Source organism: Emydura macquarii, unplaced genomic scaffold (assembly GCF_026122565.2).
Source record: "Emydura macquarii macquarii isolate MOO-44397 ecotype Brisbane River unplaced genomic scaffold, CSIRO-AGI_Emac_v2 contig_587, whole genome shotgun sequence".
Classification (NCBI taxonomy): Eukaryota; Metazoa; Chordata; order Testudines; family Chelidae; genus Emydura; species Emydura macquarii.
In genome coordinates this window covers 565298-698747 of record NW_027130724.1, presented here as the reverse complement: position 1 = coordinate 698747, position 133450 = coordinate 565298, and the positions used below count along the sequence as shown (strand labels likewise).

The following is a 133450-nucleotide window of genomic DNA, read 5'->3' as shown; positions in this document are numbered from 1 at the left end:
GGAGGAGAATCTCTGTCACCTGCTTTAAAAAAACGTGCTCTAAGTCTCTTTGGCAAACACAAGCTAATTGAAAGGTCACACTTGGCATGTACCTAGTCCTGAATGAGGACATATGGTTCTGCCCTGTTGGAAGACGTTTGGTTTTGAAATAGCAAAGTTCTATATGAAGTTAAGCATAGAGAGCATGTGTAGTACTTTTCAACAGGTCATATTATTTTATTAGTATTTGTGTTAGAGCAAGACTCAACCAATATTGGAGCTTCACTAGGCTAGGTGCTATACATACTCATAGTAAGAGACGGTTCTTGCTCTGACCAGCTTACTGTCTAAATAGAGGTGACTTACAAAGGGAAGAAGAGGCAGAGAGAAGTAAAATGACTTGCTTGCAGGCATTTGCAGATTAGTAGCAGATGGGGGACTAGAACTCCCCAACTGTCCTGAGAGCCAGCTTACTACCTGTTGGAAAAAGATTTTAAGTGTGGTTTGTTACTTTGTACTGATAAGAGACTTACACAGGATTTTAGGCTGGACAGTTTCTAAAAGAGTTTATTTTGCAGAAGGTTAATTTTTAAGCCCACAAGTGGGCAGTGGAAAAAGACCCCGAATTTAGAGTTACAGATAGTTTTATACTTTATTATTATTTAAACACAAATGACAAAAGCATACATATTTTTTTTTTACAAGGGCACAAATTTATTTTTTTTTGTAACTATTGGTCTATATTATTTGGCATACATTATTTATAAGATACTTTTATAGATGTTTTGCAGCTAACTACAGCTTATTTATTAAGGTTGTATAGCTTGCTGAATTCAGCCGAGGCTTATTTTTTTCTGCATTTTTAAGAACTTTTTATGATTTGTGCACAGAGTGGAACGGCCTTGCCTGTCTTTAAAAACAAAGGGGCTAGCTAAAATGGAGTAACTGTGGTCAAGCAACTAAAAATCAGCTTACATACCCCAGCTGCTAAACCATACAACAAATGTCTGCACTGCCTTCACTAATTTAGATCTTTTCGGTCCATTTTACACTGGTGAGAAAACCATGTGATCATGCACATATTGCAATGTGCCTTTAAAAAGTTTCTGTCAACATGGTTTCAAAATGAGTGAGCCAAATTCATCCCTGGTGTAAACCTATTGACTTCAGTGAGCTTGTGCTAGGGATGCATTTAGCTGTGTTTGCATGGCCAATGTGGACTGTACACAATGCTTCTTAAAGTCAAGTTTTAAAATCCTGTGTTCAATTAACCCACCTAAGTCTATGTTAATGCTACATATGGGCCAGAACTGCAAAAACACCAGGTGAAATCCTGCCTCCATTGACGTCAATGGCAAAACTCCCATTGACTGCAAGGGAGTGAGGATTTAATCTCAGATCTGGATCTAAACTTCATCCAAATTTGTGGTTTACTGGGCTGTCTGTGTGTGGTACAGGCAATGCCTTATAATCTAGCAGCAAAAAGGTTATGTGTGTGTGTATGGCTAGAGCAATGCATTCCAGTCCTGCATGGAAGGGATTCTGGGTGTGGATATGCCAGTGTGGAGTGATATAGATAACACATTGTAATCCTTGGCATCAGTAGAGTGAGGGATGTAGCTAAGTAATGGGGACAGTACAATCTTTACAGTTCTCAGCAAAACCAGAGCAATGAAACAGAAGAATGCATATCACAAGTACAGGCCCCAGGAGCCATTAAAGATAATCCCAGCCAGGGCAACGAATGACAGTTTGATAGCAACCGTTGTCTGAGTTCAAACAGATGAAAACTCAACAAGACAGCACAGAAGTCAGAGGACATTTTTATTACGGCGTTGGCCTCCTTTAGTTAGGATTTGTTCATTTCTCTGAAGAAAGAAGAGATCTCTTAAACTGCCATGGAGACTTGTTCAGGAACAACCTATAAAGGGGATAGTTTACACTACCTCTTATTCCTCCTAACTGCAGTGGCATTACCATCCTGCTGACAAGCTGTCTTTTAACAGCATGTGTTTAGATGTTTGGTTTCAACAGACTCCGCAGTTTATTATTTATTATTACTGTTATATAATAACAAAACTTGAACTGCACTTGTGACAAATATGGCAATTTCCTTGAAAAACCTCAATGAATTAAGTATCTTTTGGAGTCCATTGCATTGAATGAATTATTTATGTGTTATCATGGGCTGGAATTGTATGTCACCTCTCCAGGGAGGGGATGTGATGTGAACTCTGGGAAGCATTATGCCGTACAATGGACTGTATTGAACAATGTGCCGGACAAGAATGGACTTTTGGGACAAATAGTATCAAGTGGTTTGCCTGGGGAATTTCTAGGGGGAAGTGAATGCAAATTTCCCACTGTCGATTATGCAAAATCCCAGCCTTTTGAAGCTACTCTTTGAGAAGACCACTGTCTGCTGATTACCTATTCCGAGACTCTGAAGATCAAAGGCCCAAACTCTGTAAGGGAAAGACTGAATTGTTCATGGATAGGCTGGTTCTGAGCTAATGCTGTTCTGAACTGGTAACCACAAAAAAACCCCTTGGTGGGGTTTGAAGGACTGCCTCCTACCAGAGTCCTTGTTGGGGTTGGGGGGTGATCTCTGGTAAGCTTATTCACATATGTGCAGGTTCTTTTACTGTTTTTAATATTTTCTCTGTAATGCTTTCACCTTAAGAATAAATGTGCTTGCTTAGAAAGAGCTGTGTGGTAACTCATAACTGCTGGCAAATACAGCTGTTCATAGCCTTTGAAGAGAAACAAAGCACAGAAGCTGGCCTGTTTAGATATCTGGCTTGCTGGGGACAGCATAAGCTAGGCAGGGAACTGTGCAGCCTGGAAAAGTCCCAGTCAGGAGGAAAGAGACATGGGTGTCCAGATAGAGAGGTGATGGCTGAGGAGCTTGGAGTGGTTGCCCTCAAGAGACCATGGTGGGGAATACAGGTGCAGTTACCCTGAACTGTGCCAGCACTCTTAGGACTAGCCCTGAACTGGACAAAGCAGATGTGGAGAGGATTTTGCTAGGATTCTGCTAAAACATTTCAGAGTTTCAGGGAAGTGCTGAACCCAGAATGGTTCCTTGGAGCACTCCTTCTAAACTGCCAACTCCATTGTTCACAGTTTATTCTTACAGGGTAAACCCTGCACAAAATATGGGCCAAAATCTCTTCCGATTTGTACCTTTGTAAATTTGGAATAACTCTTTGACTTTGATGGAGTTATCCCAGCTTTACACCTTTAGTTCAGAAAACAGAATCTGGTGCTCTGTATGTTTTCTGTACATATTGCAGTGTGAATTGTTACATTTCTGCATCAATTACCCAACACTAGTGAAGGATACATATATACATAACTGAAGAATAATATCTCCTGGCAGGATAAATATTAAAAGGGCTTTCAATCCTTATGCACCAGCTGTGATCAGGAAAAAAATGTCTCCATTGCACAATGAAATACATCACCTTTTTAAAATTTTGAATTCCTGCTCTGCAGCATCCTGCATTGGTTGCTATCAGAGAGGACACTGGGCTAAATGGACCTAGGGCAGTAATTTCCACATTCCCAACATCAATAGAAGTTGGGTGTTGGAACTAGCAATAGCATTCACTGAGCATTTGCACCGGGAGGGCTGTTAGCCACCTGACTGAAGTCAATGTAAACTGAGATTCCATATTCTGACTTGTGATACTGCTGGAAACTTGGTTTGACTCCAGCTTGATATTCTGGGTCACTAATCTCAGCTATTTCCTTGCTAGGCAATAGTCCACCTCATATAATGAGGCATCATTTGTTGCAATTGCCCATCACTGCTCAAAGAAGGCCTCACAATTTAGGAAACATGAACATGGAGATGTCACTTGTGTCCCCGGCACTGAGTGGCATCATCCAGTGTAAGACTGAGCTCATTAAGGTGACACCATACAGAACATTTGCTTATTCAACTGTCTCCATCAGTTGTATCACAGTAGTGCCTAGTTTCCCCAGCCAAATTCAAGCATCACATGGGTACAAACACATAGTGAGAGACAGTCCATGCTCCCAAGAGCTTACAGTCTAAATAGACAAGACAGAAGGTGGGAGGGGAAATAGAGGCAAAGTGACTTGCCCAAGGACACACGGCTGCAGAACTGGGACTAGAGACTTACCCATTAGACAAAACTGCCTCTTCTCTTGCCTACCCTAATTACAAATGCAGATCTTCAATGTCCAACACTTCTTCTATAGGCACCATGGTCACAACTCTTCATAAGAAGAGTTTTTCACAGTAAGAATACTCAGCAAAGGAGGGTGCAGCCCAAAAGGGAAAAGGATCAGGGGTGAGACAGTGTGTGCCTCTTGTGGTACTGTACACAACAGATAGGGGTTTATGGGGAGATTATCTTAGAACCCTTTTTGCTTGATGCTGGCAGTTGGACCAGCCAGTCTAAGAGATGCCTTCTAGTCCCAATATCTGTAAATCTACTGACTTTTTAAAAGTAGGTGGATGGATGTATCTCTGTGTATGGGAAGGTTGACCTGAGATGAAGAATGGCATTATGGTTAAGGCACTGGGCTGAGAGTCAGGAGATTTGTATTCTGTTCTTAGCTCTGCCACCGAATTCTTTTGTGACGTTGGGCAAGTCACTTAATCTCTCTATCCCTCAGTTTTCCATCTGTAAAACTGAGATAATACCACTTCCTTTGTCTCCTCTATTTAAACTATAAGGTCTTCAAGGCAGGGCCTGTCTCGCACATCATGTGTGTACCAGGCCTAGCATAGTACAACCCTGCTCTCAATTGGAACATCTAGATGTAACTGCAGTACAAATAACAATAACGTAGACAGAAGAACAGGGAAAGAATGAGCTTACCAGACAGAGAGACCATGATAGCATGATATTTACAAATGACGTTAACAAGATTTCATAATTCTACACCATGATGTTTTTTCTAATATGGTCTTTCTTTTGCCATGTAAGGTTATAAAGCACAGCTAGGCTGCAGCAGTGCAACATAGATTATGTTTATAAACGACGGCCTGCTTTATTTTCCCTTATCAATCTTGGTACGTTAACTGACTGTAATTTCTTGCTCAATTCTGCCCTTTCTTCTTCCTTTGCAAATACGCCAGAGAGTATTTAATAACTGTACACATTTTGCCTATCCCCGCAGACCAGAGTGAGGAACAGAAATCCAGTGTTTAATGAAATACATCTTCTACCCCGACAGCAGGGAATGTGCTGTGCACACACAAATTGACAAAACAGCGTTCAGCATTGGATTAGCATTTGGAGAGATGTTTTCATTTGTGAAATTAAAAGTCAGTATCATTCATGGGAAGCAGTGTGGCCTGCAGGTTAGAATGGATGACTGGAAGTTAGGAGTTTTGAATTTGTGTGATTTTGGGCAAGTCCATAAATACTCTGTGCTTCAGTTTCCCCATCTGTTAAATGTCATAATTAATACTTCCATACCTTGTCCAAGTTCTTTGAGGTCCTTGGGTGGAAAGTGTTATATAAGTGCTAAAAAGTCCCTTTTATTATGTCAGCTGTGTGCATTTCCTCAGTGGATGTAACAGTCTAATAAAATGAATAATCATAAAAACTGTGCCTTACATTTAAAGTTAGCAATTTGCATCCTAAACATGGTATAACAAACTTTACAGATGTTGCAATCAGTTTTCCTCACTGCTGAAAAACAGCCATCTCAGGGTTAAATCTTGCCAGCTGTTTGACAGTGCAGAGCATAACTTACTGGCCAGAGCGCACGCGTGTGCGTGCGTGCGTGTGTGTGTAACTGTGCTCATCTGGGTGCAATGTCAGACCTGCCCAAGTGTATGTGATCCTGTCAGCCTTAGTTGCTCACCTATAAAGAGCAGAAAAACCTTAATGCTAGTAACAATTAACAGAGATTCTCTTTTAGCTGAGTGGTAGTAATTTGTTTGGTGGTGGCTTTTTGGATCTGAAAGATTCCATTCCCAACAATCACTGCAGTGCCCTGTACAGCTACTGATTTGTAATGAGTGTAGCATCTACGTACAACAGTTTAGGACAGGAGAAGAGGAATTTCACACCCAGCTGAAACCTCAAGAGAACGTTATGGAGAATGTAATCCACCAAACTGTAATTTAGCCAAGACACTGGTATTAATGTCCTTATTTCTGCAAAGAGTCCTGGGATATTTAATAGCCATGAATAGTCAGGACCTCTGAAAGGCAGCACCTCTGTTAGCATAACTCCACCTAACACCATGATGGGAATATATATTCAGTAGTGACTCCAAGGAATGGACGCCACCTCCTGAAGCCTCACAATGATTGCCTGCAGTACCAAGTAAGTAGTTGACACACCCCTGAGGAATATCTAACCAGCCCAGCCCTTCTTTGTCTAGAAGTGATGACATCCGATCTTGAGTAGTTATGGTTGCAGGCAACTTTTTAACATGCTTGTTATCCGAAGAGGAACTAATTTGAAAGTACTTAGTATATTACTTTGGTTTGAGAGGGATGGAGGTGTTTTGAACCAACCTAAACTGGCGCTGTTGCCTCTCCACTGTGCCTCTTGCTTCTGCCATGGAATGACGGGATGGAAATCACTGCATTGTGGTCCATTGAGCCCTCACCCATCATGCACTGCGATCCTCTCCGCCTTCCCACAATCCCTAGCGGCACAAGGTGGTGAGTTGCACAGTGGGATAGCTGCCCACAGGGCGCTGCTCTCACCGTCGATGCTAGAGCATCCGCTGTGGACGCACTTCAGCAATGCGAGTGCTGTGTGAACAGGCACAAGCATTGTAATTATAGTACTTTTTGATCTGCATTGATAACACTCTCTACTATAGACAAGGACCCAGAGACAACATTTCTGCTGGGAGGGAGGGAGGAGGAATGAAGATCCTGTTGTACTGAATTTGTGCAATATATCTGCTGTGTAATAACAGTGTTACGTGCACCCACTCTCAGACTCCCATTGATTGCAGTGAGTTTCGTGTCAGACTCCGGAAGAGCCAAGTACAAGTGTTAATTGCTTTTCACTGCATGACACAGAACTGTAGTGTCTCCTACCTAGGCGGGGAGAGGCGGCTTTGTCAGAAAGGAGGGGAAATGGGAAGCTGAGTTCCAGGGCAGTCTCTCTCATTCTGCAGGCTTCCCCCTCCTCCCCACCTTCACATTACTGCCTTGTTTCATCTCCTTCAATAAAAGCCTGGACAGGGACTTGTGCATGTTTGTTTTCTTCCTCCTTGATGAAAGTCAATAGGCCTGGGAATTTTATCATGTTCCATTATACTCAGCTTCAACCCAGTTCAATGCTAGCCTTGAGAGTCAACTGATTAATATTTACCACTCCAGAGCCTCCTGCTCAGACATGGCCCAGAATGCACCTGACAGGAGAAGGCTGCACTGTTCCATTCACAATCACTTCCTTCACACAGGAAATGCCAGGGCAGATCACACCCCCGGACTCCCCAGTCCAGTGTCCTGCCTCCAAGGGTGGCCAGCACTACTGCCTCAGAGCAAGAAACTCTGATGTGGCCAACTACCGAATAAGCTGCCCACAAAAGAAATTTCTTCCTGACCTCCCCACCCCCTCCCACACAGAGGTTGGCGTATGCTCTGTTTATATCCCTGACAACCCATTCACTGATAAACCACCACTCATCTCATGCATGGCTCTCCTTTCTCCATGGATGGTTCCCCATCTACCACCAGCCCACCTGTGTGCTGCCCAGAGGTGGTTGCGTAGGCTATACCCAGAGGCAGCAAACCTGCTGCATGCTACACACAGTGTAAAGGGAGTAACAGATAATATAAGTGTTGTCAGCTAACATTAACTGAGGGTGATATTCATTCTGGTGTAGAAGGGCCCATACAAGGTTATAAACACCACTAATGCCCTTAAAAGGAGGCTTAACTGATGCACTTTGTACTAGGGTGAATTTCACCCTAAAGGCAATGTGGGCCTATAGAAAGGGCACTGGTCTCAGGAGACATGGGTTTCTAGTCATGGCTCTGCCACTGATCTGCTGTATGACCTTGGGCAAGTTGCTTTCCCTCTCTATGCCTCTGTTTTCCCTCCTAGCCTTTGTCTATCTTGTCTATTTAGCTATTAAGCTCTTTAAGGCAGGGACTGTATCTTACTATATGTGGTACAGTACATAGCATGATGGGGTCTCAGTTTTGGTTGGGGCCTTTAGGCTCCATTGTAATATAGATAATAAATAAGGCAAAATGATTAGCTGTTATGTAAGCCAGCATCCTGGTTAACCAGAGCGCTAGCAATGTGCAATGGAGCCAGTTGAAGGTCTGCACTTTCTGAATGTATTTTGTGTTATATCGAAATAGCTATGCTCAGGCTATTCCATATTGTGACTTGCTACCTCTGAAGCAGAGTGAAGATACATGCAGAGTTTGCATTTGGAAATAGGCCAGATTCAAAGTGAATTGCATCATTAAAAGTAAAACTCTCTCAGCAGGCATATAAAAAGCAACAGTTGTCTTAAAGCAGATGAAGCAAGAAATCACCCCAGGCTACTGTCTTGGAGCATGGGATTCCCACCACATGATCCGAGCTATATTTTAGCAGGGGTCACTGGCTATTTCGAGACCAAAATGGATTTGAATTTTGCTGGTACTGAGAGGAAAAATAACTGGCTATTTATTTTATGAGTCAAGCCCTCCCCTCACAGTTCAATGATCTGAAAGCAAGGGGACGTAATCAAAGATTTTGGGGAAAAGTGTCTAAAGGGCTCAAGTGACTTAGAAGCCTTCTTAGAAGTCACTCGAGCCCTTTAGACACTTTTCCCCAAAATCTTTGATTTACAAAAGCGATTTAGGGGCTTTGGAGCTTAAGTCTCATTGACTTTTAATGGAACTCAGGCTCCTAAATGTTCAAGTCACTTTTGAAAATTGGAATTAGGAGCCTTACTCACTTGGATGCTTTGGAAAATTTTACCCTGTCTCATTAGTGATCTTACAAATACTATCATACTATTATGACACACTATGTCACAAACACTGCTATCACCATACATCTCTATAGTTAACCTAGGACTCCACTGAGAAATTTTTTCTGTGGGACTCAGCATTCTTCCTGCAGAGAAAGCCGTGCTAGTTTGCCAATAAACACCTAGCACTTTTAAAAAATGTTGTTGCTGTAGAAATTAACAAGCGCTCCCATTAGCTTCAGGGGAATCTGGCTCTGCCCTTTCTTAGCAGGTCTGTGGACTTGCCTCTCCTCTCTCTGAAGCAACAACAAAACTCCCAATCACTTCCATGGGATCAGCTTTGCATCTTAAAATTTGAGCAGTTGCTGGTAGGATAGGGACACATGTTACAGTCACTGTTTTCCACATTCTATAAATAGAAGATAATATAGGTGAAAGATTACTGGCCTCAATGTCTGATCATGGCCTAGATTGCTCATTGCTGCAAGACTTCTGAAAAATGTTTTAACTGCATACACCCATCGCCTAAATATTACTCCCCCCATATTTCGTTGGTCACAGAGAAAAGCTCCAATATACAGAGAAATCAAACCAACACATTTCCCTGGTATTAGAATCTTTCTGGTTCTGAATTCAAACCGCTACAGCATATTTTGTATTTGCAGTCAGAATGTGTCTGTATCACACTAAGAAAATAAATCTGGGTATAGAAAGAGTTCACAGATGCCTTGCAAAGCTGACAGAATAAAAGAAACGTCCAAAAAACACCCCAAAGGGGAATAACAATAGCATTTCCTTAGCACCCTCCAGCCTCCAAGCCCTTCAAACTGCATTTTCATTTAGCTGGAAAAATGCTGCAGGATGGGACATGTCAGGGAGTTCAAGTATTAAGTAATTGCAATTATTGTAACTAGATGCTGCCTCTTCCTGTTGCCAGTTGGTCTGAATAGATAGTTTCACACAACTTGGTTTCATACACTCCTACACCAGTTTCTCTAAAAGTGGGGGAGGATAAGATGCTATAACACTTAGCAAGTACATAGTTCTACATTACACTACATAACAATGATGAATTCTCACAACATGTAGGCTGAGTATCATGAGAAATTTTTTAGCAGCAGGCTTATTCTAGAGTGTGGATTCTTTTGCCAAGGGAACAGATAAAAGTCCCATCATTTGAGTTATTTAACAGGACAGAGCACTGTAGAATATGCTGCAGGGAGCAATTCTGCACACAGCACACCTTGGGGGACAGATTAGATGAGGTTTTTTTCACCTTTAATTTTTATGAATCTATTGTTGTTTTGGGGACATTAAAACCCCCAAACAACCATCAGCAAATGGCACACTTAACAGACAAGCAAACATTACCACTGAGTGACGTTTGGAGATTAAAGGAACCAATATTAGCCCTTCCACTTAATAAAACATAGTTCAAAATAAAAAGCTCAAAAGCATTCCTATTTGGCTAAAAAAAACCCAATCACAAACAAATTCAAGTGCCATAGTTCATTGCTCTTCAGAGGGTGATTGATGAATTCATCATAACGCGGATGTTTAATCAGGCCAACAATTCATTGATCTCCTGTACAAAAATGCAAGCTGTTCCCCAGCACAGCTAACACTTCATTAGTGCTTGGCTAAGTTAGTTCTCCAGATTGGTGGCTGAAAAGATGGGGTGGGGAAATTGTTCAGTTCAATTTGAGTCAGGAAATGAAGGCCTGCACAGCCACTAATACAGCCCATTGCATCCAACTGCTAACAAATTCAGAGAAAACATGGGTCTCTCTGATGGAGAAAGTACATTTGTCTCCCTGTACATTTAATAGACAAGCCTTTGGCAGTATTGTCAATGTCAAGCATTCACAAACTGTGTGTAAGGCCCCTCCCAATTATGATATTGGTAGAGATGTGTGGAGAATGAAAATCCCATTTCATGGAGGATTTAAAGATTTTTTTTTGAAGTTTGTTTTTGTTCCAGTTTGGACTAAAACCTGAAAATTTTGAAAGTCTCCGTAAAAAGAAATTCATTTTGGCTCACTCAAAATGTTTTGTTTTGACAAAGCTAAATGTTTCGTCTTAATTTTGAGTTTTTTTTATCTTATAATGCAGAATAAAAAAAAATTAGAAGCAAAAAGTCATATTTAAAGGAAAAATTGGAAGATTTCATTCTGAAAATGTCAAAGCGAGACATTTTGACATTGTTGGAACTTTTTTTTCTCTGAAATGAAATTTTGGCAAAATTGACACGATTTTGCAAAGTGTTTTGATTTCAATGGAACTGTTTTCCAATAGAAAATTTTTCCTTCAGAGGTTTTCTGACTAGCTCTAGAGAATGGCTTAAAAAGCATGAAGTTTTTTTAAATGATAAAAGGTGGGCCCTTTATTTGCCTTCTGGGTTCTCAGCCTTTAGGTTGCAACTGACTTCACATTTGCAAGCTTTTTTCTACAATTGTCCAAGAGAGCTAGAAGCTTAGTTTTTTTAAAAATGAAAAGAGATTCTTATGCAGTCTCTAGATTGAGCAGCTGGGGCTTTAAGACAGACATAAAAAAATTGCTCTGATTACACAGCTGCGCCAACCTAACACAAAGCGTAGACACAGCTATGTCAATGGAAAAATGCTTCCGTCTATGTAGCTACCATTGTTCAGGAAATGGTGTTCCTTCACCACCAGAAAAACCCCTTTTATTGGTGTTGGCTGCATCTACACGATGTGGCTGTGCTGGCATGGCTACACTGGTACAGTCTTTGTAGTGTGGACATACCTTAATTCTGTTTCCTGAACCACTTAAATCAGTGGTTTCCAACCTTTTTGGCTTGAGAGCCACAGATATCATTTTACAATCCTGAAGGGCCACCAGTCTCCACCAGCAGGGCCCTCCCCCCCCACTGCAGCCAGATGGAAGGATCTCCCATCTTCCGGGCTGCAGCAGGGAAACTGCACGTCCTGTAGCTGTGCGCTCCATGTGGGTCCCTAGGCAGCGGCTCCCTTCTGCAGCCAGGGGGACGGAAGATCAGTGCTCCCCTCCCTCTGGCTCCAGCAGGGACCCCAGCACCTATGGACCTAGGTTCAGCGCTTTGCCGTGCTCTCTGCTACAGCCAGAGGGAGGGGAGCGCTGATCTCCCATCCCCTTGGTTGTAGCAAGTAGCCCGCCCCGGTCTTTTAAACCAGTGGAAACGCGCTCCACCTGGGTTCTTAGGCAGCAGCTCCCTTCTGCAGCCTGCAGGAGGGGAGTCGTGGGCCACTTTTGGCTGCCAGGCCACAGGTTGGGAACCATTGACTCAAATGAACCTTTGGAGACCCCTATTCAAGTACTCCCTTGACCCAACCCTGCTTAACTAGTGAGTCCTCACAGGCTCACAGCACAAGTACCCAAACATATTTATAATGAGTTACCATGGCATAGGGTGATAGAAAACCAGGTGGATTTGTAAATAAGATATTGGGCCCTCTTCACCACCCTTTCTTTGGGCTTCATCTCTGCCACTTTGAAAGGGTTATTACTCCCCTCAGGAAGTGGTGAGCAAGGGCCATTTTTTACGTTACATAGTAGGGAATCTGACAGCTACTTTGACAATGTGCTGAAAGATCTAAGAAAAGCAGCTCTCTCTTTCTCTCACACACATAACACAGAGCGCTGCTCCTTATGTCTTAGTGCCTTAGAATTGTTCAGGCAAAATGTTTGCAGCTGAGTTCCAATTGCTGGAGTGTACATGCCTGATGAAGAGTGGAGTCCCACAAGCAGCAGGAAAATGTGACATAGAGGCTAAAAGGAAGTGTACAAACAGCGGGGACAGTCTGTGATTTCTAAGCAAGCTATTTCAGCTTGCAAGTGTTTATGTAAATAACACAAAATCTGTGGATTTCCAGACAGTGATGGGAACCATGAGAGCCACAAAGTGACATCAAAGCAACTCAATTTACAATCTGAAAACATCTCCAATGACAGGTAAAAAAAGTTCCATCCTTTTGTTACTGTTTATATTCCAGAAGTGCCCACAGATCCTAGATGAGATTAAGTTCACTCTGTGCCAGGCGCTGTACACACGGAGTACAGTCAAAGTCAGTCTCTGCCTCAAAGATCTTACAATCTACACAGACAATGGGTGGGGAAAGGGAAATACTATCTCCAGACACAGATCACGACTGAGTCACAGAAAGATTAAACCTTTTACCTGAGGTCACACAGTAAGTTTGTAGCAGAGCAGGGAATTGAATCCAGATCTCTGAAGTCCATTCAGTGCCTTGGCAGATGGCCTTTTGGCTAACACTTCCTTACATTATTATTTGTCCTAAAGGGGTGCCTAGGAGTCTCAATCATGAACCCAGGGACTGGGGCCCCAGTACGCAAGCTGCTGTACATACACAGAATAAAAGATGCCCTGTCCCAAAGACCTTATAGTCCCCTCTTCTCTGCTCTAAATGTTAATGTCACCCACTGTTAGAGGGCCCTGAACTCAGCCAAAAGAACATTTTCAAATACTGTAGAGATCTGTAATTTCTAAGACTATTTGTGCAACTTCTGCTAATGGGTTGGGATTTTGAACAGCTTTTAAGAAATCATAAGGCCTTTTGGTTCATCTTTAAGAGGATTAACTCCTCAGCTGCACCCCCACTTGCTAATCTTAACATGGATTTGCATAGATTGGCCCCATCATGGAGCGCATTCCAAGCCCTGCAGTTACCAGGTTCATCTCTCCCTTCACCCCCATATTTGTTATGTCCGAGACCACACCACATGTTTTTCTCTGGAGCTATAGAACTGCAGGGTCGATATCATATCATTCTTGTTTTGGGCTCCCAAAGAATGGAACTGCAGGGATTGTGTCATGAGGAGAGGGGAAGAATCACACACTAGACACTTAATGTCTATTGACCTGACTGTAGGGTTTATTTATATTCATGCACAAGACCCCATCTAGCAAGTGAATAAGCATGTGAATAACTAAGCACAGGAGCAGTCCCACTGAAATCAGTGGGGCTAGTCACATGATTAAACACTTTGCTGGATCAGGGCCTAAACTTCAAGGCTGTGAAGTTACATGGCTTTTCTCTTTTACACCACTAGATTGCCGTCCATTTTCAAAGCTGAGCTGAGCACTGCTTTCATTTTCTCCTTGATGCCTGCCTTCTGCTTGTGAGAGTACTGTGGGGTGCTCAGGCAAAGGTAGACTGGACTGGAATTAAACATCTTGTCAATTATCCTTGGATCCTGAATTTCAGAAGGAACTGGTTACAAACAAACACCATTAAAGCTGAAATAGTATTTTAACAAAAACTGTTTCATTGTTAAAAATAGGTTTCCATTACAGACAATAATAAAAAGCCCAAGACTCTTCAATGACAAGAGTGCTTTATTTCCATACTTCTTAATTCAGTAAAAAACAAACCTAGCCATACTAGACCAACAATCGATCATGACAAACAGGGAGCAATTTCTATGGTGTTTATCCGGAGGACGGTTTGTGGCTGTACGATAACTGAAAAAGAACGAAAGAAGAAAAATAAACCACAGCATTAAAGTATCTTATACACTAAAGCCCAGACCTGTAAAGGTATTTAGACACTGCTGTGTTCAGTGTCACAATGCCTAACTGATTTAGGAGCCTAAATCTTATTTTCGAAAGAGATTTAGGAACTGAGCTATCTAAATCCCATCAACAGTCAAAAATGAGAATTAGGCACCCAAATCAATTTGGCGTTGTGGTGCTGAGAACAGCAATGCCTAAATACTTTTACAAATTTGGACCTAAGGCCATGTCTATAATAGAAGGCTTTTGCTGGCACAGTTATGTTGATCTGGGGTGGGTGAAGGTGCAATCCATGATACACAGTGATGCCGGAAAAAGCCCCATGTGTACACAGTTATACCGAAAAAACCATGCTTTTACCAGCACAGTTTATGTCACTTGGGATAGCTGGCGTGAACTACACCAGCAAAAGGGCAGTTTTGTTGGTATAGTTACTTAGGTATAACTATACTGGCAAAGCTTTCTAGCGTAGACAGAGCCTGAGTGAAGGGATAAGCATTAATGGTGAGCTCCTGTGAGAGTACATCAGGTTTTACTTCTGCCCAATATTTCTACCTCAATGTTTTTTCCTGTTGATATTCAGGAAGGAACTTCAGAACTGCCTCATTTACATGATAATCAAGGCCAGGCTCAAGATGATGTTCAGATTTGTTAACACCTGTGGATAAATATGCAAGACTACAGGCTGGGGGAGGAGAACAGTAACACTTCCTTGTGTTGAAAGCAATATTTGAAAGGATCTTTTGGCAATGAGTGTCAGATATTGGAGGAAGGAAATGAGGTCACTTTGCTCAGAATGATCAGGACTTGTGTTACCAGGCCCATGTTGCTGTGTTGTGAGCCATAAGAGCACTCCTCTGGGCACTGTGTACCATGCCTGTGTCCCTGTGTTGTGAGCCACAAGGGCATTGTGTATTAAGCCCGTAACTGTGTGCTGTGTGCAGGCAGAGCATTCCTATGAGCATTGCGTACCATGCCCATCTGTGGGCAGTGTGTATGCCCATGCTCTGAGCCGGGAAGGCATTGGGTACTGAGCCATGTTCCTGTGCCAGCAGGGCACTCCTGTGGACATTGCATACCATGCCTTTGTCCGTACGCTGAGCTGCAAGGAAATCGGGTACTATGCCTATGTCACTGGGCTATGGGCTATGAGGGCATTCTGTATTGATTCTGTGGCTCTGGGCTCCGAGCCGCCAGGGCTTTCTGTACCAATCTCACGGCCCTGGGCTCTGTGCCGCAAGGGCATTCTATTCTATGCACCCGCGGGTAGTGACGGTTCTGTATTCATTTCATCTTACTTTTCTTCTTTTGATAATTGTGCCTTTTCCAAAATTTCATGTTAATTCTTGGCCAAGATTCTGTTTTTTCTATAACTGTGGCTTCCACACGGACAAGATCTTTCCTTAAAAATAAAAAAAGAAACACAGTATAACTAATTACATCCTCCTCTTATCAGTGGGCAGGCTCCCTGGAAGAGCTGCGCAAATAATGCATCTTTTCAACAAAACCCTGTCTTGTGGGAACTGCAAGATCCCCAGCTGCTAAGTGGGTAAATCCATTTCAGCAGTGCCTGTTCATAGGCTTTGCACTCAAGAAACACAGGATTGAATATGCAACTCTTCTCAGGTAAGTGCTATTCTAGTCTGTAGGGCAGTACTTCTCTGCCTCACTGGGAGGGGGTTAGAAATGTCTGATGCTGGTAAAACAACAGTGGAAGTCTGCAACGACACTTAGAGCTGGCAATCCCAAATTCCCAGTGCGGTAAATGCCTGCAATGAAGCCTGATGTACCTGGTGCTTTTTAAAAAATCCCGTATTTCCTTGGTCAAGACCAAAGCTGTTCCCCCTTCTACAAAGCACCAGAGACAGCGAAGACTGGCATTTTGATTTATAAACGGAAGGATAAATTCTTCTACCATGACTCACCCGAGTATTCCTAGCGAAGACAATGGATTGTCTACCTGAGTAAGAGGAGCAGGACTTGATCCTCTGAGCCTAATAATCTGACTAATAGAGCACAGCTCTCCGACCAGTTGTGCGGCCTTGGAGGAGTCATTTCACCTCTCATTCCCTTCCCACCCTTTGTCTGCCTTGTCTATTTACTCCTGGGGTTTCAATCTCATTTGGAAGAAAAATCCAGATATAAACTCAGGACTTCATGCTCTCCTAAATCCACAATGGATCTCTCTCAGACACCTGTGGGAGGCGTGCCAAGAGATTATTAAGGGAAGAATACAGCCTTAAATGTCTTGATTCTGTAACCTATTGCCACCTGTCAGCATCATTCAGCATCATCCTCCCTTCTCTGTGAAAGATTTCCATGGCAGAATGGTTCCATAAACTCCCCTCTCACCTGAGCTGGCCTACAAGGCATTCTCTCGACATAGCAGAGACTCAGTGTGCAAACACACATGAACTTTGGCACTCAGCAATTGCTCACACACACATCCTTGGACTCCGGAAGCTACTGAGAGGACAACTATTGATCAAGACCACTGAGTTATCCCTTTTTGGAAAAGCATCCTGGAATCTTTACCTGCCAACTAGAAAGATGCCAGAGGTGGACAGAGAGGATGGCAATTTAAGGTCCACCCCGAAGATTGAGCTACCTGTCTGAGTGACTGCCCCCCTCTCTCATAACAAATCAGCCTCATTTTAGGACAGGAAACCTAGTCTAATGCTTTGGGAAGTTCTGGTTTTAATGTATGGTAGTGGCGAAAGATGCACTTTCTCATAATGCCTTGCTCCAAAACAGCATTAAAAGCTCATTATTGTGCTCCCTTCTCCGCCAGAGGACACTTAAAGAACATTTTCCTGACAAATGACTCTGCCTGCACTTAAGGGGAAAAAAGAAAAAAAAAAAAAAACCCAAAAAACTCCAATAAGATAATGAAAAGACCAAAGGCTTTGAAACATTTACCATCAATATTAACATTTACCCTTTGGGAATGCAATATTTATAGGAGATTGAATTCTTAGAGGAACGCACACCAAAAAAATCAGCCTGAGCATTCAGCAGCCAGCCCCAAGGAAGAAATACAGTACATGGCTACTAGCCACATCTGGAGGAGCTACAGAGCAGTGTGTGACCCAGCTAAAGGATGTACTCCATAACCAGCACAATGGTACCCCTACCACAGGTAGGGGCTCTAGGTGTACAGAACAGCAGTGCTAGAAAAGAAACTAGCAAAGGCAAAGAAAAGCAGGCTACAGGGGTCTTTTATCTATTAGGGAGCTACTCTGCCTGACCCTGTGCCCATTGAAGTCAGTGGGAAAGCTAGACTCCCGCTTGCCTCACTAGTGCAAGATTAAACTGTGTATGTAACCAAGTCCAGTCACTAACACTAAACATTAACAGCTCTCCTGTGAAATTACATGGACATGACTGACATTCAGAAGGCAAGATCAGTGAGGAAACAGTCGTTCAAACACTAAAATCTCTGGGCTGTTTTCAGCAAATAGTAGTCAAGATTTTAAGTAGTGCCATAATTGGCTACAAGCCACCCGAAGTATCAAAAACAGGATGACGGTGGAGGGAAAGCTGGTCCAGAAATGAGCCTTTGGTTACTGGTGGGCCAGATGTCCTAGCTCTCATGGACCTTATGTGTGTTCAGCCAGAGGGATTACACTAAAGAAACATCTATAAAACCTATGCAGAGAACTCCCTTCCCTAGGTGCTGGATAAATATTGTCCTACAGGCATGTGTATTGAGCAATAGCCACACACATAACGCAGACCTTCCAAAATGCTATTCTTGAGCACGCCCAGGTGCCAAGAAGCAACTTCTATATGCAAGTCAAGTTTCAAAGCTATACGATCCAAGCTGTGTGTGAACATTCACACTGCAGTGTGAATTTTGCCCTCTGCTGAATCAGTCATTAGGGCTGAATGATTGAGAGACTGAACTCTTCAGGGAAGGGACTCTCGCTCTCAATAGGCATCAGTGCAGTGCGGTGCAAAATGAGGTCCTAATCTTGAATCAAGGCCTCCTGGCACTACAGCAATACAAATAATAAATAGTAATGGCTTATTAAACTTCTCAGCTGTTAGCATTATGCAATCACAGAGGTGAACTCCTGCCCCCCCTGCACTGAATGGTAAAACTCCCACTGACTTTAGTGGGGCCAGAATTTCCAGATTAGATTTTTCTAATAAGGAAGAGGAATTCGTACTATAACCTCCGATGTCCAAGTTGCAGTGAAAGTGATTGTTACTAAATAGCTAATATAATCCATGCAGGGAACATCCTGTAAGTACCAAGACGCTCACTGATGAGAACCTTTATATCACTCCCAGAATTCTCTCTCCTGACGGGGGCAGGTGAACCTCAACATGGCTTTTTGGGGAGAAAGAGACAGTGTAGCACCATGCCATCTGGCAACCAGGGGTCTGTAGCCGCGGCCAACCTGGGCAAGCAGTCAAGAGGAAGCCTTGTGTAAAATAACTGGCTACATTACTGGAAAGAAATCTGATCAACAGCATCTAGGGTTAGAGTAAGCTAAGCTCTTTGCCTAACAAATGAACCACTGAGGATGCCATGTCCCCTTTACTTACGGCTAAATTACTTTATGGTTTTTTGCAATGGTTAAGAGTGTAAACACCTCACTGGAAAGCAATGAAAAGGCTGCTACGGTTTCTGGGTCACACTCATTTCCCATTACAGCTCTGGGGGTGTACAATGCTGTATGAGTTATAAAGCTAAGGAAATGAAAACTGCATACCACTTAATGCTGTATTTACATAGAAACACTGGAAGGTGAGTGGTTGCAAAGTATAAGGCAGACCACAGACCTGGTGCTTGGTATGGTCTACTGGGAGTGGGGGGAGAGAGACATTTTGTTTTGTTTTTTTAAGATGTTAAAGGACTGTCGTCTTGGGAGGTATCTGATTTTTACAAAGAATTAAAACGACCATCTGTCTAAAACAGAACAAGTTCCTATCCCGCTCCAAGTCTGATCAGCGAACACAGATGAAATGGACTGTGTTACGCCGACACTGGCTCAGACATTCTCTTATGTGTTGGTTTTTAATCCAATGGAAAACAAAAAGCCTTTGTATTAATCCAAGCTGTTATCTAGCCTCCAAAATGATTGTAGCTTAAGGAGAGTAGGGAACTGTGCACAAATATTACAGCCCACACCATCTCTAATACTCTGTGCTCTGTATTCCTTTGTCTCATGCCATAGCAGTGGGCAGCTTGTATGTATGTCGGAGTTTTCCCAAAGCCCTACAAGAGAGGAAAGGACACCACACCAGACTTCCATTTCACACCCCTATGTACTTCCCCTCCGCCCCCACCTTTAACTCAGTCTAACCTATCTATCACTGGAGAGCACAGTTTGGGCTGCAGTCAGTTACACTGCAAGAGCCTCTTCACTTCTGAGGCACGTACAGAGACCAAATGATGGCTCTTTCTCTTCCCTAAAATCCCCAGGGAAGCCCTGTGTTTCAGTGTGCGCCTGAAGGCTAGTGCACAAATAGAGCTTTGCCAGGGTACCATCATGCTGGCAATTAATTAGCAGAGTTTAGGGCACTGCGCAGAAAGATCTGCATTGCGAGAGGAATGTTCCTTTAAGTAGTGCCAAAAACATAGCCTGTTTAAGGTGACTCACTACTTATTCAGAGTCTGCAAAATCTGAGCTTTCATTGCAAGATATTAAGTTTCTAGCCCTATTGGTTTTTTGCAAAAATTCCACACAAATGTGAATGCTGGTTCAATTCTCTGGTGGCAGCAGCGTTGGGAGCCCAGAATACACAAGGCTCTTGTAATCCGCAGTGTTTCAGGTCTAAAATGCTGGCAGCCACAGAAGCCTTGTCTACTCTAGGACTCCCAATGCTGCTAGAACTTCTGTCACTGACTGGTATTAGTGACAGTGCAAATGGTTTACAAATGATCCTTAAGGCAGATAAGGATATGGTTGGGAAGAAAACAGCCCTGAACAGAACATGAAACAACACAGCGTTGCCTTCCTGAGTTTGCATACATACAGTCTGAAATAAAGGCTCTGGGAAGTGTAGCAAATCACTCTTCACACAGACCAGGCCAAGGACAAGAGAGGGGGAGAGCAAGGAGGATGAGGAAGGAAGGAAGATAAATTCTAAGGGAAGTGTATTTACCCAGTAACTGAGGCTGAATATGACAATAAGACACTTAAATAATAACAAAAAGTGGGTTACTACATACAGTAGCCAATCTATCAACCCTTGATCTTTGTGCAAATCTCCCTGTGACATCAGGAAGCGTTCCACTGTGCGCTGAGGATGATACATAGTCTGATCTCTCAGCCCATGGGCCATAATTAAAAATGTGATTTGGCCTTGTTCACAAAGTCTGCCCTGCTTACCACATTCTGCCCCGAGAAGCCCCACAAGTATATTTTAGATTAAAACATTTGAAGTGAAAAAATACTGCTATAATCATCAGTCTGTTTCCTATTTTTAGTCCAATGAGTAATAATAATAATGCTTTATATTTCTACCCTCTGAAGATCTCAAAGCACTTTAGAAACATTAATGAATTAAGTCCTGTGACTGGCCTGGGAGATAGACAGAGCCAGGAATAGGCGGTTTTAGCCACAAAACCACCCTTCCTCTCTATGGAGAGGATTTTACGCTCTTTAAGTGTATGTAAGAATAAGATACCTCCAGGCTGCCCCCTTCAACAGGCCCTGGCTAGAATGGAATTCACTGCTTCATCCCATTAGTACGCTACAGCTTTGCTCAACCCTTAACTATTTTGGTCTGTTAGTAGAAGAGCAGATTTAAGTCTAGGATCAAGTGAGGGTCATAGATCTAGGAGCCTAACATCCCTTTGATGTGTGCACCTAACTCCCCACAAATGCCAAGAGAAGTTCCACACGCACAATCCCTTCAGCACTGCTTGCAATATGCTGTCTAGACTTCTTGTATGCCCTTAGCCCTGGCAGGGCTGAAGCTTGAAAACATTTCACTGAGGTTGTCAGCTAACTTGGAGATATATTATTCTAAAGTGTGTTTTTCTTACCCCAGAAGTGGCTTTCCAATTAGCGTGAAGTCATTGGCACCAACCAGCAACACCTGGAGAGATTAAATTATGCACTTGGGTCACTTGCCAGCGGTCACAATGTAATTAGAAAGAATATTATCAAAACTTTACAGTGTTTTAGAGTGTTTACAGAATATTATCAAAAAATAAGTATCCTAGAGGAATCTGGGTGTTGGAAAATTTGCATTTTATGAGCTTCAAGCCTCAATCTGCTGCTGAAAGAGAGCTACCAGCCAAGAAAAGATCCATTCAATAAACACTTTCCCAGGCAATGGCTAGATCTATTCTATCACAGCATGTTTTACGAACACTCTTCACACTAATCAGAGCTCAGTAAACCCTTTGGTTCTATCTGCATTTGTAAGATGGTGGAAGAAAAATGCAGAGAAGGAAATAAAGACCCTGAATTTCTAAGATCTTCATGCCAAGGCCTGTGAACAGTAGCAGCTATGATCACTTGAGTTTTATAGCAGTTGCTATGTATCCCTTAGGGAAAAAGCAATGTTTTCCTTCTTCTTCCTGCACATTCAGATGGGTAATAAACAAATAGACATCTAGGGTAGACTCTTGTCATGTACTTAGGGTGACCATATAGCAAGTGTGAAAATCAGGAAAGGGGGTGGGAGGAAATAGGCATCTATGTAAGAAAAATCCCCAAATATTGGACTGTCCCTATAAAATTGGGACATCTGGTGACCCTACAAGTACTAGACCTTTGGTTCAGGAGAATTTAAATTGCCTACTTACAGGCAGCAGGCGATCAGGAGTTAGACAGACAGGGAAGTATTTAAAACACAGGGTTTTTACAGCCTATTTCTTTTCCCCCACTTACTGTACCACAGCAGTTAAAAGCTATGCATATATGATAATTGGCCTTTTGATTTTTGGTTCAGATAGACATTTGTCAGTAAGCACCTGACAGGATTATGGTCTGGATTTACTGGCAGATTAAACATAAATGCCTGACTCTCTTCACCCTGACCCAGATCTCTGCACTCCCAGCAGGCTGCTTCTTGCAATTGCCTATTTCACACAAGGATTCCACATGCAGCTGCCAGAAAAGGTGCCTCAATACTGAGCTTTAAAGGAACGAACTTGTAGAAAAGTGGCCTTCTCCATACCCTGACACACAGCAAATAAATGCTTGACTATGCTGAATAAAGATTAATCCAATGTAGGCTCAATTCACGGTATTTCATCCAAGATTTGGATTAATGAGACTCTATGGATTCATTTTAGCTTTAGAAGTGGATTATGATGGAAATATCTAACCAGGAGCCCACAAATATCCCCTCCAGGCCTTCCTCATCTACAGATGCCATGAACATTATGGAAACTTGGGAGGAGAATCAATTCTCATGTCACTTTCAGATGTACAGTCTCTTTTTGGGGGACTGTAGTGTCAGCTGATGAGTGTTGTCAATCCCAGGACAACAAACTTTTCTCAGCATGTTTCGGAATGGCCACACCACATCTCTCGTTGGTGCAAATCATACTAACACTGTCAATAAGAAAGAATTAAAATCATAGCAAAACCAAGGCTGTGCAAATAGCTAGTTAGAACTACAGCCTTTGCAGATCCAAGGGGATATTCAAGACATCTCTGAAATTGATTTCTGGGTTCTCAGGAAACTTCTCCCCAAGCCATCCATTTATGATGCCACGTTGGGAAAGCTGGCCTATCTCCAGGGCATTTCTGCTAATGAGTATAAAGAACACATCCTTGTGGTTAGCACAGAACTGGTGGGGCTGAGCAGTATCAACATTTTCTATGGAAACACACCCATGGTATTAAATCTCATCAGGCCCACCGACAGCGATTCCGGGCCCCAGGGCAGAACAGTCAATGGCTCCCCTAAAAAGAGGTGGCTGAGGTCCGAGTGGGCTTCCACCAGAAGTTTTTACTTATTTATTATGTGCCATGCAGGTTCCTGGGCGGCTGAGGAGGAGGTATCTGCTACTCAGCTTCCTGGGTTCATCACTAATTTCCCTGGGATCTGGGAAGCTAGGCAGCAGATACCACCTCCTCAGCCGCCCGGGAACCTGCATGGCACATAATAAATAAGCTCGGTTCAAGGGAGGGGCAGAGAGTGTGAGCAGCAGGGGCCTTGGGGGAAGGGTGTGCGTGGAGGAGAGGAGGATACGCATCTATTTTCCCATCTGCTCAGGCCTTTTTAAATTGCCAGGCCCTTGGGCAATTGCCCCCAACTTCCCGCCAACGGGCCTGAACATTACAGAGGGCTACTGTTGGCAGGGGAGAGCAAAGGGATGCCAGTTCCCATAATCTGTTATTTAGTTATTTTTATAAACAACCAGCTCCTTCTTCTAGCCCTCAGTGTAAATACCACAACAGTCACTAGCCCTGCTGAGTCAGTTTTATTGCCTTTCATATGGGTGAATGGAGTTTTCTTGACTTCTTGTCAGTGTCTCTGGTAGGGGCATCCCTAGGGTTTTATGCAACGATGAAGCAGTCACAGTGAACAGTAAATAGGTGACTCAGATCAGAGGATGGATCATTGGCCAGTGACTCTTGTTTCAGTAAATGAATGGAGGTCAACGGGATGAAATAGACTTATTTTCCCCAAAATAGCATTAGCGAGGCAGCCTGGAGCAAAAGCCAAAGCCGGGGTGGGGAGGGGTGGGGGGGTGTCTCACAGGAGCAGCATAGGTGAGAAATAAAGTCCCATGCCCGCCACAAACAATAACTGACATAAGGCAGACTAGAAGATCTGAAACATTGCTCTGTGTAATATGCATCAAGCTTCATGCCTGTCACCTAAGCAGCAGTCCCTTGGGATGTTTTGTGTGTGTGTACATACACTATGGGACAGATACTGCCATTGTAAGTCATGTGGAGCAGTTACTTACTCCCTGAGTCGTCCTACTGATTTGAGCAATGGGATTATTACTGGAGGAGGAAAGCTGCTACCCAACTTGGGTAATGGTGGCAGAAGAATCTGGCTCTGTGTGTTTCCAAATACAAATATACCTTCTGAAGTGCAACAACAGACTTACACAGTCTTACTGAAGTTTTAAAGGACCCGTGTCCAAGTACAGACAGCTGGCCCTCAAGAACTCCTCTCCTCTTATAATGCAATGTCAGCTGACATCACAGAAGAAAGTTCTCCAGTTAACGTGCATAATGCTGAATACCGGGAAGGATTTACCTTTTCCAGTCGGATTCGGTCTCCACATTCAGCTGGTAGCATGTTTTCCATTAAAATCAAATCTTCGTTGGTTACCTTCCACTGCTTACTGGCAAAGTGAACTACAGCAAAGAGCCTTCCGTACTGCCCAGTGGCAATCATCTCATTCACCTTTTGTACAACCTCTGTTAACAAATGGCGAGTTAATGGGTAAATCAGGGATAAGCCACAGTGAGAAAAAACAACAGAAAAGGCTAGCTGTTCAACACCAACACATTTTGTCCATGCTACCCTCCCACAGAAGCTATTGTCTCAGTAGTAGCCTTACGTGGGGTTGCAGGGATTGGCTGAACAGAGATGATGTTTCACAAGAATGGACCCTATCTCCCTTCTTGAAAGACTGAGGTCTCGTCTATACTTGGATTTTAGCTGCTGACCTGGCTGAACCCATGCAACCCCCTAAAATAGATATGGTTTACACTGGTGCAGCTTATGTGGGATTGCTGAAGTCTGAAACATTTGTTTAGACACCACTGGATACCCTATCTTGCAGATCTAAGGTGTTTCATAAGAGAGTGCACCGCTCTGCCTTCGGTACATCCTGCACAGTGTACAGGAGGCATCCCTTAACTCCTGAGAACCTTACAAAATTCACAGGGGCTCAAGGAGGTCTCCAGTGTACTTTGTAAGGTACACAGGACTCTGCGAAGTGTGCAGGAATTGGGGCTCCAGTATACTTGCAAAGCCCAAGCTTGAGAGCTTGTGTATTTCACAGCCCCTTCCTCAGCCTCTTACTGTATGCGTCCCAGAAAAGTTATCCATGCATGCATGTGTAGTACAGCCTTCCTTAGCTATGCACATTATCAGCTTAGCAAAAATCCTGTGTACAATGTTCCACACAAGCAAAGCACATCATTTTTTAAAGTCATAACTCAGTCAAATCAAAGTCAGCCTTTATGGGAACACTCAAAGGCACTTACTAATGAGACTTACTTCCCTGTCAAATTTCAACTTTCTACCCTCAGGCCTTTCAACACTCAAGCTGTTCAAAAAAAGAGTATTTTCTGTAATAAGTATATTTTTCCCACTCTCCTTGTGCTCAAAATAGCGGATCCAATTTTACTCAGAATTTAAACAAAAATCCCATTTCAGAGAGATGAAGCATGGAATGTTTCACCCCAAAAGGTGAATGGTACAAAAAGTTATGAGCAACTGAAAACAGGGAGTTAGAATGGAAACTATTATGCAACCTTAACCACAGAAGCCAGTGCCACTCCGACTACAATTAAGCAATGAGTTTATGTTATGGTCAGAACATATTGCACATAGGAACAAACCAACTGTCCATGTGCTCTAGTATCCTTTGACTCTCAGTTATTAAGGGCTATTCTACACTTAAAACTTACAGAGGCACAGCGGTATTGGTACAGCTGTGCTGCTGTAAGAGTACTTGTGTAGCCAAGTTATGTCGATGGGAGAGAGCTCTCCCACCGACATAATAAAATCACCTAAATGGGCGGTGGTAGTTATGTCACTGGGGAGCATCTCTTGCTGACATAGCACTGTCCCCACTAGCACTTATGCTGGCAAAACTTATGTCGCTCAGGGGGGTGTTTTTTTCACATCCCTGAGCAACAAAAGTTTTGCCAGCATAAGTGCTACTGTAGACAATGCCTAATACTGGATGCTTCAGAGATAAAACTGTGATCCCCGCCTCCTTTTCATTATGACCTCAACTGTGCTTCATGGTAGTGTGGGGAAAAAGATTTTCCTGCTTCAAGATGGTGAACAGTTTATTCCACTAGGGTCAATAAACTTGGGGCCAAAATTTTCAAATCAAGGTGCTTGAAGTCAGGCTCCTAAATAAAAATAGGCTGATTTTCAGCAGTGCACAGTACTAGCAGCTCCCATTGAAGTCAACGGGATTTGTAGGTGCTCAGTACATTTGAAATTCAAACTACTTATATTCAGAAGCCTAACTTCAGACCCCCCAAAATTTTGACCTATAATTTTATCTTAGCTGAAACGACTGCAGAGTCACGACTGGACCCTTAAAAAAGGACATTCACATCAGCCGATGCTGCCATTTTATTGTTAACAGTCAGCTGCATTTTAGCAGTACATGGAGTGATCTTACGTAAAATATCTGTGGCCATTTCCAGGCATGGCAGAGCGAGTGAGGGAAATCTCAAATGCTCTTATAGATGTGAGTTGAAGTCAGAGCTGTAATATCATTTTAAACTTGCTCTGGATGGGCAAGCTAGTTACTTTGTAAAGAGGCAGCCTGGACACCTTGGATGGAATGACACAAAACCATAAATATCTAAGAGGTTATGAAGCATGAAAATTACAATGTCTCAAAGGCAGAGCCCTGTGCAAATCAAATCCAATGGAAGATTTGATACATTTTACCCAACGGGTTCAATACTTATTTCCCCCAGAATTGATATTAAAATTTTATGATTCACTGTGTCAACAAACAGCACTTGTGGGACAAACACCTTTCTTCATTACATTAATTTGTCATCTGAGCAATAACCAGTGTGTAATGTGCAAAGAGCAGAATGAAAACAAGCCAGAAAAGGAGGTCTGGCGTTCAAGGCTCTCTATAAAGTAACAGATTATTCATGCAGTTATTTATTGCTATTTTATCCCCCCATTGCTTAGTGAACGACATACATTAAATGCAGCATTACATGGAGTTAACTTCCCTCAATAGACAGCACAACAGCTCCCTTCTCTAAAATATGTAGGGGGAATGAGACAAAAATGTGCAGAAGACTGACAAGAACAAAAACCCACTCAAAAGATCAAGGATGTGCTAACTTACGATCTTTCAGACGGCCAAAAATAGTATGGAAGTATTGGTTTTTGCTTCCGGGCTCTGCAGCCGGAGACCTTTACCTGCATGGTACTTTGCCTCTTCTATGGGATCTGGCAATTTGACTTCAGGCCACGGGGGGGAGGACAATGATGTTTTGGCAATAATTCTGTCAAAAATAATGTAAGAATCAGCTATTACAAATCTTTATTACCATGAGACCCAAGACATTAACAAAGAAGAGATTCAATAGTATATACACAAAATTCCTACATGGAGAGAGAGTGAAAAGCAGGGCTTCTTTGCCATCCGTAGAGTGGAGGCAGATCTCAGGAGTTATGGTTCTCTTCCTGACACAGCTCACTCATCAGCACTCAAGACCTGATCCAAAGCCTACTGAAGTCAGTGGGAAACTTTCTAGTCAATGGGCATTGGATCAGCCCGAGTGACTTAAAGAAGTTTTGATTACTAATTTTCCCCACTCCAGTGTTATGTATGGGGCTCAGGGGATGTCTAAGTAGATGAAGCAAGAAAAACAGCCTTTTCCCATAGCAGTCAGGACAAAACTTGCTACAGTAAGAGGACTTTTGATGCAGCAAAATCCCCATCCCTATCTCCCCATACTCTTGTTCAACTCCCATCATGGCAAATGAGCAGCTGCCCCAAGACCATCTTAAAAGCAGGCCCAGTGATAAAATACACTGATACAGTCTGACAATTAGGGAAGCACAGGCACTTTTCAAAGGTGTTGAAATTGCAGCCTGTCTGAATAGATTATTTAATCACATGCTGAAAATGCTTTGTCTTGCTTCAGAGCTAGTCTTGCAAATTAAGGAAAGGTGCTATATTCAAACAGAAACAGCTGATGCTCCCAATACCCTGTCCTTACACAACAAAATACAGAGAACTACAGAGAGCTTTGCTAGAAAGTAGATGAATGGCTCATTTGTTCCCCCCACTGTATAAACAGTACAGTCAGAGGACAAGATTATTCTTCAATTTTATAATGCAACAAGCCAAAAATCTGCAAAAATGACATTTAAGAGTAAGCAGTTTGAAGTTGAGCTGGAGATTCGCTTAATAGATTAAAATTGCGGTAGGCCTTTGCTACACCAGGCTTTAACTTATCACTGTTGTTGACACCATTGCAGATCCACCAGTGGCAGCTCCAGCTAGAAGTGCAATTGCACATAAAGTGCCAGCGGCCACCACTGGTTTTTAACCACGGCGTTGTATAGATGACATGAGGCATGATCCTGCCTAAATTAAGTCAGCTGGAGTTTTGCCATTGACTTCAGTGGGAACAGGAACAAGCCCAAGGCTGCTTAAAATGCTGGTAGCTGCCTGAAGTATGGTCTACACTAGAACTCTCCCCACTGCTGCACTAGTGTTAGCAACGGAGGGGAGTATTTCAAAAAACAACCTAGCGTAGATGCAGCCTCAGAGGGAAAAGAATAATATCCTTAAATCAGCCTCAAGGGACCGGAGATAAAACACTCATGCACGTTACTTGTTTCTCTCTAGGCAGACTATTTTTAAAAGCTCTTCTTAGCTAAATTGGTAGTTTAGTGAAGGCCTTGAGAACCACAGCTGGGCTCTCTATACAAGATAATGAAGTAGCTTTTTTTAAGCTTCCTGCTGCATGTCTTGAATGAAGATACTAATGGCTGCTAACATCCCTCTTGGAAATATCTGCTTTAATATGTTTGAGCTGAGAAACATGATTTCGTCTAAAAGCCTTTCTGTGAACAACATAAGAACACCCTTAATGGGAAGGCCAATGGTCCATCTAGCCCAGCGTCCTGTCCTCCAACGGTGGCCAATGCCAGGTTCTTCAGAGGGAATGAACAGAACAGGCAATCAATGAGTGATCCATCCTCTGTAGTCCACTCCCAGTTTCTGGCAATCAGAGGCTAGGGACACCCAGAGCATGGCGTTGTGTCCCTGACAGTCTTGGCTAATAGGATGGATCTATCCTCCATGAACTTATTTAATTCTTTTTTGAACCCCGTTATAGTTTTGGGCTTCACAACATCCTCTGGCAATGTGTTCCACAGGTTGACTGGGCATGGTGTGAAAAAGTACTTCCTTTTGTTGTTTTAAACCTGCTGCCTAATAATTTCATTGGGTGACCCCTGATTCTTCTGTTATGTGAAGGAGTAAATAACACTTCCTTATTCACTTTCTCCACTCCATTCATGATTTTATAGACGTCTATCATATCCCCTCTTAGCTGTCTCTTTTCCAAGCTGAAAAGTCCCAGTCTTTTTAATCTCTCCTCATATGGAAGCTGTTCAATATCCTTAATCATTTTTGTTTCCCTTCTCTGTATGTTTTCCAATTCTTATATATCTTTTTCTGAGATAGGGTAACCAGAACTGCATGCAGTATTCAAGGTGTGGGAGTACCATGGATTTATATAAAGGCATGATGATATTTTGTGTCTTATTAGCTATCCCTTTCCTTATGGTTCATAACATTGTTAGTTTTGATTGCTGCTGCACATTGAGCGGATGTTTTCAGAGAACTATCCACAGTGACTCCAAGATTTCTTTTTTGAGTAGTAGCAGCTAATTTAGATCCCATCATTCTGTAGGTATGTTTGGGATTATATTTTCCAATGCGCATTACTTTGCATTTATCAACACAGAATTTAATTTCTCATTTTGTTGCCCAGTCACCCAGTTTTGTGAGATCCCTTTGTAACTCTTCGCAGTCTGTTTTGGACTTAACTATCTTGAGTAAGTACCACTAAGATTGTTTGTTACTTCACAATTTGCTTTGGGTTTTGGGGTAAACTGACTTGTGGGTATGTCTACACAGCAACTAGATACCCACGGCTGGCCTGTGCTAGTTGACTTGGGCACACGGGGCTCAGACTACCGGCAGTTTCACTGCTGTGTAGACTTCCAGGCTCGGGCTGGAGCCCAGACTCCAGGACCCTGTGTGGTGGGAGGGTCCCAGAGTTCAGACTCTAGCCCAAACCTGGAAATCTACATAGCAATGAAACAGCCCCGCAGCCTGAGCCCCGCGAGCCCAAGTCGGCTGGCATGGGCCAGTCGTGGGTATCTAGTTGCTGGGTAGACATATCCTGTGAGTCAGTGTGTGTTCTCTGAACGGCTGGATCTAACTGGCTAACAGCTGCATCTCACAGACCATGGTTACCATTTTTGGTGGATGAAAAGGGGTCAGGAGTTCTTAGTGCCAGCTGGCACAGCACTGCTTCATATATCCAGCCACGTAGCTGTGATTTGTTATTAGTTTAGTGCTTTATACAGATTTGGTCTATGGAATGAGGTCCAGGATTTTTTATTAAACGTTCCAGCTTAAATCCTCAACATATTTTTCTGTGCCTCTTATAAATGTGATCCAAATTCCTTTAATAAAGCTTCCTTCTGAAGTACCTCCTGACTGCACCAAGAGAAGAGTTTCTAGATGCTAGATATTCTTTCCTGAGCAATCTCATGGAGAACCCAGCTAACAGGAAGAACAGAGCATTATACTCAGATGACACTGGGTTCCATAGATTGACTTTCCCTAAGGGCATTCAGCACTGACATCCACAATTCAAAGGAGCTGTCATCAGAGCTCAAACTGCCCAAGCGCTTGGTTGCTAATTTCTGTGTTGAATAGGCCTTCCCAGGAGGCTGATTTACTTTCTAAGGTGTTGCTACCTTACCTGCTGGAAATGTCAAAATTGCTAACACAGTGACAGCTCTAATTAAGTGAGTATCCTGGGGATGCAGTGAGTGACAGCAAATCCTCTGCTGCTGCCACAACACTGATGAATGGAAGCTAGCAGGGACATTTAAGCCAGCATTCATCGGTGTTTTCCTGTCAGCAACATGCATGGATTCTCTCTGCTTCCCTCATGATTGTCACTGTGTGGGATTCTTTGCCCCAACATTGAAAAGAACCCCCTATTACCTGAACAGTCCTGTTCAACTAAGAGTGTGTAACTACATTAGCTGGTTTGCTTGGCCAAAGAAGGGATGCAGACCAGGAACTAGGACATCACTAGTAAAAATACTTATTTGCTATAAACATCAGAGATGGACAGCAATTGAAACTCTGCTCAGGTATTTCAATTTGTGGAAAACAGTTTTAATTAGAAGCTGAAAAGTCAGATAGACAATGCCTATATGCTATAAAATGGAAGTCTTATGGCCTGTGTTATGCAGGGAGTCAGACTAAATGATCACAGCAATCCCTTCTGGCCTTCTAATCTATGAAGCATGACTTCAGGTGGCAAAAATTATCTGAGTAACCTTTGCTGGAGTTAGGAACCTTTTATGATCTCTCATACAAGTTGTGATATAATGGAGAGGAGGTGGCAAGAGGTAACATCTGCTTCATGACTTTCTACAAAAGCTTTTCATTTGTTCCATGCCATGAAGGATGGAAGAGCATGATTATTATAAGGGACACTACTTTGCACACATAATGCTTTTCACTCAGAGATCTCAAAGTGCTTTACCAAAGAAGGTAAGCACGAAAGTATATCCACTTTGCAGAAGGGAAAACTGGCACAGAGAGATTATGTGAACTACCCAAAATCATAGTGAGTCAGTGGCAATGGGCACAGAACCTAGATCCCACCCCCACTTGTTACAGCAGCTTTGTGTTTTGCTAGGCAAGCCCCATCTTGGAGCAGATGGCTTATTTTCTCCCACAAATACTCTAGCACTAAGTAACAGTTGTCTTCAAGAATGAGTCTGAATATTCCAATGTCTAAGGGTATCATAACAGTTGCAGTTTCAATTCAAAGAGAGACAGTTTAAATGTCCCTTACCTATTAAAAGATATATTCCTTATTAAGTAAGAACCAATGACACTCCAAAGACATTTGCAGAACATAGTTTTTGATTCAGTATCATCCCCTCTTTTGAACAGTTAGTGTCTCGGTTGGGATGCGCAGAAAGGCATTGGCTTCTGAAACTTAACAAGCCAGGAACTGAATGACTACAATAAAATTGTCCCTGACATAAACAAAGAGCAAAGAACTTCCTGAGACCTCTGGTCAGTACTTCCCTACAGTAGTTTCCACAGTTTGCAAGTGATGTGCAAATTACAACAAGCATTTTCAAATTCAAGGGAAATACTAGACATTAGTAAATCAGGGTAAAATTAATAGTATGGGAGTTATGTTCAATCAACTTGGCAATGTTCACTAGCGTTCTCTTAAGGGACTTCATTTAACAGAAACACAAACCAAATGTTACCAAAAAATTCTCAAGAGCCAGGCTTTTTGAGTTGGCTCCAGGGCTTAATGGCAGTGCTATATGCTGTGATCCAGTAACGGAGTCCAAGACCTTTCTCTCAAGCACTCAAGACAAAGGGAAAGGAATGCCTCATCTCGTTCTTTAGAATTGCAGAAATCAAGAGACAGAAAACAATTACTAAGTCATGTGTTCCAGGACTCAGCACAGAGTAGTTTTCTATTTCTTTAGTGACCCCTTCTGGTTGATGCAAGGAGTGGCACTGACTGGAGCTCTACCCTGCCTTGCTCAGACTGTTCCTCTAGTATACAGGATCACTGAAAGGGAAGGGGAGAAAATAATGGGGAGGAGGCAAAAGGAAGGTCAGTATTCCAGAGAGAAAAATAAAGCAGTCGCAGAGCGACATGTTGACATTACCCTTGCTGTAGTGAAGTGCTTTGAGAACTCTGGCTTCGAACCATAGACCACAACAGAGAAGCTAAAAAGAAGAGATGAAAGAGAATTAAAAATAAGCAGTAACATTGGGAATATCAGTCTCTGGGTAATTTAATGAGGAAGTATGAGCCATGCCAATTTCAGCACTGCTGGGAAAAGCACCACAATGCAGGAGACAGAAACAAGATACAGTACATAATAAATCAAGAATTCTTCCATAATGTACAATATTCCAATGGATCAGAAGAGAGGACCAGTCTTATACAGGATTCAGGGAATACTTACAGTAAGTGAGAGTGTCAGCTGTAAGATTCCAAATGTGGATTGCAACAATGTAATATTGTTGTATTTGTGCATAACATCTCTTTTGTTACTAAGACAGTGGAATGTTCCAGGAGTCTATACAGATTTGTGTTGCATCCCTTCAGTGCTGAACTATTAGTATAATAGATATGGTTAGATGTATGATATCCTTCTCTGTCTAGGAGCCTCTTGCCCTTTTAAGGGCAAGTTACAGAATATTTGTAGGGCAAAACAAAGTGGCTCTTTCAACTTCCATCAAGTCTCTCACAACTTCCTCACACCCTCAACTCCATGCATGCAAAGGAGTAGAGAGAGAAAACTATATAACTCCAGTCAACTCCCTGGATAGCCAGTCTCCAAGCAGGCACTTCAGTGACAAGTGAAACATAGGGAACTAGTGAGAGTGCAGCAACCTTAATTCAACTTTTTTAGAGTAGGGGACTTTGGTTTTCAGATTCATGCATCTTGGCTTTCCCTGCTTCCAAGTACCATCCTTCATCTCACAGACAAGCCGACTGTAGAACAGCTTAAATTGGAGAGATTAAAAACAACTGAAAATTTGAACAAGGAGATTGTTTTAATTTAAATGGCTAAATCAGGACTTTCTATTTAAATCTAACTCTAGACAACTAGCAAATAGTGGAGTGGAGGATTATCACTAGTATAACCAACCATCCAGAGAGATTAATGAAAATCCAGTAACAGAAGGGTAGCTTTCTGATGGGCACTTATTTTGAATGCCTTTTTGCAATCACAGCATTGGAGAGATTTTCTTTGGAAATGAAACAGTCCTGCATGCAATTGCTAATTAACAGAGAGGGGCTAACTCTGGAAAATTGGCCTACCAAGTAAGAAAAACAAGTAAACGTCATTGGGAGAAAATGAAACTTTCTCTGAAGCTATTTGCTTAACAAAAAATGGTGTTTGCACAGCTCCTTTAAACAGCTGCTTTGTAGGAATGTTGGAAGTTCCTCTGCCTCCTTCTGCCACTGTGCAATTAATACATATGTCTGGAAAGGGCCCATTACAACCTGTGAACTCTGCTTTTGATTATGCACAAACCAAATGTAGTTCTGCAATCTTAAATTTTTAAGAAATTGATGGTGTAGATCTCCTCTCTTACCCAGCCCGCTTGCCACTCACTTTTTCAAGCCCTGAGTACTAGAGTGATTCTGGCAGAGATGCTGTGCCTATAATGTACGGTTGCCTAAGGCGGGGCCCAACTGCTATGTTGTCCACCTATGGGTGATGTTCATGGATGATACGTGACTGTCCTGGGCAGCAGATTTAAGAATCAGGAAATGGTGCTGATAGCTAGCTAGTCTGCAGATTTCACCAGGGTATGACAACTAATGTATTTATCTGGTGAACAGCAACAATAATTTGGACACACAACCTAAAAAAGTTCTGAGATTCAGAAATTCCAAGGCCAGAAGGGAGCATTGTGATGAACTAGTCAGACCTCCTGCATTATGCAGACCATAGAACTTCCTCAAAATAATTCCTGGAGCAAGATGAATAGTTTGTGGGAGAAGGAAGTCCTTTGGCCTCTCTCAAAGGCCCACACTGGGGCAACTCAATATTTTCGCTAGAGTGGGCTAGAACTGGATCTCTCCAAAGATCATCAACCCATTTCTCCCTAGAGGATACTGCATTTTCCTGCATACAGAACTTGTCAAGTGCTTTGGGATCCTTTGATATGAGAAAGGAGCTATATGGATGGAAGATCATTCATTATCATGGTGCCAATACAATAAGGGCTTGTCTAAATTGGGAAAAGGAGTAATGTTTTAAAACATGATAGCTAACATGTTAACAAACACATGCTAAAATACCATTTAGCAACCAGGTCCTATCTTGATGGGCAAAATGTTTATAGTTTTCAATCAAGTTAGGTTAATGTGAATAAAAAATCCTCTCACTGCTCATTAAGAGCTTAGGTCCTGGTTCATAGTTTATAAAGCCAGAAGTGATTAACTAGTCTGACTTCCTGTAAAATACAGGCCAAAGGACTTCACTGAGTTAATTCGTTTTCATAGACCACATCTTTTAGAAAAACATCCAATCTTGATTTCATAATTGCCAGTGATGGAGAATCCACCACAACCCTGGTAAACTGTTCCATTGATTAATTACTCACACTGTTAAACTGTGCACCTTGTTTCTAGTCTGAATTTGTCTAGTTTCAGCTTCCAGCCACTGGATCTTGTTCATAGACTCATAGACTCTAAGGTCAGAAGGGACCAATATGACATCTTGTCTGACCTCCTGCACAGTGCAGGTCATGAAACCTCACCCACCCACTCCTGTAATAAACCTCTAACCTATGACTGAGTTATTAAAGTTATTAAAGTCTCAAATCATGGTTTAAAGACTTCAGGGTACAGAGAATCCACCAGCAAGTGAACCGTGTCCCATGGTATAGAGGAAGGCGAAAAAACCCCAGAGCCTTTGCCAGTCTGCCCTAGGGGAAAATTCCTTCCCGACCCCAAATATGGTGATCAGTTAAACCCTGAGCATGAGGGCAAGACTCACCAGCCAGACACCCAAGAAAGAATTCTCTGTAATAACTCAGAACTCACCCCATCTAACATCCCTTCACAGGCCATCAGTAGTCAAAGACTACTACCAGTAGTCAAAGATCAGTCAATTACCAAACTAGGCTGTCCCATCATACCATCCCCTCCATAAATTTATCAAGCTGAGTTTTGAAGCCAGCTAGGTTTTTTGCCCCCAGTGCTCCCCTTGGAAGGTTATTCCAGAACTTCACTCCTCTGATGGTTAGAAACCTGTGTCTAATTTCAAGTCTAAACTTCCTGATGGTCAGTTTATATCCATTAGTTCTTGTGTCCACACTGGCGCTGAACTTAAATAATTCCTCTCCCTACCTGGTATTTATCCCTCTAATGTATTTATAGTGAGCAATCATATCTCCCCTCAACCTTCTTTTGGTTAGGCTAAACAAGCCAAGCTCTTTGAGTCTCCCCTCATAAGGCAGGTTTTTCCATTCCATGAATCATCTTAGTAGCCCTTCTCTGCACTTGTTCCAGTTTGAATTCATCTTTCTTAAACATGGGGGACCAGAACTCCACACACGATTCCAGATGGGCCTTGTATAACGGTACTAACACCTCCCTATCTCTACTGGAAATACCTTGTTATGATTTTGTCTGGTAGACTAGCACCCTTTTCCCCATGTAGGTACTTTTAAATTGTGATCCACTCACCCTTTAACCTTCTCTTTGTTAGACTATACAGATTGTGCTCCTCGAGCCTATCACTATAAAGCAGATTTTCTAATTCTTTAATCATTCTGGTGGCTCTTCTTTGAACCCTCTTCAATTTCTCAACATCCTTCTTGAATTGTGGACACAAAAACTGGATACAGTGTTCTAGTAAAGGTCACACCACTGCTAGATACAGAGCCAAATAACCTCCTTACCACTACTCAAAGATCCCATTAGCCCTTTTGGCCAAAGCATGACACTGAGAGAGCTCATGTGTAGCTGATTATCCATTATGACCCCAAAGGGCTTCTCAGAGTCACTGCTTCCCAGGACAGCATTCCCCATCGTGAAAGTATGGGTTTCATTCTTTGTTCTTAGATGGATGACTTTACATTTGGCTGTTTTAATTTGTTTGTTAAAATAATAAATGATTCAGATTGCTCTGTATCAATGACCCTCATCTTCATTATTTACCACTTCCCCAATGTCTGTGTCATCTGCAAATATTATTAGTGATGATTTTATGGTTTCTTCCAGGTCACTGGTAAAAATGTTAAGTAGTGTAGGGATAAGAACTCATCCCTGCAGGACCCCACAAGAAAACACATCTGCTTGATGATGATTCCCTGTTTACAATTACATGTAAGTTAGCCAGTCTTTAATCCATTTAATATGTGTCATGTTGATTTTGTATCATTCTGGTTTCTTAATGTCATGTGGTACAAAAATACTTTACAGAAGTCTATTACATCAACACCATTTCCTTTATCAATCAAACTGAAGCTATCGCGTTTTTATATTGGCACCATTATTCATTTAGGGGTATTTTTTTAAATTAAACAATTATACAAGCACAAACCCTAGTGTGGACACAGTTATACAGTAGACGCTCATTAGCAGCAACATATTGGTGACTTTTGCTACGTTGCTCCTAAGCAGATGTTGCTGTGATGGGAAGTGTCGACAATCCACAGTAGGGAAAGTGTTCCCAGGGGAAATGTTGCTTGTAAGCAGTGGTTGATCTTACAAGGTGTTGCTGCAAACAAGCGTCTACTGCACTAACATAAAGGGGACTTACTCTGATATAGCTTATTCCCCTTCCTGTACAGAAATAGCCATGCTGCTATAAAGCACCATTATATGGTTACAACTGCATTCACGCTAGGGAAGTTTTAACTATACTGGAATGATTAACGTGCTACTACTTTCAAATGTAGACAAGTCCAAACGTATTTGAAGCCATGCCAGCTGTCATACAGTTTAAAGCCGGAAAAGGACCATCAGATCATCTAGTCTGTACATCACAGGCCACCAACTACCACTCCAAATGCAACTGAAATTAAACCAAAGTATTACTGCCTGCAGGAGAATAAACTATTACGTGCCACAGGCAAAGAACAGGAGGACAGAAGCGCACCAGTGCCTGAGGCCCCAGCAATGGCAGGGAAATGATTAAATGAGATATACCCAGATAATTCTGGTTAAGTGACCTTTACCCAAACACTACAGAGGAAGGCAAAAAAACCGAAAGATCACTGCCAATCTGACCCTTCAGAGTCCAAGACCAGAAGGGGCCATTGTGATCATCTAGTCTGACCTTCTGTGTGACACAGGCCAGAGAACTCCTCCAGAATAATTTTGGGGAATAATTTCATCCCAGCTCCACACAGGCAATCAGCTAGACCCTGAGCATGAGAGCAAGCACCAGACAGCTAAGCCTATGAGAGTAGCCAGGCGCACACTGCTACAATCACACTTAAGCTTGCAAGCTCCTTGGGGCAGGGGCCGTCATTTTGTCCTGGGTTTGCACAGCGCCGGGTCCATGCCAGAGGCTTCTGGGTGCTAGGGGGGTAATATTATTGATACCCATTTTGCCCATCAGGGCAGAGTCCTTGCCTTCAGAGGCTCCCGACCCCAGGGTCTAGCTGATCCCCTGTTAAACCTCACGCACCCAAAGTCCAGGGGAGCCACAGCGCTGGGTGGGGACGGGGAGCGACCGCGGGGCCTGACGCCAGGAATGTGGGATCGGGCCAAGGTCCCAGCCAGGAAGCCCCGTCATCTCCCGCCCGGCCGGGCCTCACCTGCCGCGGGGCCCGCCCGCCGCCGCCCCGGGCCCAGGAGCCGCCCGCAGGTCGCCACCGCCGCCGCCATCATCCCGCCGCGCCGGAGCCGGAGCCGGAACTAGGGCGGGGAGGCGGAGCGGTGAGGCGGGCGCACCGGGCCGGCGGGGAACAGTTACAGCGCCCCGGGCCCGGCCGGAGAGAAACCCGCGCCCATGGCGGTGCCGGGCTTCGTGTCCCGGCAGCTGGAGCTGCTGCAGGAGGAGAGGGAGGCCGAGATCGAGGAGACCAGGTAGCGGGTCCCTGCCTCACCCCGCACCGCACCGCACCCCAGGGGGACTCTCACCTGCGGGACCCAGCAGCCGCCACCGTCCCCTCTTGAGACCCCCCCCACCCTACCCCACCCCTCTGAGACCCAGCAAACCCCGCATCCCATAAGGACCCGTGCGGGGAGCCAGCAGCCCTCACCACGACCACCCCCCATGACATCTAGGACTCCCCAACTCACCCTTATGGGGATCCAGGAACCTCCAGTATCCCCTGCTAGGGAGACTCTCCACCCACCATTCCTTATAAAGAAACCCACCTCGTCCTTATGGGGACCTCCATCTTCGTGAGATCCAGGAAACTCCAGTATCCTGCAGGACAGTAGCAAACCCCCCCCCCCCCCCCGCAAATCATAACCATTTGGTCCTGCAGCACCCACAGATTGTTGTGGGTTCCAACACAGCACGATTATAACCGAATCCGTACTTGCCACTCAGAAGTATGTAGACATGAGAGGCTGGTATGAACCCTTATATTAAGGCTGCCCAACACTTTCCATTGTAAAATATGATTTTCTACTTTAAAAAAAAATAATTTAAGAAGAATGTTATTTATGTTGCAAACTTTTGAGTGCTTGACTCTGCAGCTTTTAGCATAGTTTTGTTTGCTTGTGCGTTTTTATGTAATTTATTTGTATGTTAAATACTAGATGTTTGGTGCTGTGTAGACACACAAATAAAGATCAGTCTGCTCCAAAGGCAGCAGTCTGGGGGCTTGTCTACATCTGGGAAGTTAAGGAAATTTAGCCCAATGCAGATTTCTCCCTACATTTTTCTAATGTAGAAATTGCCTCCCACACAATCAGAGGAAAAACAAGACACATTGTGAGACTCAGAGAAGGGAATTAACTTTGATTTCTTTATTTTAACATACTTGTAATTGATTTCAAGAAGAAAACAAAAACACAACACAATTCAAATACAAAAACAAAATGCATAGAGCAAGACCTTTAAATTAACATAAAATCATTATCACGTCAAACATAAACTGCTTGCCTTAACTTTCAAGGCCCTTCATGGTCAATTCCCACCCTGCTTATCATCTCTCATTTGCTATTTGTGCACTGTCAACTTTCACCTCCAGTTGGCCCATTTCTTAAATTTTCAAACAAGCACCTTCATGCTTTCTCCCATCCTCAAAGTTAATTTATTATCCATTTTCAAATCCCTCCTCAGGACTTTTTTTGCCAAGAGGCCTACAAAAACCTTGACAATGGTTAGGCTGCTCTACAGAGACCACTGCCTATCATGCTAACCAGTGCTGTGTCACTGGTTCCTGCTAACTCCCCATCTCTCTGTCTGTTAATATGCATCTGTTGTCTTTTGTCTTATACTTAGATTGTTATCGCCTTGGGGCAGTATTTTGGTTTTGTGTTTGTACAGAACCTAGCTCAATGATGTCCTGGTGCATGACTAAGGCTTCTAGGCATTATAGTAATACAAATAATAATCAGCAAAAAAGGATGCAAATTTACATATATACAAATTGCAAAATATACAAATTGTTGTTTTAGGCCATGATCCTATAAACATGTAGGGGTCTGAGTCATCCAGTTGAAATCAATGTTTATACCTTTTTGTTTTTGTTTATTTAAAAAATGTTTTACACAGGAAAGGCATGCCTACAGGACCTGTATGTGTGAGTTACAAATGTAATGTAGAGGTTGTTGGCTTGGGCTCTGATACTGCAAATATGTAGGTGTGTGTGTCATCCCACTGAACTCAGTGCAATGACTCATGCATAAGCATTTGTAGGCGTGAGCCTTAGCTTTGATTTAGTGGTAGTCATTATTATTTATTTGTATTGCAGTAGTGCTAGGTGCTGTACAAATACAGGACAAAAAGACAGCCCCTGCCCCAAAGAGATTACAATCTAAGTATAAGCCAAGGATATGTAACAGCTTGGCTCCTCTCCTCAAAGTGGAGTTGAGAATGTAAAGACACAGCAGTTATTTAAGAGGAAAAAACCTCCAATAACTGTCATTGAATTTTAAAACAAGCAAGCAAACATTAGAAAGGAACTCTGTGTCTCGTGGATTATGGCCCCAATGCTACAAAAATGTACACATGTATTCAGGTTTACTACTGTGAGTAGTCCTATTCATTTTAATAGGGCTACTCATGCAAATAAAGATGAGGTTGTGTTTGCAGGATTGGGGCTGGTATGTCCATGAATACCATCATAGTCTCAAAATAGTTTGGTAACATATCCTGTAATGTCAATGCTAATCTTATTTGTGTTTATGTGGAGTTTATGATGTCCACAACTATAAAACAAAGCTGCCAAAATACAACATGGGATGATTTGAATTGTACAAAGTAATCAGTGAGGATGATGTGTTTTCCACTAGAAGAATAGCATCTGTTGTTTTTAGCATGTCTGGAAGCTCTCATTACATTAAGAACAGGTTGGTGGTATATGGGGGTATTCTCAAGGTGATTTAGTATACTTAGCTGTGTATTTAAATACTTTCCAATTATTTTTCCCCTAATTTAAAATATCCAGGTTTTCAAATGTTTGTTTTTAAATAAAATGCTTTGAGGTTTTGTAATTGCTAAAGTGTAGATTGTGACTTGGACTACAAGTTCACATAGGGAAGTAAGGGGGAGTAAAAAACCCCTCTTACATTCGTGTGTGGACTATCAGATGTTGAGTCCAGGTGTGAAGGAGTAAACAGATGCTGCACAGTTGAGTTTGCATGGGGTATCATAATTTGCTGTGAGTATAGGCAAGCAGTAAATTAGACCTGGTCTACACACAGTTTTTGTACCAATTTAACTATTTTGGCTAGAGATGTGATTTTTTTTCCCCTCCTGAAATAGTTAAATCACAACAACCCCTAGTGTGTGGACGCAGTTAGATCAGTATAAAGGTGCTTTATAGCACTGTAACTTATTTTCTTTCCCTTATGGGAATCAACTCTGCTAGTACAAAGCATCTTTATACTGCTCTAAGAATCTGGATTAGGAGGACTGTACCACTTTAATTATAGTGGTATAGTTAAAGTAGTACAGTTTGTGTATATATATTCAAACCCATACTAATCCACTGCACTCCTCTCTTGCAGGACAAGAGGGGAGCAGGGGGGAAATGTGCCTCCGAGGGTGACTGAGGCCTGTCTACACTTAAAAGTTTTGCTGGCATAACTATGTCTGTAGGACTGTGTGTGTGGGGGGGAGGAATCGCCCCTTAACTGACATATCTATGCTGGCAAAAGCCTGAGGGCTGGTCTCCACTAGGAACTTACATTGGTATAGCTACATCTCTCAGGGGTATGAAAAATCCACAGCTGTGCTGCTGTAGCATTTTAAGAGGCCCTTAAGCCTGGTCTAACTTAGAAAATGAGGTTGACTTAACTATGTCTCTAAGGGGTATGAGAAATGCATATCCCTGAGAGGCATAGTTAAGCCAATCTAAGGCGATGTCTACGTGGGCAAAACTTACATTGCTCAGGGGTGTGAATATTCCACCCCTCCCCCCCTTAGTGCAATAAATTACACCGACATATGTCAGTGGAAGAGCTTCTCCTGTCAACATAGCGTATGCCACTTGCAAGGGTGGTTTTTTTATGTCGACGGGAGCTCTCCCGCTGCAGTGCTGTACGTGTAGACGTGACTTAAGTCTCCATGTAGACAGCACTAGGTCAGTGGAAAAATTCTTTTGTCGACCTAGCTATGGCCTCTTGGATTACTTATGCTGACAGGAGAACACCTCCTGTCAGCATAGGGAGTGTTTACACTTAAGCACTACGGCGGTGCAGCTGGATCTCTTCACAGATACACAGGCCCTTAGTATAGACAGTTATACCCATGAAAAGTCCATTTGCTAGTATAACTTACTTCATTCAGGCAACTGGTATAAGCTATACCGACAGAACTCTTGCTGGTATAAGTTACATCACTAGGAGGGTTTGCCGGTATAGCTATATTGGCAAATTCTTTCTAGTGTAGACAGGGCCTGAGGCCCATTGCCCTCTGGAGTAACTCCTGAGGCAATGCACAGCACCCCTGTATAAAGACACAATTTAGCCTTTATTCTGTACAACCTTAACTTCAGTTTATGAAAGTGAGTCTTCTAAAGCTTGCTTTCCAGTCCTCTCCCTCAATCCCACACAGGCTGATTCTAACTGATTCACTCAGGTTTTTTTGTACTGATTTGTACTGACACAGTCAAATTGTTGCAACCTCCTAGTGTAGAGGCTGTAATGCTGGTATAAAGGTGCATATATTGGTATAGGTTCCTTCTGGGAATATGCCTATATAAACCAATATAGTTAAATTGGTACCAAAACTGTGTATAGATCAGCCCTTTACTGTATTTTTTTGCTGAGGTCTCTTTCTCCACTCTTCTCCCTCCTGGACTACTCTTTTAGAGTTTGAAAGTGTGAATTGGTATTACCTACTTGCAAACCATTGCAGTGCCGGTGTGTGTTTTCCAGGGCGTGGCGGGAAAGCATCTTCCTGAAAGAACTCCAGCGCAGAGGGGTCTGCTTGCTCAAACTGCAGGTAGCCAGTCAAAGAACTGGGTTGTACGGACGGCTGCTTGTAACGTTTCAGCCTAGAAAACATGATCCAGATGCGGAGCTACCCTGTAACAACTTTGGGCCTGGTATGTAACGTTTCTATTGATAAAGATGTAAGGTGAAAGGTTAATAACATATTTTTCTAATATCCTTTTTATTATTATGTTTTTGAAAAGGCTGAACAATTGAGACTAAAAGAGGAGAAAAACCTGATCACTATATGTTGAATCTATAGAAAAAGTGCCTTGCTTCTTCACAGTTCATTATCAACACACAGACTTTAAAGCCATAAGGGACCATCATGATCATCTAGTCTGACCTCTTGCGTGTTGTGGGCCACACAGAAGCTTTCCTACTCCCTCCTGCATATTCTCATAACCTTTGGCAGAATTACTGAAGCCCTCAAATCTTGATTTAGACTTCAAGTTACAGAGAATCCATCATTTACTCTAGTTCAAACCAGCAAGTGATCTGTGCCCCACCCTGTAGAGGAAGTTGAAACACTTCCCCCCCATCTGACCTGGGGGAAAATTCTTTGCTGACCCCAAATATGGCAGTCAATTAGACTCAGCATGTGAGTGAGACCCACCAGCCAAACAAACTCAGAGCTCTCCCCATCTAGTGTCCCATCTCCAGCCATGGGAAATATTTGCTAATAATAGTCACGGATGGGCTGTATGCCACTGTAGGCAGTCTCATCATACCATCCTCTCCATACACTTATCAAGCTCAGTCTTGAAACAAGTTAGGTTTTGTGTCCCCATTGCTCCTCTTGGAAGGTTGTTCCAGAACTTCACTCCTCTGATGGTTAGAAACCTTCATCTAATTTCAAGCCTAAACTTCTTGTTGGTCAGTTCATATCTATTTATTCTTGTTCTAACTGTGACCCATCCGTGCCTAGGGTAGCCACCTGAAAATGCCAAGGTCAGGCTGTAAAAGGAGAGCAGATTCTCCCAGCATTGGTGGGTGACACTGAAGTCAGACTTCCCAACCAGCCACAGCTTCTGATTCCCCACACTGGTTATCAAGAAGCCAAAATAAAAATATATACAGCCTCCTTTACTGCATTTCAGTCTCTGGCTCCCAATCAGCCACTAGGTCCAGTAAAGAGACCAGTTATTTAAAACTCTGTGCTCTTTACCAGAAAGGTTTCTCCTGACCCCAAAGGGTCAGCCACAGTACCAGATCAATATAAGTCTGGATCTTACCCAAAATACCACGCTGCCAGCCAATCCTTTAGTAAATAAAACTAAAGGTTTATTATAAAAAGAAAGAAACATACTATAAGAGAAATGTTAAATAATTAAAGCAATCAGACACATACAATTGATTTGAAAGTCCATATAGTTGAAAGTCCATCAGGTTTCTAATAGAATTGTGGAGTTTGCAGGCTTGTATAGTCCCTCTGATATAAACCAGTACCTAGAATCATAGAGTTGGAAGGGACCTCAGGAGGTCATCTAGTCCAACCCCCTGCTCAGAGTATGACTAACCTCAGCTAAATAATCCCAGCCAGGGTTTTGTCAAGCTGCAGCTTAAAAACCTCTAAAGATGGAGATTCCACCACCTCCCTAGATAACCCATTCCAGTGCTTCACCACCCTCCTAGTGAAAAACATTTTCCTAATGTCCAACCTAGACCTCCCCCACTGCAATTTGAGACCGTTGCTCCTTGTTCTGTCATCTGCCACCACTGAGAACAGCCTAGCTCCATCCTCCCTGGAACCCCCTTTCAGGTAGTTAAAGGCTGCTATCAAATCCCCCCTCATTCTTCTCTTCTGTAGACTGAGTAAGCCTAGTTCCTTCAGCCTCTCCTCATAAGTCTTGTGCTCCAGCCCCCTAATAATTTTTGTTGCCCTCCGCTGTACTCTCTCTAACTTCTCCACATCCTTTTTGTAGTGGGGGACCCAAAACTGGACACAATACTCCAAATGCAGCCTCACCAATGCCGAATAGAGGGGAATGATCACTTCCCGTGATCTGCTGGCAATGCTCCTACCAATGCAGCCCAATATGCTATTAGCCTTCTTGGCAACCAGGGCACACTGCTGACTCATGTCCAGCTTCTTATCCACTGTAACCCCCAGGTCCTTTTCTGCCTAGCTCGTCAGTCCCCAGTCTGTAGCTGTGCATGGGATTCTTCCATCCTAGGTGCAGGACTCTGCACTTGTCCTTGTTGAACCTCATCAGATTTCTTTTGGCTCAATTCTCCAGTTTGTTTAGGTCCTTCTGTATCCTATCCCTATCTTCCAGGGTATCTACCACTCCCCCTAGCTTAGTGTCATCTGCAAACTTGCTGAGGGTGCAATCTACTCCATCCTCCAGATCATTGATGAAGATGTTGAACAAAACCGGCCCCAGGACCGACCCCTGGCGCACTCCGCTTGTGACCGGCTGCCAGCTTGACATGGAGCCATTGATCACTACTCGTTGAGCCCTATGCTCTAGCCAGTTCTCTATCCATTTTATAGTCCATTCATCCAACCCATACTTCCTTAACTTGCTGATAAGAATACTGTGAGAGACCGTATCAAAAGCTTTGCTAAAGTCAAGGTATATCACGTCCACCGCTTTCCCCACAGAGCCTGGATGGGTCTCAGTCCTTTTGTTTCACAAGTTCAGTTTAGTTGTAGATGAGTTGATCCAGAGGTAGACTGAAGACAAATGGATGGGGTGCAGTTGCCTTTTATGTCCTTTGGCCTTTGCCATGCTGCTTGTGGAAATTTACAGGAATAAGATGGAGTCCAGGGTCACATGAGTAACTGGTGACTCATCAGGTATATCCCTGGCTTCTCTCCCTGGGCCCATTGTACCTGGGCCATTAAGCAGGCTAGTGCTGCAGCCATCCTGTCTGGGGTGTTGCACAGAAACACAGTACAATATGAAATACAGATAAAAACATATCCATAACGTCCATTACACACACAACACATGAACATAAACATTATCATCTTATTTAGCACATTATAACCTTTCTAACGGTCCCTGACATGGCATATCTCACATGAATTACTATGATTCTGACGTATTGATGTTAAAAAATATAATAAATTACACCCCTCCCCCCCCAAATCCAGCCAGCGTGACACCAACATTGGCCCTTAATTTAAATAACTCCTTTCTTTCCCTGGTGTACACCCTGCTGATGTATTTATAAAGGACAGCCATATCTCCCCTCTGCCTTCGTTTTGTTAGGCTAAACAAACCAAGCTCCTTAAGTCTCCTTTCGTAAGGCAGGTTCTCTATTCCTCTGATCATCCTAGAGCCCTTCTCTGCACCTGTTCTAATATGAACTCATCTTTCTTAAACACGGGAGACCAGACTTGCACACAGTATTCCAGATGAGGTTTCACCATTGCCTTGTACAATGGTTATTACACGTCTCTATCTCTTGTGTCATTTTGCTGAATTGTTGACATCGAGTCTTTTCTAGTGAAAACGTTCTGTCATGTTATAATCCTGGAATCATCACAGGATAAAGCAGCAGGAGAAACCACATTTATTAAAAAATATATATCTTATCTGTAAGAGCATAGAGAGCACAGATAGTGCTGGGCTGGGAGATGCTCTCATTTTAAAATGTGTCCCATTGCAAAAACTTTCTTGAACTCATCCTCTTTAAGTCAGATTTGTAAAGGTATTTAGGCACCTAAAATGCAGATAGAAACTCACTGGGAACCTCAAAAGTGAGTTAGACACTGAACCTGTTTAGGCACTTTTGTAAATCTCTCTTAAGAATCTGTCTTTATCTTAAGTGCCTAAATGTCTTTGTAAATCTGTCCCTTTGTGCCTAAGACAAGTAGATCATATGGTCACTGGGAGATTTTAAATGTCACTTATATGGGTAGTGCCATAAGGATGGTGTCGGTGACAGATGAGTACAAACATCTTCTGAATCAGTCCCCCAGTATAGGGTTTGGGAGGGTTAGATAAAATATGAAAAAGAGGTCCTGATCTCTTGTTATTAAAAATCTCACCACTTCCTTCAAAAGAGCAGGGTGTTACCACTGTTCTGGCGAAATTCCTAGTTCAGGTAATTACATTTTACCTACTAAAACTGTTCCTTAGTTCTAACTGGAAAGTGGATTGCTCTTTTTTTGTCCTGAATTATTGTATAGGGTTGCCTCATTTCTCTCCTGTGGTGGCTGCTTTTCAGAGGTGGGAGAAGTGTATCATTTGTTTTTAATGTACGTTTGTGAAACACTTGATTGCCTTTGGAATAAAAGGTACTTTAGAAATATGAGATCGTTAGCCCATTGCCTTCTAGTTCAAACTTGTCCATCTTGCAATTCAAAAGATTAAATTGTTTACCCTCCCAGCTCAGCCTGGAATCAGCAAGTCAGACTCTGTTCTTTCTTTCTTTCTTTCTATCTCTCTCTGACTGTACCTCACTGCCAGTAAAAAAGAAGCTACAAGGGCAGTCAGATCTCAGCTGGTGATTTAGTTGATGCTGCATGAGGAAGGCTAGAATCCAGTTTGTTCTCCCATAATTGGCTTTGCGTGCTAACATCTGTGAAAACTTGGATTTGTTTGTGAAATAATTAGATGTGACTTGAACACCCAGATGGCTGGAAATTGAAGCTAGACAAATTCAGACTGGAAATAAGGTGTAAGTTTTTATCAGTGAGCAAAATCAACCATTGGAACAATTCTCTACCACTGGCAATTTTTAAATCAAGACTGGATGATTTTCTAAAAGAGATGTTCTAGGAATTATTTTGGGTAAGTTCTATGGCCTGTGTTTTACAAGAGGTCAGACTAGATGATCACAATGGTCCCTTCTGGCCTTGCAGTTTATGAATCTGAATAACCAGATTGTGCCTGGTGCCGAGTTTGCATATGAGGAGGGTGTAGCACACAAGGAACCGTCTACCATCTTCTCAGGGAAAGCAATTGTGCAAGCACAGGGACTATTTCCTTCCTTCTTCCCTGGAGGTGGAGACACAGTGAACCCTGGCCTTTCACTTCCCCTGTACTGACTCACAGCGCAGGACCAGCACATGAGAGGAACAAGCTGCACTCCTTGAGGGGGTATGAAGCATAGTATATTCTTTACTACATAAAGGTAGTATTAAGCATGCTCCTTATGCATGCTGGAGAGTTCAGGGAGGTGTCCTCCCTGTGGTCCCCCTGGGGCAGTGTGACTCTGCTGTTCTCATTGCCGGGCTGTACCTCCATGGCATGGTCTACTCTAACCAGGGGCCATGGCAGCATAGATCTTTTTCTGATCACAGTTCAGCTTTTTTAGTGTTATTTTAAAGACACATTTTAGGGTTTGATTTAATTTTTTATCTTTAGCATGATTTCAAGCCACAGAGGAACCTTGAAATTAAAATGACTTGGCATAAACCTGTGTCTTGCTTGGGGGCAGAAAATGGCATATATCAATGCTAAGCAAAGAGGAATGATGTTGTAATGGTAAATTATAAGTATGGAGCCATTTTAAAGTAAGATTTAATAGGTCTTATTAACTAGAACTTCTTGTAGCTCATGATTCAAAAATATAATTTTAGATGGACTTAACCTAGTGGTTGCAGTTAAGTAGCTTTCTTGGCTGACGTCCATCTCATTAAACCACCATTTCATAATTAAGCTAAATAGTTTGATCAGCAGAGGCCCATCTCTGAGCTAATATGAAAAATGAACTGCTGTTCCATCTGAATGCCAGGTCTCCCTCATTCATTTCTCAGCCCTGACAGCTGACATACACCAGGGCAGTAGTTTGGAAGGAGCACAATGTCATGTCCTCTCAGTCACTTTAAAGAAAAGGCTGTCTGAAATAAATTGTCTGAAGTTCAGTGAAACAATAGCTTTCAAAAAAGCCCCCCAGAGCCTTGTAAATGCACATCATTTCCCTGAGTGCTGTTTCTGGAAGAGCACTTCGTTGCAGGTCTATGGCACGGAAGCCGGCATGAGCTGAAGTCCAGCACAGTTGGTTTGGGGCTTGTTAGTGTCTGAACACTTCTCACTGCATAGGGGAGAATGTATCCTGTAAAGGATCAATATTTTAGGAGGGGGAATGAAAGAGGAGGCAAAAAGCAAGAGGAAAGGGAAAGCGGTATGTGGCTGGGTTGTCGCTCTCTGTCAGTAAGAGAAGGAGAAATCCTTTCTTAGGGGTTTGACACAAGTGTAAACCTGGTGGTGAACAAAGTGCAAGATACTCTTGGGTGTAGATTGGCATATGATTTCCATTGGTCCACTGATTTCAATGCGCTAAGCTGATTTACACTAGGTGGGGGACTGGCTCACTGTCTCCTCAGAGGGACTCGTCTTAGGCATTGTGTGTGTTGGCTTGTGAACAGCATTTGGCCTGTTGTGCACTGAGTTTTTTTCTCTCCTGTGGCTTATTTTGCAGGTGACATTGTGGGTCTTTATGAATCTGCTGGTCAGAACGATCCACTTTCCACAGGAATTGTGACCCGCATAACCCCCAAATTGGTTACTGTTGCCTTTGAGGAATCTCGAGATGGCCTGTTGAGCTTGGACCGAGAGAATTCTTACCGCCTGCTGAAGCTGGCCAATGATGTCACCTACAAGAGGCTGAAAAAGTAAGAGCTGCAGTGTCATATCACCCAGACCCTCAGACAACTCCCCTGGCTCCTCATTCAGTTCAGGATCCAGTTCAGAATTGCTTTGCTTTTTTAGGACACCCCCAGGGACTTGCCTTAGTTAACTTCACTGATCTGATTCCTCTCTCTCAACCCATTACCATATTGCCTCTCTGTCCTGTGCAGTTTTTTCTCTATTGATGGGAGAGTTTCCCTGCTACAGCTTCTGCCATCAGGAACTTCCCCCATGCCTCCTTCCACATCTTTATCTCTTCATCTTGTTTTTAGATCTCCTTTGAAAACTCATCCTTTCCTTCTCACTGTACCTTATAATTTTTCTCAGTCTCTTGTTGTGGAACCGGGATTAAATTATTTATCTCTACAAAGAATTTTCAGATGCAGTTTTTGTAAAAGACACTCTGCAAAATAACACTGGGCTATACCTCATGAGGTACTACTTCAGTGTGTACCACAGAGGTATTAGTTGCACAGTTCCCGTTGCTCATGGAACTTGAATGTGCAATACTCCAGTTACTGAAACTGTATCCTGTTAGTCTTAATGCAGACCTAAGTGCTCTGAAGCCTGCGCTATAATCCAGGTCAGTTACCCTTTTTAGAATGTGAAGTTTATTCACATGCTGGGTCTCCGTGTGGCTAGTGTGAGGCACAAAGGTGCAGAAGGACAGCTTCCAGTTTGAAAACCAAACCGAGGAACTGATTGCTAGTGGAGAGGGGCCCAAGTTAAGCCATCAGGCCCTAACATCCTTAGGAAAGTCTCAATTCAGATTTGAAATGTGTGGCTTGGGACCATGTCTAGATGATTAGGCACTAAGAATCCCCTGTAAGGGAGGGAATGTTACTGTTGCTCACCAGGGTTTCTAGACAGTCAGGAACTTCTGAAAGAATCCTCTTTAAATTTTCAACCTTTATGTTCTCTTCTTTGGCAGAGCTTTAAACACACTAAATCAGTATCACTCTGGTCCAGCATGCAGTCTTATTGATGTCCTCTTCTTTTCCTCTGATCCAAGTGCTCCTGGTGAAACAAGTAAGAACTCTTATTTCTGTTTCTGAAAGTGGATGTAATGCTTTATTGTGGGTGATAGTTCTGGAGACTGAAGTCCTCTGCCCACAGATCAGATTAAGGAACTTGCACAGGGAAGTCTGTGGTTGAGTTAGGGATAGAATCAATTTCTCTTAGTCCCAGTGTATTCACTAGCTCATTGTTCCTGACCCTTTTCATACCGCCCAATCAATCACTGCCCTAGCACATTGATTGAGAACTATGCTGTCCCTGTTCCCCCTCCTTCTACAGACTGGCTGAGGTCCAGTTAGTTCTCCTTCATGCCACAATTTCCTTGCGCTCTATGCCAACAGCTGTATTTTCTTTCATCCTGATTACTTTGCTTTTTTGTTCATGAGCATCACACATGACCTAACATTTCCCCTTGCACACAGACTCTCATTCATATTTTTCTATAAGTTGGAGTCGATTTTCAGCGTAATATACTAGAAATGTAGAATTAATATTCATGTGAGTCGTGCATCTATATTTCCAAGACCTGTGCTTAAACTGAACCATCCCCCATTGCCTTCCTCTTCACCTTTTGGTTATTCAAGGACTCTGATCTATGTTAGATTTTATATTAAATAAGTGCATTACTTTCGTCCTTGTTTTGATGTGTTATTAACTTTACATTTCCTGCATGTTAGCAGAACCACCTTGTGTGATTTAAAAAATGAACTATCTATGAATTGCCCAGATGTGCAGTAGTGTCCATACAGATATTTTTCTCTCCCAGTCATTGCGTATATTGATTAATATGCATATTTAGCTGCAGTAATCAGCAGAGTTGTAATATGACAGCTTTGGCATATCACCTTGAAACACTGAACCACAGTCACAGGCAAAGCATGTCTTCCGTGTATGTCTCCAGCATACACATGTCCTGCTTAATGAGAAAGATGTTGCACTGACCTGGCTTTGCATAATAACGATCTTACTTTATATAGTGCTTGGAAGGTGCTGTGCATCCTCCACTCTCACTGACTCGAAGAGTTGAGGCTGCTCAGCAACTGGCTGGGTAAGCTCCATAATCGTTTAGGCTCTCTAACATTACTTGAAAGAAGGGGAATCCAGCTGCAGTGTGTTCTAAGCTGAGTTGAGGCATTGGTTCAGGAGCAACTTGATGAAGAGTGCCACCTACTGAATCCCAGACCTGATTTCCTTATATTGAGAACTGGGCCGCAGTCAGGCTGTGCAGTGACTCCCGATGGAGCTGCTCTTTTGTTTAAATTGCAGTCTTTCTCTTTATTTTGTTGGTAGCACTCGCTGGCTAGATTTGTGGAGCTCTGAGATCGATGCCAAACATACTTGAAAAAAATTTTTTTTGCCTAAGCAAGAAAAACACAAATCATTTCCAATCTCGTCAGTCAATATCTGTGGAAGGAGAGTGGACATCATCTTTACAGAGGATGAGGAGCAGCGCAGAGCAAGGTTGATTATGCAAATGACTCTCACAGTTGAGGCTGAGCTTGATAACATGCCATCAAGACTTAAATGAGTGTGGAGGAGGAAATGAGCATGACAAGAAGTAGTGAAGTGGAAATGAACAAATAAGTGCTCCGCTCTATGGGTCTGATCCAAAGCTCGTTGCAATCACTGGAAAGATTCGCATCAATTTTAAAAGGTTTGAATCAGGCCCAAAGAGAAAGTGAAGTTGGAAGGCAAAGTACGGTGTACAAGACTTGGTCCTATAGCCTTAGAATTCTCTTTCTTTTTCTTGGGGAAAGAAGGTTCAGAACTTTGTAGATCTAAATATAAACACTCACAAGACTCTTGTCCTGTCTTCTGTGTTTACTGGATCATCAAGGCCCCATGCAGTTTCCCAGTGATGCTTTTTAGCTTAGACAGGATAAGATTCTTCAAACGGAAAGGAAACATGCAAATGGATGAAATTATTAAAAAAAAATAAATAAAAAAAATGCATAGAGAGAATTCTGTGTCTCACAATAGTGCTTTCTGACACATGACTGGAAAAATGTTAAAGCATTTCATATCCCTTTCCTTACATAGCAGAGCACCTCCTTAAAGATCAAGAGTACATCTTTTCTTAATCAGCAGATGCTGTTATCTACATGGACAGATGAATCAAAGATTCTTCATGTGATAATGCTGAGACTGAAAATTTGGTCTAACTTGGGAGTAGATATCAAGCACATGAGAGAAGTGTGGGTGGAATGTACGGAGCAAGAGAGGTGTAGAAAAGATATAGGTAGGAGCAAATGGGAAGAATAACTTGAACTTAATGGCGAGGATGAAGAATGGAATCCAAGGAAAGGATTCAAGAAGAGAGGAGATGTGGTCAGAATGGCATGAAAGGAAGATGATTTTTGATCACAGAATTTTGATTAGACAGAATGGAGAAGAATTAAGATGTAATGAGGTCAGAGAGCAGGAGATCCTAGGGACCAAGATGATAAATAATTAACGCATGGAGGAGGATTTGATTAGTGATAGAGCTATAAAGCCTAATAAGCTATATAATACCCTAAAATACACAGGCTGCAGGATCTCAGTACAAATGTGAAATGAATTTCACAAGTAATATTAAGAGACAGAGTCAGGTGGGGATCAGTAGTTTCTTACTGCTGTAGGTGTGTCAGCAGCTAGGCAGAGTCCTAAAGCCATTGTGTGCTTTCCTCGTAGATTTCTTTACTGGACTGATTCCTAGCATATAGCCTCTTGGCCTGGTGAAGAAATCTTCCAGTTTTCAAAAGATTAGTGAGGTTGGTTTTCTTTTGAAGTTCTACAAGACCACAAATAAATAGACTTGTAATAGCTTGAGACACTCTCTTGTGCTACTCAAACTGGTAAATGGGTTTCAGTTATTTTCTAATGAAATGTACCGTGATTTACAATATGGTCTTAACAGCTTTTGTTATTTTGAGAGCCAATGTGTAGACTGCCAAATACTGTGGCTTAAGGATCTATATCAGTGGCTGCATGTGTCACACAAGCTATGCCTGGTTAACCCATTTCTCAGCTGATTAGGTGATGGACAATGAATCCAACGAAGCGAACGTAGCATGGTCTTAAAGTCATTAACAACAGTCAGCATCCAACCCCAGTTTGTGATGCTGCACTGCATAAAGAAACAACCGTTGGGCGCATAATGGTCATAACAATAGCAATTTTAAGCAATTCCACTCAGACTCATAGCGAAATATAGAGCTGCTGACAGTAGTCTGTGTGCTGACCTTCATCCAGTCCCAGTGTCACTAGAAAATCCTAGCCACCAGTAGTGGAATGAACTCCAGTTCAGGCGCTGGGATGTCTCCCACTAGAATTCTATCTACTGAAGCCTAGTGCTAACTTGCTTTCATTTTTGAGTTTCTTTCTTTGGGCCTCTCCCTTAAACTTTGGACACACTAGGCTTGCATTAGTGGTCTTATAAGCTGCATTTCTACATCTGCTGTCTGACAACTATTGCTGTTTGATGCTTGGCAGTCATTTCTACCACCTCTGGCTGTGATTTTGTTAGAACTTGCAAGCTGAGCCCCGGTCAGACCTGGTCAATATTTGGAGGGGAGATCTCCGAGGAGCAGTCAGGTGCTGAAAGAAGTGATGTTGGTGATTCAGAAGGTGCTTCTTGTATGCATCGGCATGGTATTAAGGAACACTGGGCTGCCTCCCTCATGAGATAGAAAGCTGAAATCCTGATGATTTGAGGTCGTTTAAGATCCCATGGCACTTTTCTGAAGCATAGACATGATAGACCCTATGTCTGGGGCAAATCCCATTGTGACTAATTACATTAATCTCTAAAGCAAACTGCAATTGCAGCTGGATACAACATTATTCACTTTCCATCCTAAACTACCGAGTGTTATTTATTGATTTAATTTTTAGTTATTTACACTTATGATAGTGTCTGTCCAAGCCTACAGCATTGTAAAATGATTGAAAATGCAACCAAGAATAAATATCCTTTAATACAAACACAAGATCTTTCAGAGAGACTACAAATATAATGGTCCATGCAGTAATCTAAGGTAATATAACATAATACGTAGCTTTTGGACATAATATGCCCAGATGAAATAAATCTGCTATAAAGAATAAGACCCTCCCTCAGAACAGTCTCTGCAAATCCCTAATTAAGCCTGGGAGAATAGATGTTCCTAATGGCAGGCTCTGAACTTTAACAAGTCCTGGTCTTGCCAAACCAAATAGGCCACAAGTTCTAGAGTCTCCTTATGGAGAATTCCCTGCCTCGGTCTCTCTCCCTTTTAAAACAGCTTGATCACAACTGCCGTTTGCCATCCCTTGTGCAGCTGTGGCTCAAACCCTTTAGAGCTTTCTTAATGAATCCCACCCTTAATTCCAGCTGTTAAACAGCTGCTCAATTACACCCTAGAGGTGGCTGTGTTTCAGTATGTTTGTAGTGATTCCTGTGTGTATATGCTGAAGCTAATAGGATTTGGATTTCTTCAATGTGCAAGGCGCAACATAAATTAAGCTATTATCCACCAGGGGTCAGCACTGTGCTATTAGCAGTATGCAGCTAGGGCAGCCTCCTAAAATACAGATTCACATTCTTGGATCACTCATTGTGGCTCAAACTTCTTTGACAGGCCTAACTTGCAGTTGCACAGCAGAGGGTAGCAGAATCTGTTGCTTCTCTCTTGAGGCTGTCCAGGAGAAAGTGGAAAGAGTAAGTGGGTCATCTGCCTTGCTCAAAGGTGTGTGTCACGAATGAACCTGTTTTCATGCCCTGGTCTGTTTGTGAGCCACTGCTGAAAACATAATAATGGCTGTGCTGCCTTTAGCTGTGCAGTTGTTGGGCTACCCACATTCAGCTCATTGCTTTGGAAAGAGCTTTTGGGTATCTTGATCATGAAAGGTGCTGCTGAAATCACAATTCAGTTTTATTCCTCTAAGAGTACATGGTTTAAAAAACTTGTTTAAAAGGGCAGTAGTGATGAAGGGTAGAAGCTGAGCCATTAACAGAAGTATTATGGAATCTCCTAAGATTTACTGCAGAACTTTATCTAATGCTCTCATGGGGTAGTTCTCCATTTACATTGGGCTGTTTGTAGTTGCACTCGTTCACCTGACGAACCCCAGGTATGCCATGTCTCTCATGCACACTGTCTTTACATAGTCACTGCACTGTAACACTACGGATTAGCAGCCTTTAAAAAAGGGTGTGGAAATTATCAAGGCATTGCCTTGCTATCTACAGCAGAAAAAAATTCTTGCCTGTATTCTCTTAAATCGATTACTTCCCTTTGCTGAGGAAATATTAGCAGAATCTCAGTGTGGTTTCAGACCATCTCGTGGGGCAAGGCAACCAACATGATCTTCATTTCCCGTCAAATCCAGGAAAAGTCTTGGGAGCAAAATCAGGACATGTATGTGGCCTTCATGGATTTAACAAAGGCCTTCAACTCTTCAATCGTGAAGCCCTGTGGAAGGTGCTGGCTAGATTTGGTTGTCCTCCAAAATTTATTAAGGTCCTAAGGATTCTTCATGATCAGATGACTGCTACCGTTCTTTCTAATGGCTTGGAGGCAGACCCTTTTGTCATCAAAACTGGGATTAAGCAAGGTTGTGTTATTGCCCCAACCCTGTTTTCCATCTATTTAACAGTCATTCTGGTCCTCGTTAAAACCCGTCTCTCTACTAGAGTTGACATTCAATATAAACTGGATGGGCAGCTTTTTAATCTTTGATGCTTCCGCTTGAAGTCTAAAATCCTCAGGGCATCTATCATTGATCTTCAGTATGCTGATGATTGTGCTATCCATGTGCCTACTGAGAATGACCTTCAATCTACACTGGAGTTTTTTGCACAAGCCTACCAAAGCCTAGGACTTTCACTTAATATCAAGTAGACTAAAGTGCTCTATCAGCCCGCCTCAGGACTTGCACATGGTCTGCCACAAATTACTGTTGAGGGACAGACGTCGGAGACAGTCGAGCATTCCTGCTACCTTAGTAGTCAACTCTCTCAAATGCAAAAATTGACAATGAGATTCAGTACAGGATCCAGTGTGCAAGTGGTTCCTTTGTGAAATTGCTCCAATTCATTTTCACAGATCGTGACCTACGGAAGGACATCAATAGCCAAGTTTATGAGACAGTTGTCATCCCTGCACTCCTTTGTGGATGCGAAACCTGGGTGACTTCCAACAGCACCTGAAGAGTCTGGAGAAGTATCACCAACGATGCCTCCGGAAGATCCTTTGCATCAAATGGGAAGACTGGTGCAGTAATACCAGCATGCTCACTGAAGCCTATATCACCAGCATGGTTCTTATGCACCAACTATGCTGGGTTGGACATTGTGTATTGAGGTCAGACTTTCATCTCCTAAAACAGGCTGTCTACTCTCAGCTCACCTATGGTCAGAGATCTTGTGGTGGTCAGAGCAAATGCTACAAAGATACATTGAAAGCATATCTTAAGAAAACTGATGTGGACATCGTAAGTTGGGAGGAGCAAGCCACCAACCAACCTCAATAGCTCCATATCCTCCATCAGGCAGTGGCCACTTTGAGGAGAAGCATCTTGCCCTTGAAGCTGAAGAGAAAGAATGAAGGGAAAAGAAAGAACTTTCTACCAGCAAGGAGCTGCTCCACTGAGAAATATCTGTACCTATTGTGGGTGATCTGTGATTCCAGGACTGGACTCCTGAGTCCATCTCAGGACCCCTATGTAAACCCGTGGTAGAGATCATCCTCGAACTGAGGGATTGCTGACAAATCTGTAGTGGCTGTGAAGGAGTCAGGGAGGGTTGCAGAGGAAATAAAGCTCACTTTGGAGTGGGAAGCTGTAGCCCCTTGCAAGACTGCCTCCCATCCTTGGTTGTGTCCAGTTGTGACATGTCCTGTCTAAGCACTCATTAGAAATAGAGAGGAGTGTGTCTTGTTTTCCATAATCCCTTTTAAAAAGTCACTTAGGTGCTGTTCTTCCATCAGTAGCTATGTGGGTCCCTTTTGTGTTACTACATCTATGAGTTATATCTCAATGAACCCCATAGGTTTGAGAGGCCTCCAGACACTGAAAATTAAATCCCTGGCACTGGTGGGCAGTTACAGGAGTACTTCCATGACCTGCAGTGGGCTGACTTCATCACTGAAAGGGGTTTGAAACCTGGCCCTTAGAGTTCGATGGGACCTGAATGATTGCATGCTAGAGGGATGCCATCCCACTTCACATGCTTGTCATGTAACTTTCCCTACAAACTGCTTCCTCATTGCTCTAACGCTGAAAAGGAGTGTGGCTTGTCCCAAACCAGGGCTGCAACAGTGACAAGATTCTAGCTTCTCCTCTGTCTGGCTCACCGCCACCATGCAGAGGGATCCTGGATGTGTGAACAGGATAAAAATTTGAAAGTAGAGTACTGATTGGACAAGAGGCCTGACACACGTATTCATTTCCCGTATGTACGTCAGGGCGTAAGCATGCTGCCAGGTCTGATTTCAGGCTAACCAAAGTACTTGGAGATTCTTAAAAACACTGACCAGCTCTTGAGAACAACAGTCTGCTAATAGATGGAAGCAGATCAGCTGAGCTCTGTGCATTTCATGACAGATATTCTGAGCCTAAATGATGGATGGGGAAGAGAAATAAGACAAAGAGGCTACAGCAGGAGGCAGAAAGCAGCAACATGGTCAGTGTAGGCAGGTGTTGTGTCGTGTCAGGAGAGGGCCAGCTGGCCATGGCAGGAGTCAGAAAGGAAGATCTTCCCTCAGAGTGGGACTAGGTGATGAAAAACTCTCTTTAATCAAACTTAGAATCTGAAGAATCAACAAAAAGTCCATACCTGAGCTGGGAATGAACTGGGGTCTGTTCTAGAGAGAGAGACAAAACCCACCATCCCCTCCATTCCATTTCCCAGGCCAACTATAATGTCAGGGAGACCTGAAGAAGCTTCCAAACTCAACTGGCAGGGGAAACCTGTTCCACACTCTTTCTCCACTCACCAGATGGATAAGCAGTCTGTAGGCTGAACTCCCTGCCCCTCCGGGTAGGTCCACCACTGTTCCTCCCTTCTGTTTTCTCAGCAGCCCGTAGTTTTCAGGCCTTTGGCAACCACTTCTTCCTGGGTCTACAAAAGGGCTCCTTCTTCCTCCGATCTCTCTCCTTGGCCCGCCAGGATCTTCTGTCCAGCTGGAGAGCCCTCCCCTCCGGGCTTGACACTTCTGGCAAGTGTTGTGGGGTGGCCCAGACAGCAAGGCCTGTCTGCAGGCCAGACCATGGAATACAGTTTCTCCACCCCATCCCAGTGATTGATAGGTGCTTGATAGCCTTCGTGAAATGAACTTGCGGTCTCAGTGCACACAAAATATCTTCAAAATTCACCTCTCTTTTGTGGTCTTAGAGTGATGCTGAGGACTGAATAGGCTGGGGGCTGAACCACCTTGCCATTGGGAGCAATGGCCCCTCAAAGTAAGCACACTGGCGGGGAGTGAGGGGGAGAAGCTGGCACTGTCATTTCTCCTGATGTGCCTGCTCCATAGAGCACCTTTTGCCAGCATGCTATGGAAAAAGCCTGTCCCTGTTTGCCAAACTAAAAAAAAGCAATGACTCCTACTTACCAGCTGTTCCTCTTTGTGGGAAATATCTCTCATTTTGGAGCTGTTTTTCCTGTCCCACAGAGACTTGATGTTCTTCTGCTAGTTACTGTAACAGCCTCTAATCACAAAAAAAGCAGAATAAGACACAAGGAAAATAAACCGTTTTCTTCCCCTCCCCCTTGAAGCCTTTTGACCCCCCCTGTGTGGTTAACCTTTGCTCAGGAGTTTTAAACATTGGCACCGTAGATGGGAACTGTGATGGTGGCAAGGTGTGTACCAAAGGAAGCACATCATTCAGTGGCCTGATCTAAAGTTCATTGAAGCTGGAAAGTCACTTTCAGTGGAAAATCACCCGCTGACTTCACTGGGCTTTGGATCAGGCCCTAAATGAAATAGTGAATGATACTAGGCAAAAGATGGTGTGGGGAACTTGCCTTATGTGGGTTTTCACCCAGCCTTTATTTTCTGTAAATTTCAGTCTCATGAGTCAGCTTTTCTGTGGTAATTAATTTACAGTAATAACAAAAGAGATTAGCAGATGGATTATGTGGGATGAGAATAAATTTGGCTCTAACTCAGAGTAATCTGAGAGGTATAAAGAGACATAAACTACTTGTATAAATAAGAAAAGAATCCCATATTTTGAAAGTAAGAGCACAATCAAGATGAAAGTCACATGTTATTTTTCCTTTTTCTGTGTTGCTAGCAACATCTTAGATAATTAGAATTGAAAGAGATTTGAAAATCTAATTTTATTTTTCACCATTTATGCTATTTGCTTGGCATTGCGCACTGAAACTGGACTGGTCTGTTTTACTTTTGTTTACAGCGAGTGTAATTTTTCTGCTTCTCCTGTGCTAGCACAATGCTCTTGTCTGTGGATTCATAACCAGCAGGGGAATGATTAAATTAAAAACAAAACCTTGACTTTTTCTCTCACTGAACGTTTAATGTCATCAAAACATTTCTGTTCCCAGTAACAAAACCAAACAAACTTTGGCTGCCCCTTTAAATGCTATCCAGTGCAGCAATGTCTCGATAACAAGCTAGCTGCAAAACTCATGCAGACTCTCTCTGAAGCATACCAGGATAACAAAGCAAGGATGCTCAGGAAAATGCGTGTAACCTATCATTTTTGAAAGAAAGCCAAGTTTCAGTATTAGTCCCCAGAGTGTTAAACAGCTTGCCTCACTTGCTAGAAATGTTATTCTCATTATCAGACTGATTCACACCAGCTACCAGGAACATCTTTTATTCGTATCGTGTATTTACTCTTTTTTGCAAATGCCCAATGTGTGGCTGACATTCTGAATGATCCTTTTGCTGTTTCCACAGAGCCTTTAAAATTCTACAATGAATCGCTGGATGAGTCTCAGAGGGAGGCTGTTTTCTTCTCACTGGCACAGAGAGAACTTGCCATCATCCATGGACCACCCGGCACAGGCAAAACCACTACCGTGGTCGAGATAATACTTCAAGCTGTGCAGCAAGGCCTGAAAGTGAGTGACAGATGCCAGAGTCAGTAGGGACATGCTTATTTTGCTAACTAATCAGGCACATTGAGCTGTGGAGTTCATTATTGCTGCCCATCTCTGCTGCATTCCACTGCAGCTTCTGTGTTGACTCACATACCAGCTGAATTAGTCGAAGGAGCTGATATTTAAAAAAAAAAAAAAAAAAGTGTGTGTACACGCACCAGTGTTTGAGTGACAACACTGATTTATCGGGCAGCAGCTGACATGTTTTACTTCACCTACCACGTACACGTGAAAGCAGTGGCTTAAATTGCCTAGACACTATGATGATGGGTGCTCTAGCAATGCCTACATTTGTATTCTTTGTATTACAGAGGTACCCAGAGTTCCCACTTAAGACTGGAGCCCCATTGTGCTAGGTGCTGTGCATGCATAATAGTCTGAGAAAGTCTCTGCCCAAATTACACCAGTCAGCATAGTATGACTACCCACAAACATGAATGGTTTATTCTCACCCACCCACGGGAAGTAGGGAGGTGTTGTTTTCCTTGTTTTACACATGGAGAACTGAGGCACAGAAAGATAGAGACTTCCCCAACGTCTCACAGGAAATTGGTGGCAATTTCTAGCTGCAGGATCATCCTTCTCCCCCGGCTGGTGAAATGTCATATGTGTGGGCTGTGTGAAATGGGGACGGCTTTCCACATTGGCTCACTCAATATACACTGCTGTAAGTTTGATAAAACATGCTAGTTCTGAATACCTATGAAATGATGATTTTTGGCAAAAATACACATCCATCAGGAGCCAGAAAGCCAGCTCCCATCCTACTCTGGGCTTTTCTTGGCAATGTGAAGTCACTTGCATGGAACCCAGGAGAGGGGGCAGCATCGTCTTCAGAGGGCTGGGGCTTTGACACCTGGGAGAAAAGGGACCTAGCTACTTGAGCCAACCAGCCGTTAATTCTAATGCTAGTGCTGTTGCTATAGTGGGTGCATTTACATGTTGTCATTGTGTTGTTTGAGCATATAGGGTGACTGATCTTTGGAATCGAAGGCCTTGTCAACACCAGAGATTTGCCCCAGTTCTAGCCATTGGCTGGAACCAGGATAAGTTCATCTGGTGTAAGTAGCAGCTTCACCTGCCTGGACTATCGATTGCAAAGATGCAGGTATGTGGATGGCTGGAACTGGGGCAAATCCCAAGTGTACACAAGGCCTACATGAAGTCTTGAGACATGGACTGTAGGTAATTATTTAAAATCTTGCACTGTTTCATATTGTGTACATGTGTATTTCCAGCAATATTTTGAAGCTGCGGAGATTTAAACTGTCGCCTTTCCTCTTAGCTGCATGCATCAGTCTCCTCTTCCCTCCTCTCTGCACTGGTGACAGTATTGTTACTTTAAACACTCTTAATCAGAGGCTTTGCAGTTCTCAGCAGTTTAGTGTTTGAAGTTAATTAGCACTTTGTTTTCTCTCCAAGGTCCTGTGTTGTGCTCCCTCAAACATTGCGGTGGATAATCTGGTGGAAAGACTGGCTGGCTATAAGGAGAAGATACTGCGTCTTGGTCACCCCGCTCGTCTGCTGGAGTCCATCCAACATCATTCCCTGGATGCGGTCTTGGCCCGCGGAGATAATGCCCAAATAGTGGCGGATATCAGGAAGGATATTGACCAGGCATTCGTAGGTGTCCCATTCCACTGTTAACATACTTACTCTCTAGATAATATTTATATTGCAGACAGTGCTATAGGTTGATATTGATGTGCACCAAAATGTCACTCTTACAGCTTTTATGACTTTTTCCTACTTTAAATGCGCTCACGTGGGCAGCTATATAATATAGCATCACACCCCTCATTTTGTTGAGATCAAATGTAGGAAACAAATCCAAAATTTATTACAAATCAGTTGTAGTGCAGGCATCTTAAAATGATACTTTGAATAATCCTGCATTTCAGCTGTGAGTATCCTACATCCATAAAAGTGAGACCTGGTGATGACTTTGGATCTATGCTGGGGACATGAGTGGCATGTATAGGATTCATAGGGGCTGGAGGTTTCTCTTTGCTCAGATGCAGATCATCACAAGGCAGTGAAGGGTTAAAAGTAATGCACTGTGGAAAATTGTCTGTGTAATCTGTTTACTACAGGTCTAAAACTAAAAATCTTTAGCTGCCTTTTCCATAAGGCTGTCCCTCATGACTGCTGTGCTTTGCGTGCCAAAAGAACACTTAGTATTAATGAATCCATTTCCATCTTTCAGACACTGAGACCCTGACATGAGCTGTTTTTGCAGTGTTCCTTAGATTTCTCATGAGAGAATATATTCATGATTAGAGCCTGTTTTCTTCTCTCCTGTGGGAATAGAGAGGCTGTGGGGTCTTGGGGACAGGGCAAAGGTCTGAGAGCCCTGGGTTCTATCCTTGACTCTGCTGTGTGACATTGGGCATATCACTTCCTCTCTTCAGAGTTTCCACAGTTGGAAAATGGGACTAATGACACCCATACCTCTCCTGGATTAAGAGCTATGAGAACTTTGGGTGACAAGCTCTGTATAAGAGTGAAATATTCTTACCATGTTTTGGTTGGCAGGGGGCCTTTCAGGATTTCCTCACTTCTGCCCAATTCCCACTCAGTGGCATAATGGCCTCCTTCTTCCTGGCCATGGAGGGCTGGTTGTGGCTCCAGCTATGACTCACCAACACAAATTAGCATACTGACCACAGGAGGCATGTGCAGCATACTTCTCTGGTCTCAGCATGCTGCTGCTAACCCCTGTTGGCCCAAGGAGTGAGTGAGTGGGATACTCATGTGGCAGCATGTTGTAATGCTATCCAATCAAGGACCACACCCATGTGGATATTGAGTGTCCATGTGTTGATGAGATCTTTGACCTGCTGACAAAGTGAAAGGCACCAAAGCATAGCGCTTCTAAAATAACTAGCACATCCTCCCTTCTGCGAATTGTCAATGGTTGTGGTTGTCTCCTTGCATGTCACCACTGTAGTCCATTTAGTTGGATGTTATGTTATGCACTTTGAAAAGCTACAGCCCACTCACAGCGCTGAGTTATCCAGTGCCTTTTTATCATTTGGATACTTTCTAAAAGAGAGAAGATAGAATTAAAGGTATGAATAGTCCAAAGGGTTGGTAATGGGATATTTAGTTGTCCACGTTTAGGTCGCTGGTTCAAACACAGTCCAAGGCCAGTTGCTACTATTCAGTTTATATTTGTGAAGTGCTGGCGGTGCATTTGGTGCTAGTTAGTTGTGGTCTCTGTGAAAGGGCTAGGCGGTTTCCAGGTGTCCATATCGGCACAGGCAACAGCTTTGTTGACAGACTCAGCAGAAAGGTCAGGGACTGAATGGAGATGGAGAAGACTGAATGTCCATGTTACAGCCTTATTCAGTCAGCTGGAGTTGCTCCGTTGACGGGAGTGGGCCTTTACTGCTAGAGCTGGTCCAGCTGGATCATGATTGAGACATAGTGGCAGGGCAGTGCAGGCAAGTATGTGCTGTAACTGCCTGTGCTCTGTGGCTAGATACTGCAGCTCCCCGGCGGTCAGTCAGGCACCTTTCTCCAGAACTACCTTTTACACCGAAAAGGCAGAGAAACAGTCACATCATTACATAACTTCAGAATGATAGTTGTGGTTGCCCTGATACATCCTCCCGCTTCCTCCTCCCTCTCCGAAGAAATACTAGGAGAGCTACCAGAAATGTCATTACTTTTAATGTAATCATTTTTAACTTAATTTAGAACGTGGCACTATTTTAATTGGCATAAAATATTTCAGTGCAATCTCAATAACACACTGTGCTGGAAGATATTTCCTTCTCACACAGCAAAACACCTGAGCTATCCTCATATCTCAGCACACAACACATCGTGTCATGTCTGCCTAAATCTGTTATCCAGTGCACCCATGGCTAATCAGTCCTTCTCTTCCTCTTTATCCTCTGTATTCCCTTAGAGAATGGCTCCTTTGAACATCTCCACTAGCAGCTAAAATTTGCAACTGTGAAGTGAAAACATCCAAGACAATTTTTTATACAACTGCTCTCCCTCCTCACCCTTCCCAATAAAATGCTGACATTTGCCAGTAATTTTCTAGCAAAGCTGGAGGGTTTTGCTCCAAAGCAGAAGACTTTTCAGACTTTCTTTGCAAGGCTGGAGATGGGGAAACACATTTTTACTAAATAGATGGTGCAGATTGACCGTGGTTTGTGGATCCATAATCATTCATCTGCAGCCATTGCTACGGCAGCAGCTTATTTAAGTTTTTCAATTGAGGCTATTCATCATTCTGCATTTCTGTTGCTGCCTTTGAGCAGATTTGCAGTACAAGCAGCTGAGAGCTAGAAAGGAGCCTCACTTGGTGGGCAGGTCTCCGGGGAGCTTTTTCTCTCAGGTTCCTGCAGGTCGACATTGGAGCAGGAAAAGACTTTGTTCTATGGACAGATGAATAAGTGTCCATGGTCAGGGGATCTGTACAGTAAAATGAATGGGTTTCCTGGAGCTACAGTGTTTCCCTTAGCATCTGCTTTAACAAATAGACTTAGGTTGTTTTCACATCTCTAAATCGTGGGTTTTGATTGTGTTTTAAGTCATTTCACATCTTTCCAATTTGCAGGTAATTTTTTCCTCCTTTAACTTTGCTTCCTTAGGGGTAGGTTGAGGAAATGGGAAATTCTGACTGACAAGCCCCTTGGCTGTCCTGATTCCCCATGGCAAAATGGAAACTAGGGGGAAAATGGGTACTAGGATTTCTCCTCTGCTTCCTCTTGTGAAAATGGATGAGTTAATGAACTGTGTTCCAAAATGGCTGCTGAAGGGAGGAATTTAAAGGGGGCATATGCTTAATCCTTGAAATGCAGAATTAGCAAGAAGATATTTTAAGGCCCACTGATTGGATCACATGGCAGTGAATTTGATTTCCCCCGGGTTTCTCTCACTGAAGAACAATGCTCCAGATTTACGTTCTCCTGTTCTCCCTCAGATTGAGTCATGGTGCAAGAGCAGCATGATATTGGGCAGCGTTCAAATCGCTCTACTTTGGAACTGACATGGAAGCTGAGGGGGCTGCCTTGTCCTTCCCCTGGTATCACAGCAGGCCAGTCTTGGCCTCTTCAGAAGAAATCTGAATGGAAAACACTGCGAGTGGTCAAACAGGAATGTTTGAAAATAAACAGGATGCCATAATGAGGCTGCATCAGTGATATTCCAGATGCTTTCTTGCCCCCTCACTCACAGTCTTTTCACCTCGGTCTCATTTCATCTGCCCTTCTTACCTTTCCTTTTCACCCCTAATTCTTCTCTCCCTGGCCTTGTCCCCTTCACCCTGTCCCTTCCTTATTCTCTCCATTTAGCTAATCCCCTTCTGACAAACCCCCATCCCTCCAAAAAAACCCAACAAAAACCCATGGAATTAATGTTTGCAAATCACCACTCTTCTTGCATGTTCTGTCCCTTTCCCCTTCCTTTTGTGTGCCTTGTCTATTTGGACTGTAAGCTCATTGGGATAGGGACTGTCTGTTATTCCGTTTGTACCATGCCTGGCACAATATGGCACTGATCTTGATTGGTCCTTTAGCACTGCCGTAATAAATAACTTTTTGATGAATACACATAACAGCACCGATTTTATGTGTAGGAGATAAAACCAATGATAATAGCACAGAGCAGCAAACAGAACTCTATTACTATACGCTGTGTACTCCAAAGGGTTCCTTGGGGCCCTTCTACCACACTTACCCCATTGCCTCAGCCCTGTGACACTGCAGCTGGCTCCCCCGACTGCTTTCTGTGCTCAGATCCAAACCGCTCTCCATGTCCTAATGGAAGCAGCAGGTTTCAAGGTACAGTTACTCCACTTAGTCCATTTACTATCAGTTTTTAGTTATAGTTAGGATCCTTATGCAGAGCAAACTGTAAACATGGATTTACTGAGGCCATAGATTTTCCCATTTCCCCTCTGCTTCCTGCTGTTCTGCAAGAAACATGATTGGTATCTGTCTGTCTTAGCCATTTACAGCATCAGTCAGCATAGTATCGATAGTCAAATCCGGGTTTGCTCTTCACCCACTCCATTGCATATCAAACAACTTACGGCAGCAGTTTGGGTGAGTAGAGTTTTGTAGCCTTTCCAGCTTTCTAATAAGTTTTGTCCACCAGGAAGATAAAACAGTTCCAAAGTTGTTTTCCATTTGGGAGAGCATAATTGCTGAGAGAGGTTGGTGCCCTTCCAAGATTAATTGCAGTGGCAGGCGGCTTTGCCAATCCTTCACAACCACCAAAGATCAGCCATGGATATTTGCACTTCTGGTTTATTTTTCAAATAGGTGTAAGTTTAAAAAAAAATACTCTACTAAAAATACATTCTAAATCATGTATAAAAGTTTAAAGGCAGTTAAGTGTAAAGCTGCTGCTTAGGTTAGATGAGTGCAAATAACTCATTTAGCTTTACTGTATGAAAGATACATTGGAGCTTTTGAATCTGTCCTGAGTAAGGGGCAGCTCATAGCTGCAGTGCCCTATAAGTAGAGCAGAGAACAGAGTGTTACTCTGCTGGTCTCCTCCTTGTGGTAGGAAAGGAGTAAGGGCTGCAGAAATGAGTAACAGAGATTAGTTAGGGCAGATCAGGATTAGGCTGTGGATCATGTCTTAAGGTTCTAGACTCCACGTCTACACTAGAGAGCTTACAGCAGCACAGCTGTTACCAATACAGCTATGTCGCTGTAGGATCCCTCAAGCAGCTGTTCCTTGTTGACGGGAGACAGCTGTCCTGTCGGCATTATAAAATCACCTCCACCAGTGGCGGTAGCTATTTCGGTGGGAGAGCTTCTCCTGCCGACATAGTACAATCCACAGCAGTGCTTCTGTCGGTGTAACTTATATTGCTCAGGAGTGTGTTTTTTTCACACCCCTTAGTGATATAAGTTATACAAGATAAGATATATATAAGATATAAGTGGTAGTGTAGACATGGACTTAGTCACATGATAATAATGGGAATAAGGGTTTTAGGGTTGAAGTCATAAAGCCTATAGAGCAATCTTTCATTCACAGCACTTCATTAAAAAAACAAAATTTGGTAAATTGCACTCCTACCAGAGATTCTGCTGCTTTGATTAGTAAATGGGCTACTAAAAATTTCCTCTGACAGTTCCTTGGACTATAGGCTGGGGTTTTTTTTCATCTTGGTTTTGATTTCCATTGTGCAGACAAAAACCAAAAGGACCCAAGACAAGGGGGAGAGAAGCCATTTCCGAAATGAGATTAAGGCACTCAGAAAGGAGCTGAAGGAGCGAGAAGAAACTGCTATGACTGACATTCTTACCCGAGCGAACGTTGTTCTCGCAACAAATACAGGTTAGACATACTGTTTCTTCTTTTGCCTTTAGAAATGTTAAGATCAGATTAGCTATGATTATAGAGAAGGTTGTTTGACACAGCTTTTTAGCTTCATCAGAGGCTCCATGTAGCTTGGAGGGATTCTTACAGCTAGTCTCTTAGTATAAGCAATGCCAATATACTTCTGTCTGGTCATGTACTTTGCTGTTAGAATCACTTAGGGTATATCTAAGCTGCAGTTGGAGGTGTGATTGTATGTAAACATGCCCAAACTAGCATTGATTCAGTTGGTGCAAGTACCAGTAGCAGTGCAGCCATGGCAGCATGGACTCTAGCTCGGACTAGCTGCCTGAGTAAGTACCCAAGGTCTTGTGTGGGCTTCTACAAGCCCATACTGAAGCCCATACTGCTCTTACTTCACTGCTATTGGTACTCATGCTAGCTAGAGCAGTAATACTCAGACTGAGGCTTGGGAGACACAAGTGGCTCTTTAACGTGTTTACTCCAACTCTTTGCAGCACATGATATTAAGACACTGTGATTAGATTGGTTAATAATTAAAGTTCTTAACCAATCAGGATGCTTTTACTATATTATTAGCCAATTGTAGAATATCGGTCAGTTGTTTCGCTCTGAGAATAATATATATATATAAAAATAATAAATGAAACAGTGAATTCACACTACTGTGGCTCTTTTGGGTAATGTTGATTGCTAATTTAGCTCCTGAACCACAGAGGTCTGAGTATCACTGAGCTAGAGTAGAGCTCGCTCTGTTATGTCTACACATGGTGCAGTCATACCTCTGATTGCAGAGTTGACACGCTTAGATAACCACACTATGTGTAATTTAGTATCGCGCAGTGTGGTGGGACTGTATGCTCTGTAGTGCCCATGCATACCCAGGATGGATAGGATTCTCAGAACTCCTTTCTCTGGTTTTTTCAATTTTAATCTACTTCAGTGGTTCTCAATCTTTTCCCTCTGGAGACCCTCCTCCCTTCTGTCGATAACCCCCATACCATTGAGGAATATAAGAACAGCAGGATAGTTGCAGCTCCCTAACACCTGCTGGGATTGTGACATGCAAATTGAGAATCTTAATCTAATTTATTTGTATTATCTTCCTTTTTATTATATTTGCTGTTGATCAAACAGAGTAGCACTAAACCTTCCTACATACGCTCGCTCTCTCTCTCTGACAATATTTATTATTTAGCATGTAAGCTCTTTTGGGCAGGGACTGTCCCTTACTACGTGTTTGTACAGGGCCCAGCACAATGAAGGCCTGATGCCATTTGAGGTCTCGAGGTGCTACAGCAAGACATAGAATAAATAATAATGTTGCCCCAGTGTGATGACAGTTTTATGTGACAAAGCAATTAACGCTCCCATATAAAAGTAATAAAATATTCTGTGAAAAATAACATTCGCAAATATTTCATGACCTAGTTGCAAACATAGATATCTCCATTGTTTAAAAAAATAAAATATTTTTAAACAAACAAAACCCTGACATGGCCTTAACGCATTTTAAATTGTATTGTTTATACAGCATTGTGAGCATACAGGGCACTTTACAGACCTATAAAAGACAGGACCATGCTCTGAGAGGCTTACCAATGGACTGGAATGAGTTCATTAATAATGGTAGGTCAGAGGCAGAAATAGAGACAGCATTGAAAGAGGAATCAGTATTGGAAGCAGAGCTGAGCAAATAGTGGTGCAGGGCTGGGAAGATTCACATATAATTATTTTGTTAAATCAAAAGCTGTTTTCACTTCTGTTCCATGACCCTTTTGTGTTCACTTTCCACAAACATTCCAACTTCAGTAATATGAATACTCTTGAAAAGTGAATTTTCAACTTGAATATTCATCAAAAATGAATTTGGCAGCCTTTGCTTGTAAAATTTGCACTTCTCATGGTGCTTAAACGGCCAGCGCAGTATGAACTAGGAATTGTATTTTCAATGAGTAACATTTGTAGTTTGAAATTTAACATTGTGCTAGTTAGGTCCATAAGTCACATAGTATTGTTTCTGATTCCTTATATGGATGATTTATGTAACTGACCAACATAGTGAAAATTTTGAATGGAGCATTCATTTGTACTTGAAACAATATATGCAGTGTTTGTTTAGTTTCTTAAGTCACCCAATTAGGGAACATAAATAATACCATGTGACTTACAGAAGTAACCTAGGTACTGATCATGAAGAGTACTTATGCATATGCTTATTTTTAAGCACATAAGCAGTTCCATTGAAGTCAACAGGACTACTCACATGAAACTTAAGCACCTACTAAAGTGCTTTGCTGGATCAGGGCCCAACACATCAAGAAATGCAACCTGCAATTATTTGAAGAAAATTGTGAATAATTTCAAATAACAAATATACTCAGGAATTTCACAGTATGGCCATGGACAATTCACTAATCAGAAAAACCCTCATGAACTCCTTGAAATAAGTTTTTAGGGACATAGTCACTCAGTTCTAGCTGTAACTCTGTGTGACAGAAGTGGGACTTAGTGATAATCTCACTCTGCCATTCAGCTGTGGTTTTCTCTGCAGACTCATGCATCCCTGCTGGCTTGCTGGCTAGTTTTGAAGTCTAAATAACTTGGCTTTGTCAAAAGACCTTTACAAAACAAACAAACAAACAAACATACATAAAAACAATCCAATGTAGCCTTGATTTCACAAAGCTCGGTTACCCACAGCATTGGTAAAACTGCAACCTTGGGGGACATAGGTGACCTTTAGTTAAGTGGAGATCAATAAATTAGAGTCTTGCTGTATGACTAGAGTGGAGTGGCCCCTGTCTACCTGCACAATTGTCAAATCTTTCGTTACGTGGGTCTTTTTTGGAGGGGGCTTGGAGCCTGGCAAAATATCAAATACCAGGTGCAAATTATATGTCCTGTGTATTTATATTTGGTAAATATATTCTAGAAAATTTTGCCTAAGAAAAAGAAATTGCATTTAGGCTGACAAACTGTAGCTTGTATTATGTATGTCTGATCTGATCCAAAACTGTACAGACAGACAGTGTGGTTTATAACGCAAGAACTAAATCATCCCTAACGTGAGCTGTATTCATCAGCTCTATGATAGTACAAGATGTTTTATAAACCAATCTTTCCCTTTATGAATTTACTCTGAATAACAAATGTGTGACAGGTTCCTACGTTTTTCTCTCTCCTTCTTCACCCCCTTTTCACCCACTTTCATTTCACCAACATTTTCAGAGCCTCTCAAATCTAGAGCTCTGAGCAAGGGATGTGTTAATTTCATTTAATATTTGGATTGTAGTTGTATCTAGAGACCCTGATTTAAGGGTTGGGGGCCCCCACTGTGCTAGGCACTTTACACACTCAATGAAAAGACAGTCGCTGCCCTAAATAATCTTATCTGGTCTGTTACACCACAAATGTTCCAAGGAGTCTTTGTGCAGCCTTGTTGGTGGAATTGTTATTCCTAATTATGCCATAATATATTGAGAGGACAGGTAGGTTAGACAAAGCCTGTTCAGTTTAAGGCCAGAAATTTTTTCCCCCTTAAAGTATTCCATAGTATGTCATTAATAAAGGCAAATCTCAAATCTATTTCCCTTCTTGCTTTGGTTCTTTGATGTAGAGGGCAGAAGGAAAGAGGGTGTTCATACGTGCTTTTGCTCTGCTCCTGCTTTGGTGAGATAATGGAACATATTGTTCTGTGGTTTTAATTATCTGTTTTTGTTGTTGTTTTCAAGACTCTCAAGAGGTCTTTGGGTGTGGGTGCCAAAGTAAAAAGTGTAGGAAGAAACTGGCAAATAGCAAGTCCTTTTTTTCCCCCCTCCCCTCATGGACTGCAGATTTGAAATTGTGAATTTCTGCAGAGAACCACCATCTTTGTTACCTGCCTTTAACAGCAATTAATTTGTATGGGTTTTTTTAATAGGTTGGTTTGTGCTTTTATTCTCATCTACCAAGATGTGTTAATTCTCCTTTTGATTAGGAGCTTCCTCTGATGGTCCACTGAAGTTACTTCCTGAAAATCACTTTGATCTGGTGGTGATAGATGAATGTGCTCAGGCACTAGAAGCGAGCTGCTGGATACCTCTGCTGAAGGCCAGAAAGTGTATCCTGGCTGGGGATCACAAACAGCTGCCTCCTACAATTGTATCTCACAAGTAAGAAGCATTTCACAGCTTTAGAATCTCCCACTAATTATTCAGGCAGATGTTGATAAACATCACAAAGATTCATGGAAGACAGCATTTCTTTAGAATGAACTGTTTGGTGTGTATACTACACTGGCTGAATTTAATACACATTCATAGTTACATTACAGCAACTTTAACTACGGTCCCTTATTAAAGATTAATGTGTATACTTTGCAGCAGGCTCTTTCGTTACATGGTGAGACAACACCAGGTAATTTTACGTGCTGTTGACCAAATAATGTAATACAAAGGCATTACACTTTTTGTATTATCTTAGCTGCATGTATATGGAGCATCTTGTGTTGATGTATGAATACTGTATGACCAAGTAAAAAAGGACTTGTAAAATGGTGGCAGGATCTGTGACTTTGCTTTAGGGGTGGAATGGTCTTCTGCTGAATTAATCTCTTAGAAGATGTTTGAAGTGTGCATTAAACTGCTGAGTAAATTCTGTTGACTCATTATGGCAGTGCAGTTTGCTAATTCCACCCAGATGTAGGCTATGTACACATTACAGCTTACATTGGTATAAATTATGTCATTCAAGGGTGTGAATTAGCCACCCCACTGAATGAGATAAATTACGCCAACATCAGTGTCAGTGTGGAAAGCGCTATGTTGGCGGGAATGCTTCTCCCACCGACATACCTACCACCGCTCATGGGGGCTGGAGTAATTAAGTCAACGCGAGAGCTCTCTCCCGTTGGCTTAGAGCATCTGCACTAGCAGCACTACAGCAGCATAGCTGCAAGCTCTGTAGTTTAGTCTAGCCGTAGGCATGACTCTCTGGTCAGAACTAGGGGCAGTGACATGGAAATCCTGCAGGAAACTTGAAAGAGCCAGGCTTGTAAGGAAAAGTTTATGTGAGGATTATTGTTTGAATTACCAGTAAATGTAAATCCCAGGAATCCGATAAATTTGACTTCATATGATATGTATAGACCTCATTTGGAGCTGGGTGGAAAATCTGCTCAGAGGACCTCCTTTTAATACAAGTAGTACGTGCAAAAGGGAAGAATTTATGGTTGCTTTGGCAGCTTTAACTTTGAATTCCCAGACATTTTTATGTGGGTATGTCTACACTGCTGGGGCTGTGCAGTTGCTGCAGGATCAATTCCGTGGGATTCGATTGAGCAGGCTGTGGAGACCTGCTCAGTCGATCCCGGAAGTGCTCTCTGGTCGATGCCATAAATCCACCCCGGTGAAAAGCGTAAGGCTGCGTTGACTGGAGGGCATTTTCCATTGGCGCAGTGCAGTGGGGACGCCGCGGTAAGTGAGAGTTAGTAAGTTGATGGGAGATACACAAGATACGCAAGCTACATAGTGTAAAACTGTGTATCTCCCGTCAACAGCTGCTGGCAGTGTAGACCAGGCCTGTGATAATAATCTGTCCATTCATTGCATTTACCTGGGGTTTATATATAATACGTATGAGATCTTGAAAAGAAAAGAAAGAACAAAGAGCAAGTCAGTCTGATCTAGGAAGTAGAAAGTGACCAGAGAAGGAAGAGGAGGATCTGTGTAGAGTGTCGGTTACAAATTGGCTATCTGAAATGTGGGATTGGCATAGCGATCAATAGAAAGAAGAACTGGAGGCCTTTTAGGGGAAAGAGAACCACAGACAGCAGCTAGACATTTTGGAGGGGGTGGGGAGCTGGTTAGGAGAATGAAAGGAACAGAGGGTGGATATAGTTTCTTGGGTTTATAATGATGGCATGCTCCTGTATTCATGTGTGTTAAGGCCCCAAGTAATCAAAACACTTGCGTGCTTAAAGTTATGCACCTGCTTAAATTGGTGTCTGTTCAGCAAAGCACTCATGCACATGCCTCACTGTTAGCATATCAATAGTCCCATTATGCTTAAAATAAAGCATCTCCTTAAGTGTTTTGAGGGAATGGGACCTTAATCAGCAGTTGAATGGGATTAATCTAAAGCCCTATATAGTCAATTGGAGTCTTTCGAATGACTTCAGTGTGTTTTGGATTAGGGACAGGTGCTAATAACAGAAATCATGGGAATACAGTGTGAGATGAGCTGATGCTGTCCATTCCCCCATCCTGCTCCATCAGAGGGTCAAACTTTTCCTTTTCACAACTGTAACAGACACTTGCCTGCATCTTTCCATCAATCAACAGTCAGGTTCCAAAGGATTTAATTTATGCTTGGCTTTTTTCGTTGGGTTGAGTATTTGTTATGAATTACTGCTGGTTTATTAAAAATTAGGTCTAATTTATGGATCTCTTCCCTGAGAGCCCCAAATCACTGGCAGAAATTGGTTTTTTTAATATCCTTTCCCAACGTTGATTTCCTGCATGCTGCTTCCTAGATTGTGTATTGTTAAATTCACTCATTTTAGCATGTGAGTCTTAATTTGGTTTTATGCCAGTGTATTTTTATTAAAATCTTCCGAGTGGCATAAATCTTTGTCACTTCAAAATAAAAGTGTTAACATAGGAAAGTTATTTAGACTTTCGATAACATTGACAAAGATGTTGTGACTGTCTTTATACAAGCAGGTCAACATTTTCAGAAATAGGAACCTAATGTTAGGTTTCCCAGTTCATAATTCAGCACTGAAGGTTGGATTTTCTAAAGGAACAAGGGGCACAAGTCCCACTGATTTCAAGCTGCAAATCCTGATAGAGGAGTATAGTTTGGCGGACGCTTTTCAGCTATTGTGAGTTGTGGAGCTTCTAGTGTATTGGAAAGAGGAGTTGGAAATAGAGAACTAACAACTGCTGTATATAACGGCACCGTTTCTCATGTGCTAGTGTCAGTACCAACACAACAGGCAGAACCAAGAATAGAACCCAAGTCTCCGGACTTTCAGCCCGGATGGGTAGTTTTCAAATGTTTTCATGTTGCAGATCACTTACGGTAAGGATCCTCTCATAGACCCAACCTCCTACTCCCAGTCTTACACCTTCCCTGTGGCTGGGTTACATGAAAAAATAATAAGGCAGTTTGAAGGAGACAAGATAAAGCTGAACTGCCTTTAAAAGGTACATCTGTTTGGGAGTATTCCCCATATTTTATACCTGTGCTGCTCACTTTGCTCCCATCTGTCCCTTGGACCTTGCCTCTCACAACCCCCCCCCCCCCTTTGATCCCTGAGCCCTAATATTACTGACATCCTTTATGCTCCCTTTACACAGTCATGCGACTGCCAGTGCCAAGAGCCTTCTCCAGCTCTGACAGGAGAGATCTTTCCACCTCATCAAGACTATCTATTTGCAAATCCCCTTGGAAATTTGTATTTGCTCCCTTGCCTGGATGTCTTAATGTCTCTCCCCCTCTGCTTTGAGTTTTTTGTTTAATTTTGCAATGAATCCCTCACAATTTTAACTCTTTTTCCCCCTCCTGGCCCTGTGTTATGATGTTTAATTTCCCCCTCCTGGCCCATGTTAAGATGTTTAATTTTTTCTCTCTCCATCAGTTGAGCTATTCTGCTAATTAGTTGTTGCGAAGTCTCCAAGTGCCAAGCTGTTGACTTTTATGTAAAGGGAGTTTTGTGGCATCTTCATGCATTTTTTAAAGCTCTTACTGTACAAATAATTGGACTCTTCAAGAATAAGAAAGAGAAGGGATGTGTGGAAGCCACATATCTGGCTTTTCAACCTTGATGGTATCCTTGTAAACAACTCTGCAGTAAAATCTGTGGTGATATCAGCTTCTTATGGACCAATATCCAGGTCCTCTGAATTAGAAGCATTAGCACTATTTGGATGCCGTGATACATAGTATCCCTCTTTAGGTTGAGTAGATTGAAAATAGAGCAGAGAGAATGTGTCTCCAAATCAATATTAACAGATTTACATCTCTCAAGTTACCAGTAAATTATGCTCCAAGGAGCTTACTATATTGAACAAAATCATTATTAAAGGCATCAGCAGTACTTGGTAGCTCTGTAACCCACTAGCCGTTCAGACAGGATACCAACCATGAGCTTGAGCTTGCACCCAGGAGTATAGCTGCTGGTGCAATGAGTCGCATTGACTTCAGCCTGCTTGGAGGAATTGTGAGATGCCAGGGTCTCCAGTGCCAGTACCATGGAGACTATTCTTCTACATTTCATATATTATTATTTGTACTATGGTAGCACTGACAGGCTCCAACCAAGATCAGAGCCCCATTGTGCAAGGTGCTGTACTGCTATAACGTTCTTCTTGTGCTGTCACTAATGTGCCACTCAGGTCAAGGCAAAGTTCACTGTTCCATCATCTGGAGAATCAGTGTTCCACTCAAATCTCGGCATTGCTTGCAAAGCAGTTGAATCTACAGACTGCTAGACTCCATATCAGTTTGCTAAAAATGAGATGTAGAAGGGGATGCAAAGAACCTCATGTTAAAAAAAAAAATACTGAACTAGTGTTGTCTGATTTTACTGGAGATGTATCTGTGTAATGCTGAATATTTCTTTTAAATGCCCTCTCTTTTAAAATGTTCTATCATTATAGATTTTTAAAAGCCCTTGTCAGCATTTGTTTGTAAAGGATAAAGATGTGAGTAGAGTCCAGTAGCTATATTGGATTAGCTGACAGAGATTGGATTCATAACCATCCTAGTTAAATGCAAAAGCTAATACATTTGGAGCACAATTATATTATTTTGAAGCCTGATGAAAAGAACCTATTTAAAACATCTGATTTTTTTTTTCAAATCTACTAGAAAAAAATAATTAGTTCTTTCCCTTTGTAAATCTGAGGCTCTAGTATAGGATTTAATTGTAATAAGTGAGCAGAAATGTAGGCTTAATGAAATATGTAAGCATCATGACCCAGGTTGCACTTTCTGGCACTGCCCCCTTTTGCAGTACAAATAAGCCTCAGTCCTGGGAGTATTGCTTGTACCTAAGAGCTACACAGTTCCTACAGAAGGACATTAGATATATACAAGATGGTTATCATAATGTATGGAATCAGCCCGACTTAAGCAGGAAGCCTTTACAGCTACAGACACAAACAAACAGGCTTCCACACAGCTTGTGTTCCAGCTTTGTCTCCACTGCTTATCAGGGATCATTTCCTCTCTGGAACACTATATAGCACACAGAAGCAATAGATATCATTACAGCTATTGCCATCTATTTCATCCCCCTACAGGCTGTACAGTACATGTTCTAGTGCTTTCTCCAGTTGAAATTTAAGGGCTAGATTTTGACTCTGACTGCACAAAAGTTAGGGAAGTCAGACCCCTTTCTTATGCCCCAGCACGGTCTACCTGGACTTTGGCTCTGGGTATAGAGGAGCAAGTGGATGGAAAATGGGTAGAGTCTTTCCTCTATTCCCCACAACATGCCAGCCTGTTGAGCTTAGTTTGTATAGAAATAGGTAGTAATTTACTGCAAGGATAGGCCAGGAAATTATTACCCTTGGGGAGCATGGAGGCAGAATACGACTCCTAGAGCCTTTGTTCCTTCTCTGTACTGCTTCTGGGTTTACATAACAGTGCACTGCTGTTGACATATGGACATATGGGGCTATGTCCTTGAGAAACTATCTAGTCCTAAGCGTTTGAAACACTGCAGTTCCCACAACTTCCTATAAGACCATTTCCCAGTTTAGGGCCCACTCCAAAGCCCACTGAAGTCAATGTAAAGAGTCTCATTGACTTCAGTGAACTTTGGATGAGTGCCATAATGCATCTCATTGTCAAGATGTTTCCTGATATTTATCCTAAATATTTGCTTTTTCATTTCATTACAGTCCATTACTCCTAGTTACGCTCTTGAAATACTTGCAGATACTGTAATTATCATATTCCTTCCTCCTGGTGTAGCTTAGATAAACTTAGACGTATTTAGCTCTTCTAATCATTTGTCATTAGTCAATCTGCATCTTTCTGCCACTGAGCTGCCATAAAAGCATCACAGTGTTACAGCAGAAGTCTTCCTGCTCAGATATATGATGAATTTTCATGTGGCATCCAAACAAATTTACTTCCATTTAATCACTGACTACCAAATATCGGGCCTTAATTTTCTGTGGCTAGCCACTACAGACCCAAACAATAAGTTGCACCATCTGTTTTATTGCAGTTGTATATCTTATTTCTGCAGTGATTTAAAAGGAAAATAATTGTGGGGAGGGAACCATTACAGTACATTAAATAGCATGCCTATCTTCAGAGCAATTTCAGAAATCTCTTAATGATACAGCACAATATAATATAAAATGCCAGTGCATGAATTTGATGATACCATGAGAGATCTAATCCTGACGCATGAATGTTGCTAAAGATGCGCAAAGTATGCGAAAGCGTTTTACAGACATCAGAGAGTTAAGCCCTCTTTATGTGTGCAAAAACTGTTACAAATGGGGAAACCGAGGCCCAGAGAGGGTAAGTGACAAGCTCAGGATTACACAGTGAGAGTCAGGTGCTGAACCAGGAATCAAGCCCAGATTGCCTGCCTTACAGTGCTGTGTCTTAGTGACAAGACCATCTTTCCTTATATAGCCAGCAAATGAAAATGTCTTGGCTAAAAGCTTTTAACGGTATTTGATCTTACAGATAATAGTACAAGAGTGAAGAGAGGAAACCATGGCTTGATCCTTTCATCAGACCCCAAGTAGTGTCGCTTTTAAAAATGTAAATGTAAATTCAATAACTCCTATTTATTCCTGGAAGTAATAATGATCCCTTTCAGGGCCAGTCCATAATATGGTTGGGGGGGTAGGCCATGGCACCCCTCCTTGGCTAGGAAACTCACTAGTGGTAAATTCAAAGAACTTCTTTCAGGGGCTGGCTGATGAGGGCTTACCTGTGTAAGAACAGCAGCAAGCAGCGGTGGCCTCTTTGATCCATTCTCCAGTGCTTCAGACTCTCCGTACTCATTGTTCTCTATCAGTCACACGATGCCTTCATCCAGAACAACAGGACACCTGAGGATTGTACAGGCTGTATCCCATTATTCTCTTCTGAGATGGAACAGAGTAAGTGCCAGAAAAAGCACACAGCAAGTACAGTCAGGAAATAAAGGACAATTTAAACAACTGAAATGGCAGTGGGCAATTGAATAGGCCCAGAATATATGCATCATGGCTGGAGAACTGAAATTTGGCTCAATAGTTTTCCTCCTCTAAACGCTGTCACTGGATCTTCATTTACAAGAATAGTATAAGCAGTTAAGGCCTTACTTCTGTGTTTTAACCTCAAAATGGCACCTCCAACAGCTAAAGGAATGGATCACTAGAAGCGTCTTTTTTTCTCTCCATCAGTGTTCGTTGCAATGCAGCGATGTCACCATTTCTTTCTGACCTTGCTAAAGTTATTCCTGCCTTTGTGCCCTCCCAATTTGATTGCTTTAATGTCCTCTACAGGAGGTACCTTTGAAGGCCAATCAAAAGCTGCCCCGACAGCGCTTGCTGGTGTTAATCACATGCATGCTCCAAAGATTTCCCTGGCTTCTGATTGACTTCCAAATGCAATTCAAGGCATGGATAGTTTTAAAAATCCATTTAAAAATCAAGTGATGATAAAAAGTGACTTTTAATAGAATGAGGAAAATAAAAGTAAATAAAAATGGCTGGGGAGAGAGACAGTTTTTGTGTGTCTTTCAAAACCTGGAACTAACAAAGCATGTGCCTTGTCATCCTGTAGGCTGCTTGGCTTGCACATTGTATCCCTTCCCTCCCCAAATAATGTAATGCCGCCCTGCTGTCAGAACTTCTCTAAACAACTTTCTAATCAATCTGTTATTCGTGGTGACTGGATTATCTATGTCACTATCCATACTGTAGTTTTGCTGTTTCACACCTGCTTCGACGTGGGGAAGCTGGGTTGGAGAAAGCAGTGCTAGAGTCATGCTCTTTTTTTTTAGGAGCCAAAAAGGTGTCTTGTGGTACTTTAGGTACTTCTAATGCTTGTGTCCTGGCACTTCGTAAGTGCTGCATTCACCCCTGATCCTCAGCTGTTCGTGCCTTGAAAACTGCAGGCAGGAGAACATATGGTTGCAAATTCCAGTGTTTTACCAAGAGACTGTTCCTAATAAGAAATCTTTTTATTTTCAATCAAGAAAGGCTGGAAAGGTTCCAGTCTGTCGCCCTATAAGTCTAGTCCCAGCCATCCAGAGAAGGATCAACAACCAACTGAGCTGCAGCGATCATCTTTTGAAAGGCATAAGAAGTAAAGCTCCCAGAAAAGTGCATTGAAGGCCTAACACAGCCTGCGTCAGCCTAAAGCATCAATTTAAAACCCATCTCGTCTAAACATTTTTATTCCCTGTGGTGTTTAGTTCCTTGATTAAATCCCTTCACGGGGACATGATGTGTGGCTAACAGTCAGGTATTGATGAATAAGTGAAAATTTGATTAAAGATGCAATTTAAAATGAGATTGTTTTCAGGAAAGTGATTGTATTATGGACCGTGTATGTAGCTATTCCTCATAGGACATCCATGTTCTCAGGGACTTCCACTGAGAAGTCAAAAGACCAAGGCCAAGAGAATAAACTGGTTTTGGGTCCCTCAGTATTTCAGTGCTCAGCATGTTTTAACCTCCCTCCCCCTTAATTCTGCAGGGAAATTCTGCGAGTGGAATCTTAATGCCCTTCATCATGATGCGTCTCTTATATGCAAGTATGATGTGTGCATGTTGGCAGGGCACAAGCTGAGTTCAATTACTTTGAATGACTTTAGCTGCATGTTTCCTGACTTCCTCATTTTTAAGTGTGACCTTAACTTTGACTTGATTTGTGTGTTTTAAGAGAACTACGTTTTCCCCCTAAAGACTTTCGGTCTTAAGTAATTGATCCTTTCAACCTTAACTCCATGTATGCCTGGCTTTACCTCTGCAGCATCCCCATGTGGCCCATCAGGGCATGACTCATGCCGCCTCAAGTCTCTGCTTGTAGGTCACTGGCTCGCCCAGGTGCAAGGTCATGATGCTTTAGCCTCATGGCCAAGGCACACGTCAGTCCAGCCCCTTTCAGCGTGTCAAGGTCCAAAGAAAACCAAGAACAAAATACCACGGTTCAAAACAGGGTGGTCCGACAAACCTTTGGTGGGACCCTGCCCTTCTGTTCAGGGCTTGTCTTCAAACAGTCCTTGTTTCCAGCAGTCCCCCAGGGGCTGGGTGTCCCTTCCAGCAGGAGGCATGTCCAGTCAGTAAGCTAGTTGAGTCTATGGGTGGGCAGCTAGGCTTCTCTCACACCAGAAGCAGATCTCTACTCTCTTTCCTGATCAGCCCTGAACTGAGCTACGTCGCCTCCTTTTAACTCCCCACTCCATTCCTGGCATTTGTTCCAGAGGTACTGGGATGGAGCTGTTTGGATCCATGGGCTATTTTTAACCCTCTCTTGGCAAGTTTGGGTCTATCTGCCCCATCACACAATGTTTAATGACTTTTTTGGTGTGGAAATCATACAGAGTAACCAATTGTACGGTGAAACAATAGCAAATTTTATTAGCAGGTGAAAGATTTCTAAGTGGCTTAATATCCTCATTCTTAATACACCCCCTACACACACAATATACACACCCCAGATGCACACAGACCAGCTGCTCTGGCTATAGTTACACCCCAGGGCTACAGACTCATTTTCACAAGCTTAATTTTCTCAAGCCCCCCTGCAGTTCTGCCCCTGCAGCCCATTTCTGACCCCCCATTGCATATACAGGACTTTGGAAACAGTGCTCTTAATATATAGATAGGGTTTGTATTTCAGAGGATAGGGCAAGTTCCTTGCCTGATATAAAAAAAGAGATTTTATTGCATATATTCCATGGGGTCATCTTTAGACGTGATCCTTGGTTCACTTATTAGATTTGTAAGGAATTTGTCAACTGAGTGAGGGGACGATATCCTCTTTGTTCGGAAGGACTCCAATCTGTTAACTCATTACATCCAGTTGAACCTGTCAGTGATGTATCAAAGGGTATTGTTACATGGCTCTTCTGGAGCAGCATGCCAAATTCCCTGAACCAGTGCCACTCACTCTTGATTTGCCTGACCTGGCTAATGCAGCCAGCAGCTTCCTAGCATAGACCTGGAGTCCACATCTCTATAAGTGGCTTGTTTTTTTAATAGCCGTGGCAGATATTCAGAGGGTTGGGAGGGCCAGGGTGTTGGTAATGAGAATCTTGAGTGTTTTTACCTCTGTGCCACTGGTCAAATCCAGGTTGTAAGTAAGCAAAAGTTGCTCCCAGCTGATGACTCTCTGGTGGCCTGTGTGAAGCTAGTTGGTCCCAGTCCAGTTTCTCGTGGACAGGTATCCACTTTACAGTTAGCACTGATGGCTGTCCTTGTTGGTAGACTCTAAGAACTGAATGTGAATGGAAAACAGCAGTCTCTCACCCCTGGAGGTGGCATTGCCCAGGTAAGATTGGCTCAACAGAGTAGAAAAGCTTGGAATCTTATTTCCAGGCCTGTTAGGTGGATCCAGGGCCTTATTCTGATTGACATCACAACTCCTTTACCCTGCCAGAGCAGGGTAAAGAGGCCTTAGTATCAGTTAGAATCAAGACCTTCAGACTCCTGAGCTCTAAAACCAGCACCTTTCATCAGCACTAAAATCACTGTGCGTATGGGATGGTCTGCATTTGGAAATTTACCAAAATAATTGTTCTAGAATAATTATTACAGAACAGTTATTCTGGAATATCTTCCCATGTAGACATTCTCATTCTGAAATAAGAGTATCCACACAGGGGCATATACTGAAATAATTATTCTACAATAGCTATTTCAGTACATTTACAAGTGTAGGCAAGCTCTAACATATATCAAAATTAAACCACACTCTGTAGACAAACAACTTGATTCACATGACCCCTACAGGCAACAGGAAGGGGATTATCTCACTTCTCCTAGGTGATAATGATGCCTTTTACTTCTTACTAAGAGTTAATTGGCCCTACTATTGCTAGGCCCAAAGCAATCAATAGTGGAGTCTACTGAGATCAGAGTCTATCCAACTTGATTCTGCTTTCTGTACGTCACTCGCCATAGGTTTTCTTTGTTGTTTATTGTTCAACCAGCTCAGCCATTGCTGCTTCTCTTCCTGCTTGCCTCAGGGCGAAGCTAACAATTTTCAGGACCGCAGCAGGGCAGAGGGGAAGATAAAGGATAAAGCCGTGAGTTACTTCCCCCATTCAGTTCTGCCCCTGGAACGGAAGATCATTTCAGTCCAGTCATTCCATTTGTTCCTAAATCGGCACCTGACCCCCCAGAATCCCCCCAACCCATTGCTTGCATTGTTCATGCCAAGGTTTTGATTTTTTTTTATACTGAGTACCAAAAATGTTGCTTTTTCTTTGCTGGTCATTTACACAGTTCTGGCAATAAAATTACTACCTGGCTAGAAGGCTGCCTCTGGGTGTGTGCACTCACCATTCACCTTAGATGGGTGAAGTGAGGTGACTTCCATATCCACCTTGACTCTCCATCACAGCGTTCTGGTTTATGGAATTCAGAGCATTGGAAAAGACTTCGGTAGTTGATACATGTGTCAGCCCTGAAGCCATCCCACTGGAGAAGACTGAGGAGGTTGTCTCTGCTGTTGGAGGGAGCTGAACTGTGTTGGAGGTTTAGTCCTACCAAGTCTGAAAGATCCAATGGTATAATTGCAGGGCAATGCATGTCATCTCTTTGTCAGCGGTAGCAAGGAAGTGTCAGTTGTATGGTACTGTAGTGTGACGTAGAATATCCTCCTGGGTCCTGCAGGCAATCAGAGTATACCATACAGCATAACATTTCTTTTGCTTCCTTCCCCCACCCAACTTTCCCGTTGCTTCTATGGCTGCAAATATTGATAATGGTCATAAAAGTAGGGAGTCCTTTTAAAAATCTAGCCACTGTATTTGTCTCTGACCTCCTGTGGTAGTGAGTTCCACAGGCTAACTATTGATAATGTAAAGAAGTTGTTTCTTCAGCTTGTTCTAAATGTGGGCCCTTTTAATTTCAAAGGGCTTCTCCTGATACCATAATATGCAACTGGGCAAGAAGGAGAATCTGGTCATATTTCACTGTAAACCCTTTCCTGAACAAGGAAGTCTCCCTGACTCTTCTCCTTTGCAGTTGTAATTAATCTGAAATCTCTCATTGTATGTAAATCTTGCCATGTTTTTAATACGAGGTGACCAGTCCGTGCTACAGAAGAGGAAGTGCATTATTGTTTCATTTAATGAAATAATATCTTCTGAATGATCTTCTGTCCGTTTTTTAATTTCACACCTCTTGTGTGTTTAAACAGCTGGGCGAAAGCTTTACAGAGTTATCCCCTGTTGTTATTATATAGTAGTAATAGTATTGTAGCATCTAGAAGACCCTGTCATGGGCCAGAACCTCATTGTACTAGTAGGTGCTGTACAAGAACAGGGCTAAAAGACAGTCTCTGCACTGAAGATTTTACAGTCTATGCACAGTGGCTCTAGATCTTTTTCGACAGAGTGCTGCAAGGTCAGAATGCATTGCAGCAGAGAGGCAGAAATAGATACTAGTCACAGAACCATGTGGAGTTAAGTTTTGTATAAGAGAATTTAAAATGAAAATTAGAAAAAACAGCCAGCATAGTGGAAGCAGTGACTGAGTATAAAACAAGTATGTACAGAGGTAGTATTGTCTATGGTTAGGGTTTGGGACTGGGTCTCTGGGTTCTAGAGGCCCTAATGGAGATCAGGGCCCCTAATCTAATAATTTTGGAAAGTCAGACAGAAGTCTGATGACTAAATTGATGGCACCCCTTTAACAATCCGTTCACAATCTCCTTAATGGACTTGTTCTCCTCTCCTATTCAGTTTATCTTGTTAATTATTATTTTGGTGCAGGGCTGCAGCGAAGGGTCTTTCTCTAAGCTTAATGGAGCGACTGATTCAGAAATATGGCGAGAGCATAGTGAAGATGCTGACTGTGCAATACCGAATGCATCAGACCATAATGCAGTGGGCCTCCACAGAAATGTACTGTGGTCGACTCACAGCTCATCCTTCCGTGGCACATCATTTACTGAAGTAAGTGGCTTGGCTCTTTTTTTAACCAGATTTCAGTGAGGAAGGGACATCATCAGTTAATGTTTATGAACGGTTAACAATTTTCCATCTGTCTGCAGTATCCTTTTGCTATTTCCGGCTCATTTTGTTCTTATTTAATTTAGCAAATATTGATTTTGTTTTCCCTTGTGCATCTTACAGAATAGAAACCCACAGGGTTATGCTCTGTTTTGTTATTAACAAATCCTCCTATGACTGGTTATACAGGAAGGCCTGATCTGTGGCCTCTCCAAGAAGAACTCCCCCGAACAGAGAGTTAAATATTTACTAGCTATAACATCTGTAGTGCTGTATCTATTGAAACAGATCTATACGTGGATTTTCAAAACTGGATTTTTTTAAACATGCTTGTTAGTTACTTTTTCAGTGTCTCCTTTTGGGGCCTGCTCCTGCTCCCACTGTAGTCAGTGGGAGTTTTTGTGATTGATTTCAGTGAGAGCAAGATAAGTATCTTAGGGAGTTATTGTTCTTTGGTTGCTTGATAGCATGTTTAGGCCCTGACCAAGATTGGGGCCTTGCTGTACTAGGCATTGGATATACTTTGTAAACTCTTTGGGAGCAGGGACCCTCTTTTTGTTCTGATTGTACCTCGCCTAACACAGTGGTGTCTTGGTCTATAAATGGGACTCCTACGTGTTACCACAATTAATTATAATATAATAATAAGAGACTGTCCCTATTTGAAAAGCTTACAACTTAAATAGACAAGACAGACAAAAGGTGGGAGAAAGGAAGTTTCATTACCCCCTTTTATAGATGGGGAACTAAGGCAAAGAAAGGTTATTGAATTGCCCAAGGTCACACAGGAGGTCTGTAATGCGGAGTGGGGAATTTAACTCAGAACTCTGAAATATCAGTCCAGTCCTTAATCACAGACCCGTGCTTTCTCTTAGTGAATGAGGTGGTTGTGTCTCTTCCAAGATGCACTAATATTTCTCAATATTTAATCAGCAGAAGTAGTTCTCAGTGTTTGTTCTGGTAGCACCCAAAGATCCCAATCCACATCATGATCCATTGTGCTGGGAACTGCATAAATGTAGAAAAGAGACAACCACTGCTTCTTAAGTCTTACAATCTAGGCTACGTCTACACTGCACACTTCTTTTGGCAGCGTAGAGCATGCGTACCCACATAGTCCCCCTCTAACATGGATATAATAGCAAGATAGACTGTAAGGCACAGCTTAGGCAAGTAAAGACATGCCTGAAGGCTATGGATATGTACCTGAGCACATACCTTACATGGCTCTCTACTAGTCCAAGCTGTTCCACCCCGTCTACACTGCTGTCCCATTGCTGGAGTCCTTCACCACTGCAGTGAAAGAGTCCAGTAGTGGGGAAAGGCTCTGCCAGCTCTCCACTGCCGGAGCCCTTCATCCACTACAGGAAAAGACTGACTGCTCCCCGGTACTGGAGCCCTTCTTCCACAGCAGGGAAAATCTCTGGCAACAGGGAGGTGCTCTGCGAACTCCTTGCTCCAGTGAAAGGCTCTGGCTGCTGGGAGCCGCTGAAGCCTTTTTCCATGTCTCCCCTCTGCCAGACCCTCACTGACACGTGGGCCACACGCCGCAGCGTAGATACAGTGTGCTTTTCTCTGCGGCGTGTAGCTACACATACAGTATGAGCCGCGGATGCTGCTGTGTTTTGTAGACATAACCTAATTAGACTGGAGCTTTTGCAGGGAACTCTTCACTGGAATGAAAGGGAGATCAAAGTTGCTCAGTAAGTTATTTTTCTTTTTTTTATGTGACACCACCTATCTAACAAGAGCTTTGAAAATCTCTGATTTCCCATTCGTTCCAGTAACAAACTAAATTCCCTATGTCCTAGGCTGCGTTCTCAGACTGTCAAGATGATACTCATCTTTGATGGTTAACTATTGCTTGTCTACTTAAGACCTCTTTTAACAATTGTAATGATTTCCTCTATTTCTGTGTAGTTTAGAGGAAGTGACTAGTGTTTCATTTAGAGTGCACGCTGACACAGACAAGTGTCTGCTTACACCCACCGCAATTGGTACTAATTGGTATTTTTAAAATTGCAGTCAGCACAGGTCTGTGGGTGAGGGTGACTAGGTGACACAAGGTTCCTTCTCTTGGGGCTGCAGAAGCACGAAATACACATTTAGTGCCTTAAATTTTTAGTGACTTTTTTTTAGCTAGATATTTGAAATGCAGAGAACATTTCCACCAGATTAAAACAGTTTTATGACAGATCACATTTTGGATTTGAATTACTTGAGAGATTATCTCACTACATAATACTCATGTTAGTGCCATGAAATATTGTTGGAGAATTGTATAAGCACAGCATGAAGGATGAAACTGTTATCACTAAGAAATGAGTTGTTACTGCAAATTAAGGAGGGTATTAACAATGCACTGAGGGTCTGAGCCAGCAACCAGTGCAGTCACTGGAAAGATTCCCACTCACTTCAGTAGACTCTGGATCAGACCCTTAAAAAGGAACCGCCCTTTTTCATCCGCACAGTTCATAGTACTGTAGGTCACATCCAAGTGTAAGTACAAATATAATTAGGCTGAGTAACAAAAGAATTTGAAGAGCAACTAGCAAAGGACACAAAAACTAGCAGCACAAATTCTTTTAAGTTCATCAGAAGCAGGATGCCTGCCAAACAAAGGGGCCACTGGACAATCAAGGAACACTCGAAGAAGACAAGCCCATTCAGAGAAGCTAAATGAGTTCTTTGCATTGGTCTTCACAGCAGAGGATGTGAGGGAGATTCCCAAGCCTGAGGCGTTCTTTTAGCTGATACAGCTGAGGAACTGTCCCAGACTGAGATGTTGATAGAGGAGGTTTTGGAACAAATTGATAAGTTAAACAGTAATAAGTCAGCAGGACCAGATGGTATCCACCCAAGAGTTCTGAAGAAACTCAGACATGAAACTCCAGAACTACTAACCGTGGTATATAACCTCTGGTTTAAATCAGCCTCTGCATCAGATGACTGGAGGGTTAATAATGTAACATCAAATTTTGAAAAAAGGCTCCAGAAGCGATCCTGGCAGTTACAGGCTGTAAGCCAAACTTCAGTATCAGACATACTGGTTGAAACTACAGTAAAGAATAGAATGATCAGACACATGGATGAACACAATATGTTGGGGAAGAGTCAACACAGCTTTTGTAAAGGGAAATCATCCCTCACCAATCTTTTAGAATTCTTTGCAGGGGTCAACAAGCATGTGGACAAGGGTGATCCAATTGATACAGAGTATGTGGACTTTCAGAAAGCCTTGACAAGGTCCCACACCAAAGGCACTTAAGCAAAGTAAGCAGTCATAGGGTAAGAGGCAAGGTCCTCTCATGGAGCAGTAACTGGTTAAAAGATAGGAAACAAAGGGTAAGAATAAATGGTCAGTTTTCACAGTGGAGAGAAGTAAATAATAAGGTCCCCCAAGGATCTGTACTGGGACCTGTGCTGTTCAACATATTCATAAATGTTCTGGAAAAGGGAGTGAACAGTGAGCAAAATTTAAAGACCATACAAAATTACTCAAAATAGCTGGATCAAAAGCTGACTCTGAAGAGCTACAAAAGAATGTCAGAAAACTGGATAACTGGGCAACAAAATGGCAGATGCAATTCAATGCTGATAAATGCAAAATGATGCACACTGGAAAAAATAATTCCAAGTATACATACCAAATGATGGGTCTAAATTAGCTGTTACCATTCAAGAAAGAGATCTTGGAGTCATTGTGGAGAGTTCTCTAAAAACATGTACTCAGTATGAAGCAGTAGTCAAAAAAACTGACAATGTTAGGAACCATTAGGAAAGGGATAGATAATAAGATAGAAAATATCAATGCCACCATATAAATCTATGGTACGCCCATACCTTGAATACTGTGTGCAGTTCTGGTCATCCCATCTCAGGAAAGATATATTAGAATTGGAAAAGGTAGAGAGAGCAACAAAAATGATTAGGGATATGGAGCAACTTCCATGTGAAGAGAGATTAAAAAGACTGACTGGGATTGTTCATTTTAGAAAAGAGATGGCTTGGGGGAAGGCGAAGATATGCTAGCGGTCTATAAAATTATGAATGGTGTGGCGAAGGTGAGTAGGGAAGAGTTATTTACCCTTTCACATAACACAAGAACCAGGGGTCACTCAATTAAATTAATAGGCAGCAGGTTTAAAACAAACAAAAGGAAGGACCACTTCACACAATGCACAGTCAACCTGCGGAACTCTTTGCCAGGGGAGGTAGTGAAGGTCAAAACTATAACTGGGTTCAAAAAATAATTAGATAGGTTCATGGAGAATAATTTCATCAATGGCTATTAGCCGAAATGGTCAGGGATGCTACCTCTTGCTCTGGGTGTCCCTAAACCTCTGACTTTCAGAATCTGGGACTGGATGACAGAAGGTGGATCACTCAATAATTGTCCTGTTCTGTTCATTCTCTCTGAAGTATCTGGCACTAGCCACTGTCAGAAGACAGAATATTGGGCTAGCTGGACCATTGGTCTGACGCTGTATGGTCGTTCTTGCATTCTTTTTTATGAGTATCAGTGGTCCAAACAAACACTCAGCCAGTAAAAATCGGTGTAGCACTACTGAAGTCGCTGAAGTTATGCTGATTTACATCCACTGAGTAGCTGGCCCAGTGTGTATGGTGATGCAATATGCTAAAACCTTGAGGCTCCAAACCTGCGACTTGATTCACCCAGGCAGGTCCTTGAGCCTGTGTGGAACCCAGTTGAAGTGGATAGGACTCTGCACTGAAGCAAGGGTTAGCCTTGTGGATCGAGTTTCATAAGCCGTGTTACTAAACACTTTGGCCTGATTAGTTCTTGTGCACTGGCATATTTATTTTTCTGTTTGATTTTGTAAATTACTTGCTAAAACACACATAAAAACACTAATAAAACACCCCAACAGAACAGGATGAAACCATCAAGGAGGCAGATAATAGATGATGATGTACTCACAAATGGGGAGAAATTGTCTGACTTCATTATTTTAATGAGTGGATTTATTCTTAATGCTGGGGAAGGAACAGATGTCTGGCTCACTTTTTATATTGTCTGATTGTTGAGGCTACTTAGTGTATAACTAAATAGACTGGGTTCCTTACCAGTATTGTCCTCATTCACATGAGACGCATTCATGGATTCTCCTCCCCCCCCCCCCCCCCCCCCCCATGTTTTCAGTGGAAGCTTTGAAATTTACATGCCTCATTTTACTAGCTGCTCACAAAGCAATTTAGCACCCCACTAAGGGCCTGATCCTGCAAATGTGTGAGTAACTTCACCCAGGTGAGTAGTTCTGTTAAATTCAATGAGGCTGATCATGTGAGTAAAGATACTCATTAAATGTTTGGAAGGTCGGAGCCTTAAAACATCATCATCAGTGATGTCAGCACAAGTACTAAGAGAACAATGTTTGTTAACTAACTTCTGAAACTGAGCCAGCCCCACAATATTGTGTTATTGTTGCACGTGTAAAGATAGTGGCTGTTTGTTGTTTCTTAATGACAGGAGTGTCTTTCTGAGAGAGAAGGGTTTTATACATAAAGCTTAGGGCAAGATGGTATCCCTAGATCATGTAGTCTGATCTCCTGTATATCACAGGGCACCAACACCAACCAGCACCCACATGCTAAATCCAACAAAGGAAATGAGACCAAGGAATTACCGCCCCCAGGATGCTAGGCTATTACATGCCACAGGCAGAAAAAGGCGAGACTGAGGTGCACCAAGGCCCCTGCAGTGGCAAGGAGTTGATTAAGTGCGATACGGCCAGATAATCCAGGCAAGTGACGTGCACCCACATGCTGCAGAGGAAGGCAAAAAAACCAAACAAACCTAGGTCACTGTCAATCTGACCTGTGGGAAAATTCCTTCCTGACCCGGCTGTCTGGTAATAAAACTCAAGAGAACAAATGAGTATGTGCATCATACAGAAGGCAGATGCAAAGCTCCTACAGAGAATGGAATTCAATGCAATTTAAAATACATACTAATGGGAAAAGAAAAAACAACAACAGCTGGAAGATTATAAAGGAGAAAACATGGAAAAATCTCCCTTAATTAACCATAATGACACCAAATTTACCTAATTAAGGCAGACACCCTTGGCATTAATTCTGTAATCCCAACTGCCAACACAGAGTCTCCTGAAGGGTGCAAGAGTCCATGCTGGTACATCCAATTGCAGGATCAGGGCCCTAGATATTTGCCATGCCTTCCTAGGGAACTGGATGACTTAGGGTGTTGGTGCTGGCTTATGGAGACTCTGGTACTTAGGTAGCTGGTGCAAATCCCGCTCTTTTTATGAAATCTGTGACTATCTGATGGCTATTGATGGCCTTTGCCAAATGATTTGTTGCTGTCCACTTCCTAGTGGACAGGTAGGTATATTTTAGTCCTGATGCTGATAGTGGCTCTTTAAGTAGCAGCATCCCTGGGAAGGGACTTTGGAAGTTTCTCCCTACTGATATTTGAAAGTAATACTGTAGGCCATCTTAATCATGCCTGCAGCATTCTCATGTATTCTGACTCTGGGTCTGCTGATTTTTCATTTTACTATGCCCAAGTGCTAGTAAAAGAGGAGCAGATGAATTAAATCCTGGCAGGTTTGGGGCAAGAGGAAATTCAGTCTTTACTGTGTGTATTAGAGTGCTATTCACTTCCTCAAGCTACAGAGGGATATTGGAACCCTTTTTACAGACTAGTCAGGCATCTCCTGGTGAGATGCTAGAACCTATATATGTGAGGCCAGAGCAACCTAACCCTCAAAAGTCTGGTCTTGCCTCCTCATCCACTCACCCAGCTTTGTCAAAGCCACACCACCCTACCTGCTCCTTCATTTATCTGATTCTGTGCTAGGGTAGAATTTTCTGGGACCTTGGAGCCAAATCAGACGAGATGTGAAGGGCCAAGGTGACATGTGCCCTCCTCTTGAAACATTTTGATTTGACAGCGGGTGGAGAGAAGGTTGCTCGTCATATTGCCAAAACATCTTTGAGCTGGAAACACTGGCCAGGGTTTTAAAAATGGGTATCTAACATTAGGCTCTGAAGTCAATATTTAGGCACCTAAATAAGTATGCTGATTTTAAAAACTGTTACACCCACAGCAGCACCCACTGACTTCAAAAGAAACTGCTAAAAGTGGCTTACGGTGCCTGCAGCCATATATCAAACACCAAAGTGTACAGGATCTAAGATGTTCCTGGCCACCCAAGTCCTGACCCTACCACCAGGGTATCTGGTGTTTAAAATGCGATAAAATGATTCTTGTGATAGATGTGTAGGGTGGGGTTTGACTTCAGTGGGAGCAGAGCTAGGACAAGGCTGAGGGTGCTTTTGAAAATCTCCCCTGTATTTACCTTCTGTAGTGGGTGCCCTTCTATAGAGACGGCAAACCTTTGACAGAATGGACATAATAAATTAAGGTTCCAGAAAAACCATAACTTTGCCTGAGGGAAGTTTGTATTTCCTTAACAACCATAGCTGTGCCCTCAGGGTAGAGTTTAGATTGTAGGGAGCCTTACGCTCTCTTTCCATACTTTCCACTGCTTTTTTTCAAAGTGCAAATTTGATTTAATTTTTTAAAATGGTAATTTAAAAAAATCAGAAACCAAAACAATTAAATAGTTTTCCTCCTCTCCTTAAATTCTTGATACATCTTTATCACCCTCGCTCTTCACCTGACTCTTCTGGCTGGGGATTTTACATGGATTTTGGAGACTGCTTGCAAAGCTGATTCTCAGATCCCACAATCTACTCTGTTTTGCATCCTGTCACTGATTTGTCCGAGTCCAATTCTGCGTTGATAAAACGATTGTGAGCATATAAAATATATATGGTAGGCAGCAGATAACGGATAAGGCTAACAGACTCCAGCTGTAATCGTTTCTTGGCCAGCATGTGTGGGTCTGAGAAGAGCCCCCTGCTTGGTGTGCTGCTGTCAGTCAGAGGCTTTGCAGCAAAACAGGAAAAGAAAAGGAATCCTGAAACATTTACGCTGCAATAATTAGCTCTCTCACTTCTGTAAGCGCAGCATAAATGGTATGGCCAGCGGCCATGTGAGAAAGCTACAAAAAAGAGCATTCCAAGCAGATTGCAAGAAACAGTTCTTACTCAGATGATGTAGATGGAAGTAGCCTTCTGGGCAAGATTGAAACTTCAACCACTTGGGTCATTCAAGAAGTGGATAGGATGCTGTCCTGGGAGAAGCAGAGCACAATGCAGCCCTCTCTGTGGGAAGGTCTTCATGGAGGCACCTTTGGATAAGTAGGGTCTCATATCAAAGGGGGAGCTTGGTATGTCCATGCCCTGAGATCTGGACCATGGGGGTCAGTGAAAAGAATGCTAGATTATTTAAAGGGACCCTGCCAGTTGGAGTGCAGCCCTGTAAAAGTTGGCTTTGTCTCCATCTCTCTATAAGTTGGCATCTTAGGCAGCGGTACTAAGTTATGCAAGCGCTCTTGTCTTTACTGTTACCTTGTCCTCCCTGCCCGTGTTTATCATTACATATTGTCAGAATTCTACTTTGTGAGCTGTCTGGGGCAGCTTTGTGTCTTTGTGTAACTTTTCTGTACAGTGTCTATCATAGGTGGGGAGCGGGGCCGGGGGCTGATCCCTGTTTGGGGGTCTTAGGTGCTACTGCAATAGAAATAATGAAAATTAATAAGAACAGCACAGCCCCATGAGACACCTAGCCAGATTTCAGTTAATTGGGGTTTTTAGTAAAATGGGGTTGTGCTGTATCACAAGGATACACTTTGCCATCAGCATCTCTTCATAGTCCTAGTATTTCTTAAGGACCAAACCCTTCTTTCCAAGCCTTCCTTCAAACAATACCAGCAGGTGACAGTATACTTAGGAAACTGGAGCACTGGGCTAGTAAGAAACCCACAAGAATCTCACTGTTAAATCTATGAGGCCATAGTGCAGTATCGCCAACCCTCAGCATTCCAGAATCCAGAGTCAGTCCCTAAGAAATGTTGAGATTGAGTTTGAAAAAAGAACTACATTTTGGGTTCCTTTTATTAACTGCCTGGTTTCTGAGCCTTTAGGGTGCAATTTGGTCAAGTTTTCAAGATTTTCTCTGCAACTATAAAGGCTTAGAAACTTTTTTTTTTTTTAATGAAAGCTGAGATTCTTCCCTAATCACAGGACTCCAGGTTCTGGGCATTTTAAGTGAAAAACAAAATATTTTGAGTCCCAGTGACAAAATCACAAGAGGTGGCCTCACTGGCTGTGCCTGAGAGCCACTTTGTACTCAGGATTGCTATGTTCAGCTAACTATTTAGTAAACAAACAAGGGAAATGTTTCTTTCAAAGGAAGTGCAGAAAGCAGTGGAGCATTATATATATTGCACCAGAACTGGGATTCCATCCAGCGTTTGGCTGCAGTGACTGTCCCAACTGTGATACTGACAGCAGGATTCTCTCCCTAAAACAGTAACACATTTCTGCAGTTCAGGTTGCTTTGCAGTTGCAAGAGGATTAACCTTCCCCTTTGTCTTTAGGGAGTTAGCATTTAAATAAGCATCAGAAATTTTTCCAGGGTAACACCCTGTTCTGCTGAATGCTTTCCTCTCCCAAAGGAGCACGTTGTTTCTCTCCCTGAAAGATTTATGCAGCTAATTATTCCTCTGAAATGAAGTTTCCAGATTAAGATTGTTCCTTGTAATGAGACATGCTGTAAGTATGTTCTTTGACTGATAGGAGTTGTCAAATAATCATATTAATAGGATTGTCTATGTGGAAGAGACTAACCATGTTTGGGTTCTAGACAGATCCTTCAGTGTGTATGTAAGCAGGCCACCAGCATGAGAATAACAGGACAGATGTTAAAGGGATCAGAAGCTATTTAGGATTTGCATCAAGAAAAGAGGGATAAATCTGTCCTGCAGACCAGAGGGGAAGTACTTCTATGAGAAACTGATTTCCTGCTGTTCAGAACTGGATCTATAAAAATCATGGATGGTAATTACAGGAATTAATTGTAAATATGGGGGATGATTCACATATTGATGAAAATCCAAATGCTGGACCGCAGCATGCAGCCAGAACAGCTGTGCTTTGGGAAGGGAATCTCCATGGCTGGGGGGGAGAAATCTTCCTCTAGGTTTAAGAGCAACAATGAAGTGTCTTGGCAGGCTGCAGTGTGCTGTGGCTGGTAAATCCAACTCTGTCCTGTCCCAGTGCCCCTAAACACCCTACATGCTGATGAGCATCTGCACAGCTCTGTGCCAACAGGAGGTGCAGCCAACTTTTGCCCCCTTCAGGTGAGAGCTACACCAGTCCTGTGAGGGGCAGCACTGAGCTTTCAATGATTTTCCATTAGACTGCAGTCTTACTTTGTGCATGTTCCTGAGGCTGAGTGCAAGGCAAGTCGAAAAGTTGGCTGGAATTTTCAAAGGGGCCTAAAGGAGTCCATTGTGTCGGTGTTAGTTTATGTATGTTCACGTGCATGTGCTACCCTGGGAACATCTCTAGATAGAAGAGGAATGAGTTTCAGTCAGGAGAGGAGCGTTCTTTTGTTACTGATGGAGCAAGTAATAACCTAAAAGAGTCCATTGAAAGCAAAGCAAACCAGTGGAATGCAAATGCAAATGGGCAAATTTACTGAACTGGAAAATCATTCAAGTGTTTAGGATTGCAGCTCAAGAAACTTGGGATCAGTTCCTGGTTCTGCTGGGGGTTTCCTTGGTCACCTGAAAAAGCCACTTCATTTCTCTAGGTGAAATCCTGGCCCACAGACTGCAGTGGAGCCAGGATTTCATCCTGTGTCCTTGTTCCCTATCTGTAAAATGGAGATAACCCTTCCTTTTTCCCACCTTTTGTCTCTGTCTATTTGGCTTCTAACTGTTTGGGGCAAAAACTGTCTCTTACTATGTGTGTGTTACCCTCTTAGCGCAACGTGCTGCCAGTCTGTAGTTCCTGCTGTAATAATAGCAACCTTGGTTTTGTTCCTGTGGCATCTCAGAAAAATAGGATTGTACTGAAGTATCAGTGCCTTTGGACTTATAATGCCCTTGCCTTGGAACTGTCCAGCCTTCTCTTGGTTTTCTACTCTAGCCCTTCCAACTCATGGTTCATTCACAGACTATGATTCAATGAACAACTTTGGTGTTAAAATAGCATTTTTTGACGTAACTTCTTTGGATATAGAAATGACGTGAAACCAAAATTCCCAGCTAGTTACCTGGCTTGTGCATTTTGCCTTGACGAATATGTCAGCTGTCAAATTGCTATGTCTTTTAACACTTCCTGCTTATGGTGCTAAAAGCTGAAAGCTGCTGCGGTATAAACCTATTTCTGTAGCTTTACTGTCTGATGCTATTTGAGTGAGATACTAACTCCCACACTCAGTACTTTGGCTGGTATTAGAAATGACTGCAGTTCATAAAAAGTGTGATGTTTTACATAATCATAAAGTTTTCAAGGCTGGCTGGCTAGCCTATGCTTTGGGAAGCAGCAACTGCCCAGTGGTGCCCATCACCCCCACCATTGGGCTGCTGGGGAGAAGGGTTTAAGGGAATGTTATAAGATACTCCCTATGACCAGTGTTCAGATCCGTTTTTCAGACACCAAGTTCTGCCACAGCTGAGCTCCCACCATTTTGGAAATGGAAGGATTGCATGATCACAAGTCTGTCTTGCGGTGCAGATGCAATGACCATAACCTTGGTCAACACCAGGGACTGAACCTGGGGACCCCTGAGCTAAAAGAACGAGCTTTACATTAGCTGAAGAGCTAGAACAAATCCATGTCCTCTGTGGAACATGCACTGACTGGGACACGCAACACACACAGTAGTTACATGGAGTCATCCCGAGGCTGCAGCATTCACTGCGCTCTTACAGTAATACAGTACATGACAACACAGTTAGAGCCATGTCATTACCAATGCAGCAGGCCCAAAACGTTGAGGAGAGGAGAAGGGGATCCAGGAGGCCTTTTATAACACAGATAGGGCAAATGAAGTAGAGAAGTGAAGGGACTTGTGCAAGGCCACGCAGCAAGTCATTGGCAGAGCTCGGATTAGAATGCAGGAACTCCCAACTCCAAGTCCTGTGACCGTTCTTGTGCACCATGTAACATCCAGAACTATCTGAACTTTCCACCTCCAGAGTGGATGCTTCTGTTGCTCTATAACGTTGCCCATAGGAGGTGCTATATAACAGTTTCTCTGTCTTACTCTTAAGACTAGAATCTCTTTATTTGCCATGTCGGTGGGGGATGGAATGTTTGAATTGCTGTCTGATGCTGCGATGTTAGTTCGGTGTTGTTGACTCGCTCTTTTCCACATGACTCGTTAGGGACCTGCCGGGAGTTGCTTCTACAGAAGAGACTAGGATTCCATTGCTGCTTATAGATACAGCTGGCTGTGGCTTACTTGAGCTGGAAGTGGAAGATGAACAGTCTAAAGGGAATCAAGGTACTGTTGCTTCACACAACGTAAGATTTGGTGACAGGAGTAGATTGTTCCAGATTCCCAGCCCTCTAGCTTGGGGCCAGGCTGGCCCTTCACCGCTAAGTCATAGCAAAGCCCAGAGGAGAAGAGTTCAAGTAACACCGGGTAACTGTCTGTCAGAGGGCTGGTTGGGTTACTGAGTGGATGGTATTGAAAAATGGTATGCAGGTGCTTACAGGGCATCTGACAAGGACTGCCAGTAATTATGCTGTGGTGTCTCCTGTGGATGGGGTTAGTCTTGTTTCTTTAGAGCTCTAGAAAGAACAAAGCAATAGGAACCATATGATAGATGGAAGGGACGCCAGGGGCTGCTGAGAGATATTCATAGTGGCTGATCTTCCAGCCCTGCCACATCCCAAAGAGCTACGCCTGAGGACCCTACAGAGCTGGGCTCCGTGGTGCACAGGAGCATTTGCTCCCTTCTCCCCGAGCTCCTGCATTCTCCCCACCCAAGAGTTTTGCTGTGCTGGGGTCAGTATTTGGGCCTCAGAGTGCTGGTGGAACTTGACGTTCTTGGACTGCCCTGTGTGCAGGGACTGAGAACAGCAGCTGCCTTCATGCCATTCAAAGCCCTAGAAGAACTTTGAACATTTACTTTAAAAGGATTAATGCCTCTGGTCAGCTCCCTCTCCCTTTTGAACATAAAATGCCAAGGAGGTGGCAGCCTGTCATGGAGAGAGAGCAGCAGGAACAGTGACCCCTTCCTTTCAGTGCTGCTGCCCAGTGATATCTGCAGAGGCTTTCATAGACAGCGACAAACCTCTTAATTGCTTGGTTACCAATTCGGGGAATGGAGCTTTATCAAATGGATCGAACCATTTATTACCAACTCTTCCTATCGCTGTGAGATTCCTTTCCCTAACCACATGGTAATGACTGTCCTCTAGGCAAGTCAGTTTTGCACAGCCCGTTCTTCAGAGTCGCGGACTGCACCAATTCCTTTTCAGTGCTTTCTGATCCCTCCTTTCACCTCTGTGACCGTCTCTCTCCTTCCTTCTTCTCTCCTCTGCTTTAGTCCAGATCCAAGCAGGGATTGGGGCCCCATTGTGCTAGGCTCTGTACATACCCATGATGAATAGACATTCGCTGCCCCCAAGAGCTTACAGCCAAAGTAGAACTATAATTTGGAGCCGCTTCTCCTCCCCTGCTGGAGCTGCTTCTGTAAGGGCAGCTCCTGGTCTCCTCTCAGAAGGGATAAATCAATGTCTCCTGCAGGCTCCGGTGCCAGTTTAGCTCCATGGATCAGTCAGACAACAAGAATTTGGAAATAGGAAGAATGGGCACATCCCCCTGCATTGCATAAAGCAGCTGTGCTGGCCTCGAGCATGACACTTGGAATGTGCTGTGTGCAGTGGGGTTTCTGGGTGGCGACACCATGGACTGGGACCATAGACGCATTAGCTACTTCTCTCTGGAGCTAAATCAGGCTGAAAGAGAACAGATTGAAGCTCCTCAGATCAGATAATGGAGGTTTAAATACCACACAGCCAGGAAATGGTGGGCAGAGATGTGAGTTTTCAGCACGGAGTGTTGCCCTCAATCCTGAACTCCATTTGGTTTGTGTTGTACAGTAGTCTAAGGGGTTGTTGCTTTAATTGCCTTGGAGTATCACTTTGTCGGATCTTCATCGTAACACATTAGGTGCATAAACCTCTACAGTTAAATGGGACAGATGCTGCTTCACCATAGTAATATAACAAGACATCAAACCAGGAGAAAGACCAGAGCACTGGGGCCAGCCTTTTATGTTGGCAAATTAGGTTGGCACTGATCATGAAATTTTATCCCTCAGCATTACTTAAAGCAGTGAATCTCCTGTCTTTGCTGTAGCTGACGGGGCTCACTTAGCCATGTGCTTTAGGAAGATTGGCTTGTTCCGATGAGCATGCACCGTACGTAAACGTTAGGAAGGAGAGTAGGAAAGTAAACAGGTATGACTTCCTCATGCCAGCCATTTACACAGTATGTCAGGGTGCTACCTGAACACAATAATCAGCTGAGATCAAAAATAAGTGCCCTCTTCCCCAATCCCTCTATTCTGGCTGCTCGTACGATAGCACATCCTCACTAGATTTGTGGGCAGGGACTGTTGTCTTTGTTTGTTGTCCACACAGTGCCATATACTGCCTGGCACAGCCTCCTTCAGAGAGGTTCCCAAATAATAACCAAGTGTAGCCAAACCTTTCGGCTTCTCCTCTGGGCCGACAATGCTATGGACTCCCTGCCCCACACGCCGCCACCACCATCACCACAATAGCTTTGATTTTTTTCCTTTCTCACCAAGTATCTATCTGCCACATGGCAACACAGCCTGCTTGACAAGCAGGCTGCCCATTTCAGGGATTAATTTTGTTTTCTCTCTGCACACTAGTCCAGATCCAATGCTTGGAATAGTCTCATGGGTCTGAGTGCTTCTCTGGCAAGTCAGACATTAAGATAACATCACAGTCTTTACCAACTCGGCTTTTTTAACATTCTTTCAGTGTTATCTGTCTAGATGAGGTACTTATATGGCCTCCGTTACCACAGTATCTGAGTGGCTGACAATCTTTATTTCTCCTCACAACACCCCTCTGAGATAGGGCAGTGCTATTCTCATTTTACAGATGGGGAACCAAGGCACCAAGAAACTAAGTGACTTGCCCAGTGTAATGTACGAAGTCTGTGGCAGAAGAGGAAATTGAACCTTGTTCTCCTAAGTCCCAGGTTTTTCCCTAACCATGGGGCCTCCTTTCCCCTCCGAAAGGACCTACTTTTAGCAACGAAGATCCTGATTCTGCAAACTTATGCACATACTTGCTACTCACATGCAAAAAGTTAAGCATGGGTGTAATAAGTGTTGGCAGGATCAGGTTCTAATGCCATATCCCATGAACGTTTGGACCATTGAAAGCCAAGATTCCAGGCTCCTAGACAAAACTCTGTATGCTCTGTGGCAAACTGGACCTAAATTTTGCAACAGGATCCCTGGACTCTGCCACATTCTGGTGTGGCAGACTAGAAAGTCAACACTATATGGCAGTAGGTAACAGTCAGTCCAGCAGTTCCTGAGGCATTTCTTTTCATATTAAATTCTATTTATTTTTTGCTGTCCCCATATTTATAGTTTCAATAGGCTACAGATGTTGGTACTGACAAAGCATAATTCAATTGTAGAAGTTGCCAGTGGGTTGACGTGGGGGGAAGCTGGAAGTTTTGGCAGATGAGTATGACGCTCGGTTTGTAGGTTTTGGCACTGGGGAAGGGGTGGGAGGTATTGTGGGATAAGCACATTAGCTGGCTGTTGCTAAAATGATCACCGGTGAAATATTTAATAATGTTCACATTTACATCACCATCTTTAGGATTCAGAGTTAACAGCCCGTTGAGCTGAATGAGGCGATTTTCTCTTCTCAGAGCTATTGTGTCAGGCTGTCTGCAGACTCCGGAAAATAACACTGCATCTCTTACACTTGGATGATATTTTCAGGGTTGTCTTCACAACCATGAGGGCTAGAAACTTCCTAATTAAAGGCTTAGATTCTAGATTACAATGTGGGAGAAGGGTAGATTCTGCTGCAAATCCCATGGCTGTGTAATACACAGGGCTCTGCTTCCAGGCAATATAAAGTATTGACAACTGAAATCCTATCTCAATTGAAATGGGAGGATGGGAAGAAGCCTGATGATCATCAGAATACCATGATCATATGTTTTAATGGTTACATATCTTATGACCTGGGAGAGCTAGAAATAAATGGATGGGAAACTGGGAGTCCTAGCTTTCCAGTAGTATATAGCAATAAACCCTATCCAAGGGGATCATGGGATGGAACCCTTTAAAACTGTCACTGGTCCTCTTGTCTACCAGTGCTTTTTTAAGGGCCAGTGCAGGGGTTACTGTAACAAGCCCTAGACCTCAGAGGATGCAGTTTTCTCTGCTTGACTTGTAAAATGGCTGCAACATTTAAACCCAGGACTGATACATTTATGCATTAGGAGAGCTTGACTTCAATATGTGCCTGTCCTGACTCTGACATTTTCACTGGGGCGTTCTGTCTATCTTGATGCCACGATATATAAATCTGACTCTATGGAAAATGTCCAAAAGTCCAGAGGACGCAGTTTAGTTTGGAAAATATAGCTTTTCTCAATCCCAGCAGGAGAAGTGAGCAGTTGAGTGGCTCATCTTTCAGCTTTTCCTGTCAGTATCCTCTGGAGTGAAATCACCTGCTCTTGATTCATTGCTGGGTTTGGTTTTGCCCTAGGGGAAGTGCGTCTTGTTGGCTTGCACATCCAGGCTTTGGTGGAAGCTGGTGTTAAAGCGAGAGACATCGCTGTCATTGCTCCTTACAACCTCCAGGTGAGATCACAGTGCCCCTAGCACAGCTTTTCAAGCTGAGTGTAGAATGAATAAACCAGAACAAACCCAAATTTGTTATTTTAATAATAGTACTTAGTCTGTTAAATGTTCTGAGCCCAATAACAAATCCTCCCCAACTCTCTCTCTCACCCTCATATTGCAAATGAGGATGCTGAAACAGAGGGCCAGACTTCTGCTGGTGTAACAGATCTCACTTCTGGAGAGCTGAACCAATTTATACCAGCTGAGGATCTGGCTCAGCAGGGTTAAAGTGACTATTCCAAGGCCACAGAGGGAATCAGTGTCAAAGATGGGACTGGAATTCAGGTGGTTCTTCATTACCAGTCCAGGAACAGTCCCTTAGTTAATAGTTTTCCCCTCTTAGGATATGCGAGTTCAGGCATGCATGAATGTGGAGGAAAGGGGGCATCTTCCAAGAGGGGGTGATATTGTTTTTATACTTTTTACCTTGAATGTACCTTGCCCTTAATGTTTGCATATCCTTGTTTTTCAGGTGGACATGCTAAGAGAGCATCTTTGTCACAGATATCCAGAGCTGGAAATTAAATCAGTAGATGGCTTCCAGGGACGGGAGAAGGAGGCTGTTGTACTGTCCTTTGTGAGATCCAATAGGAAGGGTATGCATTCCTCACTGGACTGTACTTGGGGGAGTAGGAAGCTTTGTCACATAAGGAAATGGGAATAATTTAACAGCGCAAAACGTCACTCACTGTGTTGCCAGTTCTTGTGATTTTATTGCGAGTCTCATGATCGTTGGTGTTTTTTCTGGAGCCCCGGCTTCTGGAGCCACGTGCTTACCCATGAATCACAGCTTTCTTTTTCTAAAACAAGTAATTTTGTAGCCCTCTTGATTGCAGAGAAAAGCTTTAAATTATGAACCCCAAAGGCTTACACAGCAGAAAGTAAATAAAAAGAATCCAACATGTATTAGTTTTAAAATCTCATGATCCTTAGGTCCTCAAAAAATGATGAGAATGGCTTGACTCCCCATTTTTGAACCCGTGGGGTTGGCAGTCTGGCATTCACATCACCAGCTTCCTATCTTGATGCGAGTCCCAGACATTCGCCACAGAACACGGAATTCCTGGGGAAGACTGTTTTTGCATATTGCCCCAGAGAAAGTGCAACCCGAACCTGGTATTGTAAGAAATGCATAACACTCTTTGTTTTCAGAGCAAAATCTAGGGCAGAAAATTGGGTTCTTTCCCATCAGTGAATGCAGTGGAAGATAATAGCTGGATTGAGGCTAATGGCCTGAAGCTGGAAGGAGTCTGGATAGCCATCTCTCTTGGATGTGTTTAAACACAACAAATCCTGCATCTTGGCAGGAGGTTAGATTAGATGACCCTTGTGGTCCCTTCTAACCCTATGATTCTTCTTAGACTCAATCTGCTGACCCACATAATTGGGGCCCATTGCAAGGCACCTTGTGTTAGCTGGACCAGGAGGATTATCATTCAGAATCATTTCTGTAGCTCCATAAATGTGCATCACACCTTTCAAACCTAGAGCGAGATCCAAAGGATTTACAGTCTAAGGCAGTTAAGGACGAGACATTGAGCAGTGGTCTGAGAAAGGGAGAGTACAGGGTATTAACAGTGAGGAGAAGGAATTGGGAAAGATTCATGAAACAAGTGGAATTTACGAAGAGATTGATTGTGGAGAGGAGGAGCTTGGTAGATTAGAACATGAAGATGACTGAAAGCCATTAGTAATCAGGAGACTTGCTGCCCTCTGATGGCTGTCAGTGACTTACCCAGAATGAATTCAGTACAGGTGGCTACATCACCAAACTCTCCGTCCCAATCTGCCCCTGTTGTCGGCTTGCTGGCATCTGAGCAGAGATGTCACAGTGGGTGACTGCACTTCACTGAGGACAGGAGCTCAAGTCTATCTTATTTCCCATGGTGTATGTCACAGAAACCCCACACTTTGGCACAGCTGGCAGCCTCTGCCCAGTGAAGATCAGCAACCAAAACAACAGGGCCGTGAATGGCTCTGACCAGTGCCAGTCCTGGCCTGGCCCCGCATTTTCATGACTGCTAAATATGCTTGCAAAATCCAATAGTAAAGCCCAATTGTATTGCTGTGGATTTTAATAAGTAGAACTTTCCCAGCAATCAGGATCCCAAGAGGAATTGGAGATGCATACTCCAGCACGTTATTGCTTCTGTAAACTGATAGACAGTGGTAGCTGGTAAGTAACGCCAGGTCGTAGAGCACACAATTAGCTATTACAATTCAACATGGTTTGATTCATTTTGTATTGGGATCCTCAGATGCTCAGAATTAAGCTTGTCACCTCGGTTTGCATAATGTTTATTTTTCTAGTCTCCCATTTATCCGTAGAAGCGGGAGACTTAGTAGCCGCCCACACTGGCCGCACTAGCTGAGCCGAGCTGAGTCATTCTGGCATTTGCTATCTGTTATTACTGCTTCTTGAGAAAATAGCCAGAGAGCAGAAATAGACTTGGTATAATCTCCTGTATGTTTGTTATTTTTAACCCTTTGTCTGGGTGGGTATTGGGGGGTCGTGTAGCCTGGGATTGATGTATTTCTCTGCTTGGGAAAGTGAAACAGGTATCGATAGCTGGAGACAGCTATGGGTGGGCAGGTGTTGTGAAGGCTGATCTCTGCCAGTGTGTTACAATCCTAAAATGCAGCTTCCCCTTCCATTGCAGGCCTGTGCCTTCACACAGTTCAGCCAGTTCACCTACCGTTCCCTGCTGCTGCTCTCCTCATTATAATCCATTATCCTCTATAATCCATCCAGACAGTAGCCCTTGTGTAATGCTATTCATCTTCAAATCCTTTATGTACGTTCGTCCTCTCAATCACTTGTGAGCTATATAAGTATTGTGAGCTCCATTTAGCAGATGGTGAAACTGAGGCAGAAGTTGAATGACTGGTCCAAGGCCATAGAGGGAGTCTGCATTAGAGCCGGGACTGGAACTCAGGAGTTGTTGCCTCCCAATTCCGTGTTCAGGCCACTAGATCATGTTTCTCCCTGCTATCTCACTCTGCAACCAATACAGTATCTTGGGCCAAAATCCACAGCTGGAGTAAACCGCCCTAGTGCTAATGAGCTCTGCTGATTTACGCTAGCTGAGGATCAGGCCTATAGTATGGAACGATTGCTGTTTGTCTGGCCAACCACCATGCCGTTGTTTCTGATGGCCGGGGGGCTTGTGTTTTGTAGGCGAGGTGGGTTTTCTCGCTGAGGACCGGAGGATAAACGTGGCAGTGACTCGTGCACGACGCCATGTGGCAGTCATCTGTGACTCTCGGACTGTCAGCAACCAGGCCTTTCTGAAACGGCTGGTGGATTATCTGAGTGAGCATGGGGAAGTGCGGACGGCCTTCGAATACCTCGACGACATCGTGCCAGAAAACTACTCTCATGAGAGCTCTCAGGGTCATGGTGAGCAAGGGGTGGGGCCTAAAACCAGCACAGCCTCTGTTCCAAAACCTCAGTCTGAAGGCCAGAAAACCAAATCAAATCCAACAAAACCGTCCACACAAACACCAGCGATATCTCCCTTGCAGAGTGTGAACGAGGCCAGGGTGGATAGACCAGAGATGAAAGACAATTCAGGCAAGTTCAGGGCCATGATGGTGGAGTTTCTGGAGAGCAGCGAGATGCAGCTGGATTTCCCTTCATCCTTAAACTCTCATGACAGGATGCTGGTTCACCAAATGGCTGAAGAATATGGGTTACAGCACGTAAGCACCGGGGAGGGGAGAGAGAGGTACATCAGCATTGGCAAAAGAACCACCATCAGCTCCTCTCCAGTGAATGCAGATGGCAGTGAGCAAACCCCACCTCCTGAATCCCAAAGCCCTAGGAAAGAGGCGCTAGCCCCTGTCAAGAAAGAAGGAGGAAGCAGCATGAGTTCAGGGAAAGTGGATCTGAAAATGCTACACCTGGAGAGAATGCAACGGGAAAAAGCCAAACAGGAAGAGAGGGCCAGAAAGAATCAGGAGCTGAGCATCAATTTGCAGGCAGTAGCTGGAAGGAAACACAAAAACGAAGCAAAAGGTAGGCCCCTCCTTCCAGGGATTTCCAAGGCTTTTTCCTCTTTAATGTGTGCCTCTCCTTTAGGAGATTTCACTATTTCCATAGCAAAAGCCAGTCACACTGCAGGCTTCCCATTATCGCTGCTCCCTGGATTCTTTTCAGAAGAGCCTTAAGAAAATTAAGCTCCTGCTGAAATTCAGTAGGTGTCTAACTCCCTTGGGCTGCTTTGAAAATCCCAACCTAAGACTAGCTAAGTCAAACCCCTGAACACTGCACCGCTTTAGTAATGTATTCCTGGCTACAGCCTGTTTCTCTGCCCCTGGATAGAACAGGCCCTTTCTGAAGAATGACCCCTTTGGGTACGCCTGAGTGGGGATAAAAGCACTGTGATATGGCCATGGCTGGCCCAGGTCAGCCGGCTCAGAGGGCCTGGCTGCGGGGCAAAAAATTGCTGTGGAGATGTTGAACATCTACACAATAATTTTTCAGCCCCAGAGCTCGAGCCCAGTGAGCCTGAGTCAACTGAGATGGCCAGCCCTGGGTTTTTTATCCCCATGTAGATGTAGCCTTTGAGAGTTTCCTTGAGATGAGGGATTCAATAGAATTAATGACCCTGCTTGAATCGAGGGCATGCTGCACTCTCTCATTCATTCCCTGTGTTTCCCATCAGGAGGTGAGCTTTGCATGTGTCTATAGAGCGTGAGACTTGACTTTCAGAAAGGTTACTGAGGCTCATCTCGAGAGAAATAGCTCCTAGATGATCACAAGATATTGCAGGGCAAACGTTCACCTATCAGGCAGGATGGGAAGTAGCTAGAACTGTGTGAGACTTGAGGCCACATGAATCTTTGAACCAGTGGCCAACCTCTGCAAAGTGCCTGCTTGCAACAATCTCTTTCACTGTTACCAGTGAGTGTCCTAACAATGCCCAGTCAGTGGAAGAAAGCAGCGAAACACCAGGGTGGTGAAGAAAAATTGATGATAGGAGCAATCAGAACAGGTTACAATCTGAGATGTGTGCTACCTACTGTTACATATCTTCAAAAAACCCATCCTCTACCATGGATGTGTCAGTGGCTTATGCCAGTTGGTACATCTCGCTGTAGCATCTGGCCCTCAGCAACTGTTCATGCTGATCGTGGCTGGTTGGGGTCAAATCCTGGTGGGGTCAAATCCTCTGTTGGCATAAATGGGCGAACCCTTCTGGAATCAATAGAGCTGCACTGATAAATACCAGCGAGGAACGTAGCCCGTTGTCTGTTGGGTTTATTTGATAACCAATTAAACTGTTGGGTTTTTCCCTGGACTTCTAGGAAAGGCTGCAGTTAAAACCAGAGCAGACAACGCAGCTGAGGAAGATGTTGATGCCCTGATTTCTGCTGCAGTGAAAGCTGATAATACATGTGGTTTCCCCGGGTGTAAAGCCAGCGTTACGATCTTGGGGCAGCTCTGTCTGCATTGCAACATGCGCTACTGTCTCAGCCATCACATCCCAGAGGTATGAGCTGTGTGTGTCCGTCTCAGGCAGCTTTGGGGAGCTGTCTGAGTGTAGGGGAGATAAGCATAGCCAGGAGTTTGCCAGCTGCTCGGTCTCTTGGCCCAGCTTGAGGCAAGCTGAATTTTTATAACATGGGACTGTGAAATTGACTTTTCCTCCTGAACGTTCTGAGATTGATTTCCTTAGCAATGCTCTCGGCCTCTCAGAGGAGTTTAAAATGAAGGCTCTGCTCCTGAATCTGAGCACCTTGGAGGAAATGCTTTAAATCAGGAGCATTTGTGGAAAGTGCATGCAAAGAGCATACCGGTTTTGTTAGCAGTACATAGTCCTCCTGGTGATAGTTGCTTCTGCCTTTCACTGAGCTCTGACTCTGACATTTCTGACTTGCCCTGGACCACAAGCAAATAGAAAAGAAGGAAGGATGGTCTTGTGATTAAAGCACTGAAATGGGAGTCTGTAAAGGTGGGTTCAATTCCCAGCTTTCCCACAGGTTCCCAGTGTGATCTTGGGCAAGTCAGCGACGGCTTGATCCTGCAGAGGTGCTGAGCACTCTGGCACCGATAAAGCAAAGCATTTAGGCATATGCTTAGGTGCTTTGCTGAATTGGGACCAGAGTGTTCAGTACCTTGCAGGATCAACCCTTAAATTCTCTCTGCTTCAGATCCCCATTTGTAAAAGGGGGGATAATAGCATTTCTGTCTCCCATCCTTTGGGAGTGCAAGAACCATGTAAGTAGTACAGTATCTAACACACTGGAGGCCCAATCTCTGCTGGGGTGCTGAAACTGTACTGCAATACAGATAATAACCATAATGAAGGCACACCCTGCAGGAATGTGAGGGAGAAACAGAAGTGAGTTTAGAGGTGACAGTTGGCTCCCAGAGGTAAGAAAATGGATCATTTGCTCCTGTTGAGTTTTTGTTTTTTTTTAATACAGAACTTTGATTTGTGTTTTAACTGTTTGGATTGAGTGGTGTTTATTTGAATTGTTTGTTATTGATGGATAAAAAAAAATCTCAGCTTTTTCTCCAGCAGAGATTTGAGAAGGGTTTTATTTGCTGTCAAGGTTCAAGTGCAACATGTTTTTTGTTTCCAAACATGAGAAAATGTTTTTCCCGATCTCTGGTTTTATTATTTTTATATGTAAGAAATGAACAGGGTGTACAAATGTGTGCATGTCCTTGGATTCAGTTAATAGACAATGCTGTTAGAGAGCACTTAAACCCAAATCCTAGGGTAGACAGTGTAACATTGTGTTAGTGCTGAAATAATGCAGCTCTTTAGAGTCCTTTTTCTCACGCCGAGTGTCTGAGTCACTTCCTCTCTACAGATCTCATCTCAAAACCTTTCTTTCCTCTTCTGCTCACAATTAGCACTCAGTGTTCTTGCTCTCCATGGCATCTCGTGATGCTTGATGTAGGAGATGCTCCGTAAAAACATCCATCTATCTTAATATCCACTGTGACAATCTCATACACAAAATCCTTGGTACTAGGACAAGGACCATCATTTTATCCTAATATCAGCAAAGAAAATCCAATCAGAAGCATTAGGGGATAATAAACTATAGAAAGTATGCTCTGATCTGAAAAAATGTTTTGCTTTATGTGTATGTAACTAACCCTAGATGAGCATGTGGCGATGAATCACATGGCAGTTGCATAAGTGACTTTTAACATATTTAGGTTTCTTTTAAGATGACTGCTTTTTTAAAAAAAAATGCTTTTGTAAATATGATAAGCTAGTAGCATTGGCTAGAGCCAGCACAGGACAGGTAGGTGCTAATGTCCTATGATGATATGTGCAATTATGAGGCCTCAGTTCAGCAAGGTGCTTAAGCGTGTGTCTAATTTTAAGCATGTGAGCAGTTGCATTGGTCCCATCTCACTGCTGAAAAATGCATTATTTGGGCACAGAAAGTATTTGTGAATTTGGGTAGAATTCGGTGAATGGTTTCAGCCCAAAACCCCCCTGAAAGCAGACATTTCAGAAATGCCAGAATGATTCATTTTGAAAATGTCATTTAAAAAAAGTCAATTTCAACTGACATTTCATGTTGAATATTTTTCAGTTTTTGGTTTTGGTGAGAGAATCCCAAAATATTCTGTTTTGGTTTGAACTGAACCAATTTTTTTCCAGATTTGTCAGTGTTACCCCAGAACCAAAACAACAATTATTCACTCTGCTCTCATTTCATTGTCCCCATTTTAAAGATGGGGAAACTGAGGCATGGAGCAGGGAAGCGATTTACCCAGGGTCATCCAGGAGGCCAATGGCAGAGCTGGGAATAGAACCCAGGTTTCCCAAGTCCCAGGCCAATGCTCTAACCAGTGGACTTGCTTTCTGTCTAGCACTTTTTCCTCCCTAGTATGTTTGTAAAAAGCCTTTCTCATTCCCATTTATGCAGGTGACTAGAATTAGCTCATCCGTCTTTTTGATGCTTTTACCTTTTGCCTGCAAGCCTTGTCAAACCAAGTGTCCTTGGATGGCCTTCCCTCTTTCCATATCTAGGGCAGGTTCTCTTTAACCTCAGATCTTTGAGCAGGAAGCTGCAATGGCCACTTCTTCTTTCTTGAATTGGAATTGTCAAAGAGTCTGATGGGATTTAAGTCCCTTTCAATGTCACCAGGAGTCAGGTGCCACATCTCTGAAAATCTCAGCAATAGGCTTTTGCTCTCTTATTGTCCTGGCTTCTAGAATTCCTCCAATATCCTGTCTCCAATAGTGGCCAGCAACAATGTTTTAGGGGAAGATGTAAGAAACCCTGCAGTAGGTAGATGTCCTGTAATTGGCCCCCCACATTAGGTCTCCTATAGCTAGAGATTGGCTTAAACTCTGAAGCATGAGGTTTAATATCCCTTCAGAATTGTTGTTTTTATTAATTATAACAGCTCCAAATGGCTTGATATTAAAGGAGCCAGAGATTTACCCATTGCTGTTGTCAGGGCATAGTTGGGATTTGAACCCAGAACCTCGCGAAGTCGTGGCTAGGGCCACAGGCTTAGGCCACACAGCTGTTTGTGGTTCTAAATTGAGTAAACTCAGGTAGCTCATGGTCACTGATTCTAAGCTTCCCTGTTCTCACAGTCTTGATCAGTTCCTCCCTGTCAGTAAGCAGTTCTGAGGAAGCTTCCCCTTGGTTGGAGGTTTTGATTTCTGGTTCAAAAAGTTGTGTCCACATGTTTGGCTGAACTAGTTACCCAGCCAGTCTCTGTATAAGCTTCCTTCATGCTGCTCTTTCAGCATATTCCTCAACTCGCCTTACCATAGCCAGGCTTCCTGCTGAGCCAGATGGCCTGGCAGTGTGAGCCACGTTCCATCAGGAAGTACGAGGAGATCACCAAATTGATTTTTGTATGTGCCACACCCAGGATCTGCACCCAGCTCTGCAGAGATGAAAAGCAAGTGTATCTGAAGTGCCTGTGCCACCTAGTCACAGATTCATAGATTTTAAGGCCAGAATGGATAAGAGACTATTAAAATCATCTAGTCCGCTCTGCATAAGACAGGCCATGCAACATCACAGGATATCCTATATTCTTCTAAAAATCTAGCTGGTCCTGTAAACCATCAGTGGAGATTATTCCACTGAAAAAGCAAGATCATAGAATCATAGAGTATTAGAGTTGGAAGGGACCTCAGGAGGTCATCTAGTCCAACCCCCTGTTCAAAGCAGGACTAACCTCAGCTATTTCTATGGCAAAAAATATTTGTATGTATGTTCATTCTGAATCTGGTTTGGACAGAATTTTATTTCATGTAGAATCTAATTGAGGCCCTTTCCCTGGTGAATTGTAATGAAGAATTAAGTGGGAATTAATTGTAAGGATAAAACCTGCTTTGCTACCTTTCTGTTGCTTGTTTATTTTGGTTCAGCTTTTCAAACTAGGGTCTGATCTAGTAAGGGGTCTGGCTTGCTGTTAACATGCAGGTCAAACCTCTTAGGTTTAATAGGAATGATGTGCACGTGGGGCCTGCACAGTTGTCTTAAAGGGTCCAGTCCTGTTCCTAATAAAGACCCCAATTCAACAAAGCCCTTAAGAATATGCCTAACTATAAACACATGCATAAGACCGTTCCTATTCAGCAAAGCGCTTGTTAAGTTCCACTAAACAGGATTTAATATGTGCTGTTTAAGAACTTTGCTGGATAGGAATGAGATTATTCATGGCTTTAAGGTTTAGGTACATGCTGAATTGGGGCTAAAGTCAGTGACAAAACTCCCATTGATTTCAAACGGTACCAGATTGGGCCCAAAATGTGCTAAAAACCCTATTAAAAATGACTTTGTGGAATTCCATATTTATTCTCCCTTAGTGACGTCTAGGTCATATACATCATATATGCAAAGATTTTTGGAACTATCAGCACTGCAAGCTGTCACTGGGATCTGAAAACCCAGCTATGTTCTCTGTCTGGCTACATAAGCAACGGTGTAACAAAGACTCCAAAGTGAGAACATAGGTGCTAGTAATGTTTGTTACATGTGGCAGAAGAGAATCCAGCTCTTTATTCCTTAACATTATTATTTACATTACTGTAGTGCCTGGGGTGCCCCAGTCTTGGACCATGACTCCATTTGACTTGACACTTTAGAAACACTGAACAAAAAGACAGCCCTTGCCCCAGAGAGTTTACAACCTGATCCTGTAGTGCTGATGAGTAAAAATGTTTGTCGTGTTCATAAAAGAATCAGATTCTAAGAACTTGTCTACATTGGGGAAAATGTCAAACTGATTTTCAAATGGGTTGAACTAGACTGACTAGTAAAACGTAACAGCTTTAGTTTCAGCCTGGTTTTAAGTGATTTAAAGCAGCCTGACCCAGTATTACAGAGCCAGTTTAATGATCTTGAAAACAGTTGAGTGAATCAGGCCACCTTAAATAGAGTCTTCGCTATAGTTCTGTCCAGTTTTGCAGTTGGTTTAGCAGACCTGATTTTAAAACCAGTTAGAAAATTTCCCCAGTGTGAATAGGCCCAAACACACAAGGAGCAGATATTTGAATAAAAGGTGCCTTTTTTTTTCCCCAAATCACTTTTCTGACTTTAAGTGCAATACATGCTTTATACAACATATTTTAGATGCATTCCCTCAACGAGAGAGAAAAGAAATAGCAGACATTAACGCTGCAGGTTAGAAAACAGAGTTACTATTTCACCAGATGATATGAGAGAAGTTTAAAAAATTCAGCTACTCAGATGATGGAGCAATGATCTCGCAAAAATGTTTAGGCTTTGTGAAGGGAATTCTTAAGATGACTAAAGTGATGATTTAATTACTGTGTGTGTTCTATCAGGGGGAAAATGACCTTTGTATTTTGTTTCTGTATTAAAAGAGCTCTCAACAACTGGGACATTTTTATGGACTGTGAAGTATACTCAAGCATAGGATTCTGTAATGAGGAACTTCAGGCTCTAACAATGCCACTCATTCATAAGGCACTGTAACATCTCAGGGCGGTTCCAGGCCTGCCACTACAATTATTGTTTTGTCTCCTACAGATTCATGGGTGTGGGGAGAAGGCCAAAGCACACGCTCGGCAGAGAATTAGCAGAGAAGGAATTCTGTATGCTGGAAGTGGATCAAAAGACAAGTCACTGGACCCAACAAAAAGAGCTCATCTCCAGAGGCGCCTAGATAAAAAACTTAATGAACTGACCAACCAGAGAAAGAGCAAAAAGAAAGAGAAAGAAAAATGAGGGATTTGCCCTCACTAAAGTCTGGATCACATCATATTTCCCTTTGGGAATTGATATTCAAGCTGAACACACAGGGATGGGAAAAGCCAATGGACATCTTAAATCTACGGCCTTTGTAAACTGAGTTCTTCTGGTGCTGAAGACAGAAAATGGATCTTTTAGTTTGGAAGTGAGTATAGCTGAGAGCTGCTCTGTGACTGTATAATGTGCTGCAAAATAAATATCAGTCAAGACCAACCTAAAAAGCAGTGCCGTATGGCGGGCGGGAGTTGCTTTGTTTGGAGCAATTATCTTTATTGGCATGGTAATAAATGTATACAGAGAGGATGCACAAAATTACAATAAAGAGTGGTATTAAACACCTTAAGCAATAAGCTGTCAATGTGACATTTCATTGTGATACAATAATAATAATAATAATAAGTTAAATGTCCATGGGTATGAAATGAAAACCTCATAACCAGTGGGGTGGGAACAATTTAATAGCCTCAGGTGACTATGCATTAAGGAAACAACAAAATAAAAATAGTATAACCAATTCAGTTTCTCCAGCCCAGAAATCTCCGTTGTGTACTGAAGAACAAGCAAAATTTCTGTGTCAGAATGAAATGAAATTTTCCAGGTCACCCAACTGGGTCTTTTCTGCTAACCAGTGTGAAAAGGCAGATGGGGCAAGAGTCTTCCATCTCTGATAGGTAAACATTTTAGTTGTCACACATGCCCCTCTGCTCAACATTTTAAATGAATTGGAATATGATCAGACATATTCCAAAATCTTGATCACAAAGTGCAGGCTGAGTGAGCCAATGGCAACTTGACAGACCAATTCCATGATTGAGAGGACACAGTGCTGGGATATATGCCCCAAAAATGCTTGGTGTGTGCTGTATCTCAGAAGCGTGGCAGCTCATACCCCTTGGCTCATTTCAGTGGTATGTAGTAGATATTGACTCAGTTTAGGATTTGGGTTATATTTAGAATTAGTGGAAGGCAAGGGGATGATTAGATAAATACCTGTACTTTCTTTCCCCATTTCTCTTTGTTCTTCAGAAGTGGGGAGGGGCCATGTTGGGCACGAAGGGTGAAATTCACTTTTGAGCAGAAAATCAGCACAGGACCTACACACCTCTCAGGTCCTGTCAACAGGGTTTAATGCTGCAGAAAGCTTTGTGCAGGCCTTCTGGATTGCAATGAATTTCCCCTCTCCCCCCCCCAAGAGTAAAGATTAGGGGTCAGCTACATCTGAGAAGTCAGGGTTTCTTACCTAAACTCCAATAGGGAACACAAAGGATTCTTTGGCACCTTGCTTTATAACTACAGAAAACGGAGACTCTGCAAAAACTTGGAGTGAGAAGAGTCAGAAACAAACATTTCTTCACCTTCTGAATTCACCAAATCTGAGATGCACAGTCCAGAAGGAGAGGAGGCAGGAAGCCATAGACCATGCCAAGGAAGAGGTGTAACATGAAGCTAGTCCAGTGCCAACTCGCAAACCTCCCCCAGGCAAAGAATGTGTTTAGCCAGAGGTAGGGTTGAATAGATGTAATCCCAATCTCTTCTCAAAGTGCCTGAAAATAATATGGCAATTAACAAACAAAAAAGAAGAAAAACCTTATTTTTCAGAATTTAAGCTTCAACTTTCAAAAGCAACCAACAGCAGCCAACCTTTGGAAGTGCTTAGCTAAGGTCGCCCAAACAAGCTTACCTCTGGTCCCATTCCACCCCCACGCTCTCATCTTCCCTCCCCTCCCAGCTCTGTACACTGTGGTCTTTTTGGATTGAAGAATTTTTTTGGAAGGGTTTTTTGTTGATAAAATCTTCATGTTCCTAAGGGCTATGGGAAATCATCTTCCTAACTGAAAATATTTCCTGGGTTTCCAGTCTCTCCTCCAGTGGATAGGGAAGCCATTGAGTTTGCTTATGTGCACAGTCAAGTAAAAGGAGACAATGTTGCCATCTTACCTAGGCTGCCTGATCTTTGCTCCAGAGAGGCAGGAGGGGAATCTTCCCCCAGGGCTTTATTCCATGAGGTGATGAGCACCCGCCATCCCCAGTGGAGTCAGTAGAAACTGAGGTTACTCAGGACCTCAGAGAATGGGACTGCAGTGGAAAAGCCATTTTCCTATTAAAGTACACCTTATGTATTCAGACAGGATGCTGCTGCTTTAAAGAAAGAAGAAAACCAATTTGGCCACAGATCACATTGAACACGAGGAGGAATATTTCAGATTAATGGAGAGTGATTCCTTAAGCACAAATTTCTGCTTAGTGCCTGGGGTTTAAATACCATCTACGTACAGAGAAACTCAGCATTTATCCTGTATGCAACCACTTCAGAGCATTCCTGGTGCTCATGAATTCTGAGTGTGCTAGCTAGGGTGCCGAAAGGCAAATTAGGAGGTCATTCCTGTTGACTATTCCTTTCAAAAACACTAGTAAACTCTGCAATAATATACACAGTATAATAATAAGCAACTACCCAGATGCAACCAAAGAGCAGAAACTAAGAGCCTTTTTGCCTAGATATGGAGTCATCCCTTCTCCCACAGAAATGTTGAACCTCTTGCTGCCCCTGTTAAGTGCCCACATAAGAACTGTGTGAAGCAGCATGAAATTGTAGACCGTTATCAGGAACAAAATTCAAAAGCAAACTGACCTGAAGGGTGGCTCTCTCTGAGTCGCAGGGGAGGACAGGGTGACCAGAGTCTCCCATGGGAGAGCAATCATCACTCTGCTAGAACACCAGTGATAACTCGGAGGTGGGCTGAGGATTGGAGAACTGGGCCAAGTATGTATCTCTAAAATTGGCCTGGGTGTCAAGGTTCCATAAACTGTCCTTGGAAGGCCTACTCAGTTTCACGCATCTGAAAATATCAAGGCTAAAATCTAATTCTTCTCCTTAAGTTTCTAGCCCCTGTCTTTGTGGCTGGCCTTTGGAAGCCCTGAGAGCCATGCTGCCATGACTAGTTTTCTGCTGTGTGCTGCCCTAGCTACCGTAGCGGGCATTAGGGACACTTCCCATCATCAACAATGGTCAGCATGGCTTCTGGCTATAAGGTGAGATAAGTCAACAGTGCAAGAGACAGTGTGGTCTAGTGGATGAAGCATGGGACTGAGAACAAGGGACTCCTGCATTCGGATCTTGGTTCTGACACTGACTCGCTCTGTGGCTTTACTCAGCCTTTCTGCCTCCATATCCGCATCTGTGAAATGGGGACAGTAACACCCATCTGCCTCACCAGGCCGTTGTGATTGCTAATTAGATAATGTTGGTGAGGTGCTGCTGTATTAAGTGCTAGAGTTCACCAGAATATGGATCAGGCCCATTAACAGGTGAGTTGACTTTCCAGTCAGCCAACCTCTGAGCCAAGTTTACTGCACAACCGGATCTTTCCGGGGAGATTTCTGCCACCTGCCTACTGAGCCTTCTGTATTGAAGTCCCCCTTTTTCCCCCCTGGCAAACATTTTTATTGAAAGATGCCAAAATAGAGCTTAAAGCTGGCAACAAGAAGTCAGAGAGGAAAAAAACCATCCTGAACTGGATTTTATTCAGAGAGAAAGGTATTGAAACACAAATGATTTCCCATGTGGCAAGAGCATCAGATCCACTTGGTGTATGTGATGGACATCAGAATTTCTCCTGACATGTCCACTGAGCCTAGGGAAGGAGCATTGGCAGGTGGACAGGTGCCTTGGAAAGGAAATTTCCCTTTCAAAAAACATCTGCCTAAAAGATAAGCTGTAACTTAGTCACAAACTACAAGGCTCAGCACAGCAATTGCTGGGTGAAAAATCTGTGGCCCGTGCAATGCAGCGGGCCAGACTAGGGGATGATAATGGTCTAGTCAGGCCTTAAAATGCATGGATCTCTGCAAATATATGGGGACTCGGAAAAACAGATGATGATCCAAATGTTATTTGCCTGGGGTGAGATTTGGTTAAATATTTTACCCGGCAGAGCATGGCAACTCTGGAGTGGGCAGCAGAAGGGATCCTCCGCACCCACTACTGTGGTCAGGTCACTGGCTGCTGCCCTTGTTGGCAAGGGTGGAGTTTAATATGTCACAGTCCTGAGTGCACCGAGCACCCTTCTCCCTTCTGTGCCATCCCACTTCTGGTAGGCAAATGGAACAAGGCAACTGGGCTCTGGGACTCGCAGCAGCAGCAGCAGCAGCACAGGCCCTGTCTGTAACAGCCTGTGCTGTAGAGCTCCCTCTATCTTAATAACCCTCAAATGAGTCTCCTCTAAACCTTTGTTCCCAAAGGCCTTGGGGGTGACGCGCTGATTTTGTTTTAACTTGATCCTGTTTTAATCTTGTCGGTTTCAAATCATTTGGGGCCAGCCTCTGCTGTTACCCACGCTGATGTAAATCTGGAGTAACTGTAGAGCTGGCCCTTGGTCTGTACCTGGTGTTATTGTGTAATCAGCCGGTAAGTAGGTGCTACGGCAATAAAATCGTTCTTCTTCCCTGTCCCAAGGAGGGAAATGTCCTCTCACAATTACTCAGGGAAGAATGAGCAGCCAGGCTTGCCTCGTGTCATCTGCGCTGCCTCTTTTATACAGACTCCCATAAAAAAAACCAGATAGGGTGTTTGTTGCCGCTGTTGTTCTTATGCCAGGATTGCTCATTGGAGCCGGCGGCTGCCTTCCAGTCCACTGCCTCAAGTTTGTGGATTGTGCTAACCTCAGGAAATTACTGGAGATGGAGCTGCAGAAAGGGTGCAATGGTGCGTGGCCACCCAGCTGCCTGTTAACCCCGTGCATGCAGAATTGTGGAGAAGAACCCAAAGCCTTTGGCTGCAGAAACACAGGCCTCCTCCTCTCAGTGAGTTAATTCAGTCGCTCAGCCGGTTAGGATCCGACGCACAAGGAGCAAGACTGGCACACTCCATCTTGCAGAGAGGGGAGATAGAGACGCTACAGGTGCACGGAGGGATGAGAATTCCACTCCACTGTTGCTCTCTGCCCGGCTGTTTGGTTTATCATCTTAGATTGACCCTTGCAGAGCACAATGCAATTGTGTCAAATAGTTTTCTCACAATATCCACACTAAAGAGAATGGCTCAACATCATTGCACTGCTGAGAGTAGTGAATACAATGATAATTAATGGTTATTAATTAATTATTTGCATTGTGATAGCAGTGAAAGGCCCCCACTGAGATCAGGACCCCCTTGTGCTTGGGACCAGACAAACACAGGACGAGGATGATCAATCCTGCCCTGAAGGGCTTACAATCTCAAGTCCATGCAGTATGCTTGGAGCACAGGCTTTCATACCATGTGCTTAATGTAACACCATTGATAACCTTGATACCACGGGGATGGGTGCAGTCACATTTCCTAGCTAGGTCGCTGGGATTTGTTTCTTGGGCTAGCAGGAAGCTTTGATGCGGTGGATAAACAGTTAAGCAAAGGGGCCTCTTCATGACACATGCAGTGGTTAAACAAAGAGGATGCCACTGACTCCACTGCTCAGTTGTAAGTTGTGTAAGTGGCCATATTTAGTAAAGAAAAACAATCAAGCAAGCGCGTTTGGGGCTAAGAGGATGTCCACCAAGCACTATCATGGGCTGTGGCTTGGCTCTGCGTAGCCCAGATATTAATGTCACTTAAGTGAGCACTTTCTCTGTATCGCCATGCAAGAGATCCACATTCATTTCCTGCTCCCCAGCTCTCCCTCCTAGAGGCTAGAGAGGGGGCAAGTTCTGGCCCAGTGCTTTGTTCTGCCACAGTCCACAGGGGACTGCTCATTTGATTCCTTGTCCCACTCTCTTGTTTCCCAGGTTGGGAGTGCTGCATGAATTGTGGATAATAGATGAGTGGTGCTGGAAGGACTGCGAAAGAGGGGATGGCAAGCTTGGCCAGGTCACCCTCCTGGGCCTGGCCGCCCCCAGTCATGACAGACAGGAGACGGGGTCAGATGTGAGTGAGTGGCGTTGCGACCTGGTGCATAGGGTCACAGTGCCACTCACATTTGTCCTGGACACCCTCTGTCAAGCCAGCAGGGTAGGGGCTCTGTTTGACCCCTGTGTTCTATTTGCTGACCGTCCGCAGTCCAAGCAAAGCCATTCACTTCCTGTCATTCAAAGAGCACCTTTTGTCCCCTCTATACGTTCTGCCTAGTGGTACTTAGTGGTTAGGCTGTGGGAAAGGGTGGGTCATGCAGAAGAGTCCAGATACCTCACTCTGTTACTGGACCAGAGCCAAAAGTCTTTCCAACCACATGCAAATAGCAACAGAAATGTAAAGATTTTTGTGCCATTGCACATTCCCCGTGTGGCCTTGGCAGGATTGACTGGCACCCCTAGCACGGCACTGCAATGTCATCGCTTGCTACTTAAGCCCACTGCATGGAGTCTGGCTTAACCTAGGGGCCAGAACCTCAGCCGGTGTAAATTGCTGTAGCATCATTGACTTCAATAGAGACTTCAATACCAGCTGAGAATCTGGCCCACGATTTTCATGCCCAGAGACAAGGAGCTTGATTCTCTGCTGCCTGTAATCATTTGTACCTGTTCAAGAGGGGTGGGAAAAACATTAACAAACCGCAATGGTAGCATTTTACACCTACATTGCCCAGGGTAAATGGCTACCCATGGTGCTCAAGATGGTGGAAAAACAGATGCAAGGGTGAGCTCATCTGAGCCAAACTCTTCCCAAATATTGTTCATGTCCTTAAACATCTTCTGAATCCCAGGGCAGCAGACTCTAGCACCTAGGACAAGTTTGTCGGTCAACCACGGTCCATTTGGTCATCTGTCGACACTTTAGTGGTTGGGCCAAAAACAATGTGCTGCATCCTCACTTGTGTGAACTTCTGCAGCTTATAACTAGACACTGACTGTCAGGGTAAAACCAGAACACACTCAGGATGTTCTTAGGTCCTATGTTCGTCCATCTCTCATAGCAGCATTAATTATGCTGCAAATCAGCAGCACAGGGAGAGGCAATAGACTCGTCTGTCACTGATAAAAGAAGCATAGGTCAGACAACCTAGGAAGCAGGGGTCCCCCTGCTTCTCTTACCCCAAAGTATTGGCACAATCCAAGATTCTTCTTGCCAGGAACCCACACAGCATCCAGCTGGTTTATGGGAGAAGTCTTCTTAGATTGAATTGCATCGTTGAGACCAAATCTCTGCAAGGGACTCTCAGTGGTCAATTCTGCCCTATAGTCAAGGAGAATGGTTGCAAAAGGATACAGTGGAGAATATAAAGAGAGAAAATTCTCCCTCACGGTTGAGAGAGAGAGAGAGAGAGTGAGTGTGTGTGTGTGTGTGTGTGTGTGTGTGTGTGTGTGTGTGTGTGTGTGTGTGTGTCTCTTAAGCATAGAAAAGATCAAGGCTGCACAGATGATAGCTTGGGTCTAATGATCTCCTACAGAACAGCTTGTTCGCTGTATTGCAGCACTGAGCAGCACATGGGCAACTCTCCCGTTTCTCAGCCAGTCCTAGGGATGGTAGCAACTAGACCTGCTGTCCTTCTGTGAGTCTGCGTAGTAAACCAGAAGGACCTGCAGATCCTTTGAGAGTGACATGGCTGGCTGGGGCTATCCCAAGGGAATGGGCAGCATAGGTGCTGTATGACAGTCCTCCTGCACCTAGAGGTAAGAGAATTGGCATCTTCACTTGCCAGCTTCCTGTAGGACTCTGTACGAGCTGCCCTGTCCTAGATCGGCTCACAGCCGAGGTCTCAATATGCTGACGTGATGGGCACATGTAAGCCAGTGACATCCTGGTTCACTATATTAGTCTATAATACTGTGAATTAATTGTTTTGGGTGGGATCCCCACAAGCATTCGGCATAAGCCTAACTGCTCCCATTGCAGCCAATGGGTGTTTTACTCAACGGGAGCAGAGTCAAGCCAACACTGACCCTTTGGAAAAGCTCTGACCCTGGATGGCCACCACAAATCATTAACAGCATCTCTTTTTGTAGTTGGAAATATCAGTGACGTCTCCTCTCCTTGGAGCTGGAACTTACAGCAGAAGATTGTCCTGGCTAAATTACTTGGACCAAGCCAGAACAATTGCTCAGCAAGACCCAGAATGTGGCCATGCATCTCCAAATGCCAGTTCAGGTAATTACGTTGTGTCTGATGCAGTTCCCTTGAAGTTTAATTTGGACTTACTCTTATTCATGTGCTGTCCTGAACACACAGGCAATGCTGTCATGCGCTGTTTAAAGGCTGCCGCTTTCCATCTCAAAAAGTGGTCGTCAAATGCTTTGGGGGTCTGAGATGCTGTGTAAATGTGAGTTGTTGTTATGGAATCAGTGTAAGGATTTGATTGTACAACGTATGCTGGTGTAAAGGGTATTGAAATTGTCCCTATTGCCTATGGAGGCACACTTCTGCCCTGGGCTTTTTCACACTGCTTACCCATGCATTGTGGAGTTCATCCATACACTAGCCTGAGAGAATGCCTTCTGGGTTACATCCCTCATTTTAATCAGCACACAGATGTAGCATCTAGCCTTCAATAGTAATCCATGGTGACTTTCCCTTCCTCGCTTTAGATCTGCAGTACTGCCTTGTGCTCCTTGCACACAGACACTAAAATCATCACTTTCCCTTTTTCTCCATTAACAGAGTGGAGCTCTGGCCGTCGGCCCTAGAAATGCTGCCTTCCAGCCAGGGCTTCAGTTTCCCTGCAGTTCTCAGCCATGGTGGTTGGCCTCCTAGTTGGGCGCAGGAGTGTCAGTGTGGTCCAACCAGTCAGGACAAGATTGGTACAGGACTCGTGAGGCTTCATGTAAAATGCCATGAATGCTTTGAGGCATATCTGGATCCACAAGTTGCTAATGACTTGGAAGGAATTCAAAGAGCAGCAACATTTAAGGAATTGGAGCAATTAATTTTTGGGGAGACAAACTGACCCATGTTAATCACTGAGAACAATGGAGTTAAACCAGGAATGAATTCAGTCTAATGGGCTCAATTCTCATTTACACTCAGGCCACTTTACACTCATAGAATCACAGAATATTAGAGTTGGAAGGGACCTCAGGAGGTCATCTAGTCCAACCTTCTGCTCAAAGCAGGACTAACCTCAGCTAAATCATCCCAGCCAGGGCTCTGTCAAGCCGCAGCTTAAAAACCTCTAAAGATGGAGATTCCACCACCTCCCTAGGTAACCCATTCCAGTGCTTCACCACCCTCCTAGTGAAAAACTTTTCCTAATATCCATCCTAGACCACCCCCACTGCATCTTGAGACCATTGCTCCTTGTTCTGTCATCTACTATTATTGAGAGCAGCCTAGCTCCATCCTCCCTGGAACCCCCTTTCAGGTAGTTAAAGGCTGCTATCAAATCTCCCCTCATTCTTCTCTTTTGCAGACTAACAAGCCTAGTTCCCTCAGCCTCTCTTCATAAGTCTTGTGCTCCAGCCCCCTAATCATTTTTATTGCCCTCCGCTTCACTCTCTCCAACTTGTCCACATCCTTTTTGTAGTGGGGGGGCCCAAAACTGGACACAATACTCCAAATGCGGCCTCACCAATGCCAAAAAGAGGGAAATAATCACTTCCCTCCATCTGTTGGCAATGCTCATACCAGTGCAGCCCAATATGCTATTAACCTTCTTGGCAACCAGAGCACACTACTGACTCATATCCAGCTTGTTATCCACTGTAACCCCCAGGTCCTTTTCTGCAGAACTGCTGCCTAGCTCATCGGTCCCCAGTCTGCAGTTGTGCATGGGATTCTTCCATCCTAAGTGGAGGACTCTGCACTTGTCCTTGCTGAACCTCATCAGATTTCTTTTGGCCCAATCCTCCAATTTGTCTAGGTCACTCTGTATCCTATCCCTACCTTCCAGAGTATCTACCACTCCCCCTAGCTTAGTGTCATCTGCAAACTTGCTGAGGGTGCAATCTACCCCATCCTCCAGATCATTAATGAAGATGTTGAACAAAACCGGCCCCAGGACTGACCCCTGGGACAATCCGCTTGTGACCGGCTGCCAGCTAGACATGGAGCCATTGATCGCTACCCGTTGAGCCCAATGATCTAGCCAGCTCTCTATCCATTTTATAGTCCATTCATCCAACCCATACTTCATCTGACAGGCTGAAGTAGGTACAAATTCTCTATGGCAACTTTGCACTGTCTGTATGGTGTGACAGGGTCTTAGTGTGGAGGAGAATCCAGGTGCAGTTTGTCTAAACTATGATAAAAGGGTGGGTGGTACCTGGCCACAAGTGTCTGAATGGTGTAAACACGAAGGAGAAAGAAAAATGGCTTAGACTAGTCCAAGAGGAAATAACAAGAAGGAATAGGATGGAAATTTTAGGCTGACTATGAGGAACTCTGGTGAGCTCTGCCTAACTATGAAATTAGACTCCCAAGGGGAGAGGTGGAAACTTGGTTGCTTGAGCCATTTTAAATGTGAGTGGACGATGCACTAGAATACATATTACATGCTCTTATCGGAACAGTGGACTGGCGTGTAGGTGTCTGTGATATATTTGAATATAAATGTTTTATCATGTGCTCAGTCTTCCTGTGCCGGAGTTAGGACTAGGGTCTCCTGTCAGTAAATTTTGAAATAAAACCTAGTCTTTCTGTTGTACATTGTTACAAATGGTCTTGCCATAAACTTAGCAGCCTCATTTTCCTAAGATTGGAGGGCTGGGGGTTCCCAAACGTTTTGCCAGTATGGCCCCATTTTATTGAAGTATTTCTTGCTGGGACCCCAAGAGGACGCCATGTTGTAGAGCGAAATGGCATCCTCCGCACAGCATGACTTCACATGCACCATACGTACGAGGTCATGCCACATGGAAGACGCCACTTTGTGCTACCAAATGCCATCCTCCACAGGGTAACGTCCTACATATAGTGCATGTTAGCTCATGCTATGTGGAGGATGCCATTTTGTAGAGCAAAATGGTGTCCTCTATGCATTGTGACCTCACATGCACTGGACACACAAGGTCGCGCTGTGCGGGACACACTGGGGATCGCTATGACCCTGTCTGCTGATGGCATGACCCCCATTTGGTCTTGCACCCCACAATTTGGGACCTGCTGTTGTAGGGCAAAGATTGCTCTGCGGGCCATGGGTCACATATAGTCCTTAAGGTTGTGTTCAGAACTGCAGGGGAGCCCAAAATGTGGCCAACACCCAACCAGAGAGATTGGAATCTGCATATTGGCAGAGTCACGCTGATGGGAACTATTGGGATTAACTGACACAAATCAAATTGCGCATGGAATGGAACACAATGTTTTATGCAGCAGCTTTAATACTCAGAGCACCTCAAAGTGCTTCACAAAGCAATCCGTTAGGTGCTGGCAGGGCAAGGACTGTGCAAGCAAAAGGAGCAGATACACTGTGTTCAGCACTAGCCCACAGACTTGAGCACTAGAACTGGGTTAGTTGGAAAGGCTCCCATTGACTTCAGTGGGCTTTGGATCCAGCCCTTATTGAGAGAGAGATTTGATTTCCCCCTCCCCCCGCCCCACACTTTTTTTTTTTCAGAATATGCCAAGGGAGCTTTGAAGTCCACCTGGACAAGCACCAGGGACCCCAGTTTAATTTAATGCGTCATCCAAAGGACAGCACCTCTGACAATGCAACATCCCCTCAGTACTGCAATGTCAGCAGGAGGTATAAACCCAAGCCTGCACCTGAGGTTTGAATCCAGAACCATGTGGCCCAGAAGCAAAATTAATTATCAAGTATCTTGGAAGCCCATACACGAAGATCAGAGCTAGGTAAATAACTCATAACAAATCATTCACTCTGTTAATATCACCTCGTTTTCTATTTGGGACTGTCCAGCAGCACACTGCAAAATCTGCATGTTTTTATTATTAGAATTTATCTGCAAATTTCTTCAGTGAATAATTCTTGGCCTGCAGTCATAGCTGATCCATTCAGCATTCACTCTATGTCAAGTAGTAAGATAACTCATGTAGATAAGTTTCTTTTCTCTGACTGGACATGGAACCAACCACCATCAACATCAGCTGTGAATGGCATATTTGAATGTAAAATTGATATCCATGGGGTGGGGTCAGTGGGTGATGGAACTCCAGCTTTGCTTTCCGGAATAGTTCAATGGTTGAGATTCAAATGAGCTTTTTACAAGTATCCTGGCAAATAATGCTTGTCCCCTGGCATATCTGCAGGCATTTGATTGGTCACACTCACTCAGCTCTAACTAACGTCAACCACATTGATTATTAAGGGTGAAGTTTCAATCAACACTTTGACTTCGGGAGGACCGGTCAGGAAGTATTTCACAAGCACTGGGCTCACTAGTCATATTGAACAATTTATTGTACATGTAAAAAGAAAGGTGATTTAAGGAGGATACTACATTTTTTCCTATCCATTAAAGGTATCCCATGGTGATAAAAACCAAAGTAACCCAGTGTGGCTCTCTGTCCCCCTCTAGTGGCTATATGTATAGCAATTGTTCAGCTCCAGCTAAGGCACCTTGTTCTTTAGTTTATAGAGACTGTGAGCATGCTGGGGCAGAGACTGTCTTTTTATTCTTTGTACAGCATCTAGCACAGTGGGGTTCTGGGTCATGACTGGGACTCATAGATGTTACCTCTATACAAATTTATCATTGTTAACAACAGAGGCTCATACTTTTGGGTCCTGACTTCAAGTCCCACTGCTGACAAGCCATCCATGATATATTAACCATTTCTTTGGCTTATTTAGAGGCAGCCTCTAGGGTGTGAGAGTCTCCTAATTGCTTTTAATGGGGACACCTGCCCCAAACCCAATAGTGTCCCACACTGGGAGAACCTAGGCCAGATTTGACTCTTCAGACTGTTGGGTTAATCCACAATAACTATTGACGCCACTGAAGTGAAAAGTTTCTAGCCCCCCTGGTTGTGTCTATCAACGTACAGATATGGCCCTCTTCCCCATAGTATCTGAGGGCCTCACAATCTTTAATGTATTTATCCTCACAACAGCCCTGTTGTAGGGGGAGTGCTACCTACCTCATTTTTTAGATGGGAAACTGAGGCACAGACAGACTAAGTGGCCATCCAGACAGTCTATGGCACAGCAAAGAATGAAGCCTGTCTCCCGAATCCCAGAGCAGTGCCCTCACCTCATTCAACAGAGACACACCATGACAGTGCTGCTGTTTGGAAGTAGCTTATCTATCTTTTTCTGTGCACTGGTGCATCCTTTTTAGTCACTTGTATGGCAGGTAACAGAGGGCAACCAGCCCCACTGAATGGGGAGGTGGAGGAAGGGAAGGAGGAGCATGGGGGTGTCTGAGAGAGAGAGATTTTTGTGGGGGAGATAGAGAAAGAGATTGTGTGTTGAAGAAATGAGAGAGAAACCATGAAAATGAAGATTTAATCCTTAAATGAGAATCATATATAAAACAAACAGACCCATGCAGAAAGGAAAAATGCCATCCATTAAGTATCCTGTATCTATAATTATTTGGGTATTATCTTTAATCAAGGATAAATTGATCATTCACGCTCTTTTTTTGCTCAATTCATTGAAACCACTCAATACCACAGCCATTAAATACATCATTTAGCTTCCCAAATGTCACTTGCTTTCTAGTAAATATACCAAATCCACCCCCACACTTTCCTGTCAGGCTTCCCAGAATATTCTGCAGACAAAAAAAATAACACAGCCTGCTCACTGTCTGAGATAAATGTTCAAAGGAGCTTCATTAAGAGAGAGAGAGAGACACTTCATCACTGACCTTCTTCTACAAATGTAAAACTGATTTTGATCATTTATAAATCAGAAAGGATTCCTTCCCCTCTGGGCATTCCCACCATCCTCTGTGTTCTGGGGCCAGGACATTCACTTGGCACTGGTGCAAATGAGTGCATTGCAGGCGGGGTGGTGAATTGGGCCTGATTCTGATCTCACACTGGTTTGACACCTGTCTAATTCCATTAACTTCAGTGGAGTTGCTCCAGATTTTTTATTTTTGTTATTGCCTTTTCTTGCACTGCTCCCTTGGGCTCCCTCTCTCTCAAGCCTTGACTGCTCCCTCTTCGTGGCTTAGCCCTTGAGCCAGGTCACTGTAGTTTTCTCCTTCCAGGTGTTTGTGTAGTAAAGTCTCTCTGTGCTGATTGTCTCTGGCAGTCTTCCAATTCACTACTCCTCAATGGTGCCACATCCCCCGCGGCTAGTAGGGGAACCCAGACTTGCCTTCTACAGTGGATTCCAGCCCAGGGATCCTACAACCACCAGCAAAGGTCTGCACTGTCCCACACCTTACTGCTGTTTCCCTGGACTGCTTCCTACATTGCCTCTGTCATGCTCCTCCACTGTCCTTTAGGCCTCAGGGAGAGAGACTGCCTCCCTGCAGCCCCTTTCTGCCCTTAGCTACCTGGCTTTATACAGGCCTCTCCTGTTCCTGTCCAGGTGAGCTACAGACTTTAATTAGTCCGCATTGGTCCCTGGCTCTTCCTTCAGGTACAGCCTAGGTGATTAAGTGGCCCACCTAGCCCCATTAACCTCTTCAGGGGTTAGTGTGGGGTGAACAGCCCCTAGGAATTTACACTCTAAGTGTAACACAGAAGACAACAGCTGGGTAGGAACAGATGAGGGAGTACCATGAGACAGTGTTACTCAGCATGATTTGTCAGTGGTCTCTGCATATCAACAGCCTAATTTAACCATTATCAAGCTTCCTGTAGCCGCCTGACAAAGGAGGGTTTTGGAGGAGGGTGACGAGGTAGCTTTGCAGATGTGTATGGAGAGCACCTCCCAGGCGTGAGGAGCAGCATGAGAGGAAGCGCAAAGGTGCTTGTTTGAAAATGTAACAAATGGGCGATGCAGGCTGACATGAGAGAGCAAATGAGAGATGATAGGTAGGATGGGGATTGACCTTGAAAGTGTGTACAAACAGCTTATGTTTAATTCAATAGAAAAGGAAAAGGCAGTGGGGGAAGTCAAAGAGAGAGGTAACATGGTAACGCAGCAGGCTAGGAGAATGATCTTTGCATGAGACAGAACAGAATCAGGCCCCAGCAGGCCTGCCATGAAGCATTTACATGCTAAGTGCCTGTGCCTGCATGCAACTCTGAGCACACTGCACAAACCACTATGCAGGAAATTTGGTAGGCCTAGCCCCATCATAAAGAGAGATGGGGGGGGGCCTAACACAGGGTGAGGTCAGGCAGTTACTCCTTTAGCACTGCATACCTGATACTACTGCTAGGTGGGGCAGAAAGACCCCACTTTGAGTCTCTGAACCCAGGCTGTTTGCAGCATTGGCAGTTGGGAGCATCAGGCCAAATGCCCCTGGCTGGTGTAAATGAAGTCAATGGAGCTGTGGTGTGATGCTCTTTTTGAGGATCTAGCCCATCAGTGAGCAAATGTGTCAATAAGAGAGAACTATCATGGAAGCCCCATAGTAACAGTCTTACAGTCACTTTTGTCATTAAAAACGCTTTTTAAATAGTTCCAGAGGGGTAGCCGTGTTAGTCTGTATACAGCAAAAACAACGCGAGTTCTGTGGCGCTTTAAAGACTAACAAATTTAATATTTGCAGACATAAGCTTTCGAGAGACTTCAGCTCTCTTCTTCAGATGCAGTAATACAGAAAATAGGTAAGACAGAGGCATCTTATAGATATCCAGGTACATTGAGAACAATGGGGGAGGTGGAGTCTGGTACTTAAGACCTAATGAGGACCATTGAGTAGGAGGTGAGAATGGGTGAGCAAAGTAATTTAACTTCGGTAGTGAGACAGCCACTCCAAGTCTCTGTTTAAACCCAGTTTGAATGTGTCAAGTTTGCAGATCATTTCTAACTCAGCAGTTTCTCTTTGAAGTCTGTTTTTGGAGTTTTTTGGAGAAGTACAGCAACTTTCAGGTCAGAGACAGAATGCCCTGGGGAATTAGTATTCTCCCACTGGTTTATGGATGTTGTTATTTTTTATGTCTGATTTGTGTCCATTTATCCTTGTGCGTAGTGATAGTCCAGTTTGGCCAGTGTACATGGCAGAGGGGCATTGCTGGCACATGATGGCATATATAACATTAGTGGATATGCAGGTGAATGAGCCCCTTATGGTGTGATTGATGTGGTTAGGACCAGTGATGATGTCATTAGAGACAATGTGTGGGCAGAGCTGACAACGGGGTTTGTTGCAGGGATAGGTTCCTGGGTAGGATTTTTTGTAGGGTGTATGGTTGCTGGTGAGTATTTGCTTCAGGTTGGGGGCTATATGCCATCATGTGCCAGCAATGCCCCTCTGCCATGTACATTGGCATATCTATAAAATGCCTCTGTGTTACCTATTTTCTGTATTACTGCATCTGAAGAAGAGAGCTGAAGTCTCTTTTTAAAGCCTCCACTCCGATTTTGGGCCCCTTGACAGTGATAGTGTAGCTGCAGGCTGGCTGACAGCCCCAGAGTGCCACATGCTTGGGTGACAGATGCTGTGCTGGGGCTGCTGCATGTAGCAGCTTCTGATACCCGGAGGGAAGAGGTGTGTGTGTGTGTGTGTGTGTGTGTGGAGCTGATTTGGGTGACGTTTCCTGAGCTGAGTAGGAATGTTTCATTAAACCCAGGCCTCGGCTTGTGGAGGCACAGGTGGATGCTCTACACATGGCTAAAAACAGCTCCAGGAAAGGTCCCTGATTATTCATGGCCATCTGTGCAAAGGCAGCCAATGGGAAGGGAGGAAATGTCACTTCAGACTAATGAAGGAAGTGGGATGGACCCTAAAATATCACCAACCCATTGCATGTAGGCGGGGTCAGCAACGGAAGCTGGTGACACCGAAACAGGTGGGCAAAAGTGGCTGGGAAAATACTCGGCTCAGCAACAGGTAATGGTCAGCCTGCATTGACTCAACACAGGACAGGCACTGCTTGCCTTGCCCCAGCTGAGAAGTCCTGAGTGGTGATCAGCCAGCTCTGTGCAGTGTGCACTCCCCCATCCCCTACTGCATTTCTTCGTCCTGTCTGCTGCCATCACTGTCTAGGTGGGACAGGCCTAGGCTGGCAGCAGACTGGCTTCACTCCAGTGCCACGGTGATAAGATGGTAGGTCCGATCCTCAGCTGGCGTCGCTGGACACGGCTCCACAGCCGTTAAGCTCTGGCCCTGTGAGCCCCCTGGCAGCAGAGTGCGCCCGCTGTGTTCCCAGTGCGCTAAAACCTCCATTGTTCCCTACATATTCGCCAGAAACCTAGGTGCTATGGGGACATCGGCACCGCCGGGGTTAGGTGGTAACTAAGCACTGGTTTTTGAGGCCGTTCATCGTGTCTAAAGTGGCTGTTAGGTATCTAAATACTTTTGTGACTCTGGCCCTTAGCCGCTCTGTGCCTCATCTCCCTATTTGTCCAATGGGGCTAATAGCATGGCCCTACGGCACAGGGGTGCTGTGAAATGCATTAAAGAGTGTGGTGCTTAGGTACGATGGTGATGGGGGAACCAGATAAATTCCCAAGCTAGACGTGTAGTCGCTTGATGGCCAGGAATGTAAATACCTAAGTATAGAAGTGGCAGCGGCCAGAGTTGGAAACCAGCTTGTCTAAGACCCAGTTCAGTGCGCTAACTTCCCTACTACTTCCCTACAGAACAGGTTTTACACAAGATGGCGTCTATGTTGCGACAGGCCAGTTCAGGCGTACTGAGGACAGCAATGCAGAGCAGCAAAAGACATGCCTGCTTAATGGGCTGTCACAAAATCTGATGTGTGTGTGTGTGTGTATGGTGTGTAAATTTACGTGAATGTGTGAGGAGCTCCTGCTGCATCTTTTATTGGCCTCTCGGGATGAAGCCATCTGTTCTCAGCATCCAGCATCACAAGCAGGAATAAATCTCACTGCTTTCCTCTTTGCTCGGTCCTGGCTGTGGCCTCTTCCTCGCCGCAGCTGTTGTGCTTGTTTGTCAGGGCAATGCCGGTTTGGAAAGGCTGGCACCAGAGCTGCCTGTCACAGCAATTCACTGGAAGCCCTTTGGACTAACACTAGAAAAACAGGTGCGGGTTAGCGAGGGGGAGGCGACGGGATGCAATTCCCAGCTGCAAAGGAACCAGCAAAGCTGGCAGAATTATTTGCTTATTATATTGAAGGACTTTATATAACGCCCTGAGATTGCTGCCGTGTCCCAGCCAACTGCACCTGTACGAGGACATGAGTGTATGGAGACTGCCGGGCTGCTGAGCTCTCTCCAGGATAGTGGTACGGGGACCAGTCCATCTGGCAATGAGGGTGTCTCCTCAGGTACATGGAGCTCGTATGATGGAGGGGCCAAGAGTGGTTGCATTAGAGGTGAGAGCTCGTGCCGGCTAGTTCATTAGAGCAGGCTGGGTAGCTTAGTGGGTGAGAGAGAAGGGAAGTGTGTGTGTATGGGGGCGGGGTTGATCAGAGACAGAGGAGGAGGTGTGAGACAGACAGAGAAAGAAGGGAAGGGGGAATGGAGAACACAGAGAGAAGGGAAAAAGGAGGAGGATGGAAAGAGGGAGGGAGGGAGTGGGGAAACAGAGAAGAGAGGCATCTAAGGAAGGGCTGAGGAATGAGAGAGAGAGAGGCCAACAGATGGGGAGGGGAGAGGAGAGGCCAAGGGAGGACACGAGCTGCTAGACTTACTGGGGCAGATTCTGCTGTCGCTAACCTCAATGCAAACCCAGAGCCACCCCCGTTGCCTCCCGCTGATTTACTCTAGGTTTACAGCAGCAGTGCAGCGAGCAGCCCATCCGCTGTGGCTGCAGGACATGATCCTTGGGTCTCCGGGGAGCCCCCATGCCCTCACCTGCCTCCGCCCCCATCGCTACCGTGTGACGGATGCTCAGTGGCCTTTCCCTTCACTCCAAGAATGACCTCATGCCTGGGTGGTTTTTAAACTATGTGGCTTCTAATTTTGTATTTTCACCTGGTAGTTGCCCTACTCTCGCCCCTCCCTGCACCTGAATGTCGACCCTCATATGTTTGGACCATTTTCTTAATCTTCCCCGTAAGTGGAGCCAGGGGCACAGAGAGGGGCTAGTGATGGGATATGGAGCCTTTGCTTCTTCAGCATTGCTCTGTATCCGCCTTGGAGGCTGACCTGCTTGACCATCTTCCAGCTCTTTAGTGGCCCATATGAAAAGAGTTGTTTTGGGGGGCGGGGGAAAGGGGCTCTAAAGCAAGTATGAGTCACTGAAACAATGCTCAGTGCGTTGTCTGCATGTCCCTCCCCGCAGGTAGTCAGATTTCACGGGTTCTTCCCCTGCTGAGGAATCTTACCTTTAGAACAGCTTTAAAGGGGAACATTCAAACCAAAAAGAAAGCAACAAGAATTAAGACTCTGCTCATCTACAATAGCTTTTGGCTAGCAAGTGTTACAGCCCCTAATGAAGTTGGCCTCACACCCCTTCCGGGGAAGGATTATTAGCCCTCTTTTAAGGATGGGGAAACTGAGGCCCTCTGCCTATAGTCACACTCCCATACAACCCTGCACACTTAACAATTACTGTCCATTTTTAGCGCCGTCACATCGAAGGACACTCTGGATGATGACATTTGCCAAGTCTCCTCACTATTTATTTAACCTTTCAAATATGCCCAGTTAGAATAAAGAGCCAGTGCTCTAGTGCAATACGCAGAGGATGACAGGTCTTTAAAGTGATAACTTAACCATTCAAATACATATCACAGCTATGGCATGATGCTAGGTACACTTTTCATATAAAAACACGCCCCCCCCACCCCTCCCCCCAACCCCACCACTGCCATGTTGCTCTGCTCTGCTATGACGTGGTGATGAAAAACCA

The 133450-nt window shown here is 43.5% G+C and overlaps 2 protein-coding genes across 8 annotated transcripts; one reads left to right on the top strand and one right to left on the bottom strand.

Annotated features, from left to right (window-relative positions):
- Window positions 1-13781: 13781 nt before the first annotated feature.
- Window positions 13782-39308, bottom strand: MRPL21 (mitochondrial ribosomal protein L21). Of its 6 annotated transcripts, XM_067540455.1 has the most exons (9): window positions 39262-39308; window positions 38697-38796; window positions 33068-33128; window positions 27515-27600; window positions 24632-24795; window positions 21444-21496; window positions 15739-15842; window positions 14300-14389; window positions 13782-14121 (listed from the first exon to the last, which is right to left on the bottom strand). In XM_067540455.1, exons 2-8 carry the CDS (start codon window positions 38767-38769, stop codon window positions 14325-14327), a joined length of 606 nt encoding a protein of 201 aa, XP_067396556.1. In that variant the 5' UTR covers window positions 38770-38796; window positions 39262-39308; the 3' UTR covers window positions 13782-14121; window positions 14300-14324. The 6 variants fall into 6 exon arrangements, with proteins under 6 accessions (XP_067396556.1, XP_067396554.1, XP_067396558.1 ...); XM_067540453.1 differs by lacking the exon at window positions 13782-14121 and having other exon boundaries at window positions 14246-14389; XM_067540457.1 differs by lacking the exons at window positions 13782-14121; window positions 38697-38796 and having other exon boundaries at window positions 14246-14389; window positions 39184-39266.
- On the top strand, window positions 38825-114094 carry IGHMBP2 (immunoglobulin mu DNA binding protein 2). 2 transcript variants are annotated; one of them, XM_067540451.1, is made up of 15 exons: window positions 38825-38967; window positions 43441-43610; window positions 49879-50071; window positions 51019-51116; window positions 60992-61155; window positions 62617-62817; window positions 68361-68508; window positions 72491-72665; window positions 85463-85645; window positions 97993-98111; window positions 102395-102489; window positions 103004-103127; window positions 105710-106549; window positions 107842-108026; window positions 113530-114094. In XM_067540451.1, the coding sequence occupies exons 1-15, from the start codon at window positions 38891-38893 to the stop codon at window positions 113725-113727; spliced, it is 2970 nt and encodes a 989-aa protein (XP_067396552.1). In that variant the 5' UTR covers window positions 38825-38890; the 3' UTR covers window positions 113728-114094. The 2 variants fall into 2 exon arrangements, with proteins under 2 accessions (XP_067396552.1, XP_067396553.1); XM_067540452.1 differs by lacking the exon at window positions 85463-85645.
- Window positions 114095-133450: the final 19356 nt, after the last annotated feature.

Coding starts and splice junctions, on each gene's coding strand:
- MRPL21 (XM_067540455.1), bottom strand. CDS start 38,769: ATGATGGCGGCGGCGGTGGCGACCTGCGGGCGGCTCCTGGGCCCGGGG. Junction 21,497..24,631: donor ACCGAATCCGACTGGAAAAG/GTAAATCCTTCC, acceptor TAATCTCTCCAG/GTGTTGCTGGTTGGTGCCAA. Junction 15,843..21,443: donor ATTGGAAAGCCACTTCTGGG/GTAAGAAAAACA, acceptor TTTATTTTTAAG/GAAAGATCTTGTCCGTGTGG.
- IGHMBP2 (XM_067540451.1), top strand. CDS start 38,891: ATGGCGGTGCCGGGCTTCGTGTCCCGGCAGCTGGAGCTGCTGCAGGAG. Junction 68,509..72,490: donor TGTTCTCGCAACAAATACAG/GTTAGACATACT, acceptor CCTTTTGATTAG/GAGCTTCCTCTGATGGTCCA. Junction 103,128..105,709: donor TGTGAGATCCAATAGGAAGG/GTATGCATTCCT, acceptor TGTGTTTTGTAG/GCGAGGTGGGTTTTCTCGCT.